Raw genomic sequence first — 142,752 nt, forward strand, 5'->3', positions numbered from 1 at the left:
CCGCAGGACTGATAGGGCCTCGAGCAGAGGTCACAGTGAGGATTGAAGGGGCGGAGTGTAAAGCAGTGCTTGACACTGGATCTCAAGTGACTATTATATTTCAGTCATTCTACCAACAGATGCTTAGGCACCTGTCTATACAGCCACTGACTGGCATCGGTATGTGTGGCCTCAGCATGGATGAATACCCTTACCAAGGGTATGTCATAGTGCACCTGGAATTCCCAGAGGAGGTTGCTGGGGTAAGAGAAGAGGTGGACACAGCTGCATTAATATGCCCTGACCCTAAAGGGACCTCTGATGTGTCTGTGCTGATAGGGACCAACTCCAGTCTCTTCGAGGTGCTCGCAGATTACTGCAGACGACGGGCTGGGGACCAGTACCTGAATACCCTGATGATCCAGGGGTGGGTTTTTTGCTCATGGTTTGTGTTATGAATCCTGTTTGTGGTGTTTTTTCCAATTTAATGCTGATGTCGTTTACCTCATGTTATTAAACATTTTCTGCTACACTCAGATTCCGTGCTTGCGAGAGGGGAAGTATTGCCTCTTAGAGGCACCCAGGGGGTGGTATGTAATTGTCCCAGGTCACTGGGTGGGGGCTCGAGCCGGTTTTGCATTGCGTTATTGAAACGGAACCCCTAGATACAAAACCCGGCCCTTGTTGCTGCCAACTTAGATGGGCAGAAGGGTTACACTTACAACACTCCTACTAATACAGCCCAGAATGATGTTTGCTTTTTTTGCAACAGCGTTACACTGTTGACTCATATTTAGCTTGTGATCCACTATGACCCCTAGATCCCTTTCTGCAGTACTCCTTCCTAGCCAGTCATTTCCCATTCTGTATGTGTGCATCTGATTGTTCCTTCCTAAGTGGAGTACTTTGCATTTGTCCTTATTGAATTTCATCCTATTTACCTCAGACCGTTTCTCCAGTTTGTCCAGATCATTTTGAATTTTCATCCTATCCTCCAAACCACTTGCACCCTCTCCCAGCTTGGTATCATCCGCAAACTTTATAAGTGTATTCTCTATGCCATTATCTAAATCGTTGATGAAGACATTGAAGAGAACCAGACCCAGAACTGATCCCTGCAGTACGCCCTTCCAGCATGACTGTGAACCATTGATAACTACTCTCTGGGAGTGGTTTTCCAACCAGTTATGCACCCACCTTATAGTAGCTCCATCTAGGTTGTATTTCCCTAGTTTCTCAATGAGAAAGTCATGCAAAACTGTATCAAAAGCCTTACTAAAGTCTAGATACACCACATCTACCGCTATCCTGTATCCACAAGGCTTGTTACCCTGTCAAAGAAAGTTATCAGGTTGGTTTGACATGATTTGTTCTTGACAAATCCATGCTGACTATCACTTATCACCTTATTATCTTCTAGATGTTTGCAAATGGATTCCTTAATGATTTGCTCCATTATCTTTCCTGGTCCAGAAGTTAAGCTGACTGGTCTGTAATTGCCTAGGGTGCCCTTATTTCCCTTTTTATAGATAGGCACTGTATATGCTCTTTTCCAGTCTTCTGGAATCTTCCCTGTCTTTCATGACTTTTCAAAGATTACAGCTAATGGCTCAGATATCTCCTCAGATAGAGTTCCTTGAGTATTCCAGGATGCATTTCATCAGGCCCTGGTGACTTAAAGACATCTAACTTGACCAAGTAACTTTTAACTTATTCTTTCCCTATTTTAGCATCTAGGGGTTCCTTTCCATCTATCCAACACAGAACCGGCTCGAGCCCTCACCCAGTAACCTGGGAAATTTACACACCACCCCTGGGCGCCTCTGAGAGGCAAAACTTCCCCACTCACAAGCACAGAGTCTGAGCCCTGGTCTACACTTGGGGGGGGGGGGGTATTGACCTAAGATACGCAACTTCAGCTATGAGAATAGCGTAGCTGAAGTCGACGTATCTTAGGTCGACTTACCTCGCATCTTCACGGTGCGGGGTCAACTGCCGCCGCTCCCCCGTCGACTCCGCTTCTGCCTCTTGCCACAGTGGAGTACAGGAGTTGACGGCAGAGCGATTGGGGATCCATTTATTATGTCTACACTAGATGCGATAAATCGATCCCCGATAGATCGATCACTACCTGCCGATCCGGTGGGTAGCGTAGACGTACCCTTAGTGTAGAAAAGAAACTTTTAATAAAAGGAGGGAAGTAACTCAGCATTAATTTGGGAAAACACCACAAACAGAGTTCATAAACATAAACCATGAGTAAAGACCCACCTCAAGTAGGTTGGACAGTGTCCTTATCCCCTCAGGTTCTTACGTTCAGTAATCCAAAAGTCTCCTTCACACGCGCAACCCTTCTCTGCACCCCACTCACAGTTGCTGCCTGTGGTCAGTGCTGCTTAATTATTGTGGGAATACAGAAAAACAGGACTGTGCTTTATCTGTATTCCCACAATAATTACACATTGGTAACCATATTTCACTATCCCTACATTCAGTACTAACATAATTTGTGACCCAACACCAGCTAAGTTAATTACAATGAGCAAAACACCGCTCTATCTGAAGATTTAGCAAAGCAGGAGCAAACTGTATTTACATAATCACACCCAGGGTTTCTTCCCCCTCCCAACATGTTCTTGAGAACATGACCTATAAAGGAAGGCTGAAAGAATTGGGTTTGTTTAGTTTGGAAAAGAGAAGACTGAGAGGGGACATGATAGCAGTTTTCAGGTATCTAAAAGGGTGTCATGAGGAGGAGGGAGAAAACTTGTTCACCTTAGCCTCTAAGGGTATGTCTACACTACGGGATTAATCCGAATTTATATAATTCGAATTTAGGAAACCGATTTTATAAATTCGAATGTATTCGGCCACACTAGGCACCATTAATTCGGTGGTGTGCGTCCAAGCTACCGTAGTAGCATCGATTTCCAGAGCGTTGCATTGTGGGTAGCCAATAACATTGAATTGCCAATAACATCGAATTGCGGCCACACTAACCTTAATTCAGAGTAACAATACCGATTTTGACGCTACTCCTCTCGTCGAGGAGGAGTACAGAAATCGAATTAAAGGGCTCTTTAATTCGAATTAAATGGCTTCGTTGTGTGGACGGGTCAAGCGTTAATTCGAATTAAAGCAGCTAAATCCGAATTAAAGTCGTAGTGTAGACCAGGCCTAAGGATAGAACAAGAAGCAATGGGCTTAAACTGCAGCAAGGGAGGTTTTGGTTGGACATTAGGAAAAAGTTCCTAACTGTTAGGGTGGTTAAACACTGAAATAAATTGCCTAGGGAGGTTGTGGAATCTCCATCACTGGAGATATTTAAGAGTAGGTTAGATAAATGTCTATCAGGGATGGTCTAGACAGTATTTGGTCCTGCCATGCGGGCAGGGGACTGGACTCGATGACCTCTCGAGGTCCCTTCCAGTCCTAGAATCTATGAATCTATGAATCTATGAACTAGCTGTCAGGGAAGCATTCATTCAGACCCTGCTTACACTCAGAATAGTTAGTATTTTAAATAAAAAATGCATTACAAGACCGTATCTCTGAAGTGTAGCCACTTAATATTTTAATTCACAATACAGTCACAAGACAATCTTTATATCCAGTTGTAAAAAATGAAACCAAATATGCACCTAATGGGAAGGGTGAGCTTGCATTGATGAACACAGGTCCCTGAAGTGGGTCTCTGTGAGGCTGAGGTAAGGACAGCAGTCATCTTCAGCAGTGAGACGGGCCCTGTATTTGTTTTTCAGTAAAGTCAGTGAACATAAGAATATAAGAATGGCCATACTGTGTCAGACCAAAGGCCCATCTAGCCCAGTATCCTGTCTTCCGACAGTGGCCAGTGCCAGGTGCTCCAGAGGGAATGAACAGAACAGGTAATCATCAAATGATCCATTTCCTGTCGTTCATTTCCAGATTCTGGCAAACAGAGGCTAGGGACACCTTCCCTGCCCATCCTGGCTAATAGCCATTGTTGGACCTATCCTCCATGAATCTATCTAGTTCTTTTTTGAACCCTGTTATGGTCTTGGCCTTCATAATATCCTCTGGCAAGGAGTTCCACAGGTTGACTGTGCGTTGTGTGAAGAAAGGAATAAAAGGAAATTTAGTTTGATAGTTTTCTGTTTGGTAAGAACTCACTTATCAATAGACACAGCTGGGAAACCTTATGTCTTTATAGATGTTGTTGTGAAATCCTCACTTCTGTATTGTTTTGTTACTATAGTTCCTACTTTGCTACTGTTTATTTGCATGGTCTCTGTCTGGTTCCGTGATTGTTTCTGTCTGCTGTATAATTAATTTTGCTGGGTGTAAACTAATTAAGGTGGTGGGATATAATTGGTTAGCTAATCATGTTACAATATGTTAGGATTGGTTAGGTAAATTTCAGTAGAATGATTAGTTAAGGTATAGCTAAGAATATTACTATATAAATTAGGGTCAAACAGGAAGTAAGTTGGTATTCAAAAATAAGGAAAAAGGAACTTGGATTTAAGCTTGCTGGAAGTTCACCCCAATAAACATCGAATTGTTTGCACCTTCGGACTTTGGGTATTGTTGCTCTCTGTTCATGTGAGAGGGACCAGGGAAGTGGGAGAGTGAAGGAATAAGCTCTCTAACAATATGTGGTTGTCCGTGTACAGGATGAAGTATCAGAGCCTTCACCAGGGCAGACTTCAAGCCTTTGAAGGCCCTTTTGGCAGCCTTCATCCCAGTTTAGAGGATCTTTCCAGGCAGCCTTATCCTTGGAGAGCCCTCACAGCAGGGTGTGTAGAGCAGCAGCCAGCTTGGTGTAAGCATGAAAGGCGTCCATTTTTATAAATTTGCCGAGGTGCCAGTTAGATTTTAAAGCTGAAATCTAACAAACTAGGTTAAGTTTGGATAAGTTTTAGGGCCACTACAGAATGGAATCGAATAGGATAACTCCTTTTTAACAGGGAGTGTTAGCTTACTCATTTTAATGCTGAGTTCTTTTCAGGTCAACTTTTAACGTGAACTGTGTTTCTCAAATCAGGACACTTGCTTATGTTTAACCAACCAACAATTTATTAATTCACCCAGAACCATATTGTTGACATCACCAGGCTGGATTTGAGACGTGCCTGTCTCCTAGCACCGCTTTGAGATCTCAAATAAACTTTGTTTGCTTCTCCACCTGGTGTGTTTATTGGCGCGAAGCACACCGGGCCACGAACCTTCGCTGTTGCTTTGCCTCGGGCATTCTGTGCCTGCAACAATATTAATATACAATCAACAGTTCACCACTCAAGTGTAGTATGACAAAGTTCCTCCACTTTCTTGGTGGGTCCTGCGTTTTTTGGCGGATTTTCTTGCCTCAGAGATTCACCATGTGGGTTGGGGGACAGCCCAGAGACCTTCCCCTCTGGTAGAACCCACAGTCCAGGTCAATTGGGAGGTTTGGGGGGAACCCGGTCCCGCCCTCTACTCCGGGTTCCAGCCCAAGGCCCTGTGGACTGCAGCTGTCTAGAGTGTGTAAGCAGAGTCAGGATGAGCTCTACCCTGACATCTGGTGGTGAATTATGGCGAGTGTGGAAAAGAACTCCAGGGGCTGATCTTGTTTGCATAGGCACACCCACCCGCCTAGCCTGGGACAACAACAACTGAAAGTGGTTACTTTGGCTGGTGTGGGATCCCCAGTCTCTCTGTTATTGGGGCAGGAAGAATAAAGTGTTGTTACCCTGATTCTGTGAATCAAGGCCAGTGGAACTGTTGTATGACAGAGGGAGTCACCAGTAACTAAGTAGCACTTGCTAGACAAGGGGCGTGGGTTACAACTCCCAGTGAATGGAGAGAGGCTGGGGACAGGTATGTGTACCTGATGGTATGGGCCCCTTTTGAGGGCCTGGAATACCAATTGCACTACTCCCTCTCTCCACTGTTGAATAGCAGAGCTAAGTTTGCTTCTATTAGGAGTCTAGCTACAAGTTGCTGAACTGAATTCATTTCGGGCCAATGGTGTACCAGCACTGGGGCTCCCCTACTACAAGCTGATAAAGGAGGTCAGAGAAGAGGAAGAAAGGCAGGCTGCCAGTGAGTTTTGGGAAGCCCAAACATTGGAGCCAGCCTGCACAACACCACTGCAAATGGCTAGTGTACTGATGGTGAGCACCACAGAGGAACTTGCCCAACAAATGTAGGTCCTGACAGAACGGATAGCTGAACTGCAAAGCACCATTGACCGAGCTAAGTCTTCCAGGAATAAGGAGCCTCTGACTGTGGCGATGGAGAAGTCAGCATTTAGAGCCACCATCCCACCTGGGCGAAGGGGGAAAGGACAATTCTTCTGCTACCGATGTGGTCAGGATGGACACAGTGCTGCCAAGTGCCATAATGAAGAAAACCCCTCCTTAGTGTATGGAAAGCTGAGGATCAGTTGGGAGAGATCCGGTAGCTGCCAGAGGGTCCGGGGACGGGGACCACCCAGGCCTGCAGGATTTGAAGATTCCCCCAGAAAAGACCGTCCAGCTGAGATCCCCGCAGGACTGATAGGGCCTCGAGCAGAGGTCACAGTGAGGATTGAAGGGGCGGAATGTAAAGCAGTGCTTGACACTGGATCTCAAGTGACTATTATATTTCAGTCATTCTACCAACAGATGCTTAGGCACCTGCCTATACAGCCACTGACTGGCATTGGTCTGTGTGGCCTCAGCATGGATGAATACCCTTACCAAGGGTATGTCATAGTGCACCTGGAATTCCCAGAGGAGGTTGCTGGGGTAAGAGAAGAGGTAGACACAGCTGTCTTAATATGCCCTGAACCTAAAGGGACCTCTGATGTGTCTGTGCTGATAGGGACCAACTCCAGTCTCTTCAAGGTGCTCGCGGATTACTGCAGACGACGGGCTGGGGACCAGTACCTGAATACCCTGATGATCTATACGCTTTGTGCTGAAGCCTATAGGAAGATTGAGAGTGCTAAAAAGGAGACATCTGAGCTACCGATTGGAGCACTGAAGTACATGGGCACAAGCCCCTTAGTAGTGCCTGCAAGGACGGAGCAAGAAGTGCTTGTCATGAGTACCCGGCTGAAAGGCAGTAAAGGGGCATTAGCAATGGTAGAGCAGCCAGTTGAAGGAGAGCTCCCGGAAGGAGTGCTGGTCCCCAGTGGAGTCATAACCCTACCTGCTGAAGCCCAGGAAAAGGTGACTATACTGATTGCTAATGAAACAAGTCGAGATGTTGTTGTGAAGCAAGGACAAAAGATAGCAGACCTCTTCGAGCCTGAATCAATTGTAAAACCCCAGTGTGAGACTCAAGTTCCGACAATAGACCAAGCAAAGTTTGACTTTGGAGATTCACCGTTGTCCGAGGAGTGGAAAGATCGCCTGAGGAGGAAACTTTGTGAAAGATCCAAGGTGTTCTTACTGCATGAGTGGGATGTGCAAAAGGAGTAGAGCACAACATCAGACTACATGACTCTCGACCTTTCAGGGAGAGATCTAGGAGGATTGCCCTCTCCGAGATGGAAGATGTGCGACAACATCTTCAGAAGCTGGCTGCGAATGGCATCATTACAGAGTCCCGCAGCCCATACGCCTCACCCATTGTGGTGGTCCGTAAAAAGAATGGGAAAATCTGGATGTGTATTGACTACCGCACCCTAAACCACCGTACTGTGGTTGACCAGTACACAATGCCCCGAGTCCAAGAGGCCTTAGACTGTTTTCTGGGAAGCCAGTGGTTCTCTGTGTTGGATCTTCGGAGTGGACACTACCAGATCCCTCTGGGTGAAGAAGATAAGGAGAAGACAGCCTTCATCTGCCCATTAGGGTTTTATCAGTTTGAACGCATGCCCCAAGGGATTTCTGGAGCACCTGCCACATTTCAACGTCTTATGGAGAAAGTTGTGGGAGACGTGAATTTACTGCAAGTGTTAGTTTATTTGGATGACCTGATTGTGTTTCGAAGAACCTTGGAGGAGCATGAAGAAAGACTTCTTAAAGTGCTTGATAGGTTAGAGGATTATGGTTTGAAGCTTTCAATTGACAAATGCCAGTTCTGCAGGACCTCAGTGAAGTATGTGGGTCACATCGTGTCCCAAGAGGGTGTGAGTACTGATCCCGATAAAATAGAAGCACTCACTACATGGCCATGTCCAAGTAACTACAGAGAACTCAAGACCTTTCTTGGGTTTAGTGGCTACTACCGCAGATTTGTGAAAAACTATGCTACGATTGTAAAACCTCTGAATGATCTTACCAGGGGATACCAGTCCAGCAAGAACAAATCTAAGACCAAGAATAAGGGGAGGTCCCCAAAGCCTCCTGTGCAGAGACACTATGGCCCCTTCGAACCATTTGGGCCACGGTGGGATGAGAGATGTGAAAGGGCTTTTCGAGAAATCATTACTTGCCTAACTCATGCTCCGGTCCTAGTCTTTGCTGACCCAAGCAAGCCATTTATCCTGCATACTGATGCCAGTTTGGAGGGTCTGGGAGCAGTACTGTACCAGGAGGTGGAAGGCAAACGTAAACCTGTAGCCTTTGCCAGCCGAGGACTGTCTGATAGTGAAACTTGCTATCCCACCCACAAGCTGGAGTTTTTGGCCTTGAAATGGGCCATCACTGAGAAATTTTGAGACTACTTGTATGGTGCTCAGTTCCAGGTGTGGACAGACAACAACCCACTGACCTATGTGTTAACAAGTGCTAAGCTGGATGCTACAGGGCAAAGATGGGTGGCCGCTTTGGCTAGCTATGACTTCAGCATTCAATACCGATCAGGGAGAAGCAATGTAGATGCAGATACATTGTCCCGGCGTCCACAGGCACCAGGAGTTGCTGTGATACCCACAGATGGAGTGAGGGCTATTTGCAGTGTGAGTCGCCGAGAGCCAGAGGCCCATGAAAGTCTTCATGGATGTGCTGCAGAAGCTTTGGGCCTGCCCCCTGAATGCGTGCCTTCTGCTTCAGTGAACTATATTGCATTGGACCAATCTCCTTTGCCCATGCTCAATGCGGCTGACTGGCAGGAAGCCCAGCTGCAAGATATTGACATTCGTGATACACTACTTGCCAAAAGGGAGGGGCGAAGCCCAGCTGTGGTTGTCCCACCTAACCCGGAGGGTAAACTACTATTGAGAGAATGGACCAAACTAAAACTGATTCAGGGAGTGCTACACCGAGTGACCACAGACCCTTTACAAAAGCAACGAGCACAACTAGTGCTGCCAAAAGAGTACAGAGCCCTGGCCATGAGGGCCCTGCATGATGACTTTGGCCATTTAGGGATGGAGAGGACCCTGGAACTTATTCGTAGTAGGTTCTATTGGCCTCGGATGGCTGAAGATGTTCGCAGGAAATGTGAGACCTGCGCTCGATGTGTTCAAAGGAAAACTCTGCCCACGAGGGCTGCATATCTGAAGAACATCACCAGCAACAAACCTCTGGAGCTGGTCTGCATTGATTTCTTGTCTTTAGAAGTAGATAAGAAGAATACTGTGAACATTTTAGTAGTGACTGACCATTATACGCGATATGCGCAGGCATATCCCACACGTGATCAGAGGGCTACCACTGTTGCTCGAGTACTGTGGGAGAAATATTTCTCAGTTTATGGATTTCCAGCCCGGATACACTCGGATCAGGGGCGGGACTTTGAGAGTCACCTTCTGAAGGAGGTGCTGAGGATAGCGGGAATTAAAAAATCTAGGACGCCTTATCACCCGCAAGGTGAGCCTCAGCCAGAGAGGTTCAACCGAACCCTATTAGATATGTTGGGGACTTTGCGGCCAGAGCAGAAGGCAACCTGGAGCCAACATGTCGCATTTCTGGTGCATGCCTACAATGCCACAAAGAATGATGCTACAGGAGTCACCCCATATCTCTTAATGTTTGGGCGAGAATCAAGATTACCCATAGACCTGTGCTTTGGTGTATCAGAGGATGGAGATAGTTATGAAACTCATCAGCAATATGTATCCCGACTGAGAGAAAAGCTGCGGGATGCTTATCACTTAGCTACATCTGCGGCTCGGAAGAACGCAGACCGCAACAAACATCGATATGATGCTAGGTACGTCTGCAAGAGCTCCAGCCAGGGGACAGAGTCCTGCTGCGAAATTTGGGTATTGCTGGCAAACACAAGATAGCTGACAGATGGAAGGCAATACCTTACTTGGTGATTGAAAAGCTAGGAGACCTGCCGGTCTACAAGATCAAACCTGAAGAGGGTCCAGGGCAGACAAAGACAGTGCACAGAAACCTTTTGCTCCCTGTGGGGCAATTGGTAGGCACCCCTTATGAGATGGGCCACAACAGGGCAACCGGGCAGAACGAAGGTGCTGGACCAAAGCCGCTCTCCAACGTGGACAGCCGGCCCCCTGCAGTTAACCTACCCCTATGCAGCACATCCGAGAGTGAGTCTGAGGAGGAAGACACAACCATGGTGTATCCTGGGATGGAGACAAGATTTCAGTCTCGATCAGCTGAATCAAAAGAGAGCTCCTCCTCTTCCGCCCTAAACCCCATGGCAGAAGTATTTAGGCCCATTCCTGACACCCCTGAGGCACTGGTGGGACCCCCGTGTGATGACACACACAGGTTATTGGACAGTGGAGACATACAGGTGGAGGATGTCCTGGTCACCTTGGACCCTCCACTGTTAGAACTAGAAATGCAGGGGCCTATGCCAGTAGCCGATGGGCCCTCAAAGGAAGTCTCTCCATCTGTCGCTCAAGAGGATGTCCCCCCTACCACGGCAGCAGAGATTCTCAATAGACGAGACAGGGTAATAAGACCAGTAAAACGGTTAACTTATGATGCACCTGGGGTGACTAGTGAGGAACCAATATGTTTAGCACACAGGCTTGTGGAAGCTAAAGTGGGCTATCTGAGGCCCTTTGGAGGGAACCAGTGAGTTGGTATAATAGAGAGTGTGATTTGTCGGGACGACAAATTCTCGGCTGGGGGGAGGATGTAAGCAGAGTCAGGATGAGCTCTACCCTGACATCTGGTGGTGAATTATGGCGAGTGTGGAAAAGAACTCCAGGGGCTGATCTTGTTTGCATAGGCACACCCACCCGCCTAGCCTGGGACAACAACAACTGAAAGTGGTTACTTTGGCTGGTGTGGGATCCCCAGTCTCTCTGTTACTGGGGCAGGAAGAATAAAGTGTTGTTACCCTGATTCTGTGAATCAAGGCCAGTGGAACTGTTGTATGACAGAGGGAGTCACCAGTAACTAAGTAGCACTTGCTAGACAAGGGGCATGGGTTACAACTCCCAGTGAATGGAGAGAGGTTGGGGACAGGTATGTGTACCTGATGGTATGGGCTCCTTTTGAGGGTCTGGAACACTAATTGCACTACTCCCTCTCTCCACTGTTGAATAGCAGAGCTAAGTTTGCTTCCATTAGGATTCTAGCTACAAGTTGCTGAACTCAATTCACTTTGGGCCAATGGTGCACCAGCACTGGGGCTCCCCTACTACAAGCTGAAATCACTAAGAGCTGAAATCACTAAAAGAGCTAAAATTGCTGAGCTGAGTGCTGTGTTAACCAATGGGGGAGCCCGAAGCTATATTGCTAAGCAGCTGGCAGAGCAGTTTGCGGGGACGGCTGGAGGAGCAGCGAGTGGCGTGGAGCCTTGCGGGGATGGTTGGAGCGGCCCAAGGAACGGCGAGCGGAGCCGTTTGCGGGGACAGCTGGAGCGGCTCACAGGTCGGTGAGCGGAGCGGAGCAGTTCGTGGGACGGCAGAAAGCGGACTGGCTCGTGGTCAAGGCTGCGGCGGAACCCCACGGAGAGACGGCCGGTCGGCCACGGATCACATAAGGTGCCCCTTAACACCCTGCGTGCCCCCCCTTTTACTCTGGGGCTGCACTGACCAGGGACAGAGACTTTGGGGGTTGTTGGACTTTTGGGACTTTGGGTAGTTGCTGGACCCAAGAGACTTTGGGGGTGTTGGACTTTGGGTGATTTTTGGGTTGCTGGATTCAAGAACCAAAGGGAAAGGACACAGCCCAATTTGCTGGGGTGGGTCTTTTGCTCATGGTTTGTGTTATGAATCCTGTTTGTGGTGGGTTTTTTTCAATTTAATGCTGATGTCTTTTACCTCATGTTATTAAACATTTTCTGCTACACTCAGACTCCGTGCTTGTGAGAGGGGAAGTATTGCCTCTTAGAGGCGCCCAGGGGGTGGTATGTAATAGTCCCAGGTCACTGGGTGGGGGCTCGAGCCGGTTTTGCATTGCGTTATTGAAACGGAACCCCTAGATACAGAACCCGGCCCTTGTTGCTGCCAACTTAGATGGGCAGAAGGGTTACAAGTGCTTCCTGGAACAGCTGCACGACAGCTACAACTCCCTGGGCTACTTCCCCATAGCCTCCTCCCAACCCCTTCTTTAGCCTCACCACAGGACCTTCCTCCTGATGTCTGTTAATGCTTATACTCCTCAGTCCTCCAGCAGCACATCCTCTCACTTCCAGCTCCTTACACCCACACCTCACTAACTGGAGTGAGAGCCTTTTTATACCAGGTGTCCTGATTAGCCAGTCTGTCCTAATTGATTCTAGCAGCTTCTTCTTAATTGGCTCCAGGTGTCCTAATTAGCCTGCCTGCCTTAACTGGTTCCAGCAAGTTCCTGCTTGTTCTGGAACTGCCCCTGTTAGCTTACCCAGGGAAAAGGGATCTACTTAATCTGGGACTAATATATCTGCCTTCTACCACTCTTCTGTAGCCATCTGGCCTGACCCTGTCACATATCCCCCCCCTCTGCTCAACACCACGGGGTTGGGCAACTTGGGACGTCAGGCAGTGTACCCGCGATAAGCCATCTGCGTTGCCATGGTGGTTTCCGGCCCGGTGTTGTATGGTGAATTGGAAAGGTTGTAGGGACAGGAACCATCTGGTCACCCTTGCATTCTTCTCTTTATTTCGCTGCATCCACTGAAGGGGTGCATGGTCGGTCACAAGGGTAAACTGTCGTCCCAGTAGGTAATACCGAAGTGTTTCCATGGCCCATTTTACAGCAAGGCACTCTCTTTCAACCACTGCATAATTCTGCTCTCTCGGGAGGAGTTTCCTGCTGAGGTAGAGAATCTGGTGTTCTTCGTCTCCAACCATCTGCGATAGGACAGCTCCCAATCCTACTTCAGATGCATCTGTTTGTAGAATAAACTCTTTGTTGAAGTCCGGGGCTATAAGCACGGGGTTACTGCAGAGGGCTGTCCGTAGGTCTGTGAATGCTTTCTCTGCAGCCTCTGTCCACTTCACCATGTCTGGACCCCGGGCTTTTATCAGTTCTGTAAGGGGACTCGCTCTGGTGGCGAAATGGGGAATAAATCGCCGGTAGTACCCCACCACACCCAGGAATGCCCGGACTTGCTTTTTCCGATTTGGCCGAGGCCAATTTTGGATGGCCTCCAGTTTGTTCAGTTGGGGCTTGACCATGCCCCTTCCTACAATGTAGCCAAGGTATTTAGCCTCAGCTAGCCCTATAGCACACTTGGCTGAGTTGGCTGTGAGGCCAGCCCGTCTTAGTGTGTCCAGAACCGCTTCGACCTTTTTCAAATGAGTCTCCCAGTCGGGGGTATGAATAATCACGTTGTCCAGATACGCAGCTGCATAACTGGTAGGGGGCCGCAGGAGCTTGTCCATAGGATGCTGGAAGGTGGCAGGTGCCCCATGCAATCCAAAAGGCAGAACAGTATTTTGAAATAGACCCTCTGGGGTAGAAAATGCCATCTTTTCTTTCGCATCTTGGGCAAGGGGAATCTGCCAGTAACCCTTTGTTAAATCAAGGGTGGTCAAAAATTGGGCATTTCCCAGGCGGTCAACTAACTCATCGATACGGGGTATGGGGTATGCATCGAATTTGGATATCTCGTTCAGCTGGCGAAAGTCATTACAAAACCTAGTGGTGCCATCGGGTTTGGGCACCAACACAATCGGGCTCGACCATTGACTGTGGGACTCTTCGATGACTCCCAGCTCCAACATCCTTTTTACCTCCGCCTTGATCTCCTCCCTTTTCGCCGCTGGGACCTGGTAGGGCCTTAAAGTTACCTTTGCCCCAAGGTCTGTGATAATGTTTCAGTGGTCCGGCCTGGTTTGGTTGAAAACACGTCCTGGTATCGGTTGACCATCTCAGTTACTTCCTTCTTCTGGTTTGGTGTCAGTTCAGCGGATATCCTGATCTGCTCCTGCAGGTTATTTCCCTGGATCGGGGTCTCTTGGACCACTACACATGCCTCTCACTGGTGCCATGGCTTTAAGAGGTTAATGTGATAGATCTGTTCCTGTTTCCGGCGTCCTGGCTGCCGCACCTTGTAGGTTACTTCCCCCATGGGTTCAACCACCTCATAGGGCCCCTGCCATTGGGCCAAAAGCTTGCTTTCTGCCGTGGGTACCAACACCATCACCCGATCCCCTGGTTGGAACTGTCGGACTTTTGCCTGGCGATTGTAATGGGTTTGCTGGGCCTCCTGCGCCTTTTCCAAATGTTCCCGTACAATAGGGGTGACCCGGGCAATCCGGTCTCGCATCTGCAATACATGCTCTATTATATTTCTCCCCTCATTGGGTTCCTCTTCCCAGATCTCTTTGGCGATATCTAATATGCCACGGGGGTGGCGCCCATATAATAATTCAAAGGGTGAAAACCCAGTTGAGGCCTGAGATACCTCCCGAATGGCGAATATAAGGTAAGGTAGTAGGGTGTCCCAATCCTTCCCGTCCCGACTTACCACCTTCCTTATCATAGCCTTGAGGGTTCGGTTAAACCTTTCTACTAGCCCATCGGTCTGCGGATGATAGACTGAAGTTCTCAGGGTGTGAATATGGAGCAGCGTACAGAGGTCCTTCATTAGCTTTCACATAAATGGGGTTCCTTGGTCTGTTAATATCTCCTTTGGTAGCCCCACTCGGGCAAAGATCCCCACCAGCTCTTTAGCTATTGTTTTAGAGGCTGTGTTCCGCAGGGGGACGGCTTCTGGGTAGCGAGTAGCATAGTCCAAAACAACACGTATATATTGGTGGCCCCGAGCTGTCTTCTCCAGGGGTCCCACTAGGTCCATCGCTATTCGCTCAAAGGGGACCTCTATGATGGGAAGGGGTACTAACGGTGTCCTCAAGTGGGGACGGGGACTGTGCAGCTGACACTCCGGGCAGGAGGCACAGTACCTCCGCACTTCTTCATGTACTCTGGGCCAGAAGAACCGTCGTAGGACCCATGCCAGGGTCTTCTCTACTCCCAAATGTCCCCCCAAAAGATGACTATGGGCAAGACTTAATACAGTGTTCTGGTGTTTTTGAGGTACTAGGATCTGCTGTACCTTCTGCCCCTGTACTGGTGCAACCCCGTATAAGAGATCCTTCTTCATTATGAAGTAGGGTCCTGGTCCCTGGGTTTTCCCTTCCACGGGGACCCCATCTATTTCGGTCACCTCCTTCATAATGTTGTCGTACCTTGGGTCTTCAGCCTGGTCCCATCCAAAATTTACTCTCCCAGGGCTAATCTGCCCCAGAGCTAGAGGCCCAGTCTCTGTTGCCTCTACTGGTTCAGAGGCGTTAGGGTGGGGGTCAGACTCGGGTGCTTCTCCCTCCTGGGCGGCCTCCTTTTCAGCTGCTCGGGTTCGCCTACCTACGAGAGCGACCTTCTGGCTTTGGGTCAGCATTCGGGTTCCCAAGGCCTTAGCTGCCCTTCTTTCCCTTTTTGTCTTTCTACCTTGTCTGGGAGTGGAGAACAAATCCGGGGATATTTCAGAGAAGACTGGGGGGTTGACAGTCTACTGTGGATGCCTCATTAACTCCAGGGTTCCCATCTTTCTCCAATCCTCCTACTGGGAGTAAGTCTCCAAACCCTGGGAAGTCCCTCCCTATGAGCATCGGGTATGGGAGTTTAGGGACTACACCTGCTGCTACCTCAGTAGTGTTCCCCTGGATTTCAATTTTTACTGGGATGGTCGGATAGTAACTAACTGTCCCATGGATGCACGTTATCCCCGTACGTTTAGCCTGCAGCAGCTGACTACGCTTCACGAACTTTCCTGAGATAAGCGTGATAGCTCTCCCCGAATCAACCAGTGCCGTGGTCTCTACCCCATTTAGTTTCACTGATTGGTGTACATATGTGGGGTTAGCGAGACCCCTACAAGGTGGATTGGGAGCATGGATCTGCCCAGTTCCCCAGGTTACACTGCATAGGCTCCTCGGCATTGGGACACTGTGCAGCTATGTGTCCCCATTCCCCGCAGGCATTACATCTGTATGGAGCCCTAGGTGTTCCCCGGTCTCTTGGCTTGGGCAGTCTAACATCCCGATCCTCTTCTCCCTCAGTGCTCTGACTTTTTGTGGCTTCTGGTGGGCCTTCAGCTCCTCTCTTTTTCCACCTGGGCTCTCCTGGTGGCCCAGTCACCTGAGCTCTAGGGCTTGGTGCTGCTAGTTTAACCCGGGGTGCCTCGTCCTTAACTGGTTGGGTCAGCTCCCTCGCTGTCCTTCGCCTCTCTACCAGTGCGACAACCTCATCATAGGTGGAGGGTTCGTTCTGGCTTACCCAGGCACGAAGGTCTGGCGGTAGCCCCCTCATGTATCGGTCGATGACCAGAACTTCTAGTATCTTTTCCGGACTCCAGGACTCAGTTTGCAACCACTTCCGTGCGAGATGGATGAGGTCATACAATTGGGACCGCGGGGTTTTGTTTTCCTGGTACCTCCACTCGTGATACCGCTGGGCCCGCACTGCTGTCGTTACCCCAGATCTGGCCAGGATCTCTGCTTTCAGCTAGGGGTAGTCTGCCGCAGCCTCTTCAGGCAGATCATAGTAGGCCTTCTGGGCCTCCCCACACAGGAATGGGGCGAGGATGCCAGACCACTGATCTCGAGGCCAAGCCTCCCATAGGGCTGTCCTCTCAAAGGCCAGAAGGTATGCCTCTACATCATCCTCCCGCGTCATTTTCTGCAGCCAATGGCTGGCCCGTATGATCTGCATCCCATCATGGCCGTGGTTCAGCTCTGTAAGGGTCTTTACCTGGCTTACCAGTTCCTGCAACATAGCTCGGTCCTGAGCAGCCTGGTCCATTAGCAGGCGATTAGTCTCTTGCTGCAGCCGTACTGCCTCCTGTTGGGCGGCTGCCTGGACACGGGTAGCCTCCTGCTGGGCCGCCATGGCTTGTATCAGTGCCCGCACTACGTCATCCATTGTGGTGAAAAAAATAAATAACCCCGCTCACCTTTTTTTTTTTTTTAAATCACCCTCCTTCTTCCGCTGCGCTGTGCAAACCAAAATCCCACTCCTAACACCAGTTGTGACAAAGTTCCTCCACTATATTGGTGGGTCCTGCACTTTTTGGCGGATTTTCTTGCCTCAGAGATTCACCATGTGGGTTGGGGAACAGCCCAGAGACCTTCCCCTCTGGTAGAACCCACAGTCCAGGTCAATTGGGAGGTTTGGGGGGAACCCGGTCCTGCCCTCTACTCCGGGTTCCAGCCCAGGGCCCTGTGGACTGCAGCTGTCTAGAGTGCTTCCTGGAACAGCTGCACGACAGCTACAACTCCCTGGGCTACTTCCCCATAGCCTCCTCCCAACCCCTTCTTTAGCCTCACCACAGGACCTTCCTCCTGATGTCTGCTAATGCTTATACTCCTCAGTCCTCCAGCAGCACGTCCTCTCACTTCCAGCTCCTTACATCCACACCTCACTAACTGGAGTGAGAGCCTTTTTATACCAGGTGTCCTGATTAGCCAGTCTGTCCTAATTGATTCTAGCAGCTTCTTCTTAATTGGCTCCAGGTGTCCTAATTAGCCTGCCTGCCTTAACTGGTTCCAGCAAGTTCCTGCTTGTTCTGGAACTGCCCCTGGAGCTTACCCAGGGAAAAGGGATCTACTTAATCTGGGACTAATATATCTGCTTTCTACCCTCTTCTGTAGCCATCTGGCCTGACCCTGTCACAGTAGACACAACCAATGTTCTAGGTGTGTACTACACACACAATACAGTCTTGAAAGCAATTATCACAGAGGAGTTGAGGCTTATGAGTTATACCAAGAAACAATGCAAGCTACCAAAATTTCTTATTACGTTTACTTATGATCATCCGTTCTCATTGCTTTATTACCTAACACATTTATCCCACTTCCAAGGATGCATTTGTCTTCAAGGCACTTTTAAGAGTGTGGTTTCTACTGTTCAAATAGCTTCGGTTGAAAAGGGACAAGTTTAGAACAGCAAAAACAATTGCTTAAACTTATTGTTTTCAATCTCTTTTAGGGCAATTTGCTTGGATGGATAAAGAAGTTAAAATGTAAAATATGGTTACTTGAGGTCTCACTAGAGAGTGCAGACTCAGCAAGATAACCTATGGTCATGCCGCCCCCTCCCCATGGCTCCTCCGGCCGTGCTGCCCCCCCTTGCCTGGAGGATTTCAGCGCTGGCCGGCAGGCGCGCCGCTTTTTGAAAATGTGCTGAGGGGAAGCGGCTGCTTCCCCTGCACCCCACTAGCTACGCTACTGGGCCCATGGGGCGGGGACATGGACCGGAGGCTGCTCTCAGCCCCTCCACCCTGGGCAGGTGGAGAGTCCATGGCTCCCAGCCCGCTCCAGCTTCTGGCTAGGCTGGGGGCAGGGCCTCAGGTTGAAGGGGTAGGGTGGGGCCATGAAAGGGGCAGGGGCCCCTTGCCCCCCCACTTTTGGGAAGGCTCCACTGCCCCTGTCCAGGCATCTGTTGCCCTTAGGATTCTGCAGCTTCTTGCTGGGTTCAGTCAACTGTCTAGCTGCACACGATGACCTCAGCTTTACGTACCCTAATTTCAGAGCTCGATGGAGGGGGCTACGCTCTGATTTCTATTGGACAATGGGCCAAATCAGTTCTCAGATTTCAGTTCTCATTTTCTTTGCTGCTCCCGCAAATATCCAGTAGATGGTGCTGGTGTATAAAAAATGTCTTCAATCCTTTTCTTATCTGATTCAGTTCAAGAATTGTATTTCATTATTAGCCCTCACTATCACCTAGAATCCTCCCCCAGCCTTTAAAGGAATATCTCTTAATATTCCAAAGTTATATCATGATTTATGTCTTTTAGCATTCCTTCTTCCTTGTGCCAGGCAAATCCTATTACTTCTAAGGTCCCTCCTATAAATCCCCTATAATGTTCTACATTTGGAGGACATACTCCATGCATTCTTTGGTTGTATATAAACATGTCACATTATTTAGGGTTTACAATAGAACAAAACACATTATTTCCATATGGAAGGATCTGACTCACAAGACAAAAATGTTCCCCATACTAATTTGGGGTGAAAGACAGTGTGACGGGTTGGATCACAGAAACCCCCTTGGGGCTGCCAACTGATATGCCAAGACTACTTCTGCCCCAGCTTTCCCTGCCAGCTTGGGACTCCAGCACCCTGTCTTGTTGAGCCAGACACGCCAGTCTGATCCAACACAGACCCAGGGTCTGAACCACATGCTCCAAAGCTGCACACTTAAGAAGTGTTCCTGTCTTTAACACTCAGATGCCCAACTCCCAATGGGGTCCAAACCCCAAATAAATCCATTTTATCCTGTATAAAGCGTATACAGGGTAAACTTATAAATTGTTCGCCCTCTATAACACTGATAGAGAGATATGCACAGCTTTTTGCTGCCCCCCCCCGGGTATTAATACATACTCTGGGTTAATTAATAAGTAAAAAGTTATTTTATTAAATTCAGAAAGTAGCATTTAAGTGGTTCCAAGTAGTAACAGACAGAACAAAGTGAATTACCAAGTAAAATAAAATAAAACACGCAGGTCTAAGCCTAATACAGTAATAGAACTGAATATAGATAAAATCTCACCCTCAGAGATGTTTCAATATGTTTCTTTCACAGACTGGACACCTTCCTAGTCTGGGCACAATCCTTTTCCCTGGTACAGCCCTTGTTCCAGCTCAGGTGGTAGCTAGGGGATTTCTCATGATGGCTGCCCCCTTTGTTCTGTTCCACCCACTTACATATCTTTTGCATAAGGCGGGAATTCTTTGTCCCTCTGGGTTCCCACCCCTCCTTCTCAATGGAAAAGCACCAGGTTAAAGATGGATTGCAGTTCAGGTGACATGATCACATGTCACTGTAAGACTTCATTACCCACTTGCCAGCCCACAGGTATACAGGGAGACTTACAAGTAAAACCGAGCAATCTACAGGTAATTGTCCTGGTTAATGGGAGCCATTAAGATTCCAAACCATCATTAATGGCCCACACTTTGCATAACTACAATAGGACCTCAGAGTAATATTTCATATTTCTAGTTTCAGATACAAGAGTGATATATTTATACAAATAGGATGACCACACTCAGTAGATTATAAGCTTTATAATGATACCTTACAACAGACCTTTTGCATGAAGCATATTCCAGCTACATTGTATTCACACTCATTAGCATATTTTTATAAAATCATATAGAGTGCAATGTCACAGACAGGTTATCCATGGTATATTTGCTTTGCAAGGAAAACAATGTATAGTTTATAATTTGGGGTGGAAACATGCCGCTTGGATTTCTTGGGGTAACAGACAGTTTGCCCAATTTGACCTTCAATCTTACAGCCAGTCATTTCTAGTTTGCTTAGCTTGCAGCTCCCCTACCCATCTTTTGATTCACACACAATGTGCAGTGGGCTCCTTTGCATAGAAAAACAGGGTGTCACCCTTGCTTGGGGTATGTATACGCTACAAAATTAGGTCGATTTTATAGAAGTCGATTTTTAGAAACCAATTTTATACAGTCAATTGCGTATGTCCACACGAAGTCTCCGCTGCCCATTGGAATTCTGGGTTAAGCTCCCAGTGCCTGATGGGGCAAAAACATTGTTGCAGGTGGTTTTGAGTAAATGTCATCAGGCCTCCCTCCCTCCATGAAAGCAACGGCAGACAATTGTTTCATGCCATACCACAGCAAGCACGGAGCCCGCTCAGCTCACCGTCACCGTACGTCTCCTGGGTGCTGCTGGCAGACATGGTACTGCATTGCTACACAGCAGCTCCTTGCCTTCGCAGCAGATGGTGCAGTAGGACTGACAGTTGTCGTACGTCTCCTGGGTGCTCCTGGCAGACCTCGGTGAGGTCGATCTGGGGCGCCTGGACAGATATGGCCAACCACCCTCCCCCCTTTGAAATAAAGTAACTATTGTTTTGAAACCATGCATCGGCGGCAGCAATTCGGGGGGGGGGGGGGGGAAGCCGCGATCGTGATCAGCAGCGGCAATTCGGCGGCAGGTCCTTCGCTCCCAGAGGGAGTGAGGGACCCGCCGCCGCCGAATTGCTGCACGTGCCGCCCCTCTCGGTTGGCCGCCCCAAGCACCTGTTGTTAAGCTGGTGCCTGGAGCCGGCCCTGGGGAGGAGGGAAGGACAAGGCCACATTGCTTATTGTAGCCACACTAAATATCAAACTGTTTGAATGACAGCCTTCTGTTGCTTTGGTCATCCTCTGGAGTGGAGTGGCTGGGTGCCTGGAGCCTCCCCCCCACGTTCTTGGGCGTCTAGGTGAGGAGGCTATGGAACATGGGGAGGAGGGTAGGTGGTTATACAATGGATGCAGCGGAGGTCTGTGCTCTTGTTGGCTTTCTTGCAGCTCCAACAGACGCTTCATCATGTCCGTTTGCTCCCCCAATAGACACTTCATCATGTCTGTTTGCTCCCCCATTAGCCTGAGCATCGCGTCCTGCCGCCGCTCTTCACGTTCACTTAATTCTTTCCTGGCCTCTGCCACTGAATGCCTCCAGGCATTAAGCTGTGCCCTATCAGTGCGGGAGGACTGCATGAATTTGGAAAATGTGTCCTCGCGAGTGAGTTTTTTTCGCCTTCTAATCTGCGATAACCTCAGGGACGGAGATGATAGGGGAGCGTAGAAACATTCTATGCTCTACGATTCTGGGGGGGACTGCATGGTCACCTGTGCTGCTGAGTGCTGCTGAGTTCGCCACGCTGACCAAACAGGAAATGAAATTCAAAAGTTCCCAGGGCTTTTCCTGTGTACCTAGCTAGTGCATCGGAGTTCAAAGTGTTGTCCAGAGCGGTCACAATGGAGCACTTTGGGATAGCTCCCGGAGGCCAATACCATCGATTTGCATCTGCACTACCCCAAATTCGACCCAGCAAGGTCGATTTTAGTTCTACTCCCCTTGTTGGGGAGGAGTACAGAAGTCAATTTTAAGAGCCCTTTAGGTCGATGGAACGGGGTTGGTTGTGTGGACGCATTAATTTTTAAATCAACCTAACACAGCTAAATTCGACCTAACCCCGTAGTGTAGACCAGGCCTTGGTAACTAGTTCTTTTTAGCTAGGTTGGGAGGGAGAGAGAGGTTTTATCCATAGGCAAATTATGAGAGATTCTTGCCTAGGTGATTAACAATAATCTCTTTTAGCTATTTTAGTTTCAATTCTTGGGGAAACGAACTCCCAACCTTGGCTGATCTATGGGTCCCTGTCTCAGTGTCCATCAGGGTCTGAGCCCCAGGAACAGGGATGCTGGGATAAAGTGTGGCCAGGACGTAAACAGCCCTGCACTGCTCTGCATCCACAGGAAAAGGTCACTGTTCAGACCCGCTGGGCACAGACCTGAATGGGGACAGATGCTGGAGACGGTGCTGGGGACAAGGAGCTGGGCTGATCCCCGTCTGGCCATGTGCCTGGCTCCAGGCCACTGGGAACTGGCCTTGGGGGCTCACACCCAGCCGGAGCACCTGGATTCTGCCTGGGTGGCTCGTTAACCCCTGCAGCAATTAACCCCCAGGAGAGGGGAAGGGAGGACACCGAGACTGAGCCCTGAGGCACAAAGGGCTGCAAGAAGAAAGACGTGGAGGCACCCTGACCCCACTTCGAACACCAGGGGAGCAGAGACATCAGTGAATGGCTGGATATGGGGGAGCCAGCAATTCCTGCTGATGGGGAGAAAATAACAGGGGGGCTGGGGAATGTCCCTGTCTGGCACTTCGCTCCCCACATCTAGAGCTCGAGAACAGGAAATTCTCAGGGAGACGAGGGATTCACAATAAACATTTTATGAGGAATTTATCTGGGAAAATCAAAATCCAATTAGGTAAAAACTTTAGCAAGACATAAACATTCCTCTGAAACTTGCGTTTCCAGAAGCAGGAACATAGAACTGGAAGGGGGCTTCTGTGTCATTCGATCCAGTCTCTGCTATTGCAGAAAACCAAAAAAACAGGACCCTACCTCTCCCCTGCCCCATCTAGAAACAAAAAGAAAAGCCCTCCCAGGGCAGTTAGTTCAGGAATAAGCCCAGTATGTGACAATGTGAGCTGAGCCCCTCCCTAGAAACAGATGAAACCCTTCCCTTCAGCTCAGTAAATCCCTTCCACTGATGAGACAGCTGGGGTGGGATGGGAGAGGATCAGATAATAATGAAACACAGTAAAAATGACACTTCGCCTCCCTTGGCACCTCTGTCCTCCTGAGCCTCTGAACACACAGTAATTAGTGACGACTCCCTGGGATGGTGTGTGACTTATCCCCATTGCACAGATGGAAGAGGCACACGCAGAGAAAGGACGGGAAGTGATTGGGATGAAGTGACACTAGCAGAGCTGGTTATTGAGCCCAGGAGTCACCCCCACCCTGCTCTAACTACTAGATCACACTCCCGCTTGGAGCTGGGAACTAAACCCAGGACTCCTGAGGCCCAATTCCCCCTGCTCTCACTACTACACCATACTGCACTCTCAGGAACAGGGCAATCTCCCATCTCTCTGGGAATCTCCCCCAGGAATTCCCCAGTCTCCAGCCCCTGCATTTACAGAGTCCATCCTCTCACTTCGGATCAGCAGCTCTTGTTGCTTTATACTATGGACCCACAGGGCCCCCCACTCTTTCCCTGAAAAACTTAAAACTCTCCTTTGCTGTGAGGCCTGAAAAAAAAACTGACAGTGGTTAGGGTGCTGGTATGCTGAGCGTGCTACCCATCATGCTACCAATACTGTCTGCTTCCTTGGATCCCTGCCCCCCATCTGTCCGTCTCCATCTGTTGTCCCGTCTCTCCACTTAGATTGTAAACTCTTTGGGGCAGGGACTGGCTTTTCATTCCATGTTTGCACAGCGCCTGCTGCAGAGGGGTCCTGGGCCATAACACCAATAATTAATAATAACAGCATTCCCTGCCCTCACCCCCACCCTGAGAGGCTTTGGGAGCTGCAGAGACAACATGGACGCAAAGTGCAATGGGGCATCTTCACCTCTTCTCTGACCTGGCAAGTGTGTGTGGCCCCTGCAGAAATGTCTCCTCACTAATTTCAACACCTGCTCCCCCCAGACCTTGAAATAACCCGTCTCCCCAGTACCCAGTGCTCCCACCTCTGGCCACACTGAAACCCAAAACATCCACCCGCCTGGCCCCCCTCTACCTAGACCATCCTGAAATGAAGCACATTTGTACGTTGCGTCAGCAGGGCATAGAATCATTACGTTCAGGGAGAGCTCCTGCCACCTTCTCTGTGGCGTGTCTAGTGGGACATTAGAGAGACCTTCCACTTGCAGCCTTCCCCACAGAATGGACATTTATAGAGTCTCTCATGTGTGGATTCTCTGATGAGCAATAAGGGTGGAGCTCAGCGGGAAACTTATCCTGCACTCAGGGTAGTTATAGGGGTTTTTTCCTGGTGTGGACTCTCTGGTGTTTAATCAGGCTGGAGCTCTGGCTGAAGCTTTCTCCACACTCAGGAAATTTATAGGGTCTTTCTCCCGTGTGAATCCTCTGATGCTTAGTAAGGTCTGAGCCCTCGCTGAAGCTCTTCCCACAGTCGAGGCATTCATAGGGTCTCTCTCCCGTGTGGATTCTTTGGTGGGAAACGAGGTGGGAGCTCCGAGTGAACCCTTTCCCGCACTCGGGGCATTTATAGGGTCTCTCTCCCGTGTGGATCCTCTGGTGGGCGATAAGGTTGGAGCTCACGCTGAAGCTTTTCTCACAGTCAGGGCATGTCCAGAGCCTCTGCCCAGTGTGGGTTCTCTGGTGCACAATAAGGTTGGAGCTGGCAGTGAAGCTTTTCCCACACTCGGGGCATTTGTAGGGTCTCTCTCCTGTGTGCAGTCTCCGGTGTGAAATAAGGGAGGAGAAAGTGGCAAACTGTTTCCCGCAGTCGGGGCAGCGATAGGGTCTCTCTCCCGTGTGGGTTCTCTGGTGCTTTGTCAGGTCGGCACCCTGAGTGAACCCCTTCCCACAGTCCAGGCAGTCATAGGGCCTCTCTCCTGTGTGGATCCTGTGATGCACAATAAGGTGTGAGTTGCGAGTGAAGCTCCTCCCGCACTCAGGACATTCATACGGTTTCTCGTTAGTGCGGGTTCTAAGCTGGAGCATGGTTTCACTGCGGTCCTTCAAACCTCTCTGAGTGGAGTTACCTCCTGCTGCCTCTCCAGCCCGCACCGACCCTCGCAGGCTGCTTCCTGCTCACCCCTCCAGGAAATGTTCCCTTTGGATGGTCCCAGTGCCGACCCGTGTGGTTCCACTTGCTCAGGGATTTCCTGCTTAGGATTCGTCTCCTCGTTTTCACTCACCATCCCATCACCTGCCGGGATAGAGGGAGTATCCAGACAGGAATCGTCCCCTGTGCCGGGGAGAGGCAACCTCAGAAAGGGGACTGGGAAAGGGAGGGGGGGAATCAAAATAATTACTGGGGAGATTGAATACTCAGGAGCCCAAACCCCCACCAGCCCTTCCCCAGAAAGGGGACCAATTCCGCTGCCACGCCCCATCTGAACATTCAGGAGAAGGGAGCAATTGGCGAGAGGCGAGAGCCATGAGTGACATCTCCCATGAGGATACGACTCCGGCTGGGTACAGTCGTGACCTGGGTGAGATGCAGCAGAGCTGGGGGACCTCACAGGGACTCAGCGGCAATCCCAGCTGTTTATGTCGATGGTGGATGGTTTCCATGCCCATGTAGCCAATTCCTCACCTGAATGAACGTTTCTCAGGGTCCCTCTTTCCTCAGAGCCTTGGGAGATCCAGGACCCAACGGCTCTTCCCCTTGTTCCAGCCGGGAGATCACGTCAGGACTGAAAACTGGAAGACCTGCTCAGAGGAAGTAAAATAGGTGAGCCGAAGGGTTTATTATTATCATTATTCATGTTTGTTACCTTTGTGCCAAAGGGCCAGACAAGAGTGGGGCCTCAAACACAGAGCAGTAGCTGACCCCTGCCCCAAAGAGCTAACAATTTAGTCATTCTGAGACAGTTGATGTGGGGTGGGTGCCTTCGTATAAGCCAAATGGAGGAGGAAATGTTCCTGAAGGCCCTCTGGGGAAGTCAGGTGGTTCCTGGGAGGCGTGTGGTGCCCCCTGCAGGAGATTCAGGGGTTTTCATGCCCTGGGGAATTTTATGACTCGGGCCAGCATAGTTGTGCAACTTCTTCCCCCTTTCTAGCCCTGCTGAGACCAGAGCCCTCTCTGAGATCAGGGACAGTCCTGGCAAGGGAAGGACACACAAAATCTCTCTGTGTGTCAGTGCATGCCCACATGTAAAGATGCAGCGAGGTACCTCCATCCTCTCCCTTGGAAGCTCTAGGGATGGAGATGAAGCCAGTAGCCTCTCCACTATGTCTCCAAATCTCCTCTCCCATGGGTGGGGGTGTGGAGGGGACAGTTGCTCACACGGGGGCTCAAGGGGCTATGGAGCTGATCCCCCTGAAATCTAAGGACCCAGAAAGAACCTGGAGCAGAAGCTGCCCTGGGTGTGACAGAGGGGACAGGAATCCTTAACCAGCAAGGTCACGGCCTCACAATTCTCCTGCATGATGTCCCTGTCGAGGGTCTCTGGCCGGGGTTCAGCACAGCCCACTGCCCCTCAGTGAAATGCACAACCGGCCCCTGGAACAGAGACATTCCCCCACTCAGAAACTGCTGCCGCAGCCACAATCACAGCAGCACCGTCAGGGGCAGGGCTGGGAGTCGCCCGGCCCACCGAGAGCAGAGAACTTTCCTGGGGCGATTCCCAAAAGCTTTAACTTAAAACAGTCTGCATCTGCAGGGAAACCAGGACTCCCCGAGCTGCCGGCTCTGGCAATTTTCTCACAAGGCTCCCAATATTTAGCTCAGTGTTTCTCACCATCTCGCGATTCGCGGCACAGAGCTCGCCTGTTTTCCCTTTTCCGTTTCCTGTTATTCTCACTGGGGGGACGGAGTCAAACTGCCCTTATTCCAAACAGCCACCATCTCCCTGCAGCTCTGGTGTGTGGTGGCACAGCTGCCCCTGCACTAGTAAAGATGGCCACCCACTCCCATTGTTTTCAGTGAGACTGAAGCCACGTTTTCCCCAGGGAATATGGCTGCAGGTTTCAACTGGATGGGAAACTCTGAGGAACAACGGAAATGTGGTGGCAGAAGCAGACTAAAGGAGGCAGGAGGACATGGGGGGCAGGAGGGAGGTTGAGGAGGTGGCGGGGAGGCTGAGGGGTGCAATGGAATATGGGGCAGGAATGAGGTTGAGGGGCAGAGGAATGGGGGAGAAGGTAAGCAGAGGGGATGGGGAGCTGGGGGCAGGATGGAGGCTGTGGAGGGTCAGGGGCCTGTGGGGAGCAGAAGGGAGGGCAGAGGGAGGTGGGGGGCAGGAGGCTGCGGGGGACAGGTGAATAGGGAGTGCAGGGCCAATATAGGGTGGCAGATACGGGATGTAGGAGACTGTAAAGGGAAAGGCCTAAAGGGACAGGTGGCCAGAGGAGACTGTGGGGAGTGTGGGGCAGGAGAGTGGCTGTGGTAGAGAGGAGGCAGGATAGTGACAGGGGAGGGGAAGGGGGGGTCAATGGGCAGAGTCCCTCTGAGAGCAGGGGACTGAGAGGCTACATTTTTGCATGTGCACTGCTACAGCTGAGTTTTGTCACTGTGATGTGGTGCACACGCACACTGGGAACAGGTTCACACACGCACACACTGGGAGGCAGGTGCACGCACACACACATTCTGGGACTAAGCAGCTTCCTATCAAAAGTCAGAAGGGAAATAAAATTGCCACAAATGCTGGAGGGTTTGAAGAACTTGTGGTTTTCAAGCCCATCTCCTGACCTTCCGGAGGGATTTGTGGCTTTGAGTGCTGCTGACTGGCACTAGGCCTCGGATACCAGCCCACTGAGGGGGTTGTTTCCTCACACGGGGGAATTTCCATCCCCCTCCTGCTGGGTCTCACCCTGAGGTTCAGGCCCCACACTGAAGAAGGGGAAATGTCTAAGAGTAGGGTAGTATCTCTTTAAAAAATTGTGAGCCCTCTAGTAGTGCTCACCCTGTTCTCCATTGCAGGGTATGCCTACCCAAGCTGGAAATTACACCTCCAGCTGCAATGCAGGCAGACACTGAGTTTACAGAAACCAGTCCAGGCAGCGGTGCCTTTGTAGCTTGGCCTTGTGTGTTTGGGTATCGTTAGTTATTTGGAACCCAGCTGTGATTTCTCCATATTGTGTTTGTTGGGTAAAAAGCAAAAGACCCAAAAGGTTTTTCCTTTCCCCTTCTCTTCCTGTATTACTGTCCCTCTCCCACATCCAGACGAACCCCGTGCCCCACAGCTCCCCAACAGCCATCTCCCTTCCCCATCCACTGGGAGGACAGGATGGTCTGGAGCAGAGGTTCCCAAACTATGGTATGTGACTCCCAGGCACAGTGGGAGCTTGACGTTCTATCCACATGTGTTTGAGGTGGGACGTGAACCACTCAAGTCTGGGAGCCACTGAGCTGCAGTGAATCAGAGACATTATTCTGCAGCCTGTCAGGGAGGGAGAAGGGTTGCGGGGGCTTTAGGACATTTCATTCCCCAATTCGCAGCAGGCGCTTTCCCTGCATACAGATGTTCTAGACACCGTGATGCTGAAAACACTCAGGGCACGGCTACGCTTGCAGATGTAGAGCGCTTTGAGTTAAACCAGCCTTCATAGAGCGCAGTAGGGAAAGCGCAGCAGTCTGTCCACACTGACAGCTTCAAGCGCACTGGCGTGGCCACATTTGCGGCACTTGCAGCAGCATTGGGAGCGGTGCATTATGGGCAGCTATCCCAGCAAGCAAGTGGCTACAACGTGCTTTTCAAGTGTGGGGGGGTGGAGTGTGACAGGGAGTGTGTTGTGTGTATGTGGGGGGAGAGAGAGTGGGTTTTTGGGAGGCTGAGAGTATGTCAGCATGCTGTCTTGTAAGTTCAGACAGCAGCAGATCCCCCCCCCCCGCCTCTCTCCCTCACACACAGCATTCCACAGTAATGGTTGCTTTGTCTTGGAGCAGATAAGCAGCGAGCTGTCAGAAACGGAGCTTTCAATGGGCATTTCCGCATTTCTACAGCCGATTCCAAACAATGACATGAGTGGCCACTTGACTTAAGGGGATTATGGGACGTTTCCGGAGGCTGATCAGAGCACAGTAAAGCAACACCTCGTTCACACTGGCGCCGCAGCGCTCCAGCGGGGGCGCAGCAAACGTTATTCCACTCGCTGAGGTGGAGTACCAGCAGCGCTGTAGCTGCAGAGTCAGAGTGCTCTATGTGCCTTGCCGGTGTGGACGGGGAGTGAGCAAGTGTGCCTGGGGCTCCTTTATTGCGCTGTAACTCGCAAGTGTAGCCAAGTCCTCAGTCGCTTCATTCCAGAACAGAGCCAGCTCCTGCCACCAGGACTAAACCCACCGAGACAGGTTTACACCCCCCACGAACAGAGTCTCTGAACCGAACACTGGAAAAGAGCAAAACCAAAGGAGCCGCTTTGGGAGAATCCCCCTGACTTTGCCCCCGAGGGCAGCACATTTCCCCCAGCAGCACAGCAACGAGGCAGAGGAAGAAGCTGGCTTTTCCTCTCTCTGCTCCTCATGTCGTTCCCAGGAAAGTCAATCTGCCGAGGAGTTGCTGATTCTTGAACTAACAGATCTTTTCCACCAAGCATCTGGAGTTAAGCTATGTTACAAAAACAAACCAATTTTGAAAATATGCTTAAACTGACTGAACAAAAAGCACATTCCTCTCTCAATCAGCCACTTATATTCTATGGTCACTGGTATAAAAAAACTCCTGATTTCATGTGCTAGATTCCTTGGATGTAACAAAGCTACTAGTTCTCCAATTCCTCACAGATTCTTTTGGGAAAATTAGGGCTAAAGCCATATTTTGTCATTTTAAAAGGAATAAAATACCTCCCAGGCCTTGACTGAGCATAAAGGAGCAAAAATGGTCACAAAACCAATGATCTGATCTTTTTCAGGTCACCTTTAAAAATTCTGGATACATCATCTCACCTCTTCATCCATAAATCACACCTTTCTACCACTAGTTAATCACACTAATGAAGACAATGCTGATGGGATGGTGTAGTGAGTCGGTGTGGCTCCCCTCCTGTCCTGAAGAGGGAGCCCCGGCGCAAACACCCAAGTGGGCGGAGCCACCGCCACCTGTCCCCGCCCCCCGGAAGTCAAGGGGCGGGACAGGAAGTATAAAGGCCAGCAGCCAGAGCTCAGTCAGGCGCCGGCCACCGCAGGGAGCAGACGTGCGGTCGGGAGCTCCCCGCCAGGATACCTCGGAAGCCCGAGGTGGATGCCCTAGCTGGCCGGAGCTGCCCCGAGCCCATTACGAAGAGGAGCCGCCGGAGCCCGTCCGCTCCCGTCGCTGGGAGGCGCCCGTGGAACTCCCCCACAGCAACCCTGAAGGGGAGGCCCCGCCAGAATCCTTCCCGCCCTGTTGTTATCCGGAGGAACCGCCCGAGGATCAGTGGCCGGATTTCCCTACAGAGCTACCAGACCTGCCGCCAAGCCCCGGCCGAGAGGAGTCCCCACTGATGGACTGGACCGCAGCCGATGCCACCGACGAGGTAGGCCCTGAGGGGGAAAATGGAAGTAGCCCGGGGGTAGCCGACCCCAGTCAGGCTACAGAGGCCTATGAGCCCATGGCAGTGTGTTTCGGTCAGGATACCCCACTGACCGGCAGCGACACTAATCGCTGCTAGGGACCCGGGCTGGGACACAGTGGAGTGGGTGGGCCTGTGTCCCCCCCTGCCACCCCTACACACGGGTGGCAGGCTTCCCCCTCACCCAACGCAGGTAGGAACCTGAGCCCCTTACCTGCCTAGGCCAATTGCCTGCTTGTGCTCCGCCCTGACCCAGGGCCAGAGCTCCTAAACTGCCTGTGTGCTCAGCCCCTGCTACAGAGGCCTGAGCTTATTGACTGCTTGTGCTCAGCCCCTGCTGCAGAGGGCCTGAGCTAAATTAACTATTGGTGCTCCGCCCTGACCCAGGGCCAGAGCTAAGGGACTACTGGTCTGCTCAGCCCCTGCTACAGAGGGCCTGAGCTTATTGACTGCTTGTGCTCCGCCCCTGCTCCAGAGGCCTGAGCTTATTGACTGCTTGTGCTCAGCCCCTGCTGCAGAGGGCCTGAGCTAAATTAACCATTGTGCTCCGCCCTGACCCAGGGCCGGAGCTCCTGAACTGCCTGTGTGCTCAGCCCCTGCTACAGAGGCCTGAGCTTATTGACTGCTTGTGCTCAGCCCCTGCTGCAGAGGGCCTGAGCTAAATTAACTATTGGTGCTCCGCCCTGACCCAGGGCCAGAGCTAAGGGACTACTGGTCTGCTCAGCCCCTGCTACAGAGGGCCTGAGCTTATTGACTGCTTGTGCTCAGCCCCTGCTCCAGAGGACCTGAGCTAAATTGACTATTTGTGCTCCGCCCTGCCTCCAAGGGCCAGAGCTTATAGACTGTGTGTGCTCAGCCCCTGCTGAAAAGGGCCTGAGCTTATTGACTGCTTGTGCTCAGCCCCTGCTCCAGAGGGCCTGAGCTAAATTGACTATCTGTGCTCCGCCCTGCCTCCAAGGGCCAGAGCTTATTGACTGCTTGTGCTCAGCCCCTGCTACCGAGGGCCTGAGCTAGATTGACTGTTTGTGCTCCGCCCTGCTTCCAAGGGCCAGAGCTTATTGACGGCTTGTGCTCAGCCCCTGCTACCGAGGGCCTGAGCTAGATTGACTGTTTGTGCTCAGCCCTGCATCCAAGGGCCTGAGCTTAGTGACTGCCTGCCTGCCCAGCCCCTGTTCCAGAGGGCCTGGGTTCTTGACTGTGGTTTCCTCAGCCCCCTGGACCAGAGGGGCTGAGTCCTGAGCTAACGGACTATTTAATTCGTGCAGTAGGGAGTCGGTGTGGCTCCCCTCCTGTCCTGAAGGGTCGAGCCCCGGCGCAAACCCTTTTACACGTGGCGCCCAACGTGGGGCCTGCGAGCCCCTGCCCCTGTGAGAAGGGGCTAGAAGGGGAGCGGCCGTTGTCCTCCCCCCGCTTCACCCAGATATGGATATGGAGCGTCTAGTCCAGTTATTGACGGAGAGCCAGGAGCGGCAGCAGACGGCCCAGCTGCTGCAGCAGCAGCAACAGCAGACCGCTCAGCTCGCCCAGCAGCAGCAGCGAGATGCCGCCCATCTCCAGCTCCAGCAGGAGCAACACACGGCTCAGCTGGAGCAACAACAGCAGTTGATCCAGCAGTTGGGGAACCAGCTGCAACAGCTGCTGGTTACGCCCCCCCACACCGTGACGGGACCAGTGGGGGAGGCTGCGGGGATGCCGCGTTTGTCTGCTCCCCTTCGTTTGACCAAGATGGGCCCGGACGATGACCCCGAGGCCTTCCTGGTCACTTTCGAGCGGGTAGCCATCGTCGCCGGGTGGACCAGGGACCAATGGGCCACCCTCTTGGCCCCCTATCTGACCGGGGCAGCCCAGGTGGCCTACCGCGGACTGGCGGCCGAGGAGGCCCGGGACTACGACCAAGTGAAGGCCGCCATACTGGACGCTCTCGACGTCAGTCCGGAGACCTTCCGACAACGGTTCCGGAGTCAGATTTACCCTCCCGGAGCCCGACCACGGTTGGTGGCCCAGGCCCTAAAAGAGGCCTGCCGGCGGTGGCTGCAGCCCGACACCCGGACGGCGGAGGAAGTAACCGAACAGGTTATACTAGAGCAGTTTATATACACTCTACCCTCCCGGGGACGAGCCTGGGTGCTCCGCCACCGGCCGGCGACGCTGGCCCTCGCCGTATCGCTGATGGAGGATTTCCTCGCCGCCGAAAATGCAGTGGGTCCCATCGTCCGACGCCCCAATGCAGGATTCGAACCCGCCCGCGGCGAAAAGAAAGGGAACCCCCCGAGCGAACCAAGGTGCCCCGAACCCCGGCCCGAGTCCCGCCGCGAGCCCCGTGTCCGGCATCCGGAGTCGACCCCTCGGACAGGGCTACCGACCCCGGGCCAGGGGCCCCCAAGGGCTCGGCGGAGCCCCCCCCGGAGCCCGAGTCGAGGAGGACCCCGGAGTAGGCGGCTTGAACTCGGCCCCTGTTTCGGCTGTGGAAAAATGGGGCACCTCCAGCGAGACTGTCCAGAAATGGAATGTAGTTATGCACAAGTATGGGCGGGCCAGAATCGGGCCCGGCCAGCCCTGAACCGCAAGCTGACGATCCCGGCGACCGTCGGGGGAAGAATTACCCAGGCGTTGATTGACTCAGGCTGTGGACAGACATTGGTCCGAAAGGAACTGGTACCGCCGAGCGATACCCATCTGGGATGGGTCTATTTACAATGTATCCACGGGGATGTCCGACCCTACCCCAGTGCCCGGGTGTCCCTGACTATCGGGGGGGTCACCCGGAATCTGGTGGTTGGCGTCGCTCCACACCTCGCATACCCCGTGATCCTGGGTCGCGACTGGCCGGCCTTCGAGGAGGTCCTTCGTCCCACGCCGGCCCTGGAGGCCGATAGGTTGGGGCCCTCCCCTGAGAACCCCGAGCAGGACTCAGCGCCCGAGGCGAACGACACGGACGAGGCGGGGCCGCAGCCGGAGCCTACCCCTCAGCCCCGCTTCGACACCGACTTCTGTCGGGACCAACGGGAAGATCCGACCCTTCGCAGTTGTTACGAACAGCTCGCGGCTGTGGACGGGAGTATCACGGACCCCCAGCAAGCTAATCGGTGGCCCCATTTCGAGCTGCGCCGAGACCGGCTCTACCGCGTGGACCGTGATCCCCGTACCCGGGAACCGCAGACCCAGCTGATGGTGCCTCTGTGCCACCGGCGGGCCGTAATGAAGTTAGCCCATGATGTGCCGGCCGCCGGACACCTGGGCCAGGAGAAGACCCTGGCTCGGATCCTGACGCGCTTCTTCTGGCCGGGAATCTATCCAGAGGTGAAGAAGTATTGCGCCTCCTGCCCCGACTGTCAGTTGGTTGCTCCGCCCGGGATACCCAAGGCGCCCCTGGTCCCCATGCCGTTGATGGAGACCCCCTTTGAACGGGTCGCTATGGACCTCGTGGGCCCGCTCCCGAAAAGCGCCGCGGGATTCAAATACGTTTTGGTGCTGGTGGACTGTGCCTCCCGGTTTCCGGAGGCCATTCCCCTGCGGAGTATCACCGCCCGGACCATCGCGGGGGAACTCGTGAAGATCTTTGCTCGGGTGGGACTGCCTAGGGAGATTCTAACCGACCAGGGCACGAACTTCACGTCCCGACTGTTACGACAGGTCTGTACCATCTTAGGCATCAAACAACTCCGCACCTCCGTCTACCACCCGCAGACGGATGGGCTAGTAGAGCGGTTTAACCGCACTCTAAAAGGGATGTTGCGGAAGTTCCCAGCAGAGGACCTTCGCCACTGGGACCAGTTCCTGCCACCCCTGTTGTTAGCCGTCCGCGAAGTTCCGCAATCTTCGACGAAGTTCTCCCCGTTTGAACTACTATATGGACGCAGGCCACGGGGTCTCTTGGACTTGATGCGCGAAACCTGGGAAGAGTCGGCCTCCCCCGCCCAAGGACTCTTACAGTACGTTCTCCAGCTACAGGGGTACCTGACCCAGGCCGGAGCCCTGGCGCGCGAGAATTTGAGGGCGGCTCAGGAGCGCCAGGAGCGGAATTATAACAAGGGTGCCCAAGACCGAGAATTTCAACCCGGGGACCGAGTCCTCCTCCTCTTACCGTCTAGTGAATCGAAGTTGTTAGCCCGCTGGCAAGGGCCGTACGACGTTGTGCGCAAGGTGGGACCCGTCACCTATGAGGTGCAGCAGCCGGGGAAACGCAAGGAGGCCCAACGGTACCATGTGAACCTGCTGAAGCGGTGGCATGACCGGGAGGGCCTCTTAATCAACCCGTACCCCCCCGAGCCGGAACTGGGACCCCGTGTGCCCGAAACAGATAGCGACTCGCTACCCCTGCTAGGCGACTCGCTTACCGAGGAGCAACTCAAACAGGCCAACTGCCTCCTGCAGGCCTTCAAAAAAACCTTTACGGCAGTACCAGGTTACACCTCCCTGGTCAAGCACTCGATCCTGACCGAGCCTGGGAAGGTGATTCGGGAGACGACCCGACCCCTGCCATATAGAGTGCGTGAAGAGGTTGAGGAAGAGGTAAGGGCCATGCTTGCTCTGGGCGTCATTGAGCCGTCCCAGAGCGAGTGGCGCAGCCCGGTGGTCCTGGTGCCCAAGCCAGATGGCACCCGACGTTTCTGTATCGACTTTCGGAGAGTAAACGCCGTTTCCCGCTTCGACGCCTACCCGATGCCCCGCGTAGACGAGTTACTGGGCCGCCTGGGGGAGGCCCAGTTTATTACCACCCTCGACCTCAGCAAGGGCTATTGGCAAATCCCCCTCGACGAAGCTTCAAAGGAGAAAACCGCCTTTGCCACCCCGACTGGCCTATACCAGTTTACGCGGATGCCGTTCGGTCTCCATGGAGCCCCTGCCACCTTCCAGAGACTGATGGACCATCTCCTACAGCCCCATCAGGAGTATGCGGCAGCCTACCTCGACGACGTAGTCATTTATAGTCGCCGCTGGGAAGACCATCTGCCCCGGGTCGCAGCAGTCATGAGGTCCCTACGACAAGCGGGCCTGACCGCCAACCCCAAGAAGTGCCGTATAGCCTGGAAGGAAACCACATACCTCGGCTATACGGTTGGGGGCGGCTGCGTCAAACCCCTCGTGGGGAAGGTCCAGGCCCTTCTGGACTGCCCCACCCCAACGACCAAACGGCACGTTCGACAATTCTTGGGCCTCGCTGGCTACTACCGACGGTTTGTTCCTCAGTTCGCCTCCATAGCGGCGCCCTTAACGGGGCTCCTGACTAAAGACCGGCCCCGGCAGGTACAGTGGACCCCAGAGTGTGAGGCTGCATTCCGGACGCTTCAGAAGTGCCTCTGCCAGGAGCCGGTTCTATACAGCCCGGACTTTAATCGCCCGTTCATCCTGCAGACCGACGCCTCCGAGGTAGGGCTGGGAGCAGTCTTATCCCAAGAGGTGGACGGAAGGGACCACCCCGTGCTATATCTCAGCAGGAAGCTGTTCCCCCGGGAGAGGAATTACGCGGTTGTGGAAAAAGAAGCCCTTGCCGTGAAATGGGCCTGCGATGCTCTCCGCTTCTACCTCCTCGGGGCCCCGTTCACTCTGGTCACGGACCATGCCCCCCTCCGGTGGTTGATGCGGATGAAAGACAACAACGCGCGCATCATGCGTTGGTACCTGGCCTTGCAGCCCTATGCGTTTACCGTACAGCATCGGGCTGGCAAGGACCATGCGAACGCGGACTTCCTGTCGCGCCTAGGGGAATTGGACGGACCTGGCCCCGGTATGCGGGAGCCAGTCTTGAGGGGGGGGGGTGTGTAGTGAGTCGGTGTGGCTCCCCTCCTGTCCTGAAGAGGGAGCCCCGGCGCAAACACCCAAGTGGGCGGAGCCACCGCCACCTGTCCCCGCCCCCCGGAAGTCAAGGGGCGGGACAGGAAGTATAAAGGCCAGCAGCCAGAGCTCAGTCAGGCGCCGGCCACCGCAGGGAGCAGACGTGCGGTCGGGAGCTCCCCGCCAGGATACCTCGGAAGCCCGAGGTGGATGCCCTAGCTGGCCGGAGCTGCCCCGAGCCCATTACGAAGAGGAGCCGCCGGAGCCCGTCCGCTCCCGTCGCTGGGAGGCGCCCGTGGAACTCCCCCACAGCAACCCTGAAGGGGAGGCCCCGCCAGAATCCTTCCCGCCCTGTTGTTATCCGGAGGAACCGCCCGAGGATCAGTGGCCGGATTTCCCTACAGAGCTACCAGACCTGCCGCCAAGCCCCGGCCGAGAGGAGTCCCCACTGATGGACTGGACCGCAGCCGATGCCACCGACGAGGTAGGCCCTGAGGGGGAAAATGGAAGTAGCCCGGGGGTAGCCGACCCCAGTCAGGCTACAGAGGCCTATGAGCCCATGGCAGTGTGTTTCGGTCAGGATACCCCACTGACCGGCAGCGACACTAATCGCTGCTAGGGACCCGGGCTGGGACACAGTGGAGTGGGTGGGCCTGTGTCCCCCCCTGCCACCCCTACACACGGGTGGCAGGCTTCCCCCTCACCCAACGCAGGTAGGAACCTGAGCCCCTTACCTGCCTAGGCCAATTGCCTGCTTGTGCTCCGCCCTGACCCAGGGCCAGAGCTCCTAAACTGCCTGTGTGCTCAGCCCCTGCTACAGAGGCCTGAGCTTATTGACTGCTTGTGCTCAGCCCCTGCTGCAGAGGGCCTGAGCTAAATTAACTATTGGTGCTCCGCCCTGACCCAGGGCCAGAGCTAAGGGACTACTGGTCTGCTCAGCCCCTGCTACAGAGGGCCTGAGCTTATTGACTGCTTGTGCTCCGCCCCTGCTCCAGAGGCCTGAGCTTATTGACTGCTTGTGCTCAGCCCCTGCTGCAGAGGGCCTGAGCTAAATTAACCATTGTGCTCCGCCCTGACCCAGGGCCGGAGCTCCTGAACTGCCTGTGTGCTCAGCCCCTGCTACAGAGGCCTGAGCTTATTGACTGCTTGTGCTCAGCCCCTGCTGCAGAGGGCCTGAGCTAAATTAACTATTGGTGCTCCGCCCTGACCCAGGGCCAGAGCTAAGGGACTACTGGTCTGCTCAGCCCCTGCTACAGAGGGCCTGAGCTTATTGACTGCTTGTGCTCAGCCCCTGCTCCAGAGGACCTGAGCTAAATTGACTATTTGTGCTCCGCCCTGCCTCCAAGGGCCAGAGCTTATAGACTGTGTGTGCTCAGCCCCTGCTGAAAAGGGCCTGAGCTTATTGACTGCTTGTGCTCAGCCCCTGCTCCAGAGGGCCTGAGCTAAATTGACTATCTGTGCTCCGCCCTGCCTCCAAGGGCCAGAGCTTATTGACTGCTTGTGCTCAGCCCCTGCTACCGAGGGCCTGAGCTAGATTGACTGTTTGTGCTCCGCCCTGCTTCCAAGGGCCAGAGCTTATTGACGGCTTGTGCTCAGCCCCTGCTACCGAGGGCCTGAGCTAGATTGACTGTTTGTGCTCAGCCCTGCATCCAAGGGCCTGAGCTTAGTGACTGCCTGCCTGCCCAGCCCCTGTTCCAGAGGGCCTGGGTTCTTGACTGTGGTTTCCTCAGCCCCCTGGACCAGAGGGGCTGAGTCCTGAGCTAACGGACTATTTAATTCGTGCAGTAGGGAGTCGGTGTGGCTCCCCTCCTGTCCTGAAGGGTCGAGCCCCGGCGCAAACCCTTTTACAGATGGGTAAAGTGCTCACACAAGGGGGGAGGTATAGCTCAGTGGTTTGAGCATTGGCCTGCTAAATCCAGCGTTGTGAGTTCAATCCTTGCAGGGGCCATTTAGGGATCTGGGGCAAAAATCTGTCTGGGTATTGGTCCTCCTTTGAGCAGAAGGTTAGACTAGATAACCTTCTGAGGTCCCGTCCAACCCTGATATTCTATGAAATTTAACAGATTGAGGGCAGAAAGTGACCATTGTGATCATCTAATCTGAATTCCTGCATAAAACAGACCAGAAAATATCCCTGCATGAAGCCTGTAACGTCTCATTGAGCTAGAGCAAATCTTTTGCGAAGATTCCATTCCTGCTTTAAACCCTTCCACTGATGGACAATCCAATCTACCCCATTTTGGATTACATTTGATGGGCATTTTCTCCCCAGCAAAACATCACTTATTTTAAACGACTGCTTTGAAGTCCTGGGAATGTTCAGAGATTTATTATTTTAAAAGACAAACAGCTGAACATTAAGAATCCCCCTCTGCATGTGGCTATAGCTCTTGGTAAGGAATAATCATTTACATTCAGACAGGCACAAACTCTGAGGGTCCAGATCCCTCCACAGGATCTCTGGAATCACTTACAGGAAGCCTCAAAGTATTTACAAGGATTCATAGATTCCAAGGGCAGAAGGGATCACTGTGTTCATCTCGTCTGACCCCCTTATAACAAACCAGGCCAGAGAACACCCTCAAAATAATTCCTAAAGCAGATCATTTAGAAAAACATCCACTCTTGATTTAAAAATTGTAAGGGATGGGGAATCCACCATGACCCTTGGTAAATTGTTCCAATAGTTAATTACTTACACCGTCAAAAATTTACACCTTATTTACTGGCCGAATTTGTCTAGCTTCAACTTCTGGCCATTGGATCATGCTATATATTTTTCTGCTAGACTGAAGAGCCCATTATCAAATATTTATTCCCCATGTAGGTATTAGGGCCGGCTCCAGGCACTAGCGTAGCAAGCTCCGAGAGGGAGTGAGGGACCCGCCGCCGAATTGCCGCCGTACAATGAAGCGGCGGTAGAGCTGCCGCCGAATTGCCGCCAATTGCAATTTATTTATTTATTTGCTACTTGGGGCAGCAAAAACGCTAGAGCCGGCCCTGGTAGGTATTTATACACTGTAATCAAGTCACCCCTTAACATTCCCTTTGTTAAGCTAAATAGACTGAGATCCTTGAGTCTGTCACTCTCAGGCAGGTTTTCTAATCCTTTAATCATTCTTGTGGCTCTTCTCTGACCCCTCTCCAATTTATCACCATCCTTCTTGAATTGTGAGCACCAAAACTGTGCACAGATTCCAGCAGTGGTCACACCAGGACCAAATATAGAGGTAAAATAATCTCTCTACTGATACTCAAGATTTTCCTGTTTATACAGCCCAGAATTGCATTAGCTGTAATGGGAGCTTGTGTTCAGCTGATTATCCCCCTCAACCCCCAAATCTTTGTCAGCATCACTGCTTCCCAGGCTAGAGCCCCACAACCTGTAAGTGTGGCCTGCATTCTTTGAAGGGAGGTTGCATGGAATTGATCATAGAGACACACGCAGCCAAAGTCCTTTTAGCTCTGCGTCCGATGGAGCAAACAGGTCCCTGTCAGCACTTAGCTATGCGGGAGATTTATCCACTGGGAGGACCCCATGGCTAATTTCTGTTGGGGGGGGCAGTAATGGTGGAAGAGTTTAATATGGAGAATTAACACACAGCCCCCATTCTTCTGTCTCCTCTGTGCTGCCTCTCCTCTCCCTGTAACCTCCCTCACTGGGCAGAGCTGGTTAAATCTACCACCTTGCACTGTCTCTCCCGCTCTGCCTTATTCCCCCTCCCTTCCCTTCCTGACTCCATCCCCAGAGACGCAAAGGGAAACCCTCCCAGGGCCTGTTCAGGGTCCCCTCTGCCCCTGGTACCGCATCCCAGCTCCCTCCTGCAGGCACCTCAACAAGGCAGCAGATTCCCAAGAGATCTGAGGCTCCTGGGGCTGTTTGTGCAGAGTCACTGTCCTGCCCATCCCCAGCCCTTCCCCCCAGTTCTCTCTGTTACCTGGAGCCTCCGGCTCAGGTGTTAATGTCGGGGCTGCCCTAGGAGGCTGGTTCCCACTGGAGAAGGTCACATCTCAGCTGGGCACAGAGGGGACTTTAATGAAGGTCTGTCCCCGGCACAGACCCCAGGGCTCCGGGATCACATTCACAATGGAGCCAGCAGCAGCAGTGTCTAACCCAGGAAGCTCAACCCCCCATATCCTGAGCAGAGAAATCAGAGACAAATGCTGCCAGGGGGCTAGATCTAAAGAAACCCTTCTGATGCTACAACACCGCCCCTCTCCCCCAGACACTGAAATGCAGCACGGGAGTCTTGGGGCTGGATCAAATAAAAAACAGAGGCTGGAGACCAACATTCAACCCATCAATCAAGGGATGCACTGTGTTCCCAGCCAGCCTCAGATCTAGCCTGGGCCCATCCCTGCTCAGTATTAACAAACTCAAGCATCCAGTAATCACCAGATTGGCTTCAAAACTCGGGTGTGTTTTGCCCTGGGGTGCGTTTTGAAGGAATACATTTGGGCTTCCTTTCCCACGGCTCCTGGTGCCTGAGCCATTAGGGTGCCCTCCACTCACCTTTTCAACCTTTTCCTCTTCAACTGCAAGGGCTGGAAAGTGACTTATCATTTGTTTCTGAGATTCACGTGGTCCCTGGAGCTGGGGCTTTAAGAAACCCACCAAATATCATGAGGCTTGTCTTAAAATCCTTAAAGTTGGCTGCACTCAGCCAAAGCGCATCAGAAACTGGTTCACCCAGAGTCAGGTTTCCAAAGGGCAGGAAGCACAGTGGGGGCTGGGCTCAAGCTTTCCAACCCCTTAGGATTCATGTCATTTTTCACCTGCCCAATGAACCTCACTTCCCCATCAGGGGGCTCAACCCAGCTCGCCCTATTACAGACACTGGAGTTTCTGTCTCAGGCACTTTTACAGCTCCCATAGTATCTGAGTCCCTCACAATCTGTCCCCAAAGCACCCCTGGAAGGAAGGGGAGGGTTATTATCATCCCCAGCTCAGAGGTGGGGAGCTGAGACCAGGAAAGATGAAGCGATTTGACCAAGGTCACACAGATAGTCTGTGGCAGAGCCAGGTCTCCCGCATTCCAGGCTCACTCCTAAGCCTTGGGCTAGCCTTCCTTTCCACCCCGCTCTGCGATGGAAGCAATTCTCCCCTGGTCCTGAAGAACAGAGAGGAATCCGGGGTGAATTCTCATGCTGCATCTCCAGGAAGCACAACCCAAAGCAAATGAGGGGGAACACAGCCATCTCTGTGCCCTTCTGATCCCAGACTGCTAGTGGGGCCCTTCTGATCCCAGACTGAAATGGGGCCTGGCATAACACAGGGAGGCCACAGGGCTGCTCTATGTTACAGCAGCCTCCCTGGTGCTGCAGTGCAAGACAGAACAGCTCTTGTGATGTGTGCTGCAGCCTCACCCAGCTTTGCTACAAGAGCCCCGAAGTTTGCATTTCCCCTGGTTTGCAGCACACACACATTCCCAGATTGCCTGAGAGAACATCTGAGCTCTCTCCTTGGAAGATCAGACACTAGGGTGATGGGCACCAGTGTAAGAGCCAGGATGGACATTGTCCACACACAAAATTTGCCGATTTAAATTAAATCAGCTTAAAAACCACTTTAGTTAAACTGGTGCAAAACCGTGTGGACATGGTTGGTTTCAATTGGTTTCAATTGGCTAGATCAGTTTGGCTGGGCCCTGTGCACAAGCTAAGCTGGGTTTGGAGTGACATAACCTGTGGAATGACAGCTGTGACTTAAATGACGCGGAAGAAGAAAGCAGGCAGTTGGACTGTGGGACGGCGTTATCGCACCGGGCGGGGCTCAGTTTGCAGAAGGATCTGACCCCATCTGGTTGGATGACATTAAGTGCACAGGGGCAGAAATTGCCCTGATGTGCCTCTGCTTTGGGGTCAGTGTCCCACCTTCCATCCAATGGGCCCTAGGTTCTCTATGCTTGGTGCCTCCTCTAGGACATTGCAGAGAGTGGGTGCAGGGAGCACAGGGCCATGATTTACCCCTGGGGAGGGTAAATTCATAGAAGGGAAAGGGGTGGGACAGGGGAATGGGGTGGGGGGTGTGGATAACAGAGTCACTGCCTCCACCCCCACTCCTCATAGCAATAACCATTGCTAACCCCCAACCAGCCACACAGACACAACACATGCCACAGGAGTATCAGCATTGACTGGCTGAGGGATACGCTTGAGGAGGCAGCTGTCCGTGGTGTGGAGCTGAACTCCATGCTGCTTTGAGAACTTGACGACACCAATGACATGGTCTTGTTGGCTCACTTTGGCCAACATCAGCTGCAGTGATTCACCAACCTGCTCAGGCAACAGCAGCAAGCGTTGGGCAGGTTATTAATTGGGACAAAACTCACTCCATGGCCATTGCCCAAAGAGCCTCCAGACTACAGCAGTGCAGTATTAACCTGACCACATGAGACACTGAGCAGGTGGCAACTGTTGATTACTTGGCAAGATTCAGGAGGGTCAGAAATTAAAGCCAGGACAATAATGACTCAGGTGGGGACACCCCAGGCTCTCAGTGACTCCCTGCCCATCTCAATCAGGCTATGTCTACACTACAAAATTAGGTCGAATTTATAGAAGCCGGTTTTATAGAAATCGGTTGTATACAGCCGATTGTGTGTGTCCCCACATAAAATGCTCTAAGTGCATGAAGTCGGCGGACCGCGTCCACAGTACCGAGGCTAGCATCGACTTCCGGCGCATTGCACTATGGGTACCTATCCCACAGTTCCCGCAGTCTCCGGCGCCCCTTGGAATTATGGTTGAGATCGCAATGCCCGAATGATGCAAAACAGTGCCGCGGGGGGGTTCTGGGTACATTGCGTCAGGCCCCTCCCCCTCCGTCACAGCAACGGCAGACAATAGATTCGCGCCTTTTTACCTGGGTTACCTGTGCAGACAACATACCACGGCAAGCATGGAGCCCGCTCAGCTCAGCTCACCGTCACCATATGTCATCCGGGTGCCGGCAGACGTGGGACTGCATTGCTACACAGCAGCAGCAGCTAACTGTCTTTTGGCGGTAGACGGTGCAGCATGAGTGGTAGAACTTCATCGGCGATCGGGATGCTGGTAGCTGTGGGGCTGGCAGCCGTAGGGCTGCATTGCACCAGCCCCTTGCCTTTTGCCTTTTGGCAGTAGATGGTTTATTACGACTGGTAACCGTCCTCGTCGGACAATGATGGCTATCAGTCGTAGTATACTATTTTCTGCCAAGTATTGTCTGCTAAGCACCCAGAAGAGGCCAAGGGCGATCTGGGTGCTGGCAGACATGTGGCTGGCACACGTGGGGCTACATTGCTACACAGCAGCAACCCCTTGCCTTTTGGCAGTAAATAGTATATTATGACTGGTATCCATCATCATCATACTGCCAAGCGCCCAGTATTTGCTGCCAAGCACCCAGAAAATGCCCAGGGCTATCAGTCATGCTGCACTGTCGTCTTAAGATGTAAAAAATAGATTTGTTTTGTATTCATTTCCTTCCCCCCTCCCTCCGTCAAATCAACGGCCCGCTAAACCCAGGCTTAGGAGTTCAATCTCTGGGGGGGGAAGGGGCATTCTGTGTGACAGTTGTTTGTATTTCTCCCTGATGCACAGCCACCTTTCTTGATTTTAATTCCCTATACCTGTACGCCATGTCGTCACTCGCCCCTCCCTCCCTCTCTCCTTCCCCTGGTCCTTCAGATACTAGTTTCGCGCCTTTTTTCAGACCAGACGCCATAGCTAGCACTGGGATCATGGAGCCCGCTCAGATCACCGCGGCAATTATGAGCACTATGAACACCACGCGCATTGTCCTGGAGTATATGCAGAGCCAGGACATGCCAAAGCAAAACCAGGACCAGCGGAGGAGGAGGCGATTGCAGCGCGGCGACGAGAGTGATGAGGAAATGGACATGGACCTAGACCTCTCACAAGGCACAGGCCCCAGCAATGTGGAAATCATGGTGTTACTGGGGCAGGTTCATGCCGTGGAACGCCGATTCTGGGCCTGGGAAACAAGCACAGACTGGTGGGACCGCATCGTGCTGCAGGTGTGGGACGATTCCCAGTGGCTGCGAAACTTTCGCATGCGTAAGGGCACTTTCATGGAACTTTGTGACTTGCTTTCCCCTGCCCTGAAGCGCCAGAATACCAGGATGAGAGCAGCCCTCACAGTTGAGAAGCGAGTGGCGATAGCCCTGTGGAAGCTTGCAACGCCAGACAGCTACCGGTCAGTCGGGAATCAATTTGGAGTGGGCAAATCTACTGTGGGGGCTGCTGTGATCCAAGTTGCCAGGGCAATGAGAGACCTGGTGATATCAAGGGTAGTGACTCTGGGAAACGCGCAGGACATAGTGGATGGCTTTGCTGCAATGGGATTCCCAAACTGTGGTGGGGCGATAGACGGAACCCATATCCCTATCTTGGCACCGGCGCACCAAGCCACCGAGTACATAAACCGCAAGGGGTACTTTTCAATGCTGCTGCAAGCCCTGGTGGATCACAAGGGACGTTTCACCGACATCAACGTGGGCTGGCCGGGAAGGGTACATGATGCTCGTGTCTTCAGGCACTCTGTTCTGTTTCGAAAGCTGGAGGAAGGGACTTTCTTCCCGGACCAGAAAATAACCGTTGGGGATGTTGAAATGCCTATCGTGATCCTTGGGGACCCAGCCTACCCCTTAATGCCATGGCTCATGAAGCCGTACACTGGCAGCCTGGACAGGAGTCAGGACCTGTTCAACTACAGGCTGAGCAAGTGCCGAATGGTGGTGGAATGTGCATTTGGGCGTTTAAAAGCGCGCTGGCACAGCTTACTGACTCGCTCAGACCTTAGCGAAAAGAATATCCCCATTGTTATTGCTGCTTGCTGTGCGCTCCACAATATCTGTGAGAGTAAGGGGGAGACATTTATGGCGGGGTGGGAGGTAGAGGCAAATCGCCTGGCCGCTGATTACGCGCAGCCAGACACCAGGTCGGTTAGAGCAGCACAGCAGGGCGCGGTGCGCATCAGAGAAGCTTTGAAAACTAGTTTTGTGACTGGCCAGGCTACTGTGTGAAACTTCTGTTTGTTTCTCCTTGATGAAATCTCCAAACCCCCGCACCCACCCGGTTAACTCTACTTCCCTGTAAACCAACCACCCCACCCTCCCCTACCCTCCCCCCTTCAAGCACCACTTGCAGAGGCAATAAAGTCATTGTTACTTCACATTCATGCATTCTTTATTAATTCAGCACACAACTAGGGGGATAATTGCAAAGGTAGCCCGGGATGGGTGGGGGAGGAGGGAAGGAAAAGGACACACTGCAGTTTAAAACTTTAAAACTTATTGCTCGGGAAATCATCTAGGGTGGAGTGACTGGGTGGCCGGAGGCCCCCCCACCGTGTTCTTGGGCGTCTGGGTGAGGAGGCAATGGGACTTGGGGAGGAGGGCTGTTGGTTACACAGGGGCTGTAGCGGCGGTCTCTGCTCCTGCTGCCTTTCCTGCAGCTCAACCATACGCAGGAGCATATCAGTTTGATGCTCCAGCAGCCGGAGCATCGACTCTTGCCTTCTGTGTGCAAGCTGACGCCACTTCTCCTCTTCAGCCTGCGATTCAGCACGCAACTTCTCCTCTTCAGCCCGCGATTCAGCACGCCACCTCTCCTGTCGCTCATATTGGGCTTTTCTAAAATCAGTAATTGACTGCCTCCACGCATTCTGCTGTGCTCTGTCAGCGTGGGAGGCAGTCTGTAGTTCAGTAAACATTTCATCACGCGTCCTTCGCTTCCGCTTTCGAATATTCACTAGCCTCTGTGAAGGAGAAACATTTGCAGCTGGTGGAGGAGAAGGGAGAGGTGGTTAAAAAAGATACATTTTAGAGAACAATGGGTACACTCTTTCACGTTAGATTTTGCTGTTCACATCACACAGCACATGTGCTTTCGTTACAAGGTCGCATTTTTCCTCTTATATTGAGAGCCTGCAGGTTTGGTGTGAGAGATCACTCACGCAGTGCCAGGCCACAGATTTCAGCTTGCAGGCAGCCATGGTAAGACACAGTCTTTTGGCTTTTTTAACCTTGTTAACATGTGGGGATGGTTTAAAACAGTACTGCTCTCATTAACCATACCAAGCACCCGTTGGGTTGGCCATTTAAAATGGGTTTGCAATGTAAAAGGAGGGGCTGCGGTTTCAGGGTTAACATGCAGCACAAACCCAACTAACTCCCCTCCCCCACACACCCAATTCTCTGGGGTGGTCACTTCACCCCTCCCCCCCACCGTGTGGTTAACAGCGGGGAATATTTCTGTTCAGCAGAGCAGGAAGGGGCACCTCTGAATGTCCCCTTAATAAAATCGCCCCATTTCAACCAGGTGACCGTGAATGATATCACTCTCCTGAGGATAACAAAGAGCGATAAGGAATGGATGTTGTCTGCATGCCAGCAAACACCGGGACCATACGCTGCCATGCTTTGTTATGCAATGATTCCAGACTACGTGCTACTGGCCTGGCGTGGTAAAGTGTCCTACCATGGCGGACGGGATAAGGCAGCCCTCCCCAGAAACCTTTTGCAAAGGCTTTGGGAGTACATGAAGGAGAGCTTTCTGGAGATGTCCCTGGAGGATTTCCGCTCCATCCCCATACACGTTAACAGACTTTTCCAGTAGCTGTACTGGCCGCGATTGCCAGGGCAAATTAATCATTAATCATTAAACACGCTTGCTTTTAAACCATGTGTAATATTTACAAAGGTACACTCACCAGAGGTCCCCTGTGTGCCCACAGGGTCTTGGGTGAGTTCGGGGGTTACTGGTTCCAGGTCCAGGGTGATAAACATATCCTGGCTGTTGGGGAAACCGGTTTCTCCGCTTCCTTGCTGCTGTGAGCTATCTATATTATCTCCATACTCATCTTCCTCGTACCCCGAACCCGCTTCCCTGTGTGATTCTCCAGTGAGGGACTCATAGCACACGGTTTGGGTAGTGGTGGCTGCACCCCCTAGAATGGCATGCAGCTCCGCGTAGAAGCGGCATGTTTGCGGCTCAGCCCCGGACCTTCCGTTTGCTTCTCTGGATTTGTGGTAGGCTTGCCTTAGCTCCTTAATTTTCACGCGGCACTGCTGTGCGTCCCTGTTATGGCCTCTGTCCTTCATGGCCTTGGAGACCTTTTCTAATATTTTGCCATTTCGTTTACTGCTTCGGAGTTCGGCCAGCACAGATTCATCTCCCCATATGGCGAGCAGATCCCGTACCTCCCGTTCGGTCCAGGCTGGAGCTCTTTTGCGATCCTGGGACTCCATCACGGTTACCTGTGCTGATGAGCTCTGCGTGGTCACCTGTGCTCTCCACGCTGAGCAAACAGGAAATGAAATTCAAACTTTCGCGGGGCTTTTCCTGTCTACCTGGCCAGTGCATCTGAGTTGAGAGTGCTGTCCAGAGCGGTCACAATGAAGCACTGTGGGATAGCTCCCGGAGGCCAATAACGTCGAATTCCGTCCACACTGACCCAATTCCGACCCCCTAAGGCCGATTTTATCGCTAATCCCCTCGTCGGAGGTGGAGTAAAGAAACCGGTTTAAAGGGCCCTTTAAGTCGAAAGAAAGGGCTTCATCGTGTGAACGTGTCCAGGCTAAATTCGAATTAACACAGCTAAAGTCGACCTAAACTCGTAGTGTAGACCAGGCCTTAGTAAATGCCCTGTGCTGTAGAAATGCTGAGGATAATTATCCATCCCCAGCTTGTCCCGGGGCACTTCTCAATGTTGCCAACTCTCACAATTTTCTTGGGAGTCTTGGGTTGCTTGGTGTTTTTTTCTCAAAGCCCCAGGTCCTGGAGTCCTGTGATTACAGAGCACGTGGAGAGTAGTGGCCAGATCGCTTCCTTTCAACAGGACAGGAGCTTATTGTAACATGGTTCCCTTCCCTGACTAGCTGCTAAGAGGCTACACATCTTGGTGCAGAGCACAGAGGTGCTGGAACTAGGGGTGCGGCTGCCCCCCCAGCTTGAAGCAATTTCCATCATATCCAGGGTTTACAGTTTGGTTCAATGGCTCTCAGCACCCCCACTATACAAATTGTTCCAGCAGCACTGCCAGGACTCCTGACTCCTACAAGAGTCCACGCAGCCAATGTCCATGGCGAGAAAACAGAACAATCCCTCCCAACCCAACCGAGCTGGGTCCCCTCCAGCAACAACCCAAACAGCTTCTCACAATGGGGGGGGGGAGCTTCCCTGCCCCCAATCAGCCCAGACAGGCCCCTCCCTGCCCCCTAACCCCAACTCCCTGCACTGACCCCCCGCAGCCCGGTTCCTCCCCCCTCCGCGCCCTGCTCTCCTCACGCAGCCCCCAGCCCAAGGCTGCAGAGGGGCAGCCCCACGAACACGCGACCCCGGGGGAGGGGGGGGAAGGGCGCCAGGGGGTGGCTCCGCCCAGGGCCGGACTGAGCCCGTGGTGGGTGGAGCCGCTGAGCTCCCCGCCCAGGAGAAGGCCCCAGCTGGGTAGAGGGCGGGCCGGACCTGACTGACAGCGATCGCCGCCAATCCCCGCGCGGAGAGATTAACCATGTGCTGGCCGGGGCGGAAGCTTTGTCTGGGGAACCGGCCTCCCAAGTCCCCCTGCGGCCGGGCGGGGCGGCGAGGTGAGGTGAGGCGAGGCGGGGGGCGTCTGGGAGCTGGGGTTACGGGGAGGGGGGGAATGAGCTGGGGCCTAGCTGTGCTGGGGGGTAGGGAGCTGGGGTTACAGGTGGGGGGATGAGCTGGGGGGCAGGGATGGGCCTGGTTGTGCTGGGGAGTAGGGAGCTGGGGTTACAGGTGGGGGGATGAGCAGGGGGCAGGGATGGGCTTGGCTGTGCTGGGGAACAGGGAGCTGGGATTACAGGTGGGGGGATGAGCTGGGGGGGGGGAGAGGCCTGGCTGTGCTAGGGGGCAGGGAGCTGGGGTTACAGGTGGGGGGGATGAGCTGGGGGGCAGGGATGGGCCTGGCTGTGCTGGGGGGCAGGGAGCTGGGGTTACAGGTGGGGGGATGAGCAGGGGGCAGGGATGGGCCTGTCTGTGCTGGGGGGCAGGGAGCTGGGGTTACAGGTGAAGGGATGAGCTGGGGGGCAGGGATGGGCCTGGCTGTGCTGGGGGGCAGGGAGCTGGGGTTACAGGTGGGGGGATGAGCAGGGGGCAGGGATGGGCCTGGCTGTGCTGGGGGGCAGGGAGCTGGGGTTACAGGTGGGGGGATGAGCTGGGGGGCAGGGATGGGCCTGGCTGTGCTGGGGGGCAGGGAGCTGGGGTTACAGGTGAAGGGATGAGCTGGGGGGCAGGGATGGGCCTGGCTGTGCTGGGGGGCAGGGAGCTGGGGTTACAGGTGGGGGGATGAGCAGGGGGCAGGGATGGGCCTGGCTGTGCTGGGGGGCAGGGAGCTGGGGTTACAGGTGGGGGGATGAGCAGGGGGCAGGGATGGGCCTGGCTGTGCTGGGGGGCAGGGAGCTGGGGTTACAGGTGGGGGGATGAGCTGGGGGGCAGGGATGGGCCTGGCTGTGCTGGGGGGCAGGGAGCTGGGGTTACAGGTGGGGGGATGAGCAGGGGGCAGGGATGGGCCTGGCTGTGCTGGGGGGCAGGGAGCTGGGGTTACAGGTGAAGGGATGAGCAGGGGGCGGGGATGGGCTTGGCTGTGCTGGGGGGCAGGGAGCTGGGGTTACAGGTGGGGGGATGAGCTGGGGGGGGGGGGGGAGAAGCCTGGCTGTGCTAGGGGGCAGGGAGCTGGGGTTACAGGTGGGGGGATGAGCAGGGGGCAGGGATGGGCCTGGCTGTGCTGGGCGGCAGGGAGCTGGGATTACAGGTGGGGGGATGAGCTGGGGGGAGGGAGGGGCCTGGCTGTGCTCCATTGTGGCCTCTGTCTCCTGCTCTTCCCCCTGCATTTGGCTCTGGAATGGTCGGGGCTAACTCTGTCCCCCGTCCCAACGTCCCCCCAGCCCCTAGCTGCCTGGTGACCCATGTGGTTGGTTCCCAGGTCACAGTGCATGTGACTGATGAGGACACGACCCCAGAGGAGATGGATGTCCCTGAAGCATTATGGGAATCTCAGAGCACCCAGCTGGAGCCACCGCAGCCCCATCCCGCATGGGGATCCTTGGAGGAGGCAGCACTGAGGAAGTACGAGCTGCCAGGCGCCCCTGGAAAGGAGCCCGGAGTTGGAAGAGAAATGGGTAAAGAGCTCGTGAAGGGGCCTGGGGCGGGTCTCCCCGGGGGCACTGAAGGGACAATGGGGAAGGGAGTCCCTCGGGCTGAGTGTGTGTGGGAAAAACAGGGGAGTGACTAGCTCAGGCTGTGGGGGTCTCCCCAGCAGGATTGCTGCCTGGGGAACGTGGGAGGCTGTGGTGGGGGGGGGGGGGGGGTTGGGGTGGCCAGTGGGTGTCTCCGAGATGACAAAGTGGCCCAGGCAGTGGGGATGGGACTGTGGGAGCTGGGTGGCCCCGTAGCGGCAGCAGTGAACTGCCCTTGTGGTGATCAGTGGCATTACCCAGCAGGTGCTCTTCCCCACCCCCAGCCACTCCCTGAGGTCTGGGGGGCGGGTTCCTTTCAGCTGGGGAGGGATGAAGGCTATTCAGACCATGACAGTCTCCACTGCAGAAGGGCCCTAGAATCCTCTGCAGAAAGGCCTGAGGCAGTAGACGCTTACGGGACATTATTGGGGTGCCCCCGGCCTGGGACTTGAGAGGAAATATTTCAGTTATGATTTTCCTAAAATATTTTTATTTAATTTTAAAGTCAGAAACCCAACTCAAGCCAAAACTATAACAGGGTTTGGCCAAAACTATAACAAGGTTCAAAAAAGGATTAGATAAGTTTCCGGAGGATAGGTCCACCAATGACTATTAGCCAAGATGGTCAGGGATGCAACCCCATGCTCTGGGTATCCCTCAACCTCTGTTTGCCAGAAGCTGGGAGTGGACGACATGGGATGGATCACTCGATGATTTCCTGTTCTGTTCGTTCCCTCTGAAGCACCTGGCATTGGCCACTGTTGGAAGACAGGATACTGGGTTAGATGGACCATTGGTCTGACCCAGTATGGCCGTTCTTATGTAACCCCCCAAGTGGTTCATTTTGACCCCAGGGGACAAAACAACTTTGACACTTCAAAGTTGTTTGCGAAGATATCTCTGTTTTCAGTCATCTCTAATGTGGAAGTGGATATGGGTGGGGAGCATGATCACTGCCTAAAAATAGCCTGGACAGCAGCTCTGTCTAGTGGGGCAGGGGCTCCAAAGAGATTGGTTAGTGCAATTTACAAGGAGATTGGTCTGCGGAAGAATGAATGAATTGGGGCCTGAACGGAGAGCAGGATTTATTAGTAGTAGTTTCACATTTTAAAACCCAACTCAGGGTGCTCTTCCAGTGCTCTGGGTGTGTATCCTACACCTTAAAAACACCAGCAGTAAATACATCCATCTCCGCTCGCCCCCTCCTCACAGCCTTAGTGAGAAGAGAGAAAGATGCTGGCATGCTAATACGTCTGGGCTCTGAGGGACCAAGTGGAGGAGCGAGATCCAACATTAGGATTCCTCCCAGAGAGCCTCCTGCCAGCGACTTCCTCCCGCGGAGGATTCAACTCAAGCACCTCTGCTGATCTCAGCTGTGGCAGCGTAGCACTGGGAGAGGTGATCCTTCATGTAACCAGGAGCCAAGAAAAGGAGAGGGCCAGGGATAAGGAGTCTGTGGGTGGGAGAAGAACTAAAGATATGGGACAGAGAGGGGGCAGAGGGAGTTTGGAGGGGAAGTGATGGGACTGGAGGAGAAAAGCTATTGTGGGCACTGGGGAAAGAGGGAGACTGGGACGCAGGGCTTTCTGGTTGTGCCCCTCCATAGCCCCCTATTTCTGCACAGCTGACAGAGGGGCTCCTGCTGGGGGGTCTCTCCAGTGGAGGGATGTGCAGTCACTCCCACTGTTGGACATACGAGAGACGAAATAATCTCTGGATTCTTTTCCATCCAGCAGGTGCTGGAATCCTGAGCCGGGCTGAACAGCAGCCTCGCAAAGAAGGGCCTGAAACGGTGCTGCCCCCCAGCGTATCACAGAGTGGCTCAGGAGACAGCATTACTCACAGACCTGAGCAGGGAGGAGCCTGCAAGAGGCAGAAGAAGATCCCAGCAGGGAAGGAGCCAGGCCTCACAGAGGAACATGACAGCAGATTCAGGAAACTAACCCAGCTCTTTGCGCAGGGGAGACCTCAGACCACAGGGGATTTTCACCACGAGCAACATCATACATGTCGAGACTGTGGGGAAAGCTTCAGGGAAAAGCAGGAGCTCATGGCTCATGGCAAGGTCCATGAGAGAGAGAGACGCTATCCCTGCTCTGAATGTGGAAAGAGATTCAGCTGTCCAGCACATCTCAAAACCCACCAGAGAAGCCACACGCGCGAGAAGCCCTACTCGTGTGGAGAGTGTGGCAGACTCTTTGGCTATCTCTACACGCTGACTACGCACCAGAGAACTCACACGGGGGAGGGCTTGTTCCCCTGCGACGAGTGCGGGAAAACCTTCACCAGCCCCTCGGACCTCAACAAGCACCAGCGCTCCCACACGGGCGAGCGGCCCTACCCCTGCGCCAAGTGCGGGAAGCGCTTCAATCGGCTCTCCAACCTGAAGATGCACCACAGGACTCACACGCAGGAGAGGCCCTATCCCTGCGCCGAGTGCGGGAGACGCTTTGGCCACCTCTCCACGCTCGTGAGGCACCGGAGAGCCCACACAGGGCAGAGACCCTTCCCCTGTGCTGAGTGTGGCAAGACCTTCACCACCAGGACAGGGCTGAGCAAGCACCAGAGAATCCACACAGGCGAGCGGCCCTACCCCTGTGGGGAGTGTGGAAAACGCTTCGGCTACCTCTGCGCTCTGACCACACACCAGCGGCTGCACACGGGGGAGAGACCCTTCTCCTGTGCTGAGTGTGGGAAAACCTTCACCAGCCCCGCAGACCTGACCAAGCACCAGCGCTCCCACATGGGTGAGCGGCCCTACTCCTGCGCCGAGTGCGGGAAGCGCTTCAGCCAGCTCCCCAACCTGACGATGCACCACAGGACTCACACACAGGAGAAGCCCTACCCCTGCACCGAGTGCGGGAAGAGCTTCAAGTACCTGGCTTACCTCGCCATTCACGAGCGCTCCCACACCGGGGAACGGCCCTTCCCCTGCGCCGAGTGCGGGAAGAGCTTCAGCAACAAGTCAGCTCTCACCCGGCACCAGAGAATCCACGCCAGAGCTGCAGATGTGGACAAGTGAAGCCATCCCGGTTGAGAGCTCTGCTCCAGGCATTCACCAGGAATATTTGAAGTGGAGGAACAGAAAATGGTTCTACAGAGCCCGAGGGAAATCAGGCCTCAAAACCCAACTCCTGTTATCCTGTCACACACAGTGTGGGTCTGTCTTCGCTGCACAGTTAACCCCGGCTCTCATCTGGGTTTTAGCCCAACCTACTACTACCCACACAGAAAGTCTTCTGACCCATGATTCAGGGTGCTTTAATCCCAGGCTAGTTTACAAAGTTGGGGATATAGATTAGAGCTCAGGCTGTCATTAAACTCAGGCTAAAACTCACCCACGTTGCAGTGAGGACACAGGAAAAGTCCCCTCAGTGCTCATAGTCCTCCAGTGCTTTCCCACAATGCATCCCGAATAATAGACAGGTTCTTCCATCATTGACTGGGAAGGAATCATACAGCATCTCAAAACAAAGAACCACAGGTCTGCCCCCAGATCGGACACACATGGGGAAGTGTAGACACGGTAATGCAGGTAGGACTTGCAGTAGGGACGTTCGCACCTGGGCTAGGCTAACCAGGGTGCCCAGACCCAAGTGCCAGTCACCTGAGTTAACTGTATTAAAACTTACCCCAATGGTGATGAGGAGGGCCGGCCTTTGCTTTCTTCTCCTGAGGGGTCTCAGGGCCTGAACCCCCCAGCAGTGCCTGATCACTTTGGGTGTGTCCACATGGCATAATGTCGGCGTGTCTGGAGTCCCGTGCCTGTGAACTCATGCTTGCCAGGCCTGTCTGTGAGTGTCCACTCTGCAGAGCCCCACACGACCCAGACCAATGTAGCCGTGTTCACAGTCACACGGCAATGACAGGGGTTTGGTGCTAGGATTTCTGGGGGTGTATGCCAGGGTCCCGGAGCCACTCTAGGAATTGGTTTGTGGTGTATTGTGGGAGAGCTTGTCTGTCTTTCCCAGACCCCTTTGTGGTGGAAGTGTTCGTAGCCCAGCAACACCTGTAGCTAAGGCACTTCAGGCCCTGCACACTTCTTGCTTCTGCCCACTCCAGCTGGTGCCATGCCATGGATCCAGCACGGTTGGAATTGCTGTTCCTGCTTGTGGCTTCACTGTTGTTGCAGAGTATGGATGGAGGGGCTAATGTCAGCAGACAGCATTTTAGCACAAGTTGCTGACCCACAGATGGCAGCAGTGGGTCTTGGAGGGGAGTTAATTCATGGCAGGCTGATGACACCTTTTGCATGCTGTAGTTGCTATGGATTGCCTATATGTAGACCAGGGCTTCTGATGCAGGATGGCTAGCACAGCGTGGTGGGGTCACATCATCTTGCAGGCCTGGGGTGACTAGCAATGGCTCCAGAACTCCTGCATGAGGAAGCAGACCTTCCTGGAGCTGTGTGAGGAGCTTGCCATGCCAGGCCAGTCTGTGCCTGTGACTCCATCCCCCCTTCCGCTGGGATCTCCAGTTCCCCCAGGCTAAAACCCATTTGGTCCTCACTCAAAAGCCTGTGATGCAGGACTGTGGGCTCTGCACTTGAGGTGGGGATGGGTGCTCGGTCAACAGCCCTGTAGTAAGGACAGGTAGTTGTCAGGTGCCTCCTTTGCCTTGTGGTAGATGGTCATTAGGTTTGTAATGTGCACCTTTGCTCTGCACAGCCATCTGCTGGATCCCCACCCCACCTGCCTCTGCAAGATCTTCTCATACAAGGGAATGTTTTGGGTGCTTCTCCCAAACTCAGGTTCCCTGCTATACGCACACCAGAGGTCAACCCAGCTAGCATCAGGCTGGTGGGCAACTTCTCTGACTGCTCAGCAGAGCTGCGCTGAGCTGCCCAGAACATGGAGCAGGCTGCATGGAATGAAGGGTGTACATAAACCGGCAGGGATTATCTAAACACCAGCTCAGCTACATATGTGTTGCTGCATCCTCGCTGGACAGTGAGGGGGTTAGAGCACAACTTTAACCCTGTGTAAACTCTCTGGGGAAGCGACTGTCTTTTGTACAGCACCTAGCATGATGGGGGCTTGGTCCACCACTGGGTCTCCTGGACGCTACCATAATATAAATAATGACCCCAGCTAGGCAGGCAAGCAAGCACATTTTTAAGGGTTGTGTGGGGATGCTAGGCTAAAACCCATGTAAGAACACAGGCTAAGCCGGCAGTGTAGAACTACCCTTCCCTGTTGAAAGGAGCTGAGGGGGTCATGGATGCAGAGATGATGGCAGATTGACTTAGAGTGAATGGACAGGCTACAGCACCCCCCTTCACTCTAACAGGAGGGGAAGCTGAGACTTGTGATGCAAAGCACCTGGATGCACAAGGTGGGGATGGGGTGGAGGGCTGACTTGCAGGGCCATCTGACAAACCCTCTGCTCCTAGGGGGCATGGTGCTGAAGGGCTTTCCCAGGAGAAGCCCACAGGAGCTGGGTGGGACAATGTGCTGTGTTGAGCACTTTGCAGAGAGCTGGTTGTGAGTGCTAGACAGCAGCAGAGGTGCAGAATAGCTGCTTTATGGAACAGGGCCGGGGTACCTTACCTGAAGTTTCTGAGTAAGGGAGCTGCCTCCACTGCTTTGTTCCTACCACTCTCCAGGGAAACAGAACTTGTGTACAGTTTCTCAATAAACAGATTACACCACAATAATACTCTGGCTCCTTGCATGCGGCCCAGTTAGCAGTACCTGGCGGGAGAAAGGGGCCTGGTGCTCCCGAGGCAGTAACACTATTGCAGAATTTCCATGGATAATGGAAGAGCGCTTGCCCCTGTGCACAGCTATTCATTTGATTGTTTGGGGAGGCAACACTTGGAGGAACTCACCCCAAGATGTTACAAGAGTAAGAACCAGGGTAGCCAGAATTGGTGCAGGCCCAAGCCATTGGCCCAGTGTGTTTGCATCCTCACTGAGTGCCCGGAAGAGCAGTTCACGCTCTGGAGCAGGTGTTCCATGCAGACATCATGCACCCTGTAGCATTGGGCTCCCAGAGCCAGCAAAGCCAGACTTGCAACTTCAACTGCCACCGCAGTTAGCAAGTCGTGTGTGCTGTGACTGGATACTGCTTTTTCTGCAGTCCTGGGGGGCTAAGGACCCCTCTCCACCCAGGCCTTGGGTACAGCAGGAAAACAAGGACCTGTAATTCACCTTTAGTCCAGCTCCTCCTCTAGCGGTAGCAGCAGTGCAAGCTGTGATGAAGATGCAGGATTGTAGTGCTGTTACCACTGTGTCATCTCCTCTGCCAGTTAGGGTGAGATGTTCAGCAGATTGTCCCAAGAAGATCTCATAGCTTTGGTCAAGGGGTTGGTGCTGAAAACCAGGATGCCCCAGGAAAACAGCTCTGAGATGTCAGGGCAGGATGGCTGGGTGTCCCTTTCCAAACAGTCCGTGAGTTGCCAGAAGAAGAGGGAAGATGCTCTGCGTAAGGAATACAAGGGATTAGAAACTTCAGATGAGGAATGGGCCCCCAGTGAAAGTGGAGGAAGAAGAGGAGGATGTAAATCAGCCACTACAAACTCCAACACCTCCAAGACATTTCTAATCTGTGAGTCTGGCCTCAGGCCCAGAGAGTGCTGAGAGCTGGTTATGTGGAACAAGCCCCACCCCTTTTTTGCTTGGAGAATTCCCCTTCTTGTACCCATGCCAGAGCTGGCAGGTCAAATGATCTGCATATTCGAAAGGAGGCCTGTGCATCTGCTCTCGCCTGCTGATCCTATGTCCCAGTGTCTCGCTGTCCTGGCTACGGATCCTCTGCAGGTCCCTGGGGGTGACATACCCAGCCCCAGCTGTGGATTTACAGAAGCATAATTGTCAGAAAGTGCTGCAGTGTGAGCAGCTCCGTGATCTGCTCCTTGGTGCAGATCTCTGGCTTCAGCCATCAAAAGGCTGTAACCTCTCCGGGCTCCCTGGCAATGGAATTGCATGAAGCACAGGTACTGCATGTCCATGCTGATGTCATACCCTTGCAGGATGGCTCCTTTCACCTTCCCATAGGCTCCAGCACCTCGTGCATCCAGGCTTTTGTAGGCCTGTTGGGATTCCCCGATTTGGGTCACCCACTCTCCTCCCAGCCACTGGCAGCTTCAGCATTTCACTCAAAGGAAGCCAAGGCCTCATCTCTAACCGCTTTGTGTTTCTCCATTAGGGCTAAAGCTGACACAACTTCACACAGGGTCTATATAGGGCCTGCAGCACCTCCTGAACTTGGACTCCTCAACACTGGAGCAACCCCTCCTGTCCCTCACTCCTGATCGCTTGTGCCATCTCAGCAGCTGCCCAAAGGTGGCTATGTGGATTTTCTCTTCTCCCTTTGGTTCCTTCCATGCGTCGGGGCCCACTGGACCACGGGTTTCAATTTTAACTTTAGTTGCCTGCTCTCCTGGAGCCTGAACCTGGAGACCGAGGAGTTGACAGCTCCCCTGCTTTGCAGCCAGTCTCTGTCTGGGGGCCCCAGCCTTATCCAAGCCCTAGGTCTCAAACTTCCATATTTCACTCCCGTTCCTGCCGGAAATAACCAGTCTCTAGGCTCGCACCTGAGTGTCTAGTGTTTAAATCTCATTTTCCACAACAGGTCACAACCCACCATCTAGGCTGGGTTGGGCAGTGTGAGAACAGGTAGTAACAGTGCAGAGGGGGCAAGTTTTTAGACCAAGCAACTGTTTGGTCCCTGTGTAGTGGGAGGGGCTTCTGACAGGTTTCAGACAGAGAGAGACAGAAAGAGAGCCAAATTCACTGCCAGAAACCCAGGTCGGGTTGCCTAGTGCCCTCCCAGCACGTTGAGTGTCACCAAACCTACAGCTCTGAAAACCAGCAACTACAGAGTTAAGGAAACGTCTCCCATACTGCAGCCCCACACAATCTTTCCTCTGCCCCCCTGGGGCTCGCAATTGGTATGAGGACCACACCAAACCTGCCCTATCCCTAACAGTGGTTGCTGTTTTCTAGACTGTGTCTAACACAATCCTGTATCATCATTCCTCTTCATCCCCTTGCTGGGCTAGGTGCAGTGGCCAATCCAGGACGCAGTTGCAGCTGGTTGTCAGCGCTCGCCCTGCCAGCTGAGGAGGTGCAGCTGCAGCTAGAGGGCAGGAAATTCCCCCTCCCCCCCCCCCCCCCGTTTCCTGGCTGGGTCATGCAGAGAGTCGTGTAGATTATCCCAGTGGTCCCTCGACTCAAAATCTCACACTCTATGATAATGTTTGTAATGGGCTGTAGCGTTTTAGGGCCACTAGAACAGCTGCCACTGTCTCCTCAGGGGTGACAGGGAAATAGAGGAGTGTTTCACCCCCTGCATGTTCTCAGTGCCTAACAGAGCCCCACCCTGCCTTGGGTTACACACACCACTCTGCTGCATGCTGGTTCTGGCCAGTACTAGCAGTCTGGTACAAGGTTCAATCCAGGTTCACAGAGGCGATGTTCCAGGATTCCTTACCACAAGGATGGATGGATGTAAGCAACTACTGAGTCCTCAGGTGGGTGTTTTGACTAGGGAAATTCTCAAGTTCAGGTTGCACTGAGCTATCTCGTGTTTGCTAAGTCTGGCTTCAACTCACCCTTTTTCCTAGTGAAGACAAGGCCTTAGAGTTTCCCCCATGCTACCCTTGGACATTTTCCCTGCTGTCCTCCAACGCTCAGGAAGGATACAGGCCTGTTATCTCTGATGAGGACAGGCTGGGGCCTTGCTCAGAGGGGATGTTTTCTAGACAGTCTCCCTACATACATGGATTTTGGAGCACTCTGGATAATGGGCCCTAGTGCTCCTCTATAATACAGCCTGCACCCAGGGAACTACTTCCAAGAGTAGCCCCCTGGAGAAGAACAAAGGCAGAGGGTGGCAATGTGCCCATCAGCCATTCTCTAAACCAGCTGAGCAGAAGACTTGAGCTCACGCTCCTCAGCATTGCCTTAGTTCATGGACTGTCATCCAGCTTCCTAAGCCACCCACTGACCATAACAGGAGTTGAGCTTGTCCACAAAGCTAGCGACCAGAGTCAGCGCCCAGGCTCCTGGTGTGCCTGTCTCACAGTGCCTGCATAAATCACTTTCACTGGCACATGAGCCCATTTGTAGAGTCACACACAATCTCTAGTAACTGCTGAAATATTGCTTCCCTGGCCTGGCATAGAGCATTGGTCACTAGCTGGGGTCAAACCCAATTGGGTAAACTCTAGTTGGTGGGGTGTGGCGCAGGGGCATGGATTCAGCCACAGCCATGTGCCAAGAACATTATGAGAACAAGCAAAGTGTATGGACCCTCTACTCCAGGTGCTGTATCTCTGGACCCCCGAGAGTGAGTGACCCCATTTTCAGCAAAATCCTACCCTGGGCCCTGATGATTTTTCATGGCAATTTGTGCTTGTGTGTGGACTTCAGAACAGTTTTGAAACACATGTATCCGACGAAGTGGGTATTCACCCACGAAAGCTTATGCTCCAATACGTCTGTTAGTCTATAAGGTGCCACAGGACTCCTTGTCGCTTTTGAAACACAGGCTCTTAACATGCGGAGTTGGCTCCCGCTTCAGTATGATGTGGCAAAGGGCACCCCATGATAAGGACCCAGGTGGGGATGGGCTGGACTCTAATGAACTCCCTCCCCGGTTAAGGTACAGGCGTTAATACACGTGTTTGTGCAGGGCTGTAACCCCCTGCACATCACCCCCAGCCCATACAGGTCGCTCCCTGAGCCCCTCCAGCCCTGGGACCCCAGCTCCCTGCCCTGCCCCGCCCCAGCACAGGCTCCTCTCTGAGCCACTGCACAGCACCCCCCAACTTGTAACCCCAGCTCCCTGCCCAGCCCCCCGAGCCCCCCACAGCCCTGTAACTCCAGCACAGAGGCCCCCACACCTCAGCAGGGGGGCCCCCACTTGCACCCCGGTAGGATCTGCTGGGAATTGCCGCCTCGGGCTGTGCCTATCCCCGTGGAGTGGGGTCGCCGGGCTCCCGCTGAACCCGCTCCCGGAGACGGGCCCAGCTGGGCAGGGGGCGGGGCAAGACCTGACTGACAGCGATCGTCGCCAATCCCCGCGCGGAGGGATTAACCCTGCGCTGGCCAGGGCGGAAGCTCTTTGTCTGGGGAACCGGCCTCCCCCTGCGTCCAGGCGGGGCGGCGAGGTGAGGGGGGCGACCGGGAGCTGGGGTGATGGGCCTGTCTGTGCTGTGGGGCAGGAACTTGGGGTTATGTGTGGGGGATGGGTAGTGGGGTGGGGGCAGGGCCTGTCTGTGCTGGGGGACAGGGAGCTGGGTTATGGGGCTGGGCAGTGGGGTAGAGGCAGGGCCTGTCTGTGCTGGGGGGCAGGGAGCTGGGATTATGGGTGGGGGATGGGCAGTGGGGTGAGGGAGGGGCATGTCTGTGCTGGGGGGAAGGGAGCTGGGGTTGTGGGTGGGGGATGGGCAGTGGGGTGGGGGCAGGGCCTGTGTGCTGGGGGGCAGGGAGCTGCTTTTTGAGGGGTGGGCAGTGGTGTGGGGGCAGGGCCTGTCTGTGCTTGGGGGCTGGGTTATGGGGCTGGGCAGTGGGGTTGGGGCAGGGCCTGTCTGTGTTTGGGGACAGGGAGCAGGGGTTATCGCTCCATGGGTGTTTGGGTGAATCATGACTAGGTCTCTCTTTTCCCCTCTGTTGTGATTCTGACTCTCCCATCACACAGTAACATCCTGATGAATTGTTTTGCTGCAGCCCCCCCAGGAGCCTGGATATGTCCAGCGAGACTGAGGGAGAGACGCAAGTTGGAGAACTAGAGCACAGGCCCCAGCAGGGATAAGCTGGTCCCTGAAGACAGATCAGCAGCTCCTGGATTTCCACATCCAGGCTCCGCGAGAGAATATGGAAACGGCAGAGCCAACAGGCCCCAAAGCAGGGAATGAGCTGGAGAGAGACGGGAAGGAGCCAGTCCTGGGATCAACCATCTCAGTAAGTCCTCGATGGTCCCGCACCGGATGGCGACAGCTGAGGACTGAGCAGTGTGACAGGATGTCCCGGTATTGGAAAGATCAACTTCAGGAGGAGCTACAGAGCTTACGGACACCTGCTGAGGTTGTGCCGACATCAGTCCCTGCATCAAAAAACCCTCCGCTGCTGGATTTGACCCCAGAGGAGGATATTGAGGCCTATCTGGCTTCCTTCGAGCAAGTGGCTGAAGCCTGCCAGTGGCCCAGAGGAGAGTGGGTGACCCGCCTTGTGCCAGCCCTCAGTGGAAAAGCTCGGCAGGTCGTTAGCAGCCTGGATGCCAGAGATGCTGGAGATTATGGGAAGGTGAAGGCAGCTGTCCTGCGAGGGTGCGACATTGGCATGGAGACACAGCGCCAGCGCTTCAGGCAGTTCCGCTACCAGGAGGCCGAGGGGCCCCGGGCAGTTTTCTGCCGACTCTGGGAACTCTCCCATCGATGGCTGAAGCCGGACATCCACACCAAGGAGCAGATCATGGAGCTGCTGATCCTGGAGCAGTTCCTGACCATCCTGCCGGAAGAAATCAAGAGCTGGGTTTCTGAACATTGCCCAGAGACGTGTGCCCAGGCAGTGTCCCTGGCCGAGGATTTCCAGGTAGGACTGCAACAGGCGGGAATATGAGAGCAGCAGGTATGAGCAGGTGCAGGGGAATGTCCAGGGGAATGTCCATTGGGCTGTGCAGGGAATTTGGGGGCAGGTTTGGGTGCTGGGTGAACACAGGGAATTCTCAAGGCAGGATGTGAGTGGGGCTTGTTCTGTGTAATCCTGCTCTCAGCACTGGGGTCGGGGCTGTCTGGGACTCAGGGCTCAGCTGGGTCCCCAGCCACAGGGATTTTCACAGCTCCCTGCTCTGCACACCCTGCTGTTCTCTCTGGGTATAAATGTCACTGCCTCCCTTATGCAGAGTCATGCAGGACCCTTGGGCAATAATTTCACTAGTACCTGCAGCTGCTGGGAGAGTGCAGTGACCTCTCCCAACATCTGAATAGATAGGGAGCCTCATTAACAGACTGGGGTCCGTGTGAATCCTGCGTGTGCTGTTAGGAGGCAATGCAGCATGGCCTGATCCTAGGGACCCAGCCCTGAGCATCCGCTGTGTGTCACATGCAGCCGACATGTCCATGGGGTAGGGGTGTCTCCTGAGCTGCCTCACCTCGCAGGACATGAGTGGCGTAGTAGCTGCAGGTACTAGTGAAATTACCGAAGGGTCCTGCGTGACAGGGCATGGCTTCTTTCCTTCAGCTCCTCCCAGAGATGGCGTCCTGGGGAGCCTGCTTCTCCCTGAGGTCCAAGCTCCTCCCAGGCTCATACTTCACAGCCTCAGCCTCCCATTCCTGTTACCTCTCCCATTAGGTACAGGACCTGCTGGCCAAAGCAGCTTCTGCCTGAGGAGAGGGTGCCCTTTGCCACGGGCACTATTCAGGTATGATTCCCCCCGACTCCCAGCCCCTGGCTGCCCAGTGACCCATGTGGTTGGTTCCCAGGTCACAGTGCGTGTGAAAGTTGAGGACGTGACCCCAGAGGAGATGGATGCCCCTGAAGCATTATGGGAATCTCAGAGCACCCAGCTGGAGCCACCACAGCCCCATCCCACATGGGGATCTCCGGAGGAGGCAGCACTGAGGAAGTATGAGCTGCCAGGTGCCCCTGGAAAGGGCCCCCGAGTTGGACAAGAAATGGGTAACGAGCTCGTGAAGGGGCCTGGGGCGGGTCTTCCCGGGGGCACTGCAGGGACAATGGGGAAGGGAGTCCCTCGGGCTGAGTGTGTGTGGGGACAACAGGGGAGTGGCTGGCTCAGGCCGTGGGGGGCTCCCCAGCAGGATTGGAGAACATGGGAGGCTGTGTGAGGGGTTAGGGTGGCCAGTGGGTGTCTCCTAGATGACAAGTGGCCCAGGCAGTGGGGATGGGACTGTGGGAGCTGGGTGGCCCTGTAGCCAGCATGGTTGTGAACCCTCCTTGTGTGGGTCCTATTCTGTGGTGTTACCCAGCAGGAGCTGTCTCCTCAAGGCCCATGTCATTCAGGGCTTCCCATGCATCCTGGCCAGGTCTGGTGGAAGCCCCTTCCATCACCACATCGATGGACTGAGCACTCAGCTGCGAGACTGAGGCAGGATGGACCCTTCCTCTCCTCTGGGTAGTCAGATCCTCAGCAGAGAGGGTGTGATTTATTTTCTCCCAGTTCTGGCCGGCTGAGTGAGAATGAGGAGTATCTCCACAGGAAGGGCCTGCAGGAAGCTCCAGGGATGTTATCGTGGAGGTCCAAAAGGAACGTGACCCAAGCCTGGCACTAGACTGGAAATCCCCCACAGCTGTAATCTGTCAGTGGGGCACCCCCCGCCCCGCCCCTGGTGTAGCAATGGTGGGAGCTGTAGCATAAGGAGGGCTCACATGTGTTTCCCACCATGTGACCCAGCTGCGGGGCTCTGTGCAGAAGCTGTCTGAGCAGAATATTCTCCTTGCCCCTATTGCAGTGCCTGCAGCTGCAATGCGTTTTCAGGAAGAGCACAGGGGGTTGCGTCCCCCGTTGCCTAACTCCTCATCCAGGTTGGGTAGCCCTTGTCAGCCTGAGACCTCTTAGCCGGTGTTAAATACCCCCTCACCTGTGACCACCATCCCTGACCTTTCTCCGGCAGGTCTCTCTGCTCTGGGATTGTCATGGTCAACACATGCCCCTCTGCCAATCACAGCTTTACCATCACTTACAAGGTAGGATGGACCCAGCTCTAATTATGCCTGGGTTATGTGCGGTGCCAGCCAGGGCCTGAATGGCCAAGGTGCTGCCAGCAAAGTAGGTGATGGCTCTAGGCCCTGAGGTTGGCAGCTTTTCCCCAGGTGTTTTACATTCTCCCCAGGCACAGCCCATCCCCCATCAGCCTTTGGCTTTACATCCCCACCTCTGCCAGCCCAGGGGTGCTGCTCTGCCAGCTTTACTGCTGCTCGCCTACCTGGGTGGTAGATGCTCCTTTCCTGACACTGGATCCTACGGTCTCAGCATGCACAGGTGGTGGTTCTCCAGCTGCTTCCTTGTGTCGTTCACCTGGCTGTATCCAGTGCCTGCACAGTCACGTCCGTCTATTGTCAGTCTCACACAGACTTTCTCCAGGGGGTGGGTCAGGGGCCTCACACCCAGCATACAGGGCCAGGATGGCTTCTTCACTAGCCTGATCAGAGCCAATCAGTCTGTCATGCCTGGCAGCGTAAGGCTCCAGTGCCTTAGCGGTGATGGGTGAGCTGGTTGGCATGGTCATTCCTCCTGTGCCCTCTACTCCAGCTCAGATCACTCTGTGTCCTTCCTCTCTGGGATTTTGGGATCTCTGGCAGTGGCAGGAACTGGGGCCTGTCTACTCTCAGCTCAGGAATAACTCTGAGAGCATTAAAAAGCAACAGAGTGTCCTGTGGCACCTTTAAGACTAACAGAAGTATTGGAGCATAAGCTTTCGTGGGTGAATGGGTATTCACCCACGAAAGCTTATGCTCCAATACTTCTGTTAGTCTTAAAGGTGCCACAGGACTCTCTGTTGCTTTTTACAGATCCAGACTAGCACGGCTACCCCTCTGATATCTGAGAGCATTGGCATAGTCGATGGTGTAGTGAGAGATGGAACCCACCACTGCAGAGGGCAGCCTGGCAAACCCTCATCTTAGCAAGCCACTCACCCAACCCCAGCTCACTGCAATGTAACGCAGTCACAGTTCGGTTCACCTGGATGGGTTAAGCAGGAAACGCGAGCAGCACACCCTACTATCTTCAATAGAGCTACTCAATGTTTCTTTAACAAAACTTTTTTTTTAAATTTTGGTGTATAAGTGGACGTTTTTCTAAAGCAAACTCTTTTTGCAAATAATTGCTGACACTAATGACATTTTTCACAAAATTATTCATCCCATTTTGTAAATAAAATATTGCATCTAAATGCTTTGTTCATATAAAGCCGACCATTTCGATAAATGAAAAATAAAAAAAATGGTTAAAGTAGACAATGTAGACAAAGTAGCCACTTTGAAACCTCACAATTTTTTGCAAAATGTTTTTGTCCATTTGTTTTTTATCTGGCTCTAACCTGTAAGTGGATTTCTGTAGGGAACATCATTGTCACCTAAACAGCAGGTCCATTGCGTGGGGCAAAGGAACCAAAGAGACAGAGCGATCAATTAGCAAAAGAGCAAATGTTTTGGGTCCTGAATGAGAGAGGGATACAGCAGTGAGCGAGAGGAAAGGTCTATGGCAGGGTGGGCAAACTTTTTGGCCTGAGGGCCACATCTGGGTGGGGAAATTGCATGCAGGGTCATGAATGTAGGGCTGGGGCAGGGGATTGGTGTGCGGGGTGTGGGAGGGGGTGCGGTGTGCAGGAAGGGGCTCAGGGCAGGGGGTTGGGGAGCAGGAGGGGTGTGAGATTCAGGAGGGGGCTCAGGGCAGGAGGAGGCTCAGGACAGGGGGTTGGGGTGCAGGAGGAGTGTGGGAGGGGGCTCAGGGCAGGGGGTTGGTGTACGGGAGGGAGTGTGGGGTGTGGGAGGGGGTGCGGTGTGCAGGAAGGGGCTTAGGGCAGGGGGTTGGGGTGCAGGGTAGGGCAGGGGGTTGGGGTGCAGGAGGGGTACGGGGTGCAGGAGGGGGCTCAGGCCAGGGGGTTGGGGCACAGGAGGAGTGCGGGGTGCAGGAGGGGGCTCAGGGCAGGGGGTTGGGGAGCAGGAGGGGTGTGGAAGAGGGCTCAGGGCAGGGGGTTGGGGTGCAGGAGGGGTGTGGGGTGCAGCAGGGGGCTCAGGGCAGGGGGTTTGGGTGCAGATGGGGTTCAGGGTGTGGGCTCTGGCCTGGCGCCGCTTACCTGCAGCAGCTCTGGGGTGGCAGTGGCACCCAGCAGGGCTAAGGCCGGCTCCTGGCTGCCCTGGCCCCGTGCCGCTCCCAGAAGCGGCCGGCACCACGTCCCTGTGGCCCCTGGGGGAGGGGAGGCAGAGGACTCCGTGCGCTGCCCTCACCTGCGGGTACCTCCCCCGAAGCTCCCATTGGCCGTGGTTCCCCGTTCCCGGCCAATGGGAGCTGCAGGGAGCAGTGCCTGCAGGCGAGGGCAGCGCACGGAGCCCTCTGTCCCCCCACCCCGGGGCCACAGGGACATGGTGCCGGGTGCTTCCGGGAGTGGCCAGGGGCCCGCAGTGCCACGGGGGTAGCAGTCCCGTGGGCCGGATCCAAAGCCCTGACGGGCCGGATCTGGCCCATGGGCCACAGTTTGCCCACCCCTGGTCTATGGTCAGGAGAAGAGGGAAGAGAGAGGGGGAGCTTGGAGGGGAATTGAGGGGCTGGAGCAGAGGGAAAGGGAAATGTTGGGAGTTGAGGAAAAGCTATCGTGGGCCCTGGGTAAAGAGGAAGGAGAAAGGGATGTGGGGCTTCCTGCTTGTGCCCTTCCACAGCCCCCTATTTCTGCATGACTGACTGTTTGGCTCTTCTTGGGGGTCTGTCCAGTGGAAGGATGTGAGGAGCCTCAGCCACTTCCACTTGGAAATACGAGAGATGAAATAATCTCTGGATTCTCTCTTTCGTCCAGCAGATGCCAGGATCCTGAGCAGGACTGAGGAGCAACCTCATGACGAAGGGCCTGAAAACCTGCAGCCCCCCAGCATCTCTCAGCGGGATTCAGGAGAGAGCATTAACCACAGACCTGAGCAGAAAGGAGCCTGCAAGAGGCAGAAGAGGAGCCCAGCGGGGAATGAGCCAGATCCCCTAGGGGAACGTGAGAGTGGATTCAGGAGACTAATCCAACCTCCTGCACTGGGGAGATCTCGGGCCACAGGGGACCTTCACCATCAGAACAGCATTCACAGGACAGAGAAGCCCCATAAATGTCGAGATTGTGGGGAAAGGTTCTGGGAGAAGCAGGCGCTCACGGCCCACGGGAGAGTTCATGAGAAGGACAGACCATATCCCTGTCCTGAATGTGGGAAGAGTTTCAACAGACTGACCCATCTCAAAACCCACCAGAGAACCCACACGGGAGAGAAACCCTATTTCTGTGCCGAATGTGGGAAGAACTTCGGCCACCTCTCCACGCTCATTACACACCAGAGACTGCACACAGGGGAGAGACCCTACTCCTGTGACGAGTGCGGGAAAACTTTCACCAACCCCTCGGACCTCAACAAGCACCAGCGCTCCCACACGGGCGAGCGGCCCTACCCCTGCGCCGAGTGCGGGAAGCGCTTCAGCCAGCTCTCCAACCTGACGATGCACCAGAGGACTCACACACAGGAGAAGCCCTACCCCTGTGCCGAGTGCGGGAAGAGCTTCAAGTACCTGGCTTACCTCGCCATTCACGAGCGCTCCCACACCGGGGAACGGCCCTTCCCCTGCGCCGAGTGCGGGAAGAGCTTCAGTAACAAATCCTCTTTGGCCCGTCACCTGAGAATCCATGCCAGAGCCGCAGCCATGGACAAGTGAGACCCTCCCAACAGAGGGCTCCGCTCCGGTCGTGTGGGTATAATAACGTGAAGCAGGGCCTGAGAGAAGCTAGCCCCATGCCCACTAACAGAACCATCCCCCTCACGGACACCAGGGGGCGTGAATTGGGGCTTCACCGTCCTCCTCTGAGGTGTCCCGATTCCGGAACCGCCCCAGCAGTGACTTGCTCCTTCCTGCTTGAACTAGTGAGGAGAGGGCCACTCTAGGGGCTTGTCTTCACTGCAAATTAACTTCTTGTAACTCAAGTGTTCTCCCTTACTCGAGTCCCGTCCACATACAGTACCTTTAAGTGGGTGCAGTGGTGCTGTGACCCCAAGTTGGCCAGCCCAAGGAGGGGGCATAGGCTAAAACTGGAGCACAACTCATCAGCTGCTAACACAGCCCCTCTGTAGTGTGGCTCCAGGCTTGTCACTTGCATATCGCTAGTTCTCCAGGGCCTTCCCCTAGCGTGCCCAGAAAGGACAGACAAGTTCTCCCACTACTCACTGGGAAATGCGTGTGCCCAGAAGCCATAGCGCCGTACTCAAGGGAGCGCAGAGCCTGTGTGGGCACAGCAGCGTGGCTGTTCTCAGCCGAGCTCGGCTCACTCGAGAGGAGTCACTGGAGCGCAGATAACACAAGTTAACTCTGTAGTGAAGGCAGACCCGGCGAGGCTGGCAGGCCTCAGTCCCAGCGGTACCAGGAACAGCACCTCCAGGGGAAGGCATTGGGCCAGCTCTACCTCCTGCCCCACTGCCAACCAGTTCTGCCTCGATGGCCCTGCACAGCCACCTTCTTCCATGCTCTGCCCTACTCGGAGGCACCCAGCCTCACCAGCACTTCAGAACCCTCTATCATCTCTTCCCAGCAGCCGCATGTAACCGGGGCCCAAGTCTGCTGCATTGCCTCCCGCTCACCCAACTGGCTCTTCCAGCTGACTCTTATCTCAGCCTAAGCATTTACGTTCTCCATGTACTCTTCTGTATTTAGTCATCGCCCCCCGGTTTTCTGCTCCTGTCCTGTTAACTCTCTTTAGTGCGTTGCGTTGTCCAGACCACACGGTTGCTCCTTGGCTCAGCTGCCCATCAGCACAACCGCTGATTCAGTTTTGTTGGTGTGAGATTTTGATCAGACGACCCCAATCCTGCACTGAGCTCCACATGGGCAGATTCCTCTGGAGTGCTGCCTGGCTACTGGGGTCCCCATGCGTAGCTCAATGCAAGATTGGGACCTTAGTTTTAAATCTTCTGATCTTCCCTACCTCATTGGTTGCCCTTCTGAATTGCTGGTATTTTTTATTTATTTCCTGCTGATTTGATTGTAATGTACTGAAGAGCACTCCTTGTCAATCAATGACGGCTCTGCACACTTAATTACCTCTCTTTCCCTGTTCCTTTGACTCAGTTAAACCCACTCTCTTGATTTGGCCCTTGTGTAGCTGCCCATTGCCATTCTCACTGTTGTCGCCCTGGCTTCTTGCTCACTGTAATGATGTTTTATCAGTCTCCCCGGATGGGTTTAGTTTCTGGCTGAGAACAGGGAGAAGGGGTGGAAAGTGGGACCTGTGTGGTGGTGGCGGCAGGCATCTAGCACTCCTAGGAAAAGCTAAGGGGCACGTCAGGACACTTGGTAACACGTGTGATCCAAGGACAGCCCTTGTATCTCCAGCTGCAGCCTGGTGCTGCTCTGCTTTCTCGCTGCAGCCCAGCCAGCAGTACACCTGGGAATAAGTGGCCCAGCGATTCACAGGGGCAGTTTTACTATTACAGCGTTTACGGTGGTAAGTGAAGAACACTTGCCATCCCCACACAAGTGCTTCATTTCCTTGTTGGGGAGGCAACATTCGGAGGAACCCAGCCCAAGATGTTGCAGGGGGAAGAACCAGGGTAGCCAGAACTGATGCAGGCCCAGCATCTTTGCATCCACATTGAGTGCCTGAGAGAGTTACTCTTACTTGGGAGCAGCCGTCCTGCTGTTCCCATGTAGATGATGTGATATCCTGTAGTTTTGGGCTCCATGAGCCAGCAAAGCAAAACCAGCGTTTAGACTTCAACTTCCACTGGGGATGGTGAGTCCTGTGTTTTGTGCCTGGATGTCTGCTTCCCTGCAGCTCCAGAGGAGCTAAGGAGCGCACAGCACACAGGCCTCGTGTACAGTTGGAGAATGAGGACCTGTAATTCATCAGTGTAGCCCCGTTGGCAGAAGCAACAGTGGAAGCTGTAGTGTAGACAGGACTTTGGCATTGTTACCACTGTGTCATCAACCCCTAACTAGCAAGTGAGCTGTCGGCCAACTTATCACTTTCCAAACACCGACTGAAGAAGCTCTGATGGAAGAAATGGCTCTGAAGGCATCAGGGAAGATTTGCAGGCTTCTGCTGAGAAATTTCAGGGCTTCAGCCACGACCTGCCCCTTCCTGGATACATACCTTCAACACCGCTCTCTGGGTCACTACCTCTCTGGACATTTCCCTGTCAACAGCAGCTGATCCTGGCTGTTTTAGCTATTTCAAGGGCCTTGCAGATCTCTTCAAAACCTGATTGACTACACCTCGGTCTCCTGGGTTTGAAAAGCTACTAACCCCAATAAATACAATATACATAATAGTGTTCAGTAACCCTGCTATGTCACTGCAGGAGGGAAAGCCTAATCTAGTAACAGCCCAGCCATGCTCTTCCTAATCATAGTCTACCCCCTCTGCACACCTGCTCCCTGTCTCTTCCAGAGCCACCCAACAGCCTTCATGTTCAGCCCCCAAAAGCTCAAAAAGAGCTGTCTAGGTGGAGAGGCCCTACACACCTACACAAGTCCCAGCTTCTACATCTCTGGGCACCCAGTAGCCCATGTTCTTGGTGCCACAACATACCTCATCACAGAATTTCACTTAACAGTTATAACACCATCTCCTATCACACAATTTCACATTAACACAGTCCCTTCTCCACAACTCCAGTGAAAATGGAGGGAGGAGAGGACGATCCAGGTGCGATGCCTCAAAGATATCCGGATGGTTTGGTATCAAACACGAGAAAGGTGCGTGGTCCAGCTCCTGCACTCCCATCGCTGGAGCTCCCAAAGCCCCGTAAGGGGAGGACACTGGGGCTCTGTCTTCACTGACAAAAAAGGGGTTTTTAACCGTGGGATAATTGAGGTGTATTAGCTCTCCTGCTGTACACACACAGTGGAGTTACTGTGAGGTAAATCAGGCAAAGTCAACCATGGGTGGGGGGCATAGTTCTGACCTCACCCGGCTGCCTTGGGAACACTATAAGCAGCTTGTCTCCACTTAGGATTTTACAACACGATAATTATCCCCAATTGTTATCTCGCTGTTTAAAAAAAGGCACCACTGTAAAATACGCAGAAAGCACAGGGCAAAGCCTTGGGATTAGCCCTGATAGGAAGAGGCTTGCAGATAGATCTCACCCTTCTCTCGAAAGGCACGTAAAGTTCACACTGCATAGAAAAATGAGTGACTCTTAAGAAGCCATCCTGGCACAGCTCTAGGCAGATGCTCAGATACTCCCTGGAGAGACTCTATGTGAACCTAAGACTGGCCACACTGGATCAAACCAATGGTCCATCTAGCCCAGTCCTGTCTTTCCATAGTAGCCAATGCCAGGTGCTTCTGAGGGAATGAGCGGAACAAGCAATCATTGAGTGATCCATCCCCTGTTGTCCACTCCCAGCTTCTGGCAGTCAGAGGCTAGGGACACCCAGATCATGGGGTTGCATCCCTGTCCATCTTGGCTAATAGCCGCTGATGGACCTATCCTCCATGAGACTAACTATAAACTGAAGTGACTGTCAGATGCTGGGTTCTGCCATATCTGAGGAGCAAGGAAGAGGGTGTGAAGCCATCTCACTGGGACAATAGCTTTGCAAACAGATCAGAGGTTGAAACAGCAAGCTCAGCAGAGCAGCACATGGGTGCTCACCTGGCCCCCCAGGTCCAGGCAGGGGTGGGAATGTAACACCAAAAGCTAGCAAGGGGCTCTGGGAAGATTGTAAAACTGTCTGGGGAAAACCTTGGAACACCAAGGGCTAGAGGCACCAGGTGCATTATTGTCACTATGGGCCTTGGCACTTGTAGTGCCCAAACTTTAGATGGGGCTAGGTAGACCCTGGTCTTATACATCAGAAGGGACCTGACTCAGACTGATAAAGGCTTAAAGCTTTGCTGGTCCTGGGTGCAGGTTACATGGGATGGGAGGGAAACCCTGTAACTGCCACCATCAGGAAAAGGGAGAAAAATTATGTGCAGGTTCCTGTGTTAGAACCAGAGATGGTCTATTGGGCAAATGGGAGGTTCCAGGGGACAGCAGGGACCCCAGGCCTCAGCCCCAGAATCCCCCATCCAAACAGCAGTGGCTGCAGCTGGAGAAAAGGTGGAGAGGACAGGGCTGTGTGGAGATGACCGATGTATTCTGGAGACAACACCCTCTGCCTGGAAGATTCACGGGAAAAGACTGGCTGTACCCCAGAACAATTAATTAGACAGGGCATCTGTTTGCAACAGACTATTAATACCACAACCTCTCTGCTGGTGAGATTATCATGCCTCAAGTGCCCCAACTCCTTTCTCTACTGGACAGAAGAGAGGTCATCGCCTGTAGGGCCAATCCCAAACATTCAACAATCATGAGAGTAGCTTAACGATCATGAGGTTTAAAAAAAAAAATCCAAAATTTCCTTCTGAATTGTGAGTCTCCCACCCCTGAGTAAGTCTGAATGTACCAGGATCAACATTTAACCGGAAGTGCACAAGCAATAATGCTGTAGTTCAAACAGGAATTAGTTCAGGGAAGTCCTATGGCCTGTGTTATGTGAGAGGTCAGATGAGAGGATCACAGCGGCTTCTGGCCTTATAATCAAAGACTCTATGAACCTTTGGGTCAGTGTCTCCAAGGGGGACTCCCCAGGCCCCCTCCTAACCTCTGGCTTCAGTCCCATTGAAAACACTGGGAGATGGTGGCCATTTTGACTTATGCGCAGCCCCACTTCTGCATGCAAAGGCTGTAGGAAAAGTGTGGCCAGATTGACTGAAGGCAGTTTGTCTTCATCCCTGTTGAAAGTAGAGGGAGGTAGTGGCCATTCTGCATAGTGTAAATCTCACACAGCAGATGCCACAAATCACAAGAGTGTGAGGAAACACCCAATAACACCAGACTCGGGGTAAAATGGGCAAGGTAACTCTGAAACAGTCTCACCCTCCTGGCTGATCATGAAGAAAAGGATGAGGGAGGAAAGGGACTCCTACCAGGCCTTGATCAGGGTGGGTGGGAAGCTCTGAGTGACAATCATAGAATCATAGAACTGGAAGGGACCTCGAGAGGTCATCAAGTCCAGTCCCCTGCACTCAAGGCAGGACTAAGTATTATCTTGACCATCCCTGACAGGTGTTTGTCCAACCTGCTCTTAAAAATCCCCAATGATGGAGATTCCACAACCTCCCTAGGCAATTTATTCCAGTGCTTAACCACCCTGACAGGAAGTTTTTCCTAATGTCCAACCTAAACTGCCCGTGCTGCAATTTAAGCCCATTGCTTCTTGTCCTATCCTCAGCTGTTAAGAAGAATAATTTTTCTCCCTCCTCCTTGTAAGAACCTTTTATGTACTTAAAAACATGTCCCCTCTCAGTCTTCTTTTCTCCAGACTAAACAAACCCAGTTTTTTCAATCTTCCCTCATAGGTCATGTTTTCTAGACCTTTAATCATTTTTGTTGCTCTTCTCTGGACTTTCTCCAATTTGTCCACATCTTTCCTGAATTGTGGCACCCAGAACTGGACACAATACTCCAGTTGGGGCCTAATCAGCGCAGAGTAGAGCGGAAGAATTACTTCTCGTGTTTTGCTTACAATACTCCTGCTAATACATCCCAGAATGATGTTTGCTTTTTTTGCAACAGCGTTACACTGTTGACTCATATTTAGCTTGTGATCCACTATGACCCCCAGATCCCTTTCCGCAGTACTCCTTCCTAGACAGTTATTTCCCATTTTGTATGTGTGCAACTGAATGTTCCTTCCTAAGTGGAGTACTTTGCATTTCATCCTATTTACTTCAGACCATTTCTCCAGTTTGTCCAGATCATTTTGAATTTTAATCCTATCCTCCAAAGCACTTACAACCCCTCCCAACTCGGTATCATCCGCAAACTTTATAAGTGTGCTCTCTGTGCCATTATCTAAATCATTGAAGATATTGAACAGAACCGGACCCAGAACCGATCCCTGCGGGACCCCACTCATTATGCCCTTCCAGCATGACTGTGAACCACTGATAACTACTCTCTGGGAACAATTTTCTAACCAGTTATGCACCTACTTTATAGTAGCTCCATCTAGGTTGTATTTCCCTAGTTTGTTTATGAGAAGGTCATGCGAGACAGTATCAAAAGCCTTACTAAAGTCAAGATATACCACATCTACCATTTCTCCCCTATCCACAAGGCTTGTTACCCTGATATGGGCTATGAGGATATGACACATGCTGGGTGAACAGCAGACACAGGAGGCGGCCTTACTGCAGGTGGCCAAGCCATCATTCACCTCCTATGCTCAGCCCATCTTCCATGTGGGGCATTGGCCTCCTATGAGACATCTGATTCAACCTGGGAGCTCCCCAGAGAGATACACCCCCACCTCTTCTCAATCTCAGTGTGAGCACCCTCCATACAGCACAGTCACTTGCACGACCACACACAACCTGTGACCTGGGCATAAGCCAGATATGTCACCGTGGAGCCAGAGCCTGAGAATTACAGAGGAGAGGCATATCTACAAGGCACCACTGGCAAAGCAGTCCACCCACCCGCAGGCAGAGGAGCAGTCCATCTCCTATCACAGTGGGTTACTTTGACAAATCAGTGCAAGGAGGAAGAAGGGGATGAAGACTGGGGCTCAAAGGAGAAGGCTCCATTTCTGCCCTAATAGAGTCTAGGAGCCTCAGAAGCTCTTCCTCACTGAGGCCCAAGCCAGAAAGTTACAGGCTCACTCCAAAGCCAACTAACGCCCTTGTGATGGCTGGTGCAGGAGCTACAGAGGCCAGCCCACAGGATTTATGCACTGTCCCTATGTAGAAGTCTATAAACTGTGATCAAGTCACCCCTTAACCTTCTCTTTGTTAAGCTAAATAAATTGAGCTTCTGAAGTCTGTGACTGTAAGGCAGGTTTTCTAACCCTTCAATCATTCTCATGGCTCTTCTCTGAACCCTCTCCAGTTTATCAGCATCCTTCTTGAATTGAGGTCTGGACACAGTATTTCAGCAGTGGTCATACCAGTGCCAAATACAAAGGTAACACAAACTCTACACCTACTTGATAGCCAAGGATTAAGCCCTTTTGGCCACAGCATTGCCCTGGAAGCTCATGTTCAGCTGCTTATCCATCATGACCCCCAAATCTTTTTCAGAGTCACTGCTTCCCAGGATAGAGTCCCCCACCCTGTAAGTGTGGCCTGCATTCTTTGCTCCTAGATGTACAGCTGGCTATATTAAAATACATATTGTTTGCGTGCATCCAGCTCATAAAGCAATCCACTTGTAGGGGTAAAGAAGAGATTCCCCCACCCCCCAATGTATTATGGGAGGGTTTTGCTATCCCCTTCATCTGAAGCATCCTAAAGCATGGCTGGAGATGGGACACTAGGTGAGCTGGGTTGAGGTATTCTGTCTCTCAGGTGCTTGACTGGCTGGTTCTTGCCCACATGCTCAGAGTCTAACTGATCGCCATATGTAGGGTCAGGAAGGAATTTTTCTCCAGGTCAGATTGGCAGTGACCTTGGTTTTTTGTTTTTTCCTTTGCCTTGGCCTTTGCCTTCCTCTGAGTGAGTCACATGCCAGGATTATTTGGATATATCGCACATAATCATTTCTCTGCCATTGTGTGGGCCTCAGGCACTGGTGTACCTTGGTCCTTACTATTATCTGCCTGTGCAACGTAATAGTTGAGTCTCCTCAGGGCTGTAACACTTTGGCCTAATTTTAGGTATTGAGTTTAGAGTGTGGATGCTGGGTGGTGCTGGTGGCCTGTGGTATAGAGGAAGTCAGACTGGATGATCTGGTGGTCAATTCTGGCCTTAAGGCCTATGGCTGCATGACCTCCTGTATAGCACAGGCCAGAGAACGTTCCCCAAAATAATTCCTGGAGCAGATATTGTAGTAAAACAGCCAATCATGATTTAAAAATGGTCAGGGATGCAGAATTCACCACAACTCTTGGTAAATTGTTCTAAAGGTTAATTCCCCTCGCTGTTAAAAATGTATATCTTATTTCCAGTGTGAATTTGTCTAGCTTCAACTTCCAGCCATTGGATCGTGTTCTACCTTTCTCTGCTAGCTTGAAGAGCCCTTTGTTAAATCTGTGCTCCCCATGTAGGTACTTATAGCCTGTGATCAAGTCCCCCCTTAACCTTCTCTTGATTCAGCTAAATAGATTAAGCCCCTTGAGTCTATCACTCTAAGGCAGGTTTTCTAATCCTTTAATCATTCCTATGGATCTTTTCTGAATTGTCTACAATTTATATACATCCTTCTTGAATTGTACACACCAGAATTGGACATAGTATTCCAGCAGCAGCTGCATCAGAGCAAAACACAGAGGTGAAATAACCTCTCTATCCTACTCAAGATTCCCTTGTTTATGCATCCAAAGATCACATTAGCGTTTTTTGTCACAGTGTCACACTGGGAGCTCATGTTCAACTGACTATCTACCACAACCCCCAGGTATTTTTTAGTACCACTGCTTCCCAGGACAGAGTCCGTTCCCCTCACCCTGCCCGTAAGTCTGGCCTGCGTTCTTTGTTCCAAGATGGATACATTTACATTTAGCCATATTAAAACACATGTTGTTTGATTGTGCCCAGGTTACCAAGCGATGCAGCTTGTGCTATACCAGTGACCTGTCCTCTTCATTATTTACCACTCCCTCAATTTTTGTGTCATCTGCAAACTTCATCAGTGATGATTTTTTCCCCAAGTCATTAATAAAAATGTTAAATAGTGTAGGGCCAAGAGCCAATCCCTGCAGGATCCCACTAGAAACACAACCATTCAATAATGATTTCATGTCTATAATTACATTTTGAGATCTATCAGACAGCTTTTAATCAATGTAATGTGGGCTAAATTTTATATTGTTCTAGAATTTTAATCAAAATGTTGTGTGGTACCAAGTCAAATAGTTTACAGGAGTCTAAGTATATTACATCAACACTATTATCTTTATCAACCAAACTTGTAATATCATAAAAAAAATCAAATTAGTTTGACAGGATCTATTTTCCATAAATCCATGTAGATTGGTATTACTGTAATTATGTTACCTGTTTATTACTCAAGTCTCATATCAACTGTTCCATTATCTTGCCTGGGATTGATGTCAGACTGACAGGCTTATAATCATCGGAGTCATCCCATTTACCCTTTTTAGATATTGGCACAACACTGGCTTTCTTTGTGTCTTCTGGAACTTCCCCAGTGTTCCAAGACTTATTGAAAATCAATATTAATGGTCCAGTGAGCTCGGCGGCCAGCTCTTTTATAACTCTTGGATGCAAGTTGTCTGGACCTGCTGATGTTAAAATGTCAAACATTAGTAGCTGCTGTTTAACATCCTTGTGAGATACTAGTGGAATGGTATGATGATGCGTACAAACCGCACACTGAAGAGCAAGGTGTTAAGGAAAAGCTCCGGGCCCAGGCAGCCCCCCCACAACCACACCTGCAAAGCCTGCACAAGCTGGAGGAGGGGCTTGAAAGGGGAAGCAGAGCAGCTCAGAAGGAGGCAGGCAATGGAAGGGAGCAGATAGCTGCTCTGAATTCTTGGGAGAAGTATGGCCCAGGAGCTCATTGCCAGAGACTCGAGCAAACCTACAAAAAAGAGGCAGAGGATTGATTGTGCAGGTCAGAGACTTTACTTGAGACTTTTTGATTTACACTGTGGGGAAAAGGAGACTTGTGTAGGAAGTGGTTGGAGGAGGGGGCTGATTAGCACCCCAAGGTGCAGAGCATAACTGCCCACCATTGAGCCCTGGACCGGAGCCCGGTGGAGAGGGCAGTGCTTCCCTACCCATTCCAAGAAGACATGGGGAAAAACCCAGCTGGAGAAGACCCTGACCGTTCAAGGGCCCAGACCCCCCAAAGTCCCCGTGCTAAAGGGAAGGACTGGAAACCCTTGAAGGGGCATTGAAGGACAGGATGATATTTGCAACTGGGACGTGATCTGCCACACCCCTGCCTGCTCACTAGGCAGCACTGTTGGTGGTGTTCCATCTTGTACAAATCCAAAGAGTGTTGTCACCTTATGATGAGACTATATCATCTGTTTTTTCCAAATACAGAACAAAAATATTTATTGAACACTTTTGCCTTTTCTGTATTGTTACTGATATTTCTACCATTTCCATCTGGGAAGGGACCGATACCACTGTCAGGATTCTTTTTGTTCCTCCTATACTTTAAAAAAACCTCGTCATTTTCCTTAACTCTGCTAGTGACAGATTTCTCCCTTATCAATTTTCTACAGTTCCTAGCTTCTGATTTATATTATCAACTTCCTCTTTCTTCCATTTGTGATCTATCATTTTTTGTTATTTATAGCTGCCTTTACTTCCCCTGTAAACCATGTCGGTTTTTTAAACAATATGGCCTTCTTCCTCGATTGTGGCTTTCCAGGCATCTAGTAAAGTGTTTTTAAACAAGTCCCAATTATCATTCAAGTTTTTCTGATGAAATTCTTCCTCCGAGCTGATTTGGCTCATAACTGTTTGCAGCTTTGTGAAACTGGCTCTTTTAAAGCATTTTATATATATATATATATATATATATATATATATATAAAAATTACTGGTCTGGACTGTATTCTATTTGCACATTATAAATGTGATCATACCATGACCACTTGTACCTAAGCTACCATTAACTAATAGTTCTGTGATCAGTTCCTCTTTATCTGTCAAGATGAGGTTTAATATATAATTCTGCCATGTTGGATGCAACACTTTTTGACTTAGGAAATTGTCAGCTGTAATGTTCAGAAATTCCAGGAATGTTTTAGTACTGGCAGCATGAGACTTCCAGCTGTACGTTTCTCAGATTAAAGTCCCCTACGATCACACAGTTTTTCTCTCTACTACACATTATAGATTGGTGCATGGCAGCTGGTGGCTCTGAGTAGCACTCAGCCCCATTTGTAGCCCTTTCCTCTGGACTCTTTTTATTCTCCAACATACAAACAGAAAGGAAGCATGGAGTAATAACAGAAGCAATAGTTGTGTTCTGGGCTGAGGCTCTGGGGCCACCTAGCCTCTAGTAGCTAAAGGGACAGGACCTCCCTCGGTTCAGGGGGTTTCACCCTCTCACAGCCTTTGGATACAGCCCCAAGAGACACCTTATAGACTAACAGACGTATTGGAGCATGAGCTTTCGTGGGTGAATACCCACTTCTTTGGCATGCATCCGAAGAAGTGGGTATTCACCCACGAAAGCTCATCCTCCAATATGTCTGTTAGTCTATAAGGTGCCACAGGACTCTTTGCTGCTTTTACAGATCCAGACTAACACGGTTACCCCTCTGATACTTAGCCCCAAGAGAGTGTACTCTCAGCTCTCTCCTGGGCCCTCATTTATAGCCTCAAGCTAGGAATCAGACCCAAGCCCTAGGTGCTGTTCAGCTGGGTTAGTTGTTTCCCAGCACCTGCCGGATCAGCTTCCCTCCATCCCCACCTCCAGGCCCTCAAAGGGGAAATCTGCCCTGTTACAGAGCATGAGAAGCTAGTCATCCAGTACCCTAGTGTGATTAGAGAGGCTGGAGCAGACACCAGCTAACACATTTTGTGCGTTACCTGCTAGGACATTGATCCATAAGCATTCAAGATCATTTTCTTCCGTGTTATCAATGATTGAGAAACAGGCAACCCCATTTTGGACATAGAGTACCCCTCCCCCTCTGCCCACTCCAGCCTTCCCAGATAGGTTGTACCCATGGATTCAGCACTCCAGCCCAGGAATCGTCCCACCAGGTGTCGGGAATACCAACTAGACAACGTAGGCTCACACATGAGCCATTCCAATCCCCTATGTGTTGCCCAGGCACCTAGCACTAGTGGCTAGGCAATGAAAGACGTTCTCCTCTGAATAGTCCTTCATTCATTTTGTCCTCAGCAACTCGATTAGACAAAGCCCTGTAGCAGGTGATGGAGGGACACTGGGTCCTGCCTCAGAGGTGGGGGAGCTGGACTAGATGACCTCTGGCGGTCCCGTGCAGCCTGGCATTTCTAGGCTGTGATGACTCCCACTTTCCCGTTACGCCCGATACAAGGGGCACAGAACGGGCAAAAGGCTCCAGCGACAGGTCCCAGACCAGCGCCTGGTTTCCTCCCCGCAGCCTGTTTCAGCAGCGTTCACACGAGCCCTAGAGCGGGGCGGGGATTGCAAATCCCATCCGGGAGCAGCTGGCTGCACCTGGCGCCGAGGGCCGGACCCCGGCCAAGCACCGCCCCGCTCTCCCGGCCGGATTCCCCCGGGCTGAGCTGCGCAGCCGGGCTCCGCCCTCCCTGCTCGCAGCGCGGTGCAGACGCCAGCTCCGGCCGTGGGGCCGGCTGGGAAGCAGCGGAGGGAGCGCAGGGAAGGGTTAAGCCGCCTCTCCAGCTGACTGACAGCGATGGTGGCCAGTCCTCGCCGTGCAGAGGGGGGATTAACCCTGCGTTCGCCGGGGGGAGTTCCTGTCTCCCAGTCCCTGCTGGGAAAGGAGCCGCTGCGTTTCTTTGTGTCGGGAGCCCTACGCGCCCAGCCCCTGCGGAAATCGGGGGTAGGCGAGGGTCAACGGAGGGGAGTGGGGGCTGGGTGGAAGCACGGGGGACAGGCCAGTGGGTATTTGGGGAAGTTGAGGCAGGGTCTCTTTTACCTTTTGTGTATTGTGGGTCACTCTCCCGTCACACAGGAAAATCCACATGAACTGTTTTGTTGCAGGTTCCCCAGTGTTTCCAAGAGGGGCCCGAAGGAGGGAAGCAGGTTTGAGAACTGGAGCCTAGACCCTAGCTGGGAAAAGGCTGAACCCCACAACAGAGAGCGGCCGCAGAGCAGGTGGGCTAAGAGCCCCTGCACCTCCAGCTCCAAGCTCGGCTGCAGCAGGTGGGGCCCACTAAAGAGAAAATGGAAAAGCGAGATCCCGTGGAACCAGGACTGGGGAAGGAATGCGAGCGGGCTGCAAAAGATCCCATCGTGGCACCCCCCATAACGGTAACTCCCAGATGGTCCCGGATTAGACTACACCAGGTCAAGACGGAGCCACAAGAAGGGATGTCCCAGCGACGGCAGGTGCTGCAGGCCCGACAGACCTCTCCTGAAATTGTGTCAGCTCCAGATCCTGCCTTGGGAAACCCTCAGCTGCCGGAGCTTGAGCCAGAGGATGACATTGAGGTCTATCTGTCTTCCTTCGAGCGAGTGGCTGAAGCCTGCCACTGGCCCAGAAGAGAGTGGGTGACCCGACTCCTGCCATCCCTCACTGGAAAAGCCCAACAGGCCATTAGCAGCCTGGATGCCAGAGACGCCCGAGACTACGGGAAGGTGAAGGCAGCCATCCTGCGAGGCTGCAACATCAGCACGGAGATGCAGCGCCTTCACTTCAGGCAGTTCCGCTACCAGGAGGCCAAAGGGCCCCGAGAGGTCTGCAGCCGCCTGCGGGAACTCTCCCATCGATGGCTGAAGCCGGAGATCCGCACCAAGGAGCAGATCATGGAGCTGCTGATCCTGGAGCAGTTCCTGACCATCCTGCCTGAGGAAATCCAGAGCTGGGTCTGGGTACGTCACCCGGAAACCTGTGCCCAGGCTGTGTCCCTGGCAGAGGATTTCCAGCTGGGACAGCGAGAGGCTGGAGTGTGGGAGCAGCAGGTGAGAGCAGGTGCAGGGGAATGTCCATTGGGCTCTGCAGGGAATTTGATGGGGCAGGTTTGGGCACTGGGTGAACATAGGAATTCTCAAGGCAGGACAGGAGTGGGGCTTGTTCTGTGTAATCCTGCTCTCAGCACTGGGGTCTGGGCTGTCTGGGGCTTAGGGCTCAGCTGGGTCCCCAGCTACAGGGATTTCCAGAGCTCCCTGCTCTGTAATGCTCTGCAGATCCTGGTGTTCTCTGGTTTGTAAGTGACACTGCCTCTTTAGTATGCAAGGTCACTCAGTACCCTTCAGCAGCCCTTCTTGGGGATGATGGTGACAGGACGACAACCTCCTCAGCACTTGACCTGGTAGAGATGCCTCAGTAGCACACCGGAAGCAGAACTGGTCACCGGTTTGAAATGTGCCATTAGAGAAGCATTTCTTGCTTGGGGCTAGATGCTGCTCACTTGGCATGTGAGCCAGGGAAGGGGCAGTTTCTAATCACAATAAATGACCCCATCTGAAGCCCAAGGGCAGGTACCCAGCTTTGCCCAGACAAAGGTTCAATGGATGTTTTGTGCCCAGGGAATTTTCAAAGTTGGTGTCGACTGTGCCCAAGTTGACCAAATGGCCAGGAACGTTGCATGGGGGGCTCAGGACTGAGCAGACTTGACCACTAAGTACACAGCACCATATGCACTTGGCATTTAGCTATCATTAATACATGGCAATTCGCAATCTGCATACAAGCATGCTGTAATCAGACCCTGATGGAGAGGTTGAGGGTGCAGGGCTCCCACTTGGACCAGATCCCAGAACTTCTGCCCTCATTGTACCCCCTGGAGGAAGGGGTGTAGTACCTCCCTCTGGGGCCCTACCCCAAGCCTCTGGTGGTGTCCGCAGGGCCTAGCACTGAGGGAAGTTCACTGCTGAGAATTCCTGCACACCATGGTGTCCCTCAGGACAGCTGTGGGTCTGTCACCCTGCAGATCAGAGCCATATGGAAGCCCACTAGGCTCACAGGCTGCGGAACGCCACGTGTCTGTCGCGTCCCCAGTGGCAGGGATGTACAGTACTGTGCAGTGTTCAGTACTGACCCTGACTGGCAGGGCTCCTCTTGGTCAGCCTCATTGGCTCATCACTTTGGGGGTGAGCCTTCCCACGTGTATGCCCGTACTTCGGTGTGGAAGACCCTCCAAGTCCTATTGATCCTGGTAGGGGTTGGGGGAGCCTTCACCCTGGGGGTGGACCTCTTTTTGCTAATGGGGCCTTTTAGATATGACTCTTCCCCCCCCCCCCCCCCCTGGTAATTCTCAGGCCCCGGTTCCACGGTGACTCATGTGGTTCCTTCTCAGGTCACAGTGCGTGTGAAGGTTGAGGAAGTGACCCCAGAGGAGGTGGAGACCCCTGAAGCATTATGGGAATCTCAGAGCTCCCAGCTGGAGCCACCACAGCCCAATACCACGTGGGGATCCCAGGAGGAGGTAGGACGGAGCAAGTACAAGTTGCCACGTGCCCCTGAAGAGGAGACGGAAGCTCTACAGGAAACTGGTAATAAGCCATGTAGGGGGGTTAGGGGTGCCTTTCTGAGGAAAGGGTGTGTGGAGGGGACAGCGTGGAGGAGAGAACTGGGGGAACTGCATGGCTCAGAGGATTTATAGTGAGGTGTGGACCCATCAATCTGTAGGTTAATGCACAGCAGGATTGGTGCCTGTGGAACAGGCCACATAATGGTGGTAGGTCAATCTTGGTGGCGATTGTGGGCTTCATAGCTAACAGGAACCTTAGAGACCTTGGAAGGTGGGGAACTATGCGAGGTGCTCACAGGTGGGATTGGAGTTTCAGAGAAAGAGCCTATTTGGAGGCTGATGTCTCGTGTAACATATGGAGTTATGGATACAATGTGGATTGCACTCTGGCTGCCCTCTAATCAAGTGGCTGCCTCCTTCTGCCATCTCTTGTGTCTCCTGTTCAGGATCCTACCAAGCAGGTGCCTTCTCCTCCTGACCCACATCCCTCAGGCCTTCCCGTGCATCCTGACTGATTCCTGGAAGGAGCCACTTCCTCCCATCCATCCTCTAGGTGCTAATATGGGGAGTGAGAGCAGAATTGGCACCTCCTAAATTGCTCCCCAGAATGTAGAGGGGATTCAGACCCTGATGGTCTCCTCAACAGAGGCACCGTAGTTATTTTCTTATTCTTCCAGCAGATAAATGAGAATGAGGAGAATCCTCAGCAGGAAGGGCCTGAGATAGTGAGCTCATAGGATGTTATCCCAGAGGGAGCCTGGCGTCCATCCCTGGAGCAGCCTCTCTGGGGGTAGCAAGGGTGGGGCCGTAGTACAGAGAGGGCTCAGGCATGTTTCTCACGGTCTAACCTGACCCAGGGGCTCTCTGCAGACACTGTTGGCTGGGACTGTTCACCTTTACAGAAAAGTTCTGTCCAGCAGGTGGGTGCTCCCTGACTTGGCTTATAACAGTCGTGGACCCTTTCCCAGCCTTTCTTATGGCCCCTACTGCTGACTTGCCTCCTGTGCATCAAGTCAGGTGGTAGGTTTCCCTCCTCCGGTGGTGGCATCTTCTCTGTTCACCTTCCCCTCCACCTGTGTCTCTCCCACTCAAGGCATCCTTTGAGGAGCTGCTTTCTTTGAGAAACCTGCTGAAGGAAGGGGAAGAAATTGGTGGGGTTTAGTTCTCTCTGGCATCATTATTTTATGTTATCACTGGGCCTCTCTTCCATAGACCCTGAGCAGGTGCTACCAGGCAACTGGTCTCATCAAGCAGCCATCACAGCACTGTTTGCTCTGGTAGCAGTTACCCCTTGTAGGCATGATGATTGAGCAGTTTTCTGGGCTCCTTCCAGGTTTTCTTCAGCAGATGTGTTCAGCTGTTCCTCCACAATCTAGCAAAGGTGCTAAGTCCCACCCAAGACATCCCTATTAGTAGGAGAGGTCCCACCCCCAGCTATCCCTGACCCTTCTCCGGCAGCTCTAGGACTGTCCTGCTCGCTCTCATGCACCCAGCGTAAACTCCTGTGATGCACTAACTGTTATAAGGGTTGATCTGCAGAGCTGTCTAATCATGCCTTGGGCAGTGCCATATCCAGCAAGGCTGGTAACAGCCAGGTGGCTAACAGAGAAGGTGCTCCCTCTGATTCCTGCTGTACCAGGCTTTTCCATTCCCACCCTGGCCTAGGGGCTGGGGGAACAATCTGATGCTTCTCTGCCAGCCTCACTGCTTCTTGTCCACTGGGAGGCTGATGCCCTTTCCTGGTCTCAGCATGTGCAGCCATCGTCCTAGTCAGATGGCTCCCCAGCCTTTCCCTTGTGCCGTTCACCTGGCTGCATTCAGTATCTCTACAGCCACGTCTGTCTATTATCTGTCTCACACAGACTCTCTTCAGGAGATGTCAACAGGGACCCAAGCCCCTGCATGTAGCTTCCTTCAGACACAGCTCCCTGGGACAGATGGCTGGTGTACTAGTGTCCTCAGAGGCAATCAGTCCATCACCTCTGGTAGTGCTAGGTTCCAGGGCCTTAGCAGAGAGGACTGAGTCCAGGCTGCATGGCTGTTCCTCATGGCCAGTGCTGAGTCCTTGCCATCCACTCGCCCAGTGTCTTCTCCTCCCTGGGATTTCGGGATGTTTTGGCGGGGGTGTGCAGGAACCGCAATTCACCCCCTCTCTGGGCTTAGTGCTACATTGGAAATGTCTCTGAGACACTGATGTAAGCGACACAATAGTGAAGTATTGCCTAGAGCATGTGATCCAGGATGGCACAAGCATTACTGGGCTGATGGCACGGGGCATCCTGGGCTGAACACTCTGTCTCCAGGCAGTGGTAATGTTGGGTCATGGAGCCTCTCTGATTCCTCCCCACAGCATCAGGTGCCTGCAGTGTAACACAGGGAGACCCAGTTTGTTTCCCTGGCATAGTTCAGCAGAAGGGCTCGTGTGTGGTTAGTATCTTTATGCGGATTTTTGTAGGAAGCAAAGGGAGCTTGATTGCCTCCTACCGACACCTAACAACAGCTGGGAAAGGTTCTGTAGAATGGAGCAGATTAGCAAAGAGTTTGGCCAGTGCTGTCTGTGTGGATTGAGCTGCAGAAAGAAAACTGGGGAGCTGACAGGAAAGAAAGAAATGGAAATCATGAGTGAGCCTCTGGCCCCTATTTCTCCATTGCTGACTGTTGGGCTTCTGCTGGGGGTATCTCCTCTGGGGTGGGACCTGAAGCTGCCTCCGTCACACCTGCTGCCAGGATAAAAGTGATCCCTCCTGACAACAGCAGGATCTCAAATAAATTCTCTTTTCCACCCAGCAGGTGTCAGGATCCTGAGCAGAGCAGAGGAGCAGCCCAATTTGGGAGAGCAAGAAAACTTGGATCTGGCCCAAACATCGCAAGGTGGATCAGGAGAGAGTGTCGCCCGCAGACTTGAGCGGGAAGAAGCCTGCAAGAGGCAGAAGAGAAACTCATCTGGGAATGAGCAAATTCCGCCAAGGGTGTTCCCACAGCTCCCTGCTCAAGGGACACCTGGGGCCGTAAGAGACCTTAAAAGCCAGGAGAGCAGCGTTCACAGGATGGAGAAACCCCACAGATGTCGAGACTGTGGGGAAAGGTTCTGGGAGAAGCAGGACCTCATGGCACATGGGAGAGTCCATGAGAAGGAAAGACCCTATCCCTGTCCTGAATGTGGGAAGAGCTTCAACAGACTGACCCATCTCCGAACCCACCAGAGAACCCACACGGGAGTGAAACCTTACTCCTGTGGGGAGTGTGGGAAAAGCTTCGGCCACCTCTCCACACTGACCACGCACCAGAGACTGCACACAGGGGAGAGACCCTACTCCTGTGCTGAGTGTGGGAAAACCTTCACCAACCCCTCGGACCTCAACAAGCACCAGCGCTCCCACACGGGCGAGCGGCCCTACCCCTGCGCCGAGTGCGGGAAGCGCTTCAGCCAGCAATCAAATCTGACAATGCACCAAAGAAGCCACACCGAGGATAGACCGTACCCCTGTACCGAGTGCGGGAAGAGCTTCAAGTACCTCGCTGATCTCACCGTGCATGAGCGCTCCCACACGGGCGAGCGGCCCTTCCCCTGCCCTGAGTGTGGGAAGAGCTTCAGTAACAAATCCTCTCTGGCTCGTCACCAGAGAATCCACGCCAGAGCCGCAGCCAGAAACAAGTGAGACCTGCCGGCCAAGAGCGCCACTCCAGCTGTGTGTGTATAATAACGTGAAGTAGAGGAATGGAAACAGTTAGTGCAGGAACTGGGAGAAATCAGCCCCCTTCTCCCAGTACCAGTTCCATCCCTCCCTCACAGACCTGATGAGGTGGATTAAGAACAATGAGAACAGAGGGTGGCTTCACCTTATGCTCTGAGGAGTCCCAACCCCTGAGCAGGGACTGCTCCCTTACCTCCTCTACTTAGCAACCGAGCAGCCTGTCTCTCGTGTCCACATGAACATCAGTTAATCTGCTCTGGTTTCCCTGTAGCTTCTCTAAGGGCTGGGCTGGGGCCTACTACAGGCTCTCTGTATTTCTGCTGTTTTGGGGTGGATGTTTGCAATAACCTAGGGCTGTGAGCAGGTCACTCGAGATAGGGAAGGGATTTCTCCCAGGGGTTGGGAGGCCCAAGATCTCTCAGCTCCATGAGGAAAAAGAACCAAAGAATTCCTCAAGGGCTGTGGCATATGTCAAACTCACGAGGTGACATCAGACCCAGCACTGCTGGGAACTGTGGATCCAGGGGGAGGTGTTTGGCCACATCTGTGTCAACCAGCTCTGCCTCTGTGGCCTGCACAACCACCCTCTCCACACTCCAGACTTTCCAAGCCCTCCAATGTCACTCTGTAACTATGCCCAAAGTCTGCCGCATCATCCCATCTCCTGAGCGGAGCTTCCTGCTATTTCCTGTCCCAAACTAAGCATTTATGTTTGCTATGTAATTAATCGTGTGTGTTTATTCATTGCCTCATTAGTTTGCTGCTCCTGCTCTGCTCGCTGCCATGTTAACTCTTTATTTACTGCTCTGTCTCTGCAATGTGGTTTTTTTTGTTTGTTTGTTTTTGTCCATACTCTGTGACTGCTCAGCTGCCCATCAGTACAACTATCGCTTTAGCTGTTTCTTCTGAGATTTTGAGCATGTAGCCTTGATCCTGCAATGAGCTCTCCACAAGCAAGATCAGGGCCTTTATTTTTATTGATTGACCTACCTCGTCTGCTGCTTTTCTGAATTGCTGGTATTTTTTAGTTGAATTGTGTGAACAGTCATTGTAATTAAGTGAATAGTATTCATTATTGGTTATTGCTCTACATACATAATTCTTATTAGTCACTTGACATGGTCTAACTGCATTATTATGTCCCTTAATTAGCTATCCTGTGTCATTTGCCCTTTGTCATTTTTGTTTCTTGTTAGCTGCAGTCCTGACTTCCCAATCACTATAATGATGGGTTTATCAGACTCCTGGGGGGTTTCAGTTTGTCGAATAGTAAGGGAGAGAGGCAGAAATTGGGACAATTGGGGAGGGGAGACCTCAGACACTTATAGGGGAGACTGAGATGTGCATCGGGACACTGGGCAACATGAGGATCAGTGGTGCAGCCTGATCTGGATCCTATGTGCTGAACTGGGTCACCCTGTTGCAAACAAGATATTGCAGAACTAGAGCTGGTTCAGAGAATAATGAAGGGAATAATCAAGGCCTGGAAGAACTCTCCTATGACAAGAGATGGATAAGATGGGGGTTGTTTCCCTTAGCAAGGAGATGAATAAGAGTAGGCAAGATAATAGCATATAAAATAACAGGAATAAAGAAGATAAATCAGGAAATTCTCTATTTTCCTTGTCTCATAACACATAAACCTGGGGACCCTGAATGAAACTAAAGGGGGGCAAATTAGACTAATAGACATTAAGGCCAATAGAGACTATCATCTAGTCTGTCCTACTGCCCATCACAAATAGGCCTCTAACCTCTGGCTGAGTTATGGAAGTCCTCAAATCTTGACTCAAAGACTTCAAGTTACAGGGAAGCCACTATTTACTCTAGTTCATACCCCCCAAGTGACCCATGCTGTAGAAGAAGGCGAAAAACCACCAGGGACTCTGCCAATATTCCTTCCCTACCCCAGATATGGAGATCAGTTGGATCCTGTGAATGTAGGTAAGACCCACCAGCCGGACACCTGAGAGAGAATTCTCTGTACTAACTCAGAACCCTTCCCATCTAGTTTCCCATCTCTGGGCATTAGAGATATTTGCTGCTAGCAGTCTCAGATGGGCCAGATGACATTGTAGGCAACCTCATCATACCATCTCCTCCATAAACTTAACAAGCTCAGTCTTGAAACAAGTTAGGTTTTTTACCCCCACTCCTCCCTTTGGAAGGCTGTTCCAGAACTTCACTCCTCTGATGGTTAGAAACCTTCATCTAATTTGAAGCCTAAACTTGCTGAGGGCCAATATATCCATTTGTTCTTGTGTCAGCATTGGCCCTTAACTTAAATATCTCCTCTCCCTCACTGGTGTTTATCCCTCTGATGCATTTATAGAGGGCAATCATATCTTTTCTCAGCCTTTGTCTGATTAGGCTAAACAAGCTAAGATAATTAAAACAACAAGGCATCCGGTGGCACCTTAAAGACTAACATATTTATTTTTTTGGGCATAAGCTTTCGTGGGTAAAAAACCTCACTTCTTCAGATGCATGGAGTGAAAGTTACAGATGAAGGCATTATCTGTAACTTTCACTCCATGCATCTGAAGAAGTGAGGTTTTTTACCCACGAAAGCTTATGCCCAAATAAATCTGTTAGTCTTTAAGGTGCCACCGGACGCCTTGTTGTTTTTGTGGATACAGACTAACACGATTACCCCCTGATACTTAAGATCATTAAGTTTCCTCTCCTAAGGTCGGTTCTTTCTTCTGATCATCCTAATAGCCTGTTCCAGTTTGAATTGATCTTTCTTAAACATGGGAGACCAGAACTGCACACAGTATTCCAGATGAGGTCTCACCAGTGCCTTGTATAATGGTAATAACACTTCCATAGCTCTACTGGAAATACCTCATCTGATGCACCATAGGATTGCATTAGCCTTTTTCACAGTTGCATCACATTGATGGCTCATGGGCATTCTGTGATCAACTAACACACTCAGGTCTTTCTCTTCTTCTGTCACTTCCAATGGATAAGGTGCCCACTTTATAGCAAAAATTCTTATTAGTCCCTAAATGCATGACTTTGCACTATTAAATTTCATCCCATTTCTATTACTCCAGTATTCAAGGTCATCCACATCTTCATGTATGATATTCTGGTCTTCCTCCATATTGGCAATACCTCCCAACTTTGTGTCATCTGCAAATGTTATTAGCACACACACTGAAAAATAATAAAAGGAAATACTTTTTCACACAGCATGTAATTTAGACGGAGGAACTCATTGCCACAGGAAGTCCTTGAGGTCAAAAACTTAGCAAGGTTAAAAAAGGATTGGATACATATGTGGATATTCTTATATCCAGTTACAATAATTATTACAAACAAAATGATGGTGATGATATTACACCTCATGCTTCTGGGTTTAAACCAATCTCTAATTGTAGGCAATCAGGATAAGACTTTATGTGGGAGTGGATTGTCCTATATCTGCTACTGTGGGGGTTCTTACACCAGCCTCTGAAGCATTTGATGCTAGCCACAGTCAGACAGGATACAGGACTAGCTGGACCTTGGGTCTGATCCAGTCTGGCAATTCCTATATTCCCATGATTTCCATATCATGTGATAAAGGGACAGCCTCTCCACCCCCAGCCATCTATCCCCTACCTTTTTGTCTGCAGTCCAGGCGGAACTACACAGTGGGGATAAGAGACCTAACACTCCAGAGAAGACATTACAGTATTTGAGAATTTACAGTAGGGAGGAGACAATTGGTGTCACTTACCTCAAAAGGTTACAGGTGTAAGAACCAGGGTAGCCAGAATGGATGCCAGCCCAGCATCTTTGCATCTGCACGGAGTGCCTGGAAGAGAGATTCACCCTTTGGAGCAGGCATCTTGCTGTTCCCATGCAGACCTCACGTGTCCTGGAGTGTTGGGCTTCCTGAACCAGCAAAGTAAAACCAGACTTGAAACTTCAACTCCAAGGTAGTTAGTGAGTCTTGTGCATTGTGACTGGATGCCTGGCTTCCTGCAGCCCAGCTGTTCTCAGTGTGAATGAGTGTGTGACTTGGCAAGTTAGGTCATAACTCACTCCTGGTGCACCTGCTCTCTGGGAAGGAACAGGGGTAGCTGTAATGGAGACAAGACTCAGGAATTACCACTGCCATCGACCCCTGACTAACAGGCTAGCCATTGGCCAAATCCTCAGAAAGGGCTGTGACAGCTGCTGCTGAGGTCTCAGTGTTGGAAACATGCATGTCGCAGGAAAGCAGCCCTGAGATGTCAAAATGGAATGGCAGAATGTCCTTTTCCAAGGACGTCGTGAGTTGCCAAAAGAAGAGCAAAAGGGCCATGAATAAGGACTGGAGGGGGACAAGACATGCTTTGTAGACTTCATAGGAGGAGTGAGAGAGACTCCAGTGAAAGTGGAGGAAGAGGAGCCAGGTCTAGGTCAGCTTTTGCTATCTGCAACAACTCATACATATTCCTGATCTCAGTGTGGCTCAGAGCCAAGATGGGCTGGATCCCAAGTCCTACACTCCCACTGCCCAGGGAACAGATGACACTGAGGCCTGTCTGACATAGGATATATCTACACTTCAACCTGGGATGTAACTCACAGCTCAAGGAGATGCTCTGTTTGAGCCAGCATACTAAAAATAGAGTGTAGTTGGAATGGCAGGAGGGATTAGCTGCCCACATATACTGGTCCAACAAGATGCCTGGCACGTTCTCGGGACAGCTAGCCCCCACACCGCCATGGCTACACTCTATTTTAGCACAGAGCTAATGTGGCTAGGGCTCCTCGACCTGGAAATTGCACCCCCTGCTCAAAATGTAGATGGACCTATAGTGCAAGCAGGTGGCAAGGACGGATACATGGGGCTGGCCACAGGAGGAGCTCACCTCTCCTGGAAAGGTCCTGAAGCCTTACACTACTGGGGAAGATATCAGAAGGAAGTAGGAGGGTCCAGGGAACAGCAGAGGTCCCAGGCCTCAGCCTCAGCTCTAGAAATCCCCCTTCCAAACCGCTGTGGCAGCCTGCCTGCTGGCTGCTCAGAGGGGCTCTGCCCCTAGTTTAGGGGTTCTCAAACTGGGGGTTGTGACCCCTCAGGGGGTTGCAAGGTTATTACATGGGCAGTTGCAGCTGTCAGCCTCCACTCCCAAACCCTGCTTTGCCTCCAGCATTTATAATAGTGTTAAATATTTTTTAAAAGTGTTTTTAATTTATAAGGGGCAGTTGCACACAGGCTTGCTGTGTGAAAGAGGTCACTAATACAAAAGTTTGAGAACCACTGCCTTAGCTCGTCTTCCTCCCTGCAGTCCCATTTCCTCGTTTCCCCTCCGGCCCTCTGACCACTGAGCCACAGCCATCTTCCCTGAGAAGTTTGGCTTCAGTCTCCTTGAAAACCATGGGAGTTGGCACGGGCAGTCACCTATACCAAGGGCAGCCTCACTGCCACACACAAAGGCTGCAGGAAAATGGGGACTATCTTGACTGAGGCCAACTTGGCTTCAGACGAGCTGGAAATAATGGGAGATGATGGCCATTTTGAATAGGGGAATATTCACAGACTTGATGCCAAGAACTACGCGATGGTGAGAAACTCAAAAAATCCCCCACCAAATACTGCCTGGCAACTCTGCCTCCCCCTGCGCAGGGCTGCAATCACTGAGGCTGGGAGCTCTGAGATTGCCATAATGCTCCAGGAGGTCAATTCCTCGCCCTTCAACCACACTGGGAACAAATATGGCAGGGGTCGGCAACCTTTGGCACGTGGCTCGGCAGGGTAAGCAACCTGGCAGGCCGGGCTGGTTTATTTACCTGCCGTGTCCGCAGGTTTGGCTGATCGCGGCTCCCACTGGACGCGGTTCGATGCTCCAGGCCAATGGGGGCAGCGGGAAGTGGTGCAGGTCGAGGGATGTGCTGGCCGCTGCTTCCCGCTGCTCCCATTGGCCTGGGACAGCGAACCGCAGCCACTGGGAGCCACGATCGGCCGAACCTGCGGACACGGCAGGTAAACAAACTGGCCCGGCCCGCCAGGGTGCTTACCCTGGTGAGCCACGTGCCAAAGGTTGCCGACCCCTGAAATATGGCCACAGACCCAGGTCTTGAGAATTACCAGAGGAGAACAACATCTAAATGGCAAAGAGAGTGGATGAATTTCAGCCTAACTATGCCAGGTCTACGCACAATGGAACAACTCTTTGAACCGAGGCAGAAGAAAAGGCCCTGGCTCGATGGAGGCTGGGTAATGGGAAAGGGAGAACTGCAATAAACGTAAGATACACTCAGCTCCCAAATCACCTACATATCGCCCAGACCTGTAACCCCCTCTACTGCCCCACACAGTACAGAACACCCCCCCCCCCCCCAGTATGATCCTCCTATACATCCCACCCACCTGGCCTGTAACTTCAGCTAGTCAGAAGACCAAGGCCCTGTTCTGCCCCCCTGCCCCACATACCCTCCCAGATGGGGGTGGATTATTACCCTGTTGCTTTTGTTCAGTGTGTCTCATCCCAGTGACGAGTGTGTGAGGACTCAGAGGGGAGCTGAGAAAAGGGCTAGAGAGGACAGAGGGCCCTGCAATGGGGTTTCCCAGGTCAGGGCTGGCAGGTTCCTGAGAACTAAGGGGTGTCCGGGGCAGGGTGTCTCCAGAGCCCCTACGGGGGGGCAGCCCGAGGAAGATGCTGGGGGGGGGGGAAGTGGCCCCTTTGGATCCCCTTGACTGGTGATCCTGGAAGAGAGCTGGCCCTGGGCGGGGGTCTCCAGCTCTCTGCGGGGAGCCCCCTGCCCGGGAGCCACAGTCCCAGCCGCCTGCAGCCGGGCAGCCCCGGATGCGGGGGGAAGGGCGAGCTCTGGCCCGTTGCCCCCTGCCCGGCTCTAGGGACTGAGCCCCCGGGGCGGCCGAGCGGGGGACGGGCCGGGCTCTGACTGACAGCGATCGCGGCCAATCGTCGCGCTGGGGATTAACCCTGCGCTGGCCGGGGCGGAAGCTCTTTGTTTGGGGAACCGGGCCGGCCTCCCCCTGCGTCCGGGCGGGGCGGCGAGGTGAGGCGGGGGGACGGCCGGGACCTGGGGATATGGGGGCTGGCTGTGCTGGGGGCCAGGGAGCTGGGGATATGGGCCGGGGGTCTGGCTGTGCTGGGGGGCCAGGGAGAGGGGCGGGGAGCAGGGAGCTGGGACTGGGGGCAGGGACCCGGGAATATGGGCAGGGGCTGGGGGAGGGTTCTGGCTGTGCTGGGGAGCAGGGAGTGGGGGCAGGGAGCTGGGGATATGGGCAGGGGATCTGGCTGTGCTGGGAGGGCAGGGAGGGGGGGAGCAGGGAGCTGGGGATATGGGCAGGGGGTCTGGTTGTGCTGGGGAGCAGGGAGCTGGGAGTGGGGGTAGGGACCTGAGGCTATGGGCAGGGGCTGGGGGAGGGTTCTGGCTGTGCTGGGGAGCAAGGAGCTGGGGATATGGGTCAGGCTGGATGGGGGTCAGGGACTCAGGAGGGGCCTTCCTGTGCTGGGAGCAGGGCAGGGAGCTGAAATGACCATTATTGCCAGTTCTCACAGTTAGAGCTTCAGCTCAGTCCCTGCCTTGGTTAAAATGAACGAAGTAGTAAGTTCCTACAAGGCTGCAGAGAAAAGCTTGGAAACCTGAATCCTACAGGGTGCAAAACAGAACCCAACATTTATCATTGTAAATCTCATGGTGATAAAGCTAAACTCGTGATTTTTGAGTGCTTAGTTATCAGTACTGGATTAGGGATCAGCAGGGGGCTAGTCTGTGCTGAAGGGGAGCTGGCTGTTTGGGTGAATCAGGCCTGGGTGTGTCTCTTTTCCCTTCTGTTTACTGGGGTCCTTGCTACACAGTGAAATCCCTAGTCAGTGTTTTGCTGCAGGAGCCCCAGGAGTCTGGACCATTCCAGCAGGAACAAGGGAGAGATGCAGGTTTGAAAACTAGAGCACTTACCTCAACTGGGATAAGGCTGTTTTCACACGACACAAAATGGCTGCAAAGCACCGTGGTCGGAAGCCCTTGGGGCTGCAGATCCAGGGTCCGCTACAACAAGTGTTGCTAGGCCCCAAACCAGGGAAGGAATCGGAGAGAGAAGGGAAAGATGCTGCTGTGATGCCACCCATCTCAGCAAGTCCCCCATTGTCCCGGACAGGACAACAAAAATCCAGCACTGAGCAACGGGAGAAGATCCCCCAGCATTGGGAAAATCAAAATCAGGACATGCTGCGAGCCCCCTGGACCTCTCCTGAGGCTGTACCGGCATCAGCCTGGGCCTGGGGAAACCCAGAACTGCCTGAGCTCACACCAGAGGATGACATCGAGGTCTATCTGGCTTCCTTCGAGCGAGTGGCTGAAGCCTGCCACTGGCCCAGAAGAGAGTGGGTGACCCGACTCCTGCCATCCCTCACTGGAAAAGCCCAACAGGCCATTAGCAGCCTGGATGCCAGAGATGCCCGAGACTACGGGAAGGTGAAGGCAGCCATCCTGCGAGGCTGCAACGTCAGCACGGAGATGCAGCGCCTTCACTTCAGGCAGTTCCGCTACCAGGAGGCCAAAGGGCCCCGAGAGGTCTGCAGCCGCCTGCGGGAACTCTCCTGTCAATGGCTGAAGCCGGAGATCCGCACCAAGGAGCAGATCATGGAGCTGCTGATCCTGGAGCAGTTCCTGACCATCCTGCCTGAGGAAATCCAGAGCTGGGTCTGGGTACATCACCCGGAAACCTGTGCCCAGGCTGTGTCCCTGGCAGAGGATTTCCAGCTGGGACAGCGAGAGGCTGGAGTGTGGGAGCAGCAGGTGAGAGCAGGTGCAAGGGAATGTCCAGGGAGCTGCCTCCTTTGGGCTCTGCAGGGAATTTGATGGGGCAGGTTTGGGTGCTGGGTGAACACAGGGAATTCTCAAGGCAGGACGTGAGTGGGGCTTGTTCTGTGTAATCCTGCTCTCAGCACTGGGGTCTGGGCTGCCCGGGACTTGGGTCAGCTGGGTCCCCAGCTACAGGGATTTCCAGAGCTCCCTGGTCTGTGACGCTCTGCTCTGCAGATCCTGGTGTTCTCTCTTTGTAAATGTTGCTGCCTCCCACCTGTCCCCTTCACTCAGTACCTCTCAGCAGGCCCATCGTGAGCAACTGTGGCTGCTGTTACAGTGCACTCAGTGCCTCACCAAGGCTTGGATCAATAGTGAAGCCCCAGTCAGATTGGGGAAGGTGAGAGGGAGATTTGGTTACTGTGTTTAAACATGCTGTTCAGCAGGTTATTTTGGATGTTGCAGCTGTGGAAAGGGGGCAAGAAAGGAGCCATTTTTACTCAACAAGGGCAACATTATTAAAAACCCGAGTGGGTATAAATATGCATCCACGTGCACCTGGGAACTCTAGTGATTTTCAAAGCGAAGGTAGGACTCTACCTGAATGCCCAGGAAACATGTGTGAGTGTGCAAGGCTGAGAGGAAAAGCTGGTGGCGTTCCATTTGGTAACAAAGCCTGAGATGCAGATGTGATCTACAAGATTCAGAGTAGCAGCCGTGTTAGTCTGTATCCGCAAAAAGAACAGGAGTACTTGTGGCACCTTAGAGACTAACAAATTTATTTGAGCATAATTTGTTAGTCTCTAAGGTGCCACAAGTACTCCTGTTCTTTTTGCGGATCTACAAGATGTTATCAGCCCCTACTGCAGGGTGGCCAAATCCACAGGACAGGTGATTCAGACAGCGGTCAAGGGGGCAAGGACCCTGCCAATTTGAATGCTTTGGAAGCCCTCCAGGCACATTGAGAGTGGAGTGCCTGATGCCTGTAATGTCCTGTCAGTCCTTTACAAGGCCCCAGTTGCATGGATGCCAGTTGCAGTGTTGGCCCTGACTGGCTGGGACAGGACATGGCTCCAATAAATTAACCTCTGTGGCTTCCCCTTCAGCTCTTCAGAGGGATGAGTCTGTACTTTAGTGAGGTAGGTCCTTCAAGTCCCCTTGACCCTGTTAGGGGCTAGGAGCGCTTTGCCAGCATGGCCTTTTAGATACAGTACAGCTCCTTCCCGTGATTCTCTGGCCCTGGCTCCAAAGTGATGTGCTTGTATGGGATTCATTCCTAGGTCACAGTGCGCGTAAAGGTTGAGGAAATGGAGACCCCTGAAGCATTATGGGAATCTCAGAACTCCCAGCTGGAGCAACTGCAACCCAGTCACAAGTGCGTCTCCCCAGAGGAGGTTGGACAAAACAAATCCAAGTTGCCCTGTGCCGGGGGGAATCAAGCACTACAGGAAACTGGTAATAAGCCACGTACAGGGAATAAGGGGCGTTCTTCTCACCAAGGGGAGATGGGGGGCAAGGGAAGGGGGCACAGATGACAGTAACAAGGGAACCCCTAAGTCAGAGCGTCTGGACGGTAACTCAGTGGCTCTGGAGAACTGTAATTTTGTATAGAGCCTTCCATCTACAGGTAAGCAAGAGTGATGCCTGAGAAAGAGGGGGCTGCATGGTGGCAGTGGGTGCTCATTAAGGGAATTTAGAGTAGGTATTGTGGGTCATGGTTCATCATCCCTGAGCCAGGAAAGCTCCAGTGCCTTAGCAGTGATTGAGTGGGGCTGGCCATGAGAGGAACAGCTGTGCAGACCCTAGTCCTTGTCACCCGCCCCCACAATGTTGAACTATCCTCCGTGTCCTTCCTGGCATTCTGGGAGCTGGAGCAGTGGGAATGCAGGGGCCCTCTGAATTCACTGCCAAACTCAGGGACAAGAATATCTGCACATACTGGTGTAATGTATTATATAGTAAAAATAAAGCCTGGAGAATGAGCCCCAGCACTGGGCATTATGGCGCTGATGGGCTGAGAAATCCTGGGAAAACTGTCCTGGGCAGCAGTAGGTTTGGCAGTGGATTCTGACATGGTTTAGCAAAAGGGCACATACACAGAATAGCTAATACTTTAAGTGGATTTCTGTAATAAACAGAGCATGATCGTCACCCTCTGATCACCTTAGGAAGAGCAGGAAAAGCAGTTGCCTGAAATGGAGGGGTGTACCAAATAGATTAGCTAGTCCTGCTTCTGTGGGAACTGATCTGCAGAGAAACAGACTACTTGGGGTGAGCTGAAGGGAGCGAGAGAAGCCAGGAGCAGAGAGAGAGAGCTAAAAGTGAAGGGACAGAAAGATTTAAGGGGATGTTCAGATGGGAGAAGAGGTAAAGAGACAAGCACAGGAGAGGCACAGAGTGAAGGCAAAGGAGGTGAGCTGAGAGGGCAGGAGTGAGGGAAGGGAGGCTGCTGGCAAAGAAGCCTGCATAGAGTGGGTGGTATGGTGCTTAGCAAGGTGATGGGGCTGAAGGGGAGGAGGAGGAGGCTGTAAAAACCATCTGAGGGGAAAAAGGAAGGGAATGAAGAATGGGATGTGAGCCTTCCTGACTTTTCCCCCTCCACAGCTCCCCTCAGCCCCATTTCTGTGTGGCTGACTCTGGGGCTCCTCTTGGGGTATCTCCAGTGGGGAGGATGTGAGGCTGCCACAGTCATGGCCATGAGATGAGTGACTTTGCTTTACAACAGCAGCACGTGAAATAGATTCTCCTTTCCATCCAGGTGCCGGGATCCTGAGCAGAACTGAGGAGCAGCCTCGTGACGAAGGGCCTGAAAACCTGCTGCTGCCCAGCGTACCAGAAAGGGGATCAGGGGAGAGTGTTACCCACAAATGTGAGCAGGGAGGAGCCTGCAAGAGGCAGAAGAGGAGCCCAGCACACGAGACAGATCCCCCAGGGGAACGTGAGAGCAGATTCAGGAGACTAACCCAGCTCCCTGCACCAGGGAGACCTCGGACCATAGGGGACCATTACCGTCAAAGCAATTTTCTCAGGACAGAGAAACCCCACAGATGTAGAGACTGTGGGGAAAGGTTCTGGGAAAAGCAAAAGCTTACAGAGCATGGCAAAGTCCACAGGAGTGAGAGGCCTCATCCTTGTGCTGAATGTGGGAAGAGCTTCAATCGCCTAGCTCATCTCAAGACACACCAGAGAACCCACACAGGAGAGAAACCCTATTTCTGTGCAGAGTGTGGGAAACGCTTTGGCCACCTCTCCACACTGACCACTCACCAGAGATTGCACACAGGGGAGAGACCCTACTCCTGTGCTGAGTGCGGGAAAACCTTCACTCACCCCTCAGACTTGAATAAGCACCAGCGCTCCCACACAGGTGAGCGGCCCTACCCCTGTGCTGAGTGTGGGAAGCGCTTCAGCCAGCTCTCCAACCTGACTAAACACCAAAGAAGCCACACCGAGGAGCGGCCTTACCCATGCACTGAGTGTGGGAAGAGCTTCAAGTACCTCGCTGATCTCACCGTGCACGAGCGCTCCCACACGGGCGAGCGGCCCTTCCCATGCCCTGAGTGTGGGAAGAGCTTCAGTAACAAATCCTCTCTGGCCCGTCACCAGAGAATCCACACCAGAGCCGCAGCCAGAAACAAGTGAGACCATGTTTAGACTATAGACTAACCAAGAGCTCCGCTCCTGTTAGCCTATATGTGCGATTGGAGCAGAAGAACATGAGCCACTACTACACAGCCTGAGGGAAATCAGCCCTCCGCCCTCCCTTATGCCATCATCGCCCCCTCACATCCTACAGGAGAATGAGGGAGGCTTAAGTGGAGTCCCAGTGCCTGAAACCTCCAGAAGATATTCTGTTCTTACCTGCTTTTACTAATAACACCTAGCTCTTGTATATCTCTATATGTTGAAGTGCTGCAGAAAGGAGGTAAGGTGATAGGAGAGCCCTGGTTTCCTTTCTGCTGCTCTGGGGCAGGTGTTTATTTATAGTACCCATAAGCAAAGCAGGCCAGCCAGAAGAGGAGAAAGGATTTTTGTTTTCCAAGGTTGAGATCTATCAACTCCACCGGAGAAACGGCCCTGCTTCCCAACAGCACTCTGCTAGCAGCACCTCTCACTGCCTGGCCCCTGTAATACCTGATTTGTAACTCAGTAGGCGGCACCAGGGACTGCACCTCCGTGACAGGCAATCTAGCCCCTCTGCCCCCACCACTGACCAGCTGTGTCACTGCCATCTTCCCTGCTCTGCCTCACTGGCCCTAGCTGCATCCCAGTCCTTTTGTCCCTCCCCAGCAAATATGTCCAAAGTCTGCCATGGTGCATTATTAAATCCCCTTCACCTGGCTGACTCTTCTTGCTCCCTTGTCTCAGCTATTTATTGCATACGACTTAATTAATTGGGCACCTTCCTTGAATAACCAGCTATTTATTCATCTCCCACCTTTGTCTTCTGCTCCTGCCCTGATCAGTACTCTGATATCACTTCTGTTTACTCCCGTTTCAGAAGCTGTCTTGTTGCTCAGCTGCCTTTGACCACAACTACCAATTCAGTTGTACTTATGGGAGGGTTTGATCAGACTACATACACCCTGATCCTGCAAAGGAGCTCCATGTGAACAGGCTCCTTTGGAGCTCAGCACCGGAATGGAGCCTCAGTATGTAACTCACTGACGTACCTCATTTGCTGCTGTTCTGATTTATTTATATGATTTCCTGTTCACCTGATTATAATGAATTTAACAGCACTCCCTGTCAGTTCAGTCATTAGTGCTGTGTACTTAACTCCTTCCCTAGTCACTTGTCTAACCTACAGCACTGTCCCTTAATTGGTAATCCTAGAATCATAGACTTTAAGGTCAGAAGGGACCATTATGATCACCCCTGATCAAATTGGCCCTGTCAACACTGTTTCTCCACTTGTGAGGTAACTCCCTTCCCTTCACGTGTCATTATATAATGCCTGCATTTGTAATTTTCACTCCATGCATCTGAAGAAGTGGTGTTTTACCCACAAAAGCTTATGCCCAAATAAATCTTAGTCTTTAAGGTGCCACCAGACTCCTTGTTGTTTTTGTGGATACAGACTAACACGGCTACCCCCTGATAAATCAAGATTGGATGTCTTTCTGAAAGACATATTTTAACCAGGCTTGATGGAGGAATTCACTGGGTGAATGCTATAGCCTGTGTTATGGAAGAGGTCAGACTAGGTGATCATAAAAGTCCTTTCTGGTCTTAAAGAACTGTGTAATTCACACTCTATTGCAGCCTCCTTTGCCTGAGTGCTGTGACTTGCATTATTCCCATGCTATATGGATGAATACAGGAAGATCTATGACACTGGGTAAGGTTTTGTCTACACTGGACTTTCGTCAGTGAAATGCCCCCTCCCCCGAACGACAAAAGTTTTACCAACGAAAAGCACCGGTGTGAACAGTGCTTTGTTGGCGGGAGAGCTCTCTCCTGCCGACAAACAGCAACCACACTGCGCACCTTTTAGCAGTATGGCTGTAGAGGCAGAGCTGTGTCACTAAAAGGTGCATAGTGTAGACATATAGCCTAAAGCCACTGTGAGGCATGTAACCCATCATCTTGTTACTTAGTGCTCCTGACTCTGTGTAGACAGACCCTTCTCCACTGGATCTGCATTTATGAGTGCCAACACCACAAGAAATCAGTAGATGAAAACATACAAGGAGAGTATTGGAGCTGAGGAAACATTTATTTTGAATCCTGAACAACCTTTTCCTAGGCTGATTTCAAGAAAGCCAGAGTTTGCAAACATTTCAAGTCACTGAAAGTGGGAAAATTCAGGATCTCTCCTAATCTTAGGGTTGTAATTAATTTTTCTGTTAGCAACTGGAGTTTTAAATGAATCTGGGAAGGAAACACCAGGCCTAATGATACCAAACAATCAAATCCACATTAAAACGCAGGCTGTAATTGGTTCAGGATCAAGTATATAGGGAGAGGGTGCAGTAAGAGAAGGGATTATGGTCATGTTCAGCACAACATAAATTGCCAAAAAATATGCTCTGAAAATAAAATAAAGGCCAAAGGAACGAGGTAACTTTTCTGTCTGGGCCAATGAGCTGCAGGAAGCCTGAAAGCACCTCCCATGCAAGTTACAGCATTGCTTCCTTTGCAGAAATATGGTCAGCAATCCTAGAAGTGTAGGATTAAAATACCATGCAGAACTACTACATGACTCCTATGAGAAGAGTCTCTGGGAGGAGGGACTCCACCAAGGAGAGATCCTAAATCTGCTGGGAAGTTCCAAACAGTCCTCGTACACCAACAGCCTGATCCTACCCCAAGGCCACATCTACACCTCAAATCACTTAGGCAAGGGGCTCTGAGAATCCTGACAGGAATAAAATCTAGTCTCAGCTTCCAGGAGATGCTGGTCCTGGTCCTCCTCAGACTCCCACTGGTGTAAGTCAGGAGTAACTCCACTGAAGTCAAGAGAGTGACAGTGTAAAACTGCTGTGAGTAAGAGGACAACCAGGTCTGGAATCTGTAAAGATCTTAACTGACTCTGTTGTGCAAGGTTCTGGAGCCATCTCTCAGGTGGATGCTGGGGCCTCCCCAACCCATGGGACAAACCGTTTCTCTACCTCCTCCTGCTCACAGCCCTAGCAAGTCCCAGGGGAATCCCAAACACATCTAAAGAAACCTCCCTTACCCAAAGGCAGAGAGCCCCAAGTAGGCTCCATCCCAGCCACAGAGGAAGCCAGAGCAGGGAACAAAATGAGTTCACACGGATGCAGAGACGAGACAAGCTACCCCCTGACTGGTAAAACGCAAGTAAGGGACTAATTGCTGCTGGGGGATTTCTGGCACTGGACAATTCTTCAGAGAAAGCCCTTCCTCATTTCCCAGGGGTTTAAACCACTGGTTCTGGGAGGAGATGGTGGGAGTCGGGGGCAGGGGCTGATGTTTCTCAAACTCTGTAGTAGTGGTTCCTGTTCCTCAGTTTCACATTATTATACACACACGTCTGGAGCGAAGTCCACGTCTGGCAAGGTCTCACTTGTCTAGCTGGATTCCCTGGTAGGCTCTAGCTAGAAATCAGTCTGCGTGGCACTCGATCTGCAAGGAGGCTTTGTCCCTTGGGATCGGCCATCCTGATGCTGCTGATTCTCTGGCAGAACACCAGAGGCTCTCTCTCCCCAAATCCTTCCCCAGGGTCACTCCCCCATGTGGATTCTCTTGTGTTTAATGAGGTTTGATGGGTGCGTGTACCTTTTTTCACACACATCGCAGACGTAGGGTCTTTCTCCCGTGTGGGTTCTCTGGTGTAGGGTGAGTGCGGAGACCTGGCTAAAGCTTCTCCCACACTCAGTGCAGGGATAGGGCCGCTCGCCCGTGTGCACCCGCAGGTGCTTGTTGAGATCCGACCTATTGCTGAACCTTTTCCCGCACTCAGCACAGGGAAAGGGCCGCTCACCCGTGTGTACCCGCAGGTGCTTGTTGAGATCCGAGCTCTGGCTGAACCCCTTCCCACACTCAGGGCAGGGGAAGGGGCGCTCACCCGTGTGCATTCGCAGGTGCCTGCTCAGTTCGCAGGGGTGATTGAATCCTTTCCTGCATTCAGGGCAGGAATAGCGCCTCTCGGCAGCGTGCAACCTCTGGTGATCGCTGAGATCTGAGGGGCAGCTGAACCTCTTCCCACACTCACCACAGGGATGGTGTCTCTCCCCCCTGTGGATTTGGCGATGCGCAGCAAGCGTGGCCAGATGCCGGAAGCTCTTCCCGCATTCCCCACAGGAATGGGGACTCTCCCCTGTGTGGGATCTTTGGTGTTTAGAAAGCTCTGACCGATGCTTGAACCTCTCCCCACATTCAGCACAGGGATGGGATCTTTCCCTCCTGTGGACTCTCCCATGGGCCAAGAGTTCCTGCTTTTCATGGAAGCTTTCCCTACAGTCTATACATTTATGGGGTTTCTCTTGGCTATTAAGATCTCCCATGGTCCCAGGTCTGCCCTGTGAAAGTGGCTGGGGAAGTCTGAATCTGTTCTCACACTCCCCTAAGGGATCTGACACATTCCTGATTTGGTTCCTCTTCTGCTTCTCGCAGGCTTCTTCCTGCTGAGGACTCTGGCAAGCAGTCTCTCCTGATCCCCCTTGTAACATGTCAGGAAGCTCCAGGTTTTCAGGTCCTTCCTCATGAGGCTGTATCTCAGCTTTGCTCAGGAGCCTGGCACCTGCCGAGTGGAAAGAGAATCCAGGGATGATTTAATCTCTCACATTTCTAGCAGAGGGTTCGACCTGGCAGGCTCACATCCATGATAACTGGAGATACCACCAGAAGGAGCCCCACACTCACCTAGGAAAAAAATGGGGACCAAGAGGAGCTACAGAGGGGCACAATCCATAGCCCCAAAATCCAATCACCACCTCCCCTGGCTTCATAATTTTCTCACAACTGTGAGGGGTTCAGCTCCCGCTCGGATCTCAACTGTGTCAGGCCGGAAATCTCTTCCCTTTCCTCCCAGTTCCCTCCTTTTCTTGGCTCATGTCCCTTTGCCTCTTCTCTCATGCAGAAATCCCCTCATCTCTCTCCCTCATTTCTGGCACTCTCCCCACTTGCTCCCTACTTCGCTCACCTGCCGCCAGTACATTTGGTCTGCACATTAATCCTTCTGGAAATCTCCCCTTTGGTCATGAGTGTGACCTCCCCCCAAAATCACAAGTTTTTTAAAAAAAGAAAAACCTCCAATGATCTGCAAGCCCATGTGAGATTCTGAACTGCATTCCGGTTTTGCATTCTTTAGCGGGAGCTGCCTGGCCCCAGTGTGTGTGAAATCATTTCAGGGTCAAAATTCAAAGTGAAGTGCACAATCAGAATGCAGCCTCACCACTGAGGGCTCCAAGGGGGACTCCACCTAATCCCTTAACCCCTAGAATGGTGGCGCCACTGGCCAATGCTTCTCCACTCTCCTCCCCTATCACTGACCTTTTTCTCTCCCTTCAACGCCTCCTTATCAACCCCACCAAGTCTCCTCTCCCCACTCACATTATCCCCCTCTGCCTCCAACACTCCTGTCCCCAGTTTCCCTCCCTATCACTTTATAGCATCTTACCCCTCACATTTTTCCTTGCACTTGAAAGATGTTCCCAACCCCTCTCTTGCCTCTCTTCAGTTTTCTCCTGTACCTCACATTCTCCTGCCCCACCTTCCTCCAGCTCCTCCTGCACCCCATATACCCTATGTCCCTGTCTCTCTCCCTGTACCCCCATTCATCCCTCCTGTCCCTCATATCTACTTGCACATCTTCAGCCTCCCTTCTGTTCCCTGTATTCCCCTGTCATCTCATGGCTTCCAGTTCAGCCTCCTAACAGAGGCAGCCATCTTCCCTGAGAACAGTCTGGCTTCAGTCTCCATGTCCACTAGGGGCAACCTCACTTCCATGTGCAAAAGCTATAGGGAAATGGCCAGCTTGAGGGAGGCCATCTTGTCTTCAGCTCACTGAAAGTAATGAGAGAGGACACATGGGACTGGGAGAAAATGTGGGAGTTTGCTGTGAGATCATGGGCACAACCCCCCGACCGACCTGTGTAGCTCCCTAAACACCCCAATAGACAGGCCCCTCCCTGCACATCCCCCCACCTCCCTAAGCCCCCCCCCACAGACAGATCCACCTCCCTAAACCCCCCAACAGACAGATCCCTCCCTGCACATCCCCCAACCTGTAATCCCGTCTCCCTGAACTCCCCAATAGACAGGCCTCTCCCTGGCACATTTCCCCACCTCCACCTGTAACCCCAGCCACCCCAACTCACTCACCCACACGTCCCAAAGATATTGAGACGGGTTCGCCTGCAGTAACCGGCAGCACAGCAGCGGTTTCCCACAACACACCTACTAAGCATCACACACGTGCTTCCTGCTTGCAAATTGCAGCCTCCATCCAGCGCAGGGTTCATCCCACCTCTGCGTGACAGGGACTGGCCGCGATCGCTGTCAGTCAAGGGAAGGGGGCTGCTTTAACCCGCCCCTGAGCTCCAGCCCCCGCAGCTGCCCACAGCGGCCTCAGGGCTGAGCTGGTGTCTGTGCAGGGAGGTAAAGGCAGAGAGAGAGACAGACCCGGCTTTTTCACGTGTTCTTCCTGCCCCCTTCGGGAGGCGCTTGGCACTCAGCAGTGATCCGGGAGCAGCCCCTATGCAGAGCAGGGAATAGGAGAGTGTGGGAGCGGAACACAGTAAAATCTCATTCCCCGGTCACGTGAGTAATAGAAAGCGAAGGAAAGTAAAAATCTACAGAATCATAAATTCAGTGGTGCGGGTCACTCAAGCACTCGTACATCAGGCTATGTGCTAAAGCAGCAGCCTTGTACTCCACTTGCTTACTGGCCTACTTGCTGGTGCTGAAGTCACTGTGACTACTGCCCAAATAAATTTGTTAGTCTCTATGGTGCCACAAGGACTCCTCGTTATTTTTGCTGATACAGACTAACACGGCTACCACTCTGAAACCTGCACCCCTTAAGAAGAAGTCCAGGTCACGTGGCATTATTTTTTCAGTTTTGGGATCAGCCCTGAAACTCCCACGTACTGCAGGACAAAATACTTTTCTGTTTAAAAAAAAAAAAAATTAGCAGCTGCAAACAGCGTCTTCATATTACTGTTGATGTCAGCACTTTCTTCCGCATTTGGTAGAGCCTTGTGCAGCTTTTAAGGAAATGCACTGATTCATTTCTGTGGCTAGGATTGCTAAAAACTATGTCTATATCTCACAGTTCAGATTCAATAAGTGCTTTAAAAGCCTTTGTGCTAAGCATTTGTTCTGCTGCAATCTCATTCAAAGCACATATTTCTCTGTACTTAGCTCCTGCATTGGCCATGGCCATCACTTTCCATCCATTAGAGTATCTACCAGGCAATTTATTGAGTCACACAAGTTGCAATAGTAAAATCAGTATTTGTTTCTGTTGCTTTTACCTTTCGACCCAACACATTATATACATTCATTGTGGCACTTAAAGTGATACTCAATGCTGTATGTGTGGGCATCTTTTGAGTCATTGCACCCACTTAATTTTACTGTCCATGCAACATTTTTTCTAAGGCCTGGTCTACACTAGGAGTTTAGTTCGAATTTAGCAGCGTTAAATCGAATTAACCCCGCACCCGTCCACACAACGAAGCTATTTAGTTCGACATAGAGGGCTCTTTAGTTCGATTTCTGTACTCCTCCCCGACGAGGGGAGTAGCGCTAAATTCGACATGGCCATGTCGAATTAGGGTAGGTGTGGATGGAATTCGACGCTAATAGCTCCGGGAGCTATCCCACAGTGCACCACTCTGTTGACGCTCTGGACAGCAGTCCGAGCTCGGATGCTCTGACCAGCCAGACAGGAAAAGCCCCGGGAAAATTTGAATTCCTTTTCCTGTCTGGCCAGTTTGAATCTCATTTCCTGTTTGGACATCGTGGCGAGCTCAGCAGCACTGGCAACGATGCAGAGCTCTCCAGCAGAGGTGTCCCTGCAATCGCAAAATAGAAAGAGGGCCCCAGCATGGACTGATCGTGAAGTCTTGGATCTGATCGCTGTGTGGGGCGATGAGTCCGTGCTTTCAGAGCTGCGCTCCAAAAAACGCAATACCAAGATCTACGAGAAGATCTCCAAAGCCATGACAGAGAGGATACAGCCGGGATGCAACGCAGTGCCGTGTGAAAATCAAGGACCTGAGACAAGGCTACCAAAAGACCAAAGCGGCAAACGGACGCTCCGGATCCCAGCCCCAGACATGCCGTTTCTACGATGCACTGCATTCCATTCTAGGTGCGGCCGCCACCACTACCCCACCACTGACCGTGGACTCTGAGGATGGGATAGTGTCGACGGCCGGTTCCTCGGAGATGTTCGCGGACGGGGAAGATGAGGAAGGAGATGAGGAGGACGAGGCAGTCGACAGCGCTTACAACGCTGATTTCCCCGACAGCCAGGATCTCTTCATCACCCTCACAGAGATCCCCTACCAACCGTCCCCAGCCATTAACACAGACCCTGAATCAGGGGAAGGATCAGTCTGTAAGTGCTTTAAACATGTAAACATTTATTTATAAAAGAACAGGAATATTAACTACTAACAATCGGATTTGCATGATTAGTTTGCCCAAGGCGTTTAATGTAAAAGTCCTTTGCAGTGCAAGTGCTGCAAAAGAATCTAACAATGTCCGATTTCTCATGATTAGTTTTCCCTGGGCGCTCTACTGTTTTGTCCTTGCCAGTGCAGCTACTGGAAAAGAGCGTCAATATGTCTGGGGATAGAACAGAAATCCTCATGGGAGATCTCCACGAAGCTCTCCTGGAGGTAATTGGAAAGCGTCTGCATGAGGTTCATGGGGAGAGCGGCCTTATTGCGTCCTCCGTGGTAGCACACTTTTCCACGCCAGGCTAGCATCAGGTACTCGGGGATCATGGCGTGGCAGAGCAAGGCGGCATACGGCCCTGGTTTCTGCTGGCTTTCCCTCAGCATGCGCTCTTTCTCTGAGTCACTGATCCTCATGAGGGTGATGTCGCTCATGGTCACCTGCTTTGAATTAGGGGAATGTTAGTATTGGGACTGCTTCCTTTACTAAACTGTAACCGGCGGTTTACAGCCACGCGGTGGAGGCGGGACGGGGCAGCATAGAGGGATCTTTCCCGGGGACAGCCGAGAGGGGGTGGGACAGGAGCAGAGTTCATGCTTGCCGGATTGCCGGCAGCATGAACTGGCCAACGCTAGGAGCATTGCTTTGACTGTGAAAGGAGGGCCCTGCTATAAATTAAGTTTTAAGCAGACAAAAGTCTACGGCTTACCATGTCAGCCTGATACACGAATTCCGCTGTCCTGCCCCACTTGTCTGATCTCCACTGCAAGACCCCAGGCACTGAATGGGAAGGCCGAAAATTCGACCTTGTCCTGAGTGCGCATGTGAAAGGTGCTGTGCATGGTCTTGTCCACAGAGACAGACTAGACTATGTTCATTGTTCCCAAGAATGTATCTTGCTAAGGAATTCACTCCCTTTTTCCCATCACACAGCTGCGACTCTCCCCCGACCTACCACTGCATCCCCCTCACAGAGGCTGGCGCAGATTAGGCGGAGAAAGAAAAGGACAAGGGACGAGATGTTCACGGAACTTATGGGCCGGTCCTGAGTCGAGGCGGCCCAGCAGACCCAGTGGAGGGAGAACATGTCGCAGTATCAGCGCTCACATAGCGAACGGGAGGACAGGTGGTGGCAGGAAGACCAGCAGGCAACTCAAACGCTGTTTGGACTACTGCGGGAGCAAACGGACACGCTCCGGCACCTGGTGGATGTTCTGCAGGACCGGAGGCAGGAGGACAGAGCCCTGCTGCAGTCTATCTCTAACCGCCCTCCCCCACCACAAAGTCCCATATCCCCCTCACCCAAAGTACAAAGAAGGAGGGGCGGCAGGGGCCGTGAAAACTGTCACTCCACCCCTGCAGAGTCCTCAAGTACCAGAAGGCTCTCATTCCCTACATTTTGATAAGTCCTTTCCTTCCTGCCTCACCCAAGCCCCCGTCCCAGGTTCATCCCCTAACTGTTGTGTTGATAATAAAAAATATGTTTCTGTTTATTACTGTTTCTGTCATGTTCTTTTAGAGGACAGTGTGTTGGAAGGGGGGGGAAGGGGGTTGGTAATTGGAGAGGACAATCACCTTAACCAGGGTACAGAAATGGGGGCAGGTTCTGAAACAGGGCACACACACACTGCAGTCAGTAGGCACCCTGGTCATTCTGGGAGGTGGTTTTCATGTTCTGTGGGGGGAGCGGGGGCTATGTGACTTTTTGGTGGGGGAGGGCGGTTGGAGATCTTATGCAGCGGTCAAGATCCTGGATGACAGAGACACGCAGCAGGGGATCTGTAACCGTCCTCCCACGCCACAAAGTCACATAGCCCCCACACACAGAGTCCCGAAAAGGAGGGGTGGCAGGCTCCGTTGAAACAACCAGTCCGCCACTGCGGACCGCTCTAGGAGCAGGAGCCTGTCATTCCTAGATTTTAGAAGCGGTCTTTACATCACTACGCCCTCTCCCCTCCACAGTCTGCGTCCCAGTTTCAACCCTTTACCGCAAAATCAGTAATAAAAAACATGGTGTTCATTAACAAACTTCCATTAACTTTATTTTTAAACGTGTGTTGGAAGGGGGGGAACGGGGTGAACGGGGTATGTAAAAGGAGAGGATAGTCAACATTAGCAGGGTAACGAAACGGGGGCAGGTTCAGCTTCTCTTTAAACAAACTTAACAGTCACAGGTTACCCTGCTCACTGAGGAACCTATCTTTCAAAGCCTCCCGGATGCACAGCGCATCCCGCTGTGCTCTTCTAATCGCACGGCTGTCTGGCTGGGCGTAATCAGCAGCCAGGCTATTTGCCTCAACCTCCCACCCCGCCATAATGGTCTCCCCCTTGCTCTCACAGAGATTGTGGAGCACACAGCAAGCCGCAATAACAATGGGGACATTGGTTTCGCTGAGATCTGAGCGAGTCAGTAAGCTTCTCCATCTCCCCTTGAGACGTCCAAAAGCACACTCCACCACCATTCTGCACTTGCTCAGCCGGTAGTTGAAGAGTTCCTTGTCAGTGTCCAGGGCGCCTGTATAGGGCTTCATGAGCCAGGGCTGGGTCCCCGAGGATCACGGTAGGCATCTCCACATCTCCAACAGTTATTTTGTGGTCCGGGAAGAAAATACCTTCCTGTAGGCATCTAAACAGACCAGAGTTCCTGAAGACACGAGCGTCATGAACCTTGCCCGGCCATCCGACGTTGATGTTGGTAAAACGTCCCCTATGGTCCACCAGTGCTTGCAGCACCATCGAAAAGTAGCCCTTTCGGTTAATGTACTGGCTGGCCTGGTGGTCCGGTCCCAGGATAGGGATGTGAGTTCCATCTATAGCCCCACCGCAGTTTGGGAATCCCATCGCGGCAAAGCCATCTATGATCACCTGCACGTTTCCCAGGGTCACTACCTTTGAGAGCAGTAGCTCAACGATTGCGTTGGCTATTTGCATCACTGCAACCCCCACGGTAGATTTGCCCATGCCAAAGTGATTCATAAGAACATAAGAACATAAGAATGGCCGTACCGGGTCAGACCAAAGGTCCATCTAGCCCAGTATCTGTCTACCGACAGTGGCCAATGCCAGGTGCCCCAGAGGGAGTGAACCTAACAGGCAATGATCAAGTGATCGCTCTCCTGCCATCCATCTCCATCCTCTGACGAACAGAGGCTAGGGACACTATTCTTAAACCCATCCTGGCTAATAGCCATTTATGGACTGAGCCACCATGAATTTATCCAGTCCCCTTTTAAACATTGTTATAGTCCTAGCCTTCACAACTTCCTCAGGTAAGGAGTTCCACAAGTTGACTGTGCGCTGAGTGAAGAAGAACTTCCTTTTATTTGTTTTAAACCTGCTGCCTATTAATTTCATTTGGTGACCCCTAGTTCTTGTATTATGGGAATAAGTAAATAACTTTTCCTTATCCACTTTCTCGACATCGCTCATGATTTTATATACCTCTATCATGTCCTCCCTTAGTCTTCTCTTTTCCAAGCTGAAGAGTCCTAGCCTCTTTAATCTTTCCTGGTATGGGACCCTCTCTAAACCCCTAATCATTTTAGTTGCCCTTTTCTGAACCTTTTCCAGTGCTAGAATATCTTTTTTGTGGTGAGGAGACCACATCTGTACACAGTATTCGAGATGTGGGCGTACCATGGATTTATATAAGGGCAATAATATATTCTCAGTCTTATTCTCTATCCCCTTTTTAATGATTCCTAACATCCTGTTTGCTTTTTTGACCACCTCTGCAGACTGCGTGGACATCATCAGAGAGCTATCCACGATGATGCCAAGATCTTTTTCCTGACTCGTTGTAGCTAAATTAGCCCCCATCATGTTGTATGTATAGTTGGGGTTATTTTTTCCAATGTGCATTACTTTACATTTATCCACATTAAATTTCATTTGCCATTTTGTTGCCCAATCACTTAGTTTTGTGAGATCTTTTTGAAGTTCTTCACAATCTGCTTTGGTCTTAACTATCTTGAGTAGTTTAGTATCATCTGCAAACTTTGCCACCTCACTGTTTACCCCTTTCTCCAGATCATTTATGAATAAATTGAATAGGATTGGTCCGAGGACTGACCCTTGGGGAACCCCACTAGTCACCCCTCTCCATTCTGAGAATCTACCATTAATTCCTACCCTTTGTTCCCTGCCCTTTAACCAGTTCTCAATCCATGAAAGGACCTTCCCTTTTATCCCATGACAGCTTAATTTACGTAAGAGCCTTTGGTGAGGGACCTTGTCAAAGGCTTTCTGGAAATCTAAGTATACTATGTCCACTGGATCCCCCTTGTCCACATGTTTGTTGACCCCTTCAAAGAACTCTAATAGATTAGTAAGACACGATTTCCCTTTACAGAAACCATGTTGACTATTGCTCAAGAGTTTATGTTTTTCTATGTGTCTGACAATTTTATTCTTTACTATTGTTTCAACCAATTTGCCCGGTACCGACGTTAGACTTACCGGTCTGTAATTGCCGGGATCACCCCTAGTGCCCTTTTTAAATATTGGCGTTACATTAGCTAACTTCCAGTCATTGGGTACCGAAGCCGATTTAAAGGACAGGTTACAAACCTTAGTTAATAGTTCCGCAACTTCACATTTGAGTTCTTTCAGAACCCTTGGGTGAATGCCATCTGGTCCCTGTGACTTGTTAATGTTGAGTTTATCAATTAATTCCAATACCTCCTCTAATGACACTTCAATCTGTGACAGTTCCTCAGATTTGTCACCTACAAAAGCCAGCTCAGGTTTGGGAATCTCCCTAACATCCTCAGCCGTGAAGACTGAAGCAAAGAATCCATTTAGTTTCTCCGCAATGAGTTTATCGTCTTTAAGCACTCCTTTTGTATTTTGATCATCAAGGGGCCCCACTGGTTGTTTAGCAGGCTTCCTGCTTCTGATGTACTTAAAAAACATTTTGTTATTACCTTTGGAGTTTTTGGCTAGCCGTTCTTGAAATTCCTCTTTGGCTTTTCTTATTACACTCTTGCACTTAAGTTGGCAGTGTTTGTGCTCCTTTCTATTTGCCTCACTAGGATTTGACTTCCACTTTTTAAAGGAAGTCTTTTAATCTCTCACTGCTTCTTTTACATGGTTGTTAAGCCACGGTGGCTCTTTTTTAGTTCTTTTACTGTTTTTCTTAATTTGGGGTATACATTGAAGTTGGGCCTCTATTATGGTGTCTTTAAAAAGGGCCCATGCAACTTGCAGGGATTTCACTTTAGTCACTGTACCTTTTAACTTTTGTCGAACTAACCCCCTCATTTTTGTATAGTTCCCCCTTTTGAAATTAAATGCCACAGTTTTGGGCAGTTGAGGTGTTCTTCCCACCACAGGGATGTTGAATGCTATTGTATTATGGTCACTATTTCCAAGTGGTCCTGCTATAGTTACCTCTTGGACCAGCTCCTGCGCTCCACTCAGGATTAAATCTAGAGTTGCCTCTCCCCTTGTGGGTTCCCGTACCAGCTGCTCCATGAAGCAGTCATTTAAAGTATCGAGAAATTTTATCTCTGCATTTCGTCCTGAAGTGAAATGTTCCCAGTCAATATGGGGATAATTGAAATCCCCCACTATTATTGGGTTCTTAATTTTGATAGCCTCTCTAATCTCCCTTAGCATTTCATCATCACTATTACTGTCCTGGTCAGGTGGTCGATAATAGATCCCTAATGTTATATTTTTACTAGAGCATAAAATTTCTATCCATACAGACTCTATGGAACATGTGGATTCGCTTAAGATTTTCACTTCATTTGAATCTACACTTTCTTTCACATATAGTGCCACTCCTCCCCCTGCACGACCTGTTCTGTCCTTCCGATATATTTTGTATCCCGGAATGATTGTGTCCCATTGATTGCTCTCAGTCCACCAGGTTTCTGTAATGCCTATTATATCTATATCCTCCTTTATCACAAGGCACTCTAGTTCACCCATCTTATTATTTAGACTTCTGGCATTAGTGTACAAGCACTTCAAAAACTTGTCCCTATTTATTAGCCTGCCTTTTTCTGATGTGCCAGATTCTTTTTTATGTGACTGTTTATCATCCGATCCGGCCCTTACATTATACTTTTCATTCCTCTGCTCCTGACTATAACCTGGAGATTCTCTATCATCAGACTCTCCCCTAAGAGAAGTCTGTGTCCGATCCACACGCTCCTCTGCAGCAGTCGGCTTTCCCCCATCTCCTAGTTTAAAAACTGCTCTACAACCTTTTTAATGTTTAGTGCCAGCAGTCTGGTTCCACTTTGGTTTAGGTGGAGCCCATCTCTCCTGTATAGGCTCCTCCCATCCCAGAAGTTTCCCCAGTTCCTAATGAACGTGAACCCCTCCTCTCTACACCATCGTCTCATCCACGCATTGAGACTCTGAAGCTCTGCCTGCCTACCTGGCCCTGCACGTGGAACTGGGACCATTTCTGAAAATGCCACCATAGAGGTCCTGGATTTCAGTCTCTTCCCTAGCAGCCTAAATTTGGCTTCCAGGACATCTCTCCTACCCTTCCCTATGTCATTGGTACCACGACCACCGGCTCCTCCCCAGCACTACACATAAGTCTATCTAGATGCCTCGAGAGATCCGCAACCTTCGCACCAGGCAGGCAAGTCACCATACGGTTCTCCCGGTCATCACAGACCCAGCTATCTACATTTCTAATAATCGAATCTCCCATTACTAACACCTGCCTTTTCCTAGAAACTGGAGTTCCCTCCCCCGGAGAGGCAACCTCAGTGCGAGAGGCAACCCCAGCACCATCTGGAAGGAGGGTCCCAACTACGGGAAGGTTTCCTTCTGCTCCCATTGACTGCTCTACTTCCCTGGGCCGTTCTTCCTCCTCAACAGCATAGGAGCTGTCTGAGCGGAGGTGGGACAATTCTACAGTGTCCCAGAAGGCCTCATCAACATACCTCTCTGCCTCTCTTAGCTCTTCCAGTTCCGCCACCCTGGCCTCCAAAGTCCGTATATGGTCTCTGAGGGCCAGGAGCTCCTTGCACCGACTGCACACATACGCCACCCGCCCACAGGGCAGGTAATCATACATGCAACACTCAGTGCAATAAACTGGATAGCCCCGACTCTGCTGCTGGGCTTCTGCCTGCATTGTCTCCTAGTTAGTGGAAGGGTGGTTTACAGAAAGTAGTTTTGGAATGTGGTTCGGTTTACAGGTTTTAGGGTTTTAGGGGGGGGCCACGGGGAAGGGGTTACGGCCGGCGAGGGACTCCCACTCCCTTCTCACTCCCCTTCCAAACTCCCTTGCGAAACTTCCTGTTAGCAGCCCCTGTTCGCAAAGCTCCCTGGTCGCTTGTGCGCGGCTTTATAAAGCCTTGGCCTGAGTGAATGCCCCGCCCACTGATTAAGGCTCAGCCAATTACCAGAGGCTTCGAGCTTTCAAACCTGCCTCCAACTGCCAGCCAGAGCACACGGTCCCTCAACCAACCAACCAAACAAACAGACTGACAAACACAAGCTCAGCACACAGCAAGTAACCCCCAAACACAAACGAATACACACTACAGACAGTCACTTACCCCACAGATGCTGTATTAGCTCCTCCTTCACCTGGAGAACTCCCTTGCGAAACTCCCTGTTAGCAGCCCCTGTTCGCGACTGACCGGTAGCTGTCTGGCGTTGCAAGTTTCCAGAGGGTTATGGCCACTCGCTTCTGGACAGTCAGGGCTGCTCGCATCCGGGTGTCCTTGCGCTTCAGGGCAGGGGACAGCAACTCACAGAGTTCCAGGAAAGTTCCCTTACGCATCCGAAAGTTTCGCAGCCACTGTGATTCATCCCAGACCTGCAGCACTATGCGGTCCCACCAGTCCGTGCTTGTTTCCTGGGCCCAGAATCGCCGTTCCACGGCATGAACATGACCCATTGCCACCATGATGTCCACGGCGCGGGGTCCCGTGCTTTGTGAGAGGTCTGTGCCCCTCTCACACTTAATGTCCTCACTGCGCTGCCGTAGCCTATTCGCTCGATTTCTCAGCATCTGACTGTGAAAAAGGTGGACGATAAGGTGTGAGGAGTTGACAACGGCCATAACTGCAGCGATGATCGCAGCGGGCTCCATGCTCGCAGTGCTGTGGCGTCCGCGCTGTCACTCGCCAGAAAAGCGCGCGAACTGAATTGCCCGCCGGCGCTTTCAGGGAGGGAGGGCGGTAGTGACCGTTGAATGACGACAGTTACCCAGAACCACCCTCGACACATTTTTTCACCCAGCAGGCATTGGGTGGCTCTACCCAGAATTCCGATGGGCAGCGGGGACTGCGGGAACTGTGGGATAGCTGCCCACAGTGCACCGCTTCCAATGTCGACGCTTACCCCGTTAGTGTGGACTCACAAAGTCGAATTACTGTCCTTAGTGTGGATACACACGTTCGACTTTGTAAGATCGATTCCACAAATTCGATTTAAGTAAAATCGAACTACTCTCGTAGTGTAGACATACCCTAAGAGTGACTCTTTTTGCGGTGTCTGACCTGCCTCATGTTGAAACTATGCTTAATGGATGCCTTCGGGCTTCCGACTGACCTCAGAAGAACCAGGGGTTCTTCTCAAAACATGCTCTGAAACCTAGTAGAAGGTGAGTCTTGCCCACAGCTGGCATGGCCCAGCATCTTCAACTCTTGTCTTAAGCCTGATGTACTTCCTCTTCAACCTTGCGAAATTCAGTTTATGGATGCATTTCTGTACTCCTGGGGGAATTCTGCACAACACATTTTACAATTCTGCAAATTTTTATTTGTCAAAATATCACAATATAATCACACCAGTTTCAATTATTTTGGTAATTTATTTCAAAGTACTCATCAGCAACTATGTCTGTAATAATGACAATGACAATGAAAAAGGTTTAGGAAATGTTTTCTGACAAATTGATTCCTTACTAGATATATAAATACAGAACTTTGAGCAATTTATTTAAACTACAATACAGAGTTCAAGTATCAGAGGGGTAGCCGTGTTAGTCTGGATCTGTAAAAAGCAACAAAGAGTCATGTGGCACATCTGTTAGGGTATGTCTACACTACGAAATTAGGTCGAATTTATAGAAGCCGGTTTTATAGAAATCGGTTGTATACAGCCGATTGTGTGTGTCCCCACATAAAATGCTCTAAGTGCTCTAGTCGGCGGACCGCGTCCACAGTACCGAGGCAAGCGTCGACTTCTGGAGCGTTGCACTATGGGTAGCTATCCCACAGTTCCCGCAGTCTCCGCCGCCCATTGGAATTCTGGGTTGAGATCACAATGCCTGAATGATGCAAAACAGTGTCGCGGGGGGTTCTGGGTACATGTCGTCAGGCTCCTCCGTCGTCAGGCCCCTCCGTCAGAGCAACAGCAGACAATAGATTCGCGCCTTTTTACCTGGGTTACCTGTGCAGACAACATACCACGGCAAGCATGGAGCCCGCTCAGCTCAGCTCACCGTCACCATATGTCATCTGGGTGCCGGCAGACGTGGTACTGCATTGCTACACAGCAGCAGCTATCTGCCTTTTGGCGGTAGACGGTGCAGCATGACTGGTAGCCTTCATTGGCGATCTGGGTGCTGGCAGCCATGGGGCTGGTAGCCTTAGGGCTGCATTGCACCAGCCCCTTGCCTTCTGCCTTTTGGCAGTATATGGCTTATTATGACTGGTATCCGTCGTCATCGTACGGCAGTGGCTGGCTGGAACTCCGTATGTCCCCCCATCCCCCCAGTAATATTCTGCTGTCTTCACAATGACGATGATGATGGCTATCAGTCGTAGTATGCCATTTTCTGCCAAGCGCCCAGTATTTGCTGCCAAGCACCCAGAAGATGCCGAGGGCTATCAGTCATGCTGCACTGTCGTCCGCCAGCTAAAGATGTAAAAAATAGATTTGTATTCATTTGCTTCCCCCTCCCTCCGTGAAATCAACGGCCTGCTAAACCCAGGGTTTTGAGTTAAATCTTTGGGGGGCCATTCTGTGACAGTTGTTTGTGTGTCTCCCTGATGCACAGCCACCTTTGTTGATTTTAATTCCCTGTACCTGTACGCCATGTCGTCACTCGACCCTCCCTCCCTCAGATACTATTTTCGCGCCTTTTTTCAGACCAGACGCCATAGCACTGTGATCATGGAGCCTGCTCAGATCACCGCGGCAATTCTGAGCACTATGAACACCACGCGCATTGTCCTGCAGTATATGCAGAGCCAGGACATGCCAAAGCAAAACCAGCGCCAGCCGAGGAGGCAATTGCAGCGCGGCGACGAGATTGATGAGGAAATTGACATGGACATAGACCTCTCACAAGGCACAGGCCCCAGCAATGTGGAAATCATGGTGTTACTGGGGCAGGTTCATGCCGTGGAACGCCGATACTGGGCCCGGGAAACAAGCACAGACTGGTGGGACCGCATCGTGTTGCAAGTGTGGGACGATTCCCAGTGGCTGCGAAACTTTTGCATGCGTAAGGGCACTTTCATGGAACTTTGTGACTTGCTTTCCCCTGCCCTGAAGCGCCAGAATACCAGGATGAGAGCAGCCCTCACAGTAGAGAAGTGAGTGGCGATAGCCCTGTGGAAGCTTGCAACGCCAGACAGCTACCGGTCAGTCGGGAATCAATTTGGAGTGGGCAAATCTACTGTGGGTGCTGCTGTGATGCAAGTTGCCAGGGCAATGAAAGACCTGGTGATATCAAGGGTAGTGACTCTGGGAAACGTGCAGGCCATAGTGGATGGCTTTGTTGCAATGGGATTCCCAAACTGTGGTGGGGCGATAGACGGAACCCATATCCCTATCTTGTCACCAGAGCACCAAGCCACTGAGTATATAAACCGCAAGGGGTACTTTTCAATGGTGCTGCAAGCCTTGGTGGATCACAAGGGACGTTTCACCAACATCAACGTGGGAAAGGTACATGATGCTCGCGTCTTCAGGCACTCTGATCTGTTTCGAAAACTGGAGGAAGGGACTTTCTTCCCGGACCAGAAAATAACCGTTGGGGATGTTGAAATGCCTATCGTGATCCTTGAGGACCCAGCCTCCCCCTTAATGCCATGGCTCATGAAGCCGTACACAGGCAGCCTGGACAGTAGTCAGGAGCTGTTCAACTACAGGCTGAGCAAGTGCCGAATGGTGGTGGAATGTGCATTTGGCCGTTTAAAAACGCGCTGGCGCAGCTTACTGACTCGCTCAGACCTCAGCGAAAAGAATATCCCCATTGTTATTGCTACTTGCTGTGTGCTCCACAATATCTGTGAGAGTAAGGGGGAGACATTTATGGCGGGGTGGGAGGTTGAGGCAAATCGCCTGTCTGCTGATTACGCGCAGCCAGACACCAGGGCGGTTAGAAGAGCACAGCAGGGGGCGGTGCTTATCAGAGAAGCTTTGAAAACGAGTTTTGTGACTGGCCAGGCTATGGTGTGAAACTTCTGTTTGTTTCTCCTTGATGAAACCTTCCCCCCCCACCCGGTTCACTCTACTTCCCTGTAAAACAACCACCCTCCCCTCCCCCCTTCAAGGACCGCTTGCAGAGGCAATAAAGTCATTGTTACTTCTCATTCATGTAATCTTTATTAATTTGTCACACAACTAGGGGGATAATTGCCAGGGTACCCCGGGATGGGTGGGGGAGGAGGGAAGGAAAAGGACACACTATAGTTTAAAACTTTAGTACTTATTGAAGGCCAGCCTTCCCATGCTCGGGCAATCATCTGGGGTGGAGTGACTGGGTGGCCAGAGGCCCCCCCACCGTGTTCTTGGGCGTCTGGGTGAGGAGGCAGTGGGGCTTGGGGAGGAGGGCTGTTGATTAGACAGGGGCTGTAGCGGCGGTCTCTGCTCCTGCTTACTTTCCTGCAGCTCAACCATACGCTGGAGCATTTCAGTTTGATGCTCCAGCAGCCGGAGCATCGACTCTTGAGTTCTGTATGCAAGCTGACGCCACCTATCCTCTTCAGCCCGCCACTTGCTCTGTTCAGCCCGCGATTCAGCCCGCCACCTCTCCTCTCGTTCATATTGTGCTTTTCTGTAGTCAGTCATTGACTGCCTCCACGCATTCTGCTGTGCTTTGTCAGCGTGGGAGGACATCTGGAGCTCCGAGAACATATCATCCCGAGTCCTCCATTTTCTCCTTCTAATCTTCGCTAGCCTCTGCGAAGGAGAAACATTTGCAGCTGGTGGAGGAGAAGGGAGAGGTGGTTAAAAAAAGACACATTTTAGAGAACAATGGGTACACTCTTTCACGTTACATTTTGATGTTCACATTACACAGCACATGTGCTTTCGTTACAAGGTCGCATTTTTCCTCTTATATTGAGGGCCTGCAGGTTTGGTGTGAGAGATCACTCACGCAGTGCCAGGCAACAGATTTCGGCTTGCAGGCAGCCATGGTAAGCCTCAGTCTTTTGGCTTTTTTAACCTTCTTAACATGTGGGAATGGTTTCAAACAGTAGCGCCCTCATTTCCCATACCAAGCACCCGTTGGGTTGGCCATTTAAAATGGGTTTGCAATGTAAAAGGAGGGGCTGCGGTTTCCGGGTTAACATGCAGCACAAACCCAAGTACCCCCCCCTCCACACACACAAACCCAAGTCTCTGGGATGATCACTTCACCCCTCCCCCCCCGCCACCGCGTGGCTAACAGCAGGGAACATTTTTGTTGAGCACAGCAGGAATGGGCAACTCTGAATGTCCCCTTAATAAAATCACCCCATTTCAACCAGGTGACCGCGAATGATATCACTCTCCTGAGGATAACAAAGAGAGATAAGGAATGGATGTTGTCTGCATGCCAGCAAACACCGGGACCATACGCTGCCATGCTTTGTTATGCAATGATTCCAGACTACGTGCTACTGGCTTGGCGTGGTAAAGTGTCCTACCATGGCGGACGGGATAAGGCAGCCCTCCCCAGAAACCTTTTGCAAAGGCTTTGGGAGTACATGAAGGAGAGCTTTCTGGAGATGTCCCTGGATGATTTCCGCTCCATCCCCATACACGTTAACAGACTTTTCCAGTAGCTGTACTGGCCGCGACTGCCAGGGCAAATTAATCATTAAACACACTTGATTTTAAACAATGTGTAATATTTACAAAGGTACACTCACCAGAGGTCCCCTCTGTGCCCTCAGGGTCTGGGAGCACGCCTTGGGTGAGTTCGGGGGTTACTGGTTCCAGGTCCAGGGTGATAAACAGATCCTTGCTGTTGGGGAAACAGGTTTCTCCGCTTCCTTGCTGCTGTTAGCTCTCTCCATTATCTTCATCCTCATCTTCCTCGTTCACCGAACCATCTTCCCTGTGTTTTTCTCCACTCAAGGAGTCATAGCACACGGTTGGTCTAGTGGTGGCTGCACCCCCTAGGATCGCATGCAGCTCCGTGTAGAAGCGGCATGTTTTTGGCTCTGCCCCGGACCTTCCGTTTGCCTCTCTGGCTTTGTGGTAGGCTTGCCTTAGCTCCTTAATTTTCACGCGGCACTGCTGTGCGTCCCTGTTATGGCCTCTGTCCTTCATGGCCTTTGAGACCTTTTCTAATATTTTGCAATTTCGCTTACTGCTACGGAGTTTAGCTAGCACTGATTCATCTCCCCATATGGCGAGCAGATCCCGTACCTCCCGTTCTGTCCATGCTGGAGCTCTTTTGCGATCCTGGGACTCCATGACGGTTACCTGTGCTGATGAGCTCTGCGTGGTCACCTGTGCTCTCCACGCTGGGCAAACAGGAAATGAAATTCAAAAGTTCGCGGGGCTTTTCCTGTCTACCTGGTCAGTGCATCTGAGTTGAGAGTGCTGTCCAGAGCGGTCACAATGAAGCACTGTGGGATAGCTCCCGGAGGCCAATAACGTCGAATTTCGTCCACACTACCCCAATTCCGACCCGCTAAGGCCGATTTTAGCGCTAATCCCCTCGTCGGAGGTGGACTAAAGAAACCAGTTTAAAGGGCCCTTTAAGTCGAAAAAAAGGACTTAGCTGTGTGAACGTGTCCAGGCTTAATTCGATTTAATGCTCCTAAAGTCGACCTAAACTCGTAGTGTAGACCAGTCCTAAGTCTATAAGGTGCCACAGGACTCTTTGGCTTAATACAGAGTTTTATTTCCCACCCGCCTCAGAAGCAGTGCAAAGGCTTGGGGAGTCAGGGATAATGGAGGAGCTGAGGGAGAGGGAAGGAGCCTAGGAATGAACCTGGAGGATTATTGGGTGTGGGTGGGAGAAATATGGAATGGGCTTTTGGGGGGTGGGCATTGTTAGGGAGCCTTAGCCATGCAGACCCGTAGCCTTTCCAATTCAGTCAGGCACATCTGCCCAGTCTCCATGTATCCCGCCGCTCCCACTCAGACACCCACTCCCCCATCCCCATGTGTCTCTGTGCCTCTACTCAGCCACCACCCTTCCCCAATGTGGCCCGCACTCCCTTCCCCTGTCCCCATGTGGCCCTGTGCCTCCATCCCCATTCAGCCCCTGCCCCAATCTGTCCTCCATCACTAGCCCTTATGAACCCCAGTCTGTGACCTCCTCCAGTAGCCCCATGTGCCCCACGCTGCCTGTCCCCCCCCCCCCATATCCCGTGTCTTCTGGCTGCACCAGCAGGGCACTGCTGTCAGGAAGGCAGCCACTTTCTCTTCCCTATCACAGCTAGAGAGGGCCCCAGAGCAACTGCTCTGTTCTAACACCACGGCAGCCCCTGGTGGGCTAAAGGTGTAACTGCAGCAACTTTCCGGCAGAAGTTATTTTCTGCCAGGAGAAAAAAATTGTGTGGCATATCACGCATACAGTGGCACAGAATTCCTCCAGGAATAACTTCTTACAGCATGTGAGGTGCCACTGAGCAGTGTGTTTAACCGGGTCCTCCACAGTGGTACTCTCCAAATATTCAGCTATTAGCTGGTACTCTTCATCTCCCCATTGATGCCTAAAAATGATCAAGACCAAAGTAAAAAACAAGGATTTTGTAATAAATTACTTTGGGATTGTAATTAAGTATGTTTGGTAATGTATGGTATGTTATGTAACTATGCGCATACCCAGTTTGCGGATTGATTTTAGTAATTTTTGGCTGGATGCTGACATCTTAACCTGTGCCTCATTATAACTCTTTTGGCATAATAAACAAAGGTGATAATCAATACCACTGAACCGCTTCCTTTTGCCAATGATGACAAATTAACTTGAAGCATTCCTTCCATTTATAATAATTTGTAACATTAAAAAAAATGCTCAGGTACCATGTTCTGAGCATTAACTGACAACACAGTATTGTCATTTGAAGGCCACAGTTTAACTTTGTGAGGGCTGCATATTTGACATGCTCGTGTTAAAGTATAATTTTTAAAAAGTCCCCCCCCCCCAAATATATGTCTACATAATTGTTCTGGGTTTGTCGTGGTTGGTACCATTGTGTTCATCGGTGTTTTGCATGATACCCAACTCAACCTATTTCTAACACCATTGTATTATCAAAATTTCCACCAACTGGAAGACCTGGAGCTGGGAGTTGGGGAGAAGAGGGAGCAAGATCCCTCTCCCATCAGCCATTGAGGGTGACACCACTGAAATGATAATTTTGTAGATTTTTACAAATCAAATGACCTCTTACCTTTTTAACATTAACTTGCCCATGGAGCTACACATGCTCCCAGACTAGGAAGCAAATAGAACTTTTTCCAAAGGTGGTAGGACAACAGGAGAGAAAGAGAAGCTGGACCTTCATGCCAGGCATGTGTCCCCTCCAGGAGAGATGCTGCTTCCAGCTAGTACCTTTTCTCCATGGAGACATGCTCCCTCTCACTTTTAGTTCTTCGGGAACTACTAGCCCTGAGTTATAAATTCTGAGTGTGACCCTTACCCTTTTCAAGAGTTGTCTGGCTTACAGCCCAAGATCCCCTTTTCAGCTCCTTCTGAGATCTCAAACATCCATCGCTGTGATGAGAGACACTAAACAAAGGTTCAGATTAGCCCCAGGGACAGTGCACAACTTCATCCCACAGAAAGGGGTGCCTGGATGAGCCAGGGATGATTCATTACAGTATTGGAAGATCTTGACACAGGGAAGGAATTGAAGAGGAAAGGAAAAAAGCCTATTGTGGTCTCACTCATCTCAGTAGCTACCCAGCAATCCTGGACTGAATGACAACAGGCCACATCTGAGCAATGTGAGGGGATTGCTGGGAAACGTTCCCCTTGGCTCCTCCAATAATGTCCCTTGAATTTCCACTCTCAAACCCTTCCTGCAAATCATTCTCCTCATTCTCACTCACCATCTGCTGGAACAGGAAGAAAAACCAAACCCAACCAGTCTCTCTGCTGAGAAGACTGCCAGAGTCTGAGTCCCCTAAACCCTTCCCCCAAAAGGAGGCAGGGGGGAGGGATAGCTCAGTGGTTTGAGCATTGGCCTGCTAAACCCAGGGTTGTGAGTTCAATCCTTGAGGGGGCCATTTAGGGATTTGGGGCAAAAATCTGTCTGGGGATTGGTCCTGCTTTGAGCAGAGGGTTGGACTAGATGACCTCCTGAGGTCCCTTCCAACCCTGATATTCTATGCCATTCTGCCTCAACAATCCACTCATAGCATGTTGGATAGTTGTCAACACCCTCTCCTCTCTGGGATTTTGCAATCTCAGGCAGGAAACAAGTTCAGAAGTGGAAACCCATGCTCAGTGAACACAATACCACAGTCTGAGATGGGGAATATTTACTTCTCAGGGGATGGCTGGGGTTACAGACTGCCAGGTGCTTAGATACTATATAATTATTGTTTATTATTTAGCACCAAGGAGTCCCAGTCATGGACCAGGTGCTCTATAAACACAGAGCAAAAAGACAATCCCTGCCCCAGAGAGTTTACAATCTAATGACCCAGCTACATTGTTCAGGAGTGTGAAAAATCCACCCCGCTGAGTGACAGAGTTAAGCCAGCCTAACCCACAGTGCTAGGTTGATGGAAGAATTCTTCCAGGGAGCTAGCTACTGCCTTTCGGGGAGGTGGATTAACTATAAAGGGCCAGAAGAAATAGAAGCTGGAGTGAGGAGAGGCGGCAAAGAGACATGAGCACAGGTGCATGCAGAGAAGGGAGATGGGCTGAGAGGGCAAGCTGGTTTTATTATTATTTCAGTAGTGCCTAGAGGGGTCAGTCAGGGCTCCACTGTGACAGACACTGTACCAACAAGTAATGCAAATGTAGTTCCTACCGCAGCTCAGAATCTAGGATCATGAAAAGATGCAAACAGATGGATAAACAGGTGGGGGGAGCTAGGTAACAATAAGGATGGCTGTGTTTGCATAAATTAGTCAACCTGGTCATAGTAATTATAGATGGCCATCAGCCAGGTGGTAGTGATTGGCATGCATGAGGCAAAGTTAGGTTTTAAGGCGGGATTTATAATAAGATACAGTGGGTGTCTTTATGAAATTTGATGTGACATTTTCCCCATGCATTGGGGTCAGCTTGGGAAAAAGTGTGAAGGTGCTTGTGGGAAAAGCTGACAACATGATAGGGTCTAAGGAAAAGATTTGAGGGCAAAAAGGAAGAGTCTGCAAAAGGGGAAAGGAATATGGGGCTTCCAGGTTGGGCCCTCCACAGCTCTCCTGGGACCCATAATTTTGCTTGGTTGATTGTTGAGCTCCTGCTGGGGGTATCTCCAGTGGGGAGGGATTGGAAGCTGCCTCAATCACACCCACCACTGGGAAATAGGAGTGATCTCCCCTTGCAACAGCACATTAAATAACCCTGAATTCTCTTTTCCATCCAGTAGTGATATTATTCGGAGTGCAATGAGTAACAACCTGATGAGGAAGGGCCTGAAAAATTGGAGCCATGCAGAAAGATATGAGGATTGTGAGAACATGTTTCCCAGGGTCTTGAAAAGAGAGATGCCTGCAAGAGAGTGAAGGTCATTGAGGCAGAAGAGAAACCCACCAGGGAATGAGGAGTCTGCCAGAGGAACCAACTAGGGGCAGAGCTCTTCTGGACCTGCTGCTCACAAACCGGGAAGAATTAGTAGGGGAAGCAAAAGTGGATGGGAACCTGGGAGGCAGTGACCATGAGATGGTCGAGTTCAGGATCCTGACAGAAGGAAGAAAGGAGAGCAGCAGAATATGGACTCTGGACTTCAGACAAGCAGACTTTGACTCCCTCAGGGAACTGATGGGCAGGATCCCCTGGGAGAATAACATGAGGGGGAAAGGAGTCCAGGAGAGCTGGCTGTATTTTAAAGAATCCTGATTGAGGTTGCAGGAACAAACCATCCCGATGTGTAGAAAGAATATTTGTCAAGGCTGCTTCCCCACTCTGAACTTTAGGGTACAAATGTGGGGGCCTGCATGAAAACTTCTAAGCTTAACTACCAGCTTAGATCTGGTCCGCTGCCATCACTCTCGATGCTAGTCCCTTCCCTGGGTAGCCTTGAGAGACTCTTCACCAATTCCCTGGTGAATACAGATCCAAACCCCTTGGATCTTAAAACAAGGAGAAATTAACCATCCCCCCTCCTCTCTTCCACCAACTCCTGGTGGATCAAGATCCAACCCCCTTGGATCTAAAAAACAGGAAAAATCAATCAGGTTCTTAAAAAGAAGGCTTTTAATTAAAGAAAAAGGTAAAAATCATCTCTGTAAAATCAGGATGGAAAATAACTTTACAGGGTAATCAAACTTAAAGAGCCCAGAGGAATCCCCTCTAGTCTTAGGTTCAAAGTTACAGGAAACAGACACAAACACTCTAGCAAAAAGGTACATTTACAAGTTGAGAAAACAAAGAGAAACTAACACGCCTTGCCTGGCTGTTTACTTACAAGTTTGAAATATGAGAGACTTGTTCAGAAAGATTTGGAGAGGCTGGATTGATGTCTGGTCCCTCTTAGTCCCAAGAGCGAACAACCCCCAAACAAAGAGCACAAACAAAAGGGTCGTCCCCCCCCCAAGATTTGAAAGTATCTTGTCCCCTTATTGGTCCTTTGGGTCAGGTGTCAGCCAGGTTACCTGAGCTTCTTAACCCTTTACAGGTAAAAGGATTTTGGAGTCTCTGGCCAGGAGGGATTTTTAGTACTGTACACAGGAGAGCTGTTACCCTTCCCTTTATAGTTATGACACGCCCCCCAAATCACAGATAGTGTTGGACAGCCGGTTCCACACTGGCTGTGATTTCTTCCTGGAGCTCTAAGTGAAAACAGAGTTAATAAGACACATGCACCTTTAGACATACTACTGATTATATAAAAGCTAACACCGTCCTGGGGTGGCTGAGAACATTGGCACAAAGCTAGTGCACAGCTCCTTGATCTGCTGTCGCTGCAGACGTCCAAGGGTCGCGGAGAGGTTTACCTCTTCCACGCCACCGTCACTTTTTCCTTCGTAGTAGACACCTTCAGGCCACTCCGCGTCATCTGTTTCCTGGGCTGTAAACTGGGAAACCTTTAATTCTCTGGAATAAAAGGGCTTAAGAGAATTAATATGGTATACCTTAGGCTTTATGTTGGAGGTGGGGGAGGCTATGAGATAGTTAACAGCTCCTAGGCGCTCCTGGACCGTGAATGGTCCTTCCCACAACGCTTCCATTTTATGGGCCTGGAGCACCTTTAAGACCATGACTTGGTCTCCTACTTTGAAGGACTGTTCTCTGGAATGCTTATCATACCAGGCCTTTTGCTCTTCCTGAGCATCCTTTAGGTTTTCTTTAGCAAGGGCTAAAGAGTGTCGGAGGGTGCTTTGTAGGTTGCTTACAAAGTCTAGAATGTTAGTTCCTGGAGAAGGCGTAAACCCCTCCCATTGTTGCTTCACCAACTGTAATGGCCCCTTAACCTCGTGGCCATACACAAGTTCAAATGGTGAAAACCCTAAACTGGGATGTGGTACAGCCCTGTAGGCAAAAAGCAACTGCTGCAACACTAGGTCCCAATCATTGGAGTGTTCATTTACGAATTTACGTATCATGGCCCCCAAAGTTCCATTAAACCTCTCCACCAGGCCATTGGTTTGATGGTGGTAAGGGGTGGCAACCAAGTGATTCACCCCATGAGCTTCCCACAGGTTTTTCATGGTCCCTGCCAGGAAATTGGTTACCGAATCTGTAAGGATGTCGGAGGGCCAACCTACCCTGGCAAAAATGTCTGCTAATGCCTGGCACACAGTTTTAGCCCTGGTGTTGCTTAAGGGTACTGCTTCCGGCCACCGGGTAGCAAAATCCATGAAAGTCAGTATGTACTGCTTTCCTCTGGGTGTCTTCTTTGGGAAAGGACCCAGAATATCCACAGCTACTCGCTGAAATGGGACCTCAATTATGGGTAGTGGCTGGAGAGGGGCTTTAACCTGGTCTTGGGGCTTTCCCACTCGTTGGCACACCTCACAAGACCGGACATAATTAGCAACGTCCTTGCCCATTCCCTCCCAGTGGAAGGACTTCCCCAACCGGTCTTTGGTTCTGTTCACCCCAGAATGGCCACTGGGATGATCATGGGCTAAGCTCAAGAGCTTTACCCGGTACTTAGTGGGAACTACCAACTGTCTTTGAGGATGCCAGTCTTCCTGGTGCCCACCAGAAAGAGTCTCCTTGTATAAAAGTCCTTGTTCTACAACAAACCGGGATCGATTAGAAGAGCTGAGAGGCGGTGGGGTGCTCTGTGCCGCCGCCCAAGCTTTCTGAAGGCTGTCATCTGCTTCCTGCTCGGCCTGGAACTGTTCCCTTGATGCTGGAGACATCAGTTCCTCCTTGGACTGTGGACTTGGGCTTGGTCCCTCTGGAAGCAATGCAGGTGCTGGGGCTGTTTCTATTGACTGTGAACCGCTGTCCGCTGGTGCACTATGTGGTATTTCAGGCTCTGGCTGAGCCTCTTGGGTAGGGTTATCTGCTGCTTCCGCCAGTTCAGGCTCGCTGGTGCCCTCTGGCGTTGGAGTTGTAGACGGGTTTACAAACGCTGTACTCAGTGCTGGCAATGGTTCTGGAGCTGGTTGTGTTGCCAGTTCCGGTTCTGGGACTGGCTTTGGCTGGGTCTCTGGGACTGGATCCACTACGGCTGTTTCAGTCGTTGGCAGGGGACCCGGTTCCACCACCTTTGTCTGGGTCTCTGGTAACACCGACGGGGCCCTGGTGGATGGCTCAGGAACAGGGATGGGGGTGAAAGCTTGCTTAGCCTGGCTGCGGGTGACTATTCCCACCCTCTTGGCTAGCTTCACATGGTTGGCCAAGTCTTCCCCCAGCAGCATGGGGATGGGATAATTGTCATAGACTGCAAAAGTCCACATTCCTGACCAGCCCTTGTACTGAACATGCAACTTGGCTGTAGGCAAGGTTACAGAGTGTGATATGAAGGGTTGAATTGTCACCGGAGCCTCCGGGTTGATGAGTTTGGGGTCCACTAGGGATTGGTGGATAGTCGACACTTGTGCCCCAGTGTCCCTCCACGTGATAACCTTCTTTCCGCCCACTCTCAAGGTTTCTCTTCGCTCCGAGGGTATGAGAGAGGCATCTGGGCCTGGGGATCCTTGGTGTGATTGTGGTGTAATGAACTGTAATCGGTTGGGGTTCTTGGGGCAGTGGGCCTTTATATGTCCCAGTTCATTACATTTAAAACATCGCCCGGCTAAGGTATCACTGGGGCGATGTTGGTTGGTGGAGACTGGTGTGGTGGGGTGAAAAGGCGTCTGGGGTTTTCCTTGGGAAGTAGGTGGGGCCTTGGGTTGTCCCCGGTGGTAAGGTTTGGTTTCGGGTTGCCCCTTCTGATATTCGCTCCAACTGCTACTAGTTTTTTTCTTTTCTGCCACCTCCACCCATTTGGCTCCAATCTCCCCCACCTCGGTTACAGTTTTGGGCTTCCCATCTAGGATGTACCTTTCTATTTCCTCAGGAACACCCTCTAAAAACTGCTCCATTTTCACTAGGAAAACCAGATCTTCTAGAGATTTAACATTTGCTCCTGATACCCAGGTATCATAATTTTTGTCAATGTGGTAGGCATGTCGGGTAAATGACACGTCTGGTTTCCACCTTAGGGCTCTGAACCGCTGACGGGCATGCTTGGGTGTTGGCCCCATTCTGATTCTGGCCTTGTTTTTAAAAAGTTCATAACTGTTCATGTGTTCCTTAGGCATTTCAGCCACCACCTCTGCTAAGGGTCCACTGAGCTGCGGCCTCAGCTCTACCATGTACTGGTCTGTAGTGATGCTGTACCCAAGGCAGGCCCTTTCAAAATTTTCTAAGAAGGCCTCAGTATCATCGCCTGCCTTGTAGGTGGGGAATTTTCTGGGATGGGAAGTGGTACCTGGAGAGGGGTTGCTAGGATTGGCTGGTGTATCCGGCCTAGCCCTTGCTACTTCCAGTTCATGCTTCCTCTCTTTTTCTCTCTCCTCCATCTCTTTTTCTTTCAGCTCCATCTCTTTTTCATTCAGCTCCATAGCTCTCTTGTGGGCCTCTTCTTTGGCTTCCTCTTCTCTTTCTCTCTCCTCCATAGCAGCTTCTTTCTCGAGTTTTTTAATTTGAAGCAGTCTCTGATGTTTTTTTTTTCATTTTCTTCTGCTTCTAGTCTGGCCAGTTCTAGTTTGTTAGCAGTGTCACTGGTAGTCACTTTCCTGCTTTCTTGTGCTGGGCCACAGCCCTCTGCAATTCACTGAAACTGGGATGCACTCAGCTCAGGGCTGCTGAGGTAACAGAGACTTTCTAACTAGCTATCCCCGAGAGGTAGAAAGAAAAAAAACAAACAATTCAGCTTGTAAATTCCTTTTACCAGCTGTTTGCTCACTGATTGAACCCTTCTCTTAACAAAGGCCCTTGTTAAAAAAACGTAACACCTCTGCCTTCAGGCAAGGAGAGATAAGATATGCATCTACCTTCAGCTCTGCTTTCCAAGCAGCTAGAAAGGAGAAAAAAAAATCTTACTGGCTTTTGGTTTAAAATTATCCCACCGCGCTGCCACCATGTCAAGGCTGCTTCCCCACTCTGAACTTTAGGGTACAAATGTGGGGGCCTGCATGAAAACTTCTAAGCTTAACTACCAGCTTAGATCTGGTCCGCTGCCACCACTCTCGATGCTAGTCCCTTCCCTGGGTAGCCTTGAGAGACTCTTCACCAATTCCCTGGTGAATACAGATCCAAACCCCTTGGATCTTAAAACACGGAGAAATTAACCATCCCCCCTCCTCTCTTCCACCAACTCCTGGTGGATCAAGATCCAACCCCCTTGGATCTAAAAAACAGGAAAAATCAATCAGGTTCTTAAAAAGAAGGCTTTTAATTAAAGAAAAAGGTAAAAATCATCTCTGTAAAATCAGGATGGAAAATAACTTTACAGGGTAATCAAACTTAAAGAGCCCAGAGGAATCCCCTCTAGTCTTAGGTTCAAAGTTACAGGAAACAGACACAAACACTCTAGCAAAAAGGTACATTTACAAGTTGAGAAAACAAAGAGAAACTAACACGCCTTGCCTGGCTGTTTACTTACAAGTTTGAAATATGAGAGACTTGTTCAGAAAGATTTGGAGAGGCTGGATTGATGTCTGGTCCCTCTTAGTCCCAAGAGCGAACAACCCCCAAACAAAGAGCACAAACAAAAGGGTTCCCCCCCCCCCAAGATTTGAAAGTATCTTGTCCCCTTATTGGTCCTTTGGGTCAGGTGTCAGCCAGGTTACCTGAGCTTCTTAACCCTTTACAGGTAAAAGGATTTTGGAGTCTCTGGCCAGGAGGGATTTTTAGTACTGTACACAGGAGAGCTGAATTCTCTTTTCCATTCAGTAGTGATATTATTCGGAGTGCAATGAGTAACAACCTGATGAGGAAGGGCCTGAAAAATTGGAGCCATGCAGAAAGATATGAGGATTGTGAGAACGTGTTTCCCAGGGTCTTGAAAAGAGAGATGCCTGCAAGAGAATGAAGGTCATTGAGGCAGAAGAGAAACCCACCAGGGAATGAGTAAGATAACCCTAGGGAATATGAGAGAGGACTGAGGAGTCTGCCAGAGGAACCAACTAGGGGCAGAGCTCTTCTGGACCTGTTGCTCACAAACCGGGAAGAATTAGTAGGGGAAGCAAAAGTGGATGGGAACCTGGGAGGCAGTGACCATGAGATGGTCGAGTTCAGGATCCTGACAGAAGGAAGAAAGGAGAGCAGCAGAATACGGACTCTGGACTTCAGAAAAGCAGACTTTGACTCCCTCAGGGAACTGATGGGCAGGATCCCCTGGGAGAATAACATGAGGAGGAAAGGAGTCCAGGAGAGCTGGCTGTATTTTAAAGAATCCTTATTGAGGTTGCAGGAACATACCATCCCGATGTGTAGAAAGAATAGTAAATATGGCAGGCGACCAGCTTGGCTTAACAGTGAAATCCTTGCTGATCTTAAATGCAAAAAAGAAGCTTACAAGAAGTGGAAGATTGGACAAATGACCAGGGAGGAGTATAAAAATATTGCTCAGGTATGCAGGAGTGAAATCAGGAAGGCCAAATCACACTTGGAGTTGCAGCTAGCAAGAGATGTTAAGAGTAACAAGAAGGGTTTCTTCAGGTATATTGGCAACAAGAAGAAAGTCAAGGAAAGTGTGGGCCCCTTACTGAATGAGGGAGGCAACCTAGTGACAGAGGATGTGGAAAAAGCTAATGTACTCAATGCTTTTTTTGCCTCTGTCTTCACAAACAAGGTCAGCTCCCAGACTGCTGCACTGAGCAGCACAATATGGGGAGAAGATGACCAGCCCTCTGTGGAGAAAGAAGTGGTTCGGGACTATTTAGAAAAACTGGACGAGCACAAGTCCATGAGGCAGCTGCACTGCATCCGAGGGTGCTAAAGGAGTTGGCGGATGTGATTGCGAAGCCATTGGCCATTATCTTTGAAAATTCATGGCGATCGGGGGAGGTCCCGGATGACTGGAAAAAGGCTAACGTAGTCCCCATCTTTAAAAAAGGGAAGAAGGAGGATGCGGGGAACTACAGGCCAGTCAGTCTCACCTCAGTCCCTGGAAAAATCATGGAGCAGGTCCTCAAGGAATCAATTTTGAAACACTTAAAGGAGAGAACAGTGATCAGGAACAGTCAGCATGGATTCACCAAGGGCAAGTCATGCCTGACTAACCTAATTGCCTTCTATGATGAGATAACTGGCTCTGTGGATGAGGGGAAAGTAGTGGACATGTTATTCCTTGACTTTAACAAAGCTTTTGATACAGTCTCCCACGGTATTATTGTCAGCAAGTTAAAGAAGTATGGGCTGGATGAATGGACTGTAAGGTGGATAGAAAGCTGGCTAGATCATCAGGCTCAACGGGTAGTGATCAATGGCTCCATGTCTAGTTGGCAGCCGGTTTCAAGTGGAGTGCCCCAAGGGTCGGTCCTGGGGCCGGTTTTGTTCAATATCTTCATTAATGAGCTGGAGGATGGTGTGGATTGCACCCTCAGCAAGTTTGCAGATGACACTAAACTGGGAGGAGTGGTAGGGATCGGATACAGAGGGACCTAGCCAAATTAGAGGATTGGGCCAAAAGAAATCTGATGAGGTTCAACAAGAACAAGTGCAGAGTCCTGCACTTAGGATGGAAGAATCCCATGCACTGCTACAGAGTAGGGACTGAATGGCTAGGCTGCAGTTCTGCAGAAAAGGACTTAGGAATTACAGTGGACAAGAAGCTGGATATCAGTCAACAGTGTACCCTTGTTGCCAAGAACACTAACAGCATTTTGGGCTGTATAAGTACGAGCATTGCCAGCAGATCAAGGGATGTGATCATTCCCTTCTATTTGGCAGTGGTGAGGCCTCATCTGGAGTACTGTGTCCAGTTTTGGGCCCCACACTACAAGAAGGATGTGGAAAAATTGGAAAGAGTCCAGTGGAGGGCAACAAAAATGATTAAGGGGCCGGAACACATGATTCATGGGGAGAGACTGAGGGAACTAGGATTATTTAGTCTGCAGAAGAGAAGAATGAGGGGGGATTTGATAGCTGCTTTCAACTACCTGAAAGGGGGTTCCAAAGAGGATGGATCTAGAGTGTTTTCAGTGGTACCAGATGACAGAACAAGGAGTAATGGTTTCAAATTACAATGGGGGAGGTTTAGGTTGGTGTCACGGAGTCCCCGGGCGATGCTCTGGAACTGCTCCCTACGAAGACAGCCAGGACTCTGGTGCAGCCTCCTCTCTGTGAGCCAACTGTCTTTAGGGAAAGACGCTCACCCAGCTTCCACCTTCCTGGGTCTGACCTTGGAGCATTCAGCATCCTCTGCCCCTCCGTGCCCTTCCCACAGCGAGCCCGCACAGGCGGGATCCTTGGGAAGCCAGAGGGTCCTGCACCCCAACTTCGCAGTCAGACATGACTCTTAGCCAGCCAGTGAAACAGAGGTTTATTAGATGACAGGAACACAGTCTAAAACAGTGCTTGTAGGTACAGAGAACAGGACCTCTCAGCCGGGTCCATTTTGGGGGGCAGTGAGCCAGACAACCACATCTTCACTTCACTCCACTTCCCCAGCCAGCTCCCAAACTGACTACCTAGCCCCTTCTCTGCCTTTGTCTCTTTCTGGGGGCCAGGAGGTCACCTGATCCCTTTGTTCTCCAATACCTTCAGTTGGCATCTTGAAGGGGGGAAGGGCCCAGGCCATCAGTTGCCAGGAAACAGGGCATCGGCCACACTACCACACTGGCCCTCGACTCTGCCACAATCATGCCCCCTAATCCTCCCTGTTAGAGACTCAAGAAATGCATAGGGGAAACTGATGCACTCACACAATATCCAGAGAGAACATTACAAACATTCCCACTTCGTCACAGTTGGATATTAGGAAAAACTTTTTCACTAGGAGGGTAGTGGAATCTCCTTCCTTAGAGGTTTTTAAGGTCAGGCTTGACAAAGCCCTGGCTGGGATGATTTAGTTGGGAATTGGTCCTACTTTGAGCAAGGGGTTGGACTAGATGACCTCCTGAGGTCCCTTCCAACCCTGATATTCTATGATCAGAGACCTTTCCCTGGACTTGGGAGTGGGAGGAATAGTGGAGGGCACCAAGCAGGAGGCCTGGTAGGGTCACTGAGTGGGAGCCAGATGATGGGTGGAACCGAGTGGGAGGGCTGGAACGGGGCACCATGCACAGGATGGAGGTGTGCAAGGGTCGCTCTCTCTCACAAGTGAAGCTGCAGCTCCTGTGTGTGGTGGGAGGTTGTGCGGCACTGCCCCCCTATTGTCTAGGCCAGAATTTCAGCCCCACCTGCACCTCCCCCCCCCCCCCCCCCCTCCAGGAGCTGGCAATGTGAGGGGAATTTTGCCATCAGTGACACAATTTTTGTTGCAGTATCAAACCAGGCTGCCCTGCAGGGGTATGTGGGAGGGGGAGGGAGAAGTGGGGGTGAGGAGAGAACTTAGCCCCATTGTTGCTAGCCATGGGGTAACCTGGTCAGCCCAGGCTCTACACCAGTGGTTCTCAACCTATTTACCATTATGGGCCGCATATGTGTCCCACAATGTGTTATGTGGGCCGCATCCAATACTACCTGTATGGCCTGAGGATGACACATAGGCTGCAGTCGTATGCTGATTGGGCCGCAAATGGCCCATGGGTCGCAAGTTGAGAACCACTGCTATATGCCCTGTCTGCAGCTGTGGGGTGACTGGGCCTGGCCCCAGGCTCTACACTCTATCTCCAGCCCCAGGGTGGTGGGGTTGGCCTTGGGTTCTATGCTAGACTGACCACTTTTTCAAAATGCAAAAGTGGGAGATGTGCAGGAGCCCCACCCCACTGTTGCTCTGCCCACTCCTCCTCCTCTCCCTCCCCCCAAGCTCCTTCGCCCCTCCTCTCCCCTGAGACCTTGACCTGTGGCCAGGCCAGAAGCTGGAGCCCAGCCACTCGGAGCCAGGGCCACTGTGGGGAGTCCCAGACTCTCCACCTGCCCTGGGTGGGGGCCAAGGTGCCTGAGAGCAGCCCCGGCCCATGTCCCTGCCCTAGGGTGACCAGATGCCCCATTTTTATAGGGACAGTCATGTTTTTGGGGATTTTTTCTTTTATAGGCGCCTATTACCCCCCACCTCTGTCCCATGTTTTCACAGTTGCTAGCTGGTCACCCTACCCTCTCCCCCAGGGTGCACCGCCCAGGGCAGGTGGAGGGTCTGGGGCTCCCCACAGTAGGCAGGCTCCTTGGGCAGCTCTTACAACTGCCCAGCTCCAGCTTCTGGCCTGGCCAGGTGGTGGGACCTCAGGGGACGCGGTGAGAGAAGAGGAGCAGGGGACAGGGCCTCATGGGAAACGGGGCTGAGGCCCACCTCAGCTCTCCGCATTTGGGCAGGGGCGGAGCAGCACTGCTGGGAATCGGGACAAATACTGTCCAGGAGTCATTCAGCTCGGGACTGGGACTTGAACTCTGCATTTTGGGACTGTCCCACCCTAGTTGGGACAGGCTGTCACATTACTCTATGCCCCATAGCTGGCTGTGGGGTGATGCAACTGGGAGCATGGGGAATGGCTGCTCGGGGCCTAGGTGAGGGACTGAGGGGACCCGTCTCTGGAGCAGGGAGCTGAGCAGCAGCAAGGGGTGGGGGCTGAGTGGCTGCTCCCCAGCTTGGGATCCATTGTCCCCCAAGAGCCAGCCTGGCTGGAGTCATTCCAAGGGGAAGGAGGAGATGCTGAGAGACTTGGGGCCAGGGCAGCTGGGAGCAGTGAGGCCTAGACCTGCCCCCCCTTGGCCAGCCTCTCTCCACATCTCTCCAGTGGCCCCAGCTCCATGGGACACCCGGCCCCCTAAGAGCAGCGGCTCTTGGGCTGCTGCAGGGGGAGGGGCCAGCTGCTGTGTGGGGAGGCAGCGGGGTCCCAAATGGGGGAATGCAGCATAGAGAGACCAGAGACTTAGGGACGCTTGGAAGCTTTATTGGTGCCAATCACAGTGAAAGCCAGACCCAGGCAAAAGAGCCAGCTCAGTAGCACCCACCCTCTGACCCACTGCAGAATCCTCTTCCCACACCCCGCTGCCCTGAATCCCCAACTAGGGAGTCAGGACTGCTGGGTTCCACCCCTGGCTCTGTGAGGGGAGCAGGATCTAGTGGTTAGAGCAGGGGGCTGGGAGCCAGGTCTCCTGGGTTCTATTCAAAGCTCCAAGAATATAGTTAGAGAATGAGCCAGGACTCCTGTTTTTTCTTCTGGCTCAGCCACACCTTGGGCGAGTCCTTTCCCTCCACCATGCCTCAGTTTCTGCTTTTGTAGACTGGGGCACTGCTCTGATCTAGCTTTGGGGGTCTTTGGGGGACGGAGCTCTAGGGAAGGGCCAGCATTACTACTCCCCCCATGAGGGACTCTGCTTCCCAGGCCAGGAATCCAGCTCCATCAGGCCACACCAAGAGCAGCTGAGGCCGGCCTTCCTGCATCCCAGCAGCCGTGACTCCAGCCCTGAGGTGGGTGGGTGTGGACCCAGGATCCTGGGGAAGGAAGAAGGGATGTTGTATCCTCCTCTTGCAGAAGCAGTGCCCCTCGGAGGGCAAAGAGCCCAGCAAAGCATGAGAGTCTGAGCATGGCAGAGCCGTGACAAATGTCACACCCCTCACTTGGGGCATCAGTCATGGTAGCGGCCCTCAGGAAACACTGGGATGTCAGCCAAGCACTCATCGGTGCCAAGGGTCTTGTGCATCTCGTGCAGCTGGCGGGAGGGTCGAAAGAGCAGCGGAACAGGGGCATGGGGATCCGGCACCGGGCCTCCCACACCCAAGTTTGGCCCTTGGGTGTATCCTCCCTGTAAGCATACTCGAAAGCAAAGGCTTGGAAACAGGGGTCAAAGCCCTGCAAGCTGTGCTGCAGGCTGGCAAGATGAACGTGCAGCTGTGGGGGTTCAAGCAGTGGCTCATGCAGGGCGAGATCATAGAATCATAGAATATCAGGGTTGGAAGGGACCTCAGGAGGTCATCTAGTCCAACCCCCTGCTCAAAGCAGGACCAATTCCCAACTAAATCATCCCAGCCAGGGCTTTGTCAAGCCTGACCTTAAAAACCTCTAAGGAAGGAGATTCCACCACCTCCCTAGGTAACCCATTCCAGTGCTTCACCACCCTCCTAGTGAAAAAGTTTTTCCTAATATCCAACCTAAACCTCCCCAACTGCAACTTGAGACCATTACTCCTTGTTCTATCATCTGGTACCACTGAGAACAGTCTAGATCCATCCTCTTTGGAACCCCCTTTCAGGTAGTTGAAAGCAGCTATCAAATCCCCCCTCATTCTTCTCTTCTGTAGACTAAAGAATCCCAGTTCCCTCAGCCTCTCCTCATAACTCATGTGCTCCAGCCCCCTAATCATTTTTGTTGCTCTCCGCTGGACTCTTTCCAATTTCTCCACATCCTTCTTGTAGTGTGGGGCCCAAAACTGGACACAGTACTCCAGATGAAGCCTCACCAGTGTCGAATAGAGGGGAACGATCACGTCCCTCGATCTGCTGGCAATGCCCCTACTTATACAGCCCAGAATGTAGTTAGCCTTCTTGGCAACAAGGGCACACTGTTGACTCATATCCAGAGATCAGGGAGAAGAAGATGAAGCAGCTGTTGTCAGGTGGATACTGCTGGCTCCTTGTGGCCAGGAACCCTTCCAGGAAGTTGCCACAGTACTGAGGCATGCCCCTGGTGCCCACCAGCACTGCCTCCGGGTACCAGTTCTTCTGCCACCTGGTATCCCAGATGCAACTCTGCACAGGGGACACCAGGAAATTGTCCTTGGTGGTGAATGCTGCTTGATCCAGAATTCCTGTGGCCCAGATACGAACCAGCTTGGCTTGGAGGGCAGCACCTTCCTGCTCTGTGATGGCTGGTTGCTGGCAGGCCACGCAGGGCAGCAGTATGGCCATTGCAAACTGGGGGCTGCCACTCATGCCCCTAGAGCCAAAGCAGGACAGAATTGGGAAAGGGCAGAACCATGCTAACTGGCCCCACTGCTACTCTAACAGCCCCCCACCCACTGCCTGGGACACCTGCCAGCCACGCTCACCCCAGGGTACCAGCCAACCAACCCCTCCCCAGGACAACTGCCAACCAACTCCTCCCCCCTTCCCAAGGGCTTCTTCCAACCAGCCCTTGCCCTGAGCACCTGGATGCTGTGAAGGCAGAGGTGGAGCCAGTGGTGGTTTGGGGGAGTCTGGAGACAACAGTTCCAGGGAATTCAGAGGGAAGGCTGCTCCCCCCATCCGACCCCTGTGCATGGCTCTGCCTCCCTACACCTGGTCCCTGAGTCCCAGCCAGCTCATCAGCACCCAGCACCACCGGTCCCTGCTCCCCTACACCCCACAGCCACCCCATGATCTGCCAACTCCGGTCTATAGCTGTTTGTGGACTCTGTCGAGGGGCTACCTGGCGCATTTGTCTGCCCAGCACCCATTGTTGTGTGCATGGGATGGTTCCTCCAACTGCCCCTGCTCCAGAGGAGATCAGAGGAGGCCCCAGCCCTTCAGAGCCAGCCTGACCCCATGGCTCACTCACCTGTTGATGTAGTTGAGGATTGTAGCCAGAGCGTCTTCACTGATGTCCGTGGGCAGCAGACTGTTGTCCTCGACGCCCCAGGCTGGTCGGGTGCCCAGGCTCAGCAGGAGAGTGGTGCCCAGCACCAGCAGCTGCAGGCTGGCTCTGGGGTGCTGCAGGGCCAAGGCAGAGCAGGGTCAGGGGAGCACAAGAGGGTGGCTGTTTGGGGTCAGGGTTCGTCCCCTTAGGGATGGGATCAGCTGATGTGGCTCAAGGGCTGAACCAGAGATTGCCCCAGATAGGGAGAGCATGGATCGACCTCCAACCATGGCCGGCTGGAGTGGGGTGAGAGGGGCTGCCTTGGGCAGAGGGAACTCCCCTGGGGCTCCATGGGGTGGGGGTAGGTGGCGGGTGCAGAGGGGATTCTCCTGGGGCTCCATGGAGCAGGGAGAGGTGGGGGGCAGAGGGGATTCCCTTGGGACTCCATGGGGCAGGGAGGATTCACCAGGGTTTCCATGGGGCAGGAGCAGGAGGTGCTGTCACTCATTGACAGATGCTCACACCAGATCCCCAGTGATGGGCTCTCAGTCCCTCCCAGCCTCTCTTTATAGCAAGTATCAGAGGGGTAGCCGTGTTAGTCTGGATCTGTAAAAAGCAACACAGAGTCCTGTGGCACCTTTAAGACTAACAGATGTATTGGAGCATAAGCTTTTGTGGGTGAATGCCCACTTCTTCGGATCATCCGAAGAAGTGGGCATTCACCCGCGAAAGCTTATGCTCCAATACATCTGTTAGTCTTAAAGGTGCCACAGGACTCTCTGTTTCTCTTTATAGCATTAGCCCAGCCCCTCCCCTGGTCCCACTGACCCTGCGGGGGTGGAGCAGGGGAGGGGTGAGACAGACTGGTAGCCCCAACTCCAGGCTCCAGGACACCCAGCCAGGCCAGGGGCAGGACAGGTCAGCAACGTGACAGCTGCACAGAGCATGGCAAGACCATAATTGCCAGGGGGGTCACCTAGGAGGGGCTCAGTTAAAGGGCAAGGAGGCTGGTGGGGAGTGAAGCTGAGGTGAAGGAATGCCAGGAGGTCTCGTGCCCAGCAGCCGACTAGTACCAGGGCCAGATCATCTGCACCTTGGGCTGGACTGTCCAGAGGGCAAAAGGTCCCTGTTTTGGGTGCTCCCACACCTCCCAGGACACCCTCTGGCTGGTTCATCTCTGCACCCAACATGGCTGGGGAAAGGGGAGGTCCTTGAACAGTCCCAGTGCCCCAGCATGGGGGGGGAGGGGGGGCTGCCCTGTATAGGCCTGGGGCATGCTGGGGAGAGGGTGGCCCCGGGCTGGGCCCCATTTTCCCCACTCTTTGCCAGGGATAACTTTTACCTGGGGAAATGGGGCACATGGAGCCCCTGGCCTGTGGTGAGCAGAGCCAGCAACTTCTGCCAGGTTGGTAATTGTCCATGAATTAATCGATGGTGCTGTTTCCACCTGCCAGCGTAACAGGGCTGCCATCCAAACTCTACCCATTGCCTGGTGAAGTGTAACATGCCAACACCCTGAGGGAGGGCTGCCAGGAGTCCCTAAAGTAGAGGGGGTGGCAGAGTGCCACCCTGGGAGCATTGGGGGGCTGGAGGACCCATGGAGAAAAAATGGTGGGTGCTGAGAACCCTCTGGCAGCTCCCCATCAGCTCCTCCTACTCCCTTCCTGCGCCTTCCGCCTGCCGTAATCAGCTATTTCACAGCATGCAGGAGGCTGTGGGGAAGGAGCGAGGACGCAGCATGCTCACGGGAAAGGGCAGAACTGGGCGGGAAGAGGTGGGGTGGGGGTGGAGCAGGGGCAGGAAGTGGTGGAGTGGGGGTAGGGCCTGGGGCAGAGCCAGGGGTTCAGCACCCCCTGGCACTTTGGAAAGTCGGTGCCTGTGGGAACAGGGGTCCCAGCCAGGAGGTGTGGACTCTCTTCAAGACCAAGGGTCCCTGGTCTTATTTAACCTGTTCCTCCTCAATGATCAAAGCAGGGCCGCCCAGGGGGGTGGCAAGTGGAGCAATTTGTCCCGGGCCCCACAGGGGCCCCCATGACAATGTCGGAGGCTCCCCCCCGCCTCTGCCTTCCCCCATCCCTCGGCACCTCAGCGCGCTGCGTCCAGGAGCGGCCTGAGCTCCTCCCCGCTCGGAGCCGCGTGGTAAGGGTGCGGGGCTGTGAGCTCTGGCCGAGCTGGGGGAGCTGAGGTCCCGCTGGAGCCACACCACTGCAGCGCTGTCCAGGGCCGCTCCTGGACGCGGCACGCTGAGGATCCGGGAGAGGGGGGAGGCGGGGGTAAGCCCCTCTGAGCTGGGCACTCCCGCACCCCATCCCCCCCCCAGCCCTGACCCCCAGCTCCGAGCCCAGCCCCTCTGAGCCGGGCACCCCCCGACCCCATCCTCCCACAGCCCTGACCCCCAGCTCCGAGCCCAGCCCCTCTGAGCCGGGCACCCCCACAGCCCTGACCCCCAGCTCTGAGCCCAGCCCCTCTAGGCCGGGCACCCCCCAACCCAGAGCCCAGCTCCCCACCCAGCCCTGGGCAACAGTAGCGCCACCCCGAGGCAGCAACAGCCCATTGGCACCAACCATCACCATCACCCAGCGACAGCCCATTATGTAATTGCAAATGTATACATACCATTAAAGCATTTAATGTTTTTAAATAATGTATTTCGTGTATTTTCAAATTATTAAAAATTAATTTTTGAATGTATTTCACTGGTTATTTTTTACATTTCCAAATACACGTTACTATAGTATTGCAACTTTTTTTATGGAAGGGGCCTCCAAAATTGCTTTGCCCCAGGCCCCCTGAATCCTCTGGGCGGCCCTGGATCAAAGACAGAGCTAAATAGGCTTCATTAGGAGCCTTTTCTTATGTTAAAGTACTCAAATAGAGCTGAAATGACTTGTGGTGGGACAGTGTTTCTGCCCAGTCTGCAAAGAACTGAAAATCAATAAGAGACTGATGTGCAGAGGTCACAGCAGACAGACAGGTGTCAGCAGAAGATGACTGACATTTGACTGGTGAACGAGTGGCTGGTGAGGCAGTCAGTGGAGGGTAACCACGGCTGGCAGGATGGCCAGCCAGAGCAAATGCACAAATGGTGGAGCAAGCAAGCTGCCTTCTTCCCCAGGTGGGAGGTGAACTCACACAGATGCACCTCTGAATCCTGTGTCCTCACTGACCAAGGACAACCACTGTGAGTGGGGTGCAGTGGAAGGAGATGGGAGGGGCACAGAAAAGGAACTTGTTGGTTGTAGAACTCAAGACCATGAGGCAGAATGCTCT

The 142,752-nt window shown here is 52.2% G+C and overlaps 2 protein-coding genes across 2 annotated transcripts; one reads left to right on the forward strand and one right to left on the reverse strand.

The window, feature by feature from the left end:
* Window positions 1–24,589: 24,589 nt before the first annotated feature.
* On the reverse strand, window positions 24,590–108,533 carry LOC135892901 (zinc finger protein 501-like). The gene is made up of 3 exons (XM_065420662.1): window positions 108,247–108,533; window positions 103,269–103,704; window positions 24,590–25,273 (listed from the first exon to the last, which is right to left on the reverse strand). Exons 1-3 carry the CDS (start codon window positions 108,531–108,533, stop codon window positions 24,590–24,592), a joined length of 1,407 nt encoding a protein of 468 aa, XP_065276734.1.
* Window positions 50,445–99,722, forward strand: LOC135893272 (zinc finger protein 850-like). The gene is made up of 8 exons (XM_065421074.1): window positions 50,445–50,721; window positions 52,515–53,742; window positions 67,668–68,127; window positions 86,689–87,209; window positions 89,162–89,193; window positions 95,357–95,997; window positions 97,284–97,458; window positions 98,762–99,722. Exons 1-8 carry the CDS (start codon window positions 50,445–50,447, stop codon window positions 99,643–99,645), a joined length of 4,218 nt encoding a protein of 1,405 aa, XP_065277146.1. The 3' UTR covers window positions 99,646–99,722.
* Window positions 108,534–142,752: the final 34,219 nt, after the last annotated feature.

This window comes from Emys orbicularis, chromosome 21 (genome assembly GCF_028017835.1).
Source record: "Emys orbicularis isolate rEmyOrb1 chromosome 21, rEmyOrb1.hap1, whole genome shotgun sequence".
Lineage (NCBI taxonomy): Eukaryota > Metazoa > Chordata > Testudines > Emydidae > Emys > Emys orbicularis.

Coding starts and splice junctions, on each gene's coding strand:
- LOC135893272 (XM_065421074.1), top strand. CDS start 50,445: ATGGTCGGGGCTAACTCTGTCCCCCGTCCCAACGTCCCCCCAGCCCCT. Junction 50,722..52,514: donor CGGAGTTGGAAGAGAAATGG/GTAAAGAGCTCG, acceptor TCCATCCAGCAG/GTGCTGGAATCCTGAGCCGG. Junction 89,194..95,356: donor GTTGGATCCTGTGAATGTAG/GTAAGACCCACC, acceptor TGTCCCGGACAG/GACAACAAAAATCCAGCACT.
- LOC135892901 (XM_065420662.1), bottom strand. CDS start 108,533: ATGAGCGACATCACCCTCATGAGGATCAGTGACTCAGAGAAAGAGCGC. Junction 103,705..108,246: donor CATATTGACGCTCTTTTCCA/GTAGCTGCACTG, acceptor CCAAATCCACAG/GGGGGAGAGACACCATCCCT. Junction 25,274..103,268: donor ACACGGGAGAAAGACCCTAC/GTCTGCGATGTG, acceptor CGCACTAACGAG/AAACCGTATGAATGTCCTGA.